The sequence below is a fragment of the Sturnira hondurensis genome, unplaced genomic scaffold (genome assembly GCF_014824575.4).
Source record: "Sturnira hondurensis isolate 20B ecotype Veracruz unplaced genomic scaffold, ASM1482457v3 Scaffold0021354, whole genome shotgun sequence".
Lineage (NCBI taxonomy): Eukaryota > Metazoa > Chordata > Mammalia > Chiroptera > Phyllostomidae > Sturnira > Sturnira hondurensis.
This window is the reverse complement of record NW_028093985.1, coordinates 14936773-15080951: the sequence shown is the minus strand read 5'-3', so window position 1 is coordinate 15080951 and position 144179 is coordinate 14936773. Positions and strand designations below refer to the sequence as shown.

At 37.6% G+C, this 144179-nt stretch overlaps 4 protein-coding genes and 1 pseudogene across 10 annotated transcripts in view; 3 read left to right on the top strand and 2 right to left on the bottom strand.

The window, feature by feature from the left end:
- Positions 1–25665, bottom strand: part of ADGRV1 (adhesion G protein-coupled receptor V1) — a 508576-nt gene extending 482911 nt beyond the window's left edge. The window contains exon 1 of the mRNA XM_037032075.1: positions 25522–25665. Within this exon, the coding sequence (XP_036887970.1) occupies positions 25522–25543 (22 nt within the window). The 5' untranslated portion in view covers positions 25544–25665. The remainder of the gene's footprint in view (positions 1–25521) is intronic.
- Positions 25666–51460: 25795 nt separating this feature from the next.
- Positions 51461–64833, top strand: LYSMD3 (LysM domain containing 3). The gene is made up of 3 exons (XM_037032163.1): positions 51461–51740; positions 55609–55871; positions 61530–64833. The coding sequence occupies exons 2-3, from the start codon at positions 55617–55619 to the stop codon at positions 62193–62195; spliced, it is 921 nt and encodes a 306-aa protein (XP_036888058.1). The 5' UTR covers positions 51461–51740; positions 55609–55616; the 3' UTR covers positions 62196–64833.
- Positions 64834–67315: 2482 nt separating this feature from the next.
- POLR3G (RNA polymerase III subunit G) lies at positions 67316–101732 on the bottom strand. Of its 7 annotated transcripts, none has more exons than XM_037032070.1 (10): positions 101552–101732; positions 96487–96603; positions 96275–96391; positions 95928–96087; positions 93351–93480; positions 86101–86157; positions 83540–83590; positions 79069–79151; positions 72504–72650; positions 67316–68870 (listed from the first exon to the last, which is right to left on the bottom strand). In XM_037032070.1, the coding sequence occupies exons 4-10, from the start codon at positions 96042–96044 to the stop codon at positions 68784–68786; spliced, it is 672 nt and encodes a 223-aa protein (XP_036887965.1). In that variant the 5' UTR covers positions 96045–96087; positions 96275–96391; positions 96487–96603; positions 101552–101732; the 3' UTR covers positions 67316–68783. The 7 variants fall into 7 exon arrangements, with proteins under 7 accessions (XP_036887965.1, XP_036887963.1, XP_036887969.1 ...); XM_037032068.1 differs by having other exon boundaries at positions 96280–96391; XM_037032074.1 differs by having other exon boundaries at positions 79069–79148; positions 96280–96391.
- On the top strand, positions 76303–76830 carry LOC118977244 (40S ribosomal protein S15a-like; annotated as a pseudogene).
- A 154-nt stretch (positions 101733–101886) lies between the features above and the next one.
- Positions 101887–115357, top strand: MBLAC2 (metallo-beta-lactamase domain containing 2). Its single transcript, XM_037032066.1, has 2 exons — positions 101887–102759; positions 112051–115357. The coding sequence occupies exons 1-2, from the start codon at positions 102306–102308 to the stop codon at positions 112434–112436; spliced, it is 840 nt and encodes a 279-aa protein (XP_036887961.1). The 5' UTR covers positions 101887–102305; the 3' UTR covers positions 112437–115357.
- The last annotated feature ends 28822 nt before the right edge of the window (positions 115358–144179 follow it).

The window sequence follows — 144179 nt, the reverse complement described above, 5'->3', positions numbered from 1 at the left end:
ATAAGAGGCAACCATACATTGATGTTTCTCTTCCTTTCTTCCCCCCTCCCTTCTTCTGTCTAAAAATAAATAAATAAAATCTTTAAAAAATAATAAAAAATTTTTAATGGAAGATTTCTTCAGATATCTGGTAATCCTTGGTTACCTGCAAAAAGTAGACTAAAATGATGATTAAATATTCCAAATATGTGGATCTATATATATGCATATGATTAAGAGTAAGAGACCAAATGACAATCTGAAATTCTGAAAACATGTAAGAGTTTGCAGCTTGTCAACAGTGGGTGAAATGGGTAAACCTTTTATTAGAAAGTCTCAGTTTTAGTGCCTTTAGAAAACACTTTACTCTGAGGATGGTCAACTTCCCCAGAAAAAAGCATCTTCCAGCATTGCCATCTAGACAATGCAGACATAACTACAAAGACTTCTGGAACCAAGGGTGGGAAAGGGTCTAGAGCCTGGGCAGTCAGGAATCACATGGTTATCTAATCTCCTGTTTTCTCTATGGACCCTCACCCTCAAACTCACCTCAGGCAAGCAACCAATTTTACCATCCAGAGAGTAAAGAGTGGAGTTGCAGGAGTGAGGAGAATGGGCAACACTATGGAATGGGATGGGATGGGATGGGATGGATGACAATTCTAGGAACCCGACGACTCCCGGAGCAGCTGTCACCCTTTATTTGCTCACCCACCACCCATAGTTACTGAGGTACCCAGTGCTGCCATTTCCTATACCTTTTGAACGTTCTTTGCCAATTTCACTAGGTTTTGGTCCACTAACTTCAATTTGAGGTGCCGTGGGTCTGCTAGGCCAATTACTACTCATCCATCTGCCTTCTGGCAGAAAAACTGCATTGCTATTGTCTCCTTTCCTGTGCTGTGTTTGTGGGTTTACACAGATAACTAAAAAAGAAAAACCCTTTACTATAAAGTTTTAGGTTGGTTAGGTACACCCAACATTAAAAAGTGCATATATAAAGTTCATACTCTCCCCAATTTTCTTACATATTCCTTTAAATCCAATCTGTCATAATTCTACAAAACATTTTGGAGTCTCCCATTAAGTGTGATCAACAGTTTATTTTCATTGCTTTCATATTTTCAACTAACTAACTTTCTAACTCATTCACTTACTTTTGTATTAATCATGAATTAGGAATCGAAATACATGAGATCTAGTCCCAAACTGAGTGATTGGTTAATGGATGTTTACCATATTATTCCTTCTGCTTTCGTGTATGCTTAAATTTTTCCATAATAGAAAAGCTTTTATTTTTTTAAAAAATATTTAAAGGCTCTTAATTTCACTTAAAATGCAAACTCCTTATTATGAGCTACAAGACCTGGCATAAAGAGATTCTATTTTTTCTATCAATACCACTCTACCCTCACTCACTAAGCCACTCTGGTGCTCCAGACCCTTGAAGGAGCCAAGCCCTTTCTTCCATTTATACCCTGGCAGGCTCCTCCACAGGGCTAAGGCTCTTCTTTCCCACCTGTCATATGACCCCTTCTCAGAAGTTTTTGCTTAAATGCCACTTTCTCAGAATGACCTTTCTCTTCTCTGTATGTAAAGAAGGTTGTCCTCTGACACCTCAGCCTTTTGTTTCTGCCATTGCACTTACATAATTTACATTTATTCTCCCTCTTGCCTTAGAACAAAAGCACCTTCAGGACGATGGCCTTGCCCATCTTGGATAGCTTTGCATTCCCAACACCTCGTACAGTCCTTTGCTTATAATGTACCCTTAATATATGTTTATTTAATGAGTAAATGAGTGAATAAATAAATTAATTCATCCTCTTAAAGTAACGGAAGGCAGGAAAACACAATGTCGTAAAGAAAAGCATATTTATTTCTGTCAGGGCCAAACATAGCAGCCTTCATTGGACTTTGATTCTCATGTTTGTATAGACACAAACAGGAGGTTCATAAATAGTTATCATTTTTTAAGAAAAAGTATCGAAAACTTGGATAAAAGGCAAAAAATGTGGGTGGTATTCACTTTTAATACCATATAGGGCACAGACTTATCCAAGAGAAAAAATACACTTCATTCAACTTAATAATTGCTTACTATTAATAAAAGGTTTCACACTTAGTGAAGTTACATATAAATTCAGAAATTTTCATCCAGTAAAGGTACAAAAAATTTTGTCACGGTATTATTGCCCAGCAAGACATCTACCAATTTTATAACTAACCTAGAAATCTTAACATTCCTTTATTATTTAAAAAAAATAATTAGCTTCTCAAAAGCTCTTTGAACCAGTATTAACACCCTACTGGTTCCCTCAATAACTGGTTTAATAAAATCTTTGGCATGTGTTCATTTGGTATTTCTTTGAGAGTATGTTTATAAACTTTTGTGAAAAGTGCTTTAACACAACTTTTTTTTAAAGATAAGTAGGCATGATAGAACAAATCATCCTGGCATTTGCATAGCACTTTAATAACACAAGAGTCATTTCAGCAAACAATCATAGAGTTTGGACTACTACTTTGAGAAAAAGTAACATGTCAATTAACACAAATGAGGAAAGTGAATATTTGATACAAAACATAAAATCTTTTAAGTAACATACCTGGACTTCTGGTTTGAATCTTATTTCCAAAGATTTAAGCTTGACATTATGCATGAGACCATGTGCTCCCATTTGCATGAGCCACCAAGTAAACAGATCATAAGAGCATTCGAGCTGCTCATATTTGGATTACAAATGCCCACCAAGGACATGGCAACAGTGCACAGAGGTATGTGGGGGTCTAGAAGACTATGGATTTCAACTGTGTGCTTTCTCTGCTCACTTTGGAAAAGCACAAATGAAAGTCACTACACTAAATCCTTGGAGGCAAATTCAGAAGCAATAAAATCAGTCATGATTTGGTCACACAGCTGCTAAATCTGAGTGTGTGAAAGGTACCTCTGTCAGGGAGAAAAAACACCTCTTGCTCCTTTGAAGTATGCAGAGCACATGTCTAGATGAACCTACCATTAGGTAGCACCCCTCCATCTTTAACAGAATCAAGAAACAATTTCTCAAGTTATGAAAACAGATTGTAAAAATTTAAATTCAAACAGATTGTAAAGATATACTTCCGATCAAGATGGTGGCACAGGCAACACACAGGTTGTGACACCTGGGTGACACAACCACATCAAAATTGCAACTAAAATAGAGAACAGCCATCACTCACAACGGTCAGAAATCAAGTTGAATGGAAGTCTGACAACTGTGGAATTAAGGAAACTAGATCTATCCAGAACTGCAGGAGGGAAACAAACATGAAACAAGCTGGTCCTTTACCGGCATGTGTTGGATAAAAATTTGGGAGGGATATCTTGGGAGTGAGGAGTCCCAGCCCCACACCAGACCCCCGGCCTAAGGCTCTAGTGCAAGGAAGATAAGTACCCACAACTTCTGACTGAAAAAACCAGCAGGGACTGAGTCAGCAGAAGAAACAGTTGGAGCCCCAAACAGTTCCCCTTAAAGAACCCACACACTGACTCACCAATTCAGACTCACTCCCTCTGAGCTTCAGCACTGGGATCCAGCTTGAAAGGAACCAGTGGCATACAAGGAGTAACATAAGTGCCTGGCATCATGGTGAACAGAGGCCATTGTCCCTTTTCTAAACCCTCTCCTCACAGAGCCAGCAAGCTGGTGCCCGATCTGAGACTATACCTACCTGGCTAACACTGTTGGTATGGCAGATACACAGAGACTCTGACTCATCCAACTTTTGGGCTTACCCAAGACGCTTTTCCATATGAATGGCCGGCCTTGGGTCAAGCTTCATGAGTTCCTTAATCCTATCAAAAAAGCAACAGCTGGCCTCAGTGAGCCCCAGATCTAGCACTAGCAGTAGCCAGCACAGATTCACAGCCTGGTTTCACCTGGGGATCTCTAAGCCCAGCACAAGTAGCAGCCCTCTCAGATTGCTTTACAGCTCATGCTGGGTGGCCCTGGGCAGAACACAGGTGGGGCCTGCACCACCCAGGAAATCCCAGAGCCTAGGCACCCAGTGGACAGCGACAGACCATATGAAAGTATCGCCACTCTGCCCCTGCACAGCTGATCCTCCAAGGAGGGCAGAGGTTGGTGGTGAATGGTCACAGCCAGTCCTTGCAACTGACTGGCCTGGGTAAATCCCTCCCATTGACCTGCCAACAGCAATCAAGGCTCAACTACAAGAAGAGAGTGTACTCAGCACACACAAAGGTACACCTCAAGTACCCAGCTTGGGTGATAGGGGAGCCTGTGCACTGGACCCTGTAAGACACCTACTACATTAGTCCACACTACCAAGATATGGAGTCACAGCAGCCCTACCTAACACATAGAAACAAACACAGGGAGGCTGCCAAAATGAGGAGACAAGGAAACGTGCCCCAAACGAAAAAACAGATTAAAACTCAAGAAAAGGTGCTAAATGTAGTGGAGATAAGCAATCTATCATATGCAAAGTTCCAAACACTGGTTATAAGGATGCTCAAGGAACTTAGTGAGGACCTCAGCAGCATAAAAAATATCCAGTCAGAAACGAAATACACACTGAAATGAAGAACAATTTACAGGGAAACAAAAATAGAGTAGCTAAAGCCAAGAATTAAATCAATGATATGGAACACAGGAAGCAAAAAAACAATCAGAACAACAACAAGAAAAAAAGAATAAAAAATGAGGTTATTAGAAGCAGCCTCTGGGAAAACTTCAAATGTACCAACATTTGCACCAGAGGGGTACCACAAGAAGAAGACTAAGAGTAAGAAATTGGAAATCTGTTTGATAAAATAATGAAAGAAAACTTCCCTAATTTGGTAAAGAAAATAGATATGCAAGTCCAGGAAGTGTGCACAGAAAGTCCCAAACAAGGTAGATTCAAAGAGGCCCAGTCCAAGGCATCTCATAATTAAAATGCCGAAGATAAAGAATCTTAAATACAGCAAGAGAAAGGCAGTTACCTACAAGGGAGCTCCCATAAGACTGTCAGCTGATTTCTCAAAGAAACTTTTCAGGCTAAGAGGGATTGGCAAGAAATATTCAGAGTCATGAAAAAGCAGGGACCCAGAGCCAGCATTGCTTAACCCAGTAAAGCAATTTACTTCGATCATTTAGTATCGAAGGACAGATAAAGAGTTTCCCAAACAAGAAAAAGCTAAAGGAGTTCATCATCGCCAAACCATTATGATATGAAATGTCAAAGGGGCTTACTTAAGGAAAAGAAGGTCAAACTATGGACAGTGCAATTGTAAAAATATATATCTATCAACAAGTGAATCTTAAAAATGAACTAAGCAAACAAGAACAAACAGGTAGTTACAGAATAGCCACAGGGATGTGAAGTACAGTATAGAAAATGGACTAGCCAAAGAAGTTATACAAATGATCCACGGACATGAATAACAATGGGGAGATCGCCTGAGGGAGTGAGGGGTGCTAGGCAGAGAGGGACAAAGGGGAGAAATCAGGACAACATAATAGCTTAATCAATAAAACATAAGTTCAAAAAATTTAAAGATACATTTTTGCCACCTATAACTCTTAGCATACAAATATAATTTGTAATTCCCCATAGAATTCAAAGATAAAAGTCACAAAAGCCATTTTTTTAAAACTAAGGTCTTACTGAAAACACCTCTATTTTTAGTTCTAGTCTTTCTTTCCTCTGATGTTCAGAATTACACAAAAAAGGCTCTCTCAGTCACTTTCTTCCTATTCTAAAAACTCATTGAAAATCGTCTATTCTTACTGCAGCATCTAGGCACCTGCATTTTTGTAAATGAATCATTTGCGGTCACAGAACTTAGGGGATGAGAGCTGCATGTACTAAGTCCAGAGGTTTCAACCCAGAAGAGGCCCACAGACACGTTTTTTAGACCGAACTGTGTTTCCAAAATAATACTAAAAGAATTTTTGCCAAGATTTAAAATTTGAAGATTTTACATTTTAAAAAATGGACTTCAAGTCCCTATCAATAATAACCTTGAATGTAAATGTAACTTCAAAAGTTACTAGACCTGGCAAATCTGAACCCACATTTTTAAATAAACTTATCAATTAGCTGAACTGAGCAGCAGCTCTGATTCAGACAGACAAAATGGTCTCCTGAACCCTGCCAATGTCTCTTCAGTGTATGGTCAAAAAGGAAAGAAAATATTTCTTAGATTCATGTCATTCAAAGGAGGAAAAACAGGCACAACTGAAACACACATGCACACACATACTCCATGTAGGTTGCCTCCCTGCAGTGCACCAGGGGAATTTGATTTTATAGGACAACAGCAAAGCATTCCTGGCAGTGCCCACCTGGGGTTCCCCCACAGATGCTATGAAGCCTCTAGCTGGACACTGCCAGTGGCCCTGGGGGTAATGTTACCCTGGGGGTGTTAACACCCAGTCATTCTATAGGAGGCAAGCACTAGCCTTACAGTCAAACTTGGGCTCTACTGCAGTCTCTGCCACCTTCCGAGCTGTGTGACTTTGTAGAAGTCCACTCACTTCTCTGGGTCTCAAGTTCCCGCAAGTGTTAAAGGGTGGAAAAGAGAACAGCTACAGCATTAGGGGAGCTGTGAGGCACCGGGGAAGAAATCCATCCCAGTACACCAGATTCCAGGTGCTAGACCTCCAATGTCCATGGGATCAAGAGGCCAAAGAGGACTGGGCATCCTAGACTTCCCCCTGGCAGGACCATCGTCCAACTGACAGCTGATTTTTATTATATTTCTTCAACCAGTTACTTAAAGCAGTTGTAACATCTCTAGCTATATCAGTTGCACGCCATTTTCTAGCATTAAGGATCTAAACTGTTCACCATAATTTGGCCTGATAGACTGGTTGGTTCGTGCAGAAGGGCGTACCAGCTGTGCCCTCAGCATACTCTGCCACATGCAAGCTGGGCCACTCAGGCAGTCATTTAACCTTGTGGGTTTACTGCCTATGCATAGAGTGAAGTGAAGACTACTGACCTTATATGGCTCTTTTCACTTATTTACCAACGTGGCAAATTATCTGTTCTCTAATTAAACTATTTCTTCTTAAATCTTTATCAATGTCTCCACCCAGATTGGTTTATTATTGTATTTTTAATTCATAAATTGAACATTAATTAAGTTCTCATTATTGTTTAGGCCTCAAAACTATGGTTTTGCTCCAAGTATAGTTTGGGTTGTATCTCACAGGTTTTAATAAGCTGAGTTCTTGATATTATGATTTTCTCAAGAGTTTGTTACTGCAGATACTAGTGTCTTTGCAACACAAAAATTATTTAGAATTGGGTTTTCTCGTTTCCAAATAGAACGAAGTTTTTTTTAATTTTTTTTTTATTCATTTTAATAAAAAGGCATCTTAATTTTGTTCATAATATTAATTTTCTGGTGATCATTGTACTTACAAACTTTGACACAACATTGAATTGCATTAACAATGATATACAAAAAAATAAACCTTTTGTTCTTTGGTCTTCCCTGAATTTTCTTAAGGGAAAGAAGTTTCTTTAACGTGAGCACACTGGCTAAAAACATGATGTTCAGTAAACTAGGTAAAGTATTAGATCATTTATGGTCCAGGGAACTAATTCCTCTTTCCCATTTGTAAGGTATTTATGTGCTTTGCAATCAATTTTCCTAACCAAACAAAGTACTTTTTTTAGATACTCAATCCTGTCAATTAATAATTTTCCATGAGGCCTGAAAAACCATATAAAATTCTAGCGGTAAAATAAAAGACTTAATTTAAAACCCAAATGTCTGTACACCCTCTACGCTTCCTCCACCTTCTACATCCTCCACAACTTTAGAAATTGCAAAACCTAAGCCTAGATTACAAATATTTCCATCCCAGGAGGCTTGACACCAATGACCTTACAATAATAATTTATTCCTCCATCTGTCTCACACACATTGAGCTTGTCAGAAACAGACTCAATGTCATCTCGGCACGCTGCAGTGTTCTGTCAATCCACTGGCATTCCTAAGGAAAATCACTGAGAATGAGCTTTTCTTGCTGTCCAATTACACAGCATGGTTTATAAATAAAAACTATCGTGATAAAGCCTAAAATCCACTTTTTATAAATCCCTTTCATGCTTGGTAAGATTACAAAAGTATCTCTATCAAGCAGGTCAAAATTTCCAAATACAAATATACTCTTCACTGAATCCACTGAACACTGCTAAGCACCCTCCAGAAGCACCACTAACTCCAGAGGAAACTCAGTTCAGGCTGGTTTTTTACTGATAAAAATGTTAATAACATGCATCAAAATATTTTTAAATTCTCTGTCAAAGTCTGAAACTTTTCCAGTTCAGGGAACCAGAAAAGGAATTTAGGAATTTATCAATAACAAATCACTGAGATGGGTCTGAACTATAAATAGCATTTTCCAAGATCCAATATTTTAAAATTTTTTAAAAGATTTTATTTGTTTTTAGAGGGAGGAAGAGAAGGAGAGAAACATCAATGTGTGGTTGCCTCTTGCACACCCCACACTGAGGACCTGGCTGGCAACCCAGGCATGTGCCCTAACTGGGAATTGAACCTGCAACCTTTTGGTTCACAGACCAGCCCTCAATCCACTGAGCTATGCCAGCCAGGGCCCAAGATCCAATTTTTAATTTTAAATTGGATTTGTAAGGTTTAGTTTAATTCCTCACTGCAAAGAAGTGAATGCCAAATAACACACTGATTTTATTCTTTCTTGTTTTCATGAACATGCTTTGTAACTACATCTGTACTTTTCTCAAAGTATTCACTCTAACTTGCACAATTTTTTTTCTTACCTTAAATTTCCACTTTTTTGGGTCTTTCATGGTCATATCTACCACCTACATGTATTCCAAACTTAAATGTTTCTCTTCTTTTCTTTCTCTTACATGACATGGTGTTTGTTTCATTGTTGTTGTTGTTTTAAATGCAGCCCAAACTCTGTCTGTACTGTACTCTGGGGAGATGGCAGGGTTAGATTTGATTAAAATTTCTCATGGCTGATTGTAAGGAAAAATGTAAAACCCTTGGAATCCTCAATATGTAACAAGTCTGAACTAGTCCATAACACCCATGGTGCAAATATGCCACTGAGTTATTATTCCTCCATATTAAATTAAATTCTATTTAAGATGCCAGGCACCATGCTGTAAGGAAATGTAGTTTTACCTCTTGGAGGGCAGCTACTTGTATGCTCCAAGAATACCAGTGGCTTATGCATTCTGAAAGGTCTGGTGCCTCCCAGTCTACAGAGTTCCAGGTGCCACTGAGCCTCAGGACCTGGAGCCCTGTCTGAACCTGGTCCCCTCCATCTGCCCAGGGCTCTGGCTTCAGGCTGTGGCCTTCACACCACATTGGCCCCTGCTCCTGGCACAAGTCAGAACCACCTTTCGGAAGAGCATCACTTTATTGCCTGTACCACTTCTTTAGGGCTATCTTCAGCCCACAGAGTCCCTAACCAGCTTCCTCCAGCTACAGAGTTTATTGTCCAGCCCTTTCATGAGCTTAGTCTTTACATTTATATACACCAGTTTGGAAGAGCTCAAAGGAAACCCATGCATGACATGTGGATCCTAGTGATATGCTATAGCTCAAACATTCATCCATCATCTGATGACATTCAAAAAAATTTAGTCCATACCATGTGCCAGGCATCATCTCAGCCCTGGGCACACAGCAATACACACACCAAAATGAAGATATTAAAATAGAATTTCATTTTGAAATTGTTTTTCCTAGGTAAAGAAAAGGTAAATTCTCTTTAGATCAGTGTTAATTCCCTTCCACAGGATTCCCTTCCACACTGATATGTGAATAGTTACTAAAAATTAATTGTGTATCTGAATATATTTGAAATTAGAGTAATATTTATTTGTCTTTGCTTTCCTTAATGCATTGATAATAACTACCCACTTTTAAATTTTTATAGTTCAAGCACTTAAGGAATTTTATTTTCACTCCCTCAGAATTTTTTCTCCATTTCCACAGACTATGTCCAAATATGGAACACCCATATTTCTAAGAATAAGCCAACATCTATATTTCTGACCCCATTAGTTCATGTTTCTTTCTTTACTCCTATTAATCTACCTACCTCTTCTCTTCCCTCCTTCCCTCCTTTCCTCTCTCCAGTCCCCTTGTCCCCCAAATGCAGTCTTCTTACCTACACATAAGCACCCATCCTCAGCCTTGCTTCTTCTTCATGCTTGCACCTCAACTCTACCCTTCCCTTCAATATTAAATGCAAACTTTTCCTCATAGCAATCTAAACTTTTCCTAGTCCCTATAAAAAATTCCTAATTCCACCTCTTAAATTTTCACATAAGCTCCAACCAACATTCCCCAAAGTATATCCAATACAATGCTCTGCCCACATTTTGACCAGACTAAAGAACTCTGTTGTGAAAATTATGTTTAGAAAATAAGATCAGCCCTGGCTGGTGCAGCTCAGTTGCTTGAGCGGGAGTCTGCAAATCAAAGGGTTGCTGGTTTGATTCCCAGTCACGGCACATGCCTGGGTTTCAGGCAAGGTTCCCGGGGCGCGGGCGGGGGGCACGTAAAAGGCAACCACATACTGATGTTTCTCTCCCTCTCTTTCTCCTTCCCTTCCCCCTCTCTAAAATTAAATAAAATCTTTTAAAAAATAGAAAATAAGATCATATAGATACTGTCTTTTTTAAGTATCCAAAATACTTTAGCATATAACAAGCACCAAGAAGGCCTAAACACAGACTTAACTTTATATTTAATCCATCATTTGCCAAACCTATGACCACAGAAAACAGTCTTTCCCTATGGATACCTAGTTACAGCCTGTAGAACTAAACACATACTGTCAACTACCTAGACACTTTCATATAGCTACCCGACAGTTTCTAGCAAACTATTTTGATGAATAGAGCCCCAATCCCACATGTTGAGCTCAAGACACTGTCAATTGACTGCTGAGTATCTCCACACAAATGTCCTATCATTGCTTTCAACATGTCTAAACGCAAAACTAAGTGCTACACCTCCCAACATCCCTTTTCCTCTGCCCCCTGCCTCTGCATTCCCATAGCAGAGATGAGGTGAGCACCTCTGTCTTGTAAATCATTTATAATATTATTCCTGAACTTATAACTATGTTCATCATCCATTATACTTTGGCCTCCAGAAGAAGGGACATGATGCTTTATGCATCTTCCTGTGCACTGATTCTTTCATTTTTAATTGAATTTATTGGGGTGACATTGATTTGCAAAACCATCCAGGTTTCAAGTGTACAACTCAATAAAACATCATCTTCACACTGCACTGTGCACCCACTACCCCCAGCAAAGTCTCTTTCAATCCCCATTCCCCCAACCCTTTCCCATATTTACCTACCCCCCATCCCCTTTTCCGCCTGGCTCTCACCACACTGTTGCCTGCGTCTATGTTTATACACATACACACACACACACACACTATATGTATGTATATATATATATATATACATTATTTATACACAGTTACATATATATTCATATAGACACATGTACACATATACATATAAATACCACATATAAAACATGTTTTTATTCTTATTCAAAAATCATCAATCGATTATGTTTTATTATTATTTTTAAAAGGAAACTATTACACAAACTTAGAAACAATTATTTTGAGGTCACATAGCCTAGGTTAAATCCAAGCTCAGTCTTACCACTTATGTTAGCTTAGGGAATGGCTTAGTGTCTCTCAAACTCAACTGTGTCCATAATTTCAGTTTTTCCATGAAAATGTGGGATTAAATTATCTACCTCAGAGGATAGTTGTATTAGATGAATATACATAACACTCTTTGCACATTGCCTAACTCATAGCAAACATACAATAACTGTGCATTATTTTTATTAATTCACCCAATTCTTATTAACAAAACAAAGCTTCCACAAAGATATATCAAGAAATAGGACTCCATGTTGAAATAATTTTTGCAACTGAAACAGGAATTCACTTTAAAAGTCCCTGATTAGCCCTGGCTGGTGTGGCTTAGTGGATTGAGCATCTGCCTGCAAACTAAAGGGTCACTGGTTCGAATCTCAGTCAGGGAACACACCTGGGCTGCAAGCCAGGACCCCAGTGGGGAGCCCATGAGAGGCAACCATGCATTGATGTTTCTCTCCCTCCTATTTAACAACAACAAAAATAGTCCCTGATAAGTAGACATTTTAAATTATTTAGAATTTCCTAATATCTACTTAATAATGATCAACTAGCAGTTATACTTTCCTTTAGCAGATCTCTGGTTACTTTATTAGCTTTTTATATTAGTCTTCTTAACCTCTGTGCAATACTTGTGAGAAACTGAAATTATTTTGTCATTAATATAGTAATATCAGTAGATAATCTTTGTGTTAAGACTATTTTTAAAAATATATTTTGGAGCAATATGAAGTCATTAAAATCACTGATGAAAAATATTTATAGGCATGAGAAAATGTTCAAGAGTAAAAAGTAAGGAAAATGTAGTATTATACTCTGACTACTTTTTTATTTTTAGAAGATTAAAAGTAAACACATAAGTATCCATTTTTTCAAGAAATAGTAGTTAAATAAATATACAACATGGCTGTATGTGTCTTCTATTACAGCCAGGTGGCATTAGAGTGTATTATTCCACTCTAAAAGTGGATGAGGCCACTTGTAAGATTCCAGATAGTTGCAAATTCTTTGCTATTCCTCCCCTGAGGGTGCAATCTAATTCCTCTCCCATTAATCCAGGACTCTCATTAACCCAGTGATTTGCTTGGCCAATAAAATACAGCAGAAAGCCCTGGCTGGTGTAGCTCAATGGATTGAGCTTGGGCCTGTGAACCAGAGGATCACAGTTCGGTTCCCAGTCAGGGCACACGCCTGGGTTGCAGGCCAGTTCCCAGAAGGGGACACACGAGAGGCAACCATACACTGATATTCTCTCCCTCTCTTCTTCCCTTCCCCTCTAAAGATAAATAAATAAAATCTTTTAAAAAATGCAGCGGAAATATATGTGATATTCTGGGTCTTCTGAAGCTAGGTCCTAAGTAGTTTTGAGGCTTCTGCCCAGTCCTTTTGGAACACCTGCCCCAACAGCAGCCAATTGTGATGCAGATTTCTACTACCTTGAGACCACCATGCTTTGAGGAAGTTCATGATACCTATGGAAAGACATGTGTAATATCCAGACACAGCATCACAATTCAGGCACTGGACATATATGACTGATTAGCATCAGATGATTTCATCATCAGCCACTGTCTGGCTGCAATTCAATAACAGAACCCAAGCAAGAGCCCAGCTAAGCCCTTCATACTCCAGAACTGTAAGAGATCATCATAAATTAATCTCAGCCACTAAGTTTTGGTATGATTTATTTATGCAGCAAAAAATAACTTGAATATCTTTCTTCATGATCCCTATATTTTAATATACATTAATTCCTCAAATATGTCATTTTAATCCTTACAACTATTTAAAATGAGGACTACCATATTACAAAATATCAGATTTTAAGTGAATTATGTGATGAAATATGTTAATCTAAAATAAAATACTTTACACAAAAAATACATATTAAACAACATACACTTCCCAAGAGGACAGCTAGATCAGGAATGGAACCATAGAAATGAAGAACACATGGAGGGTTGGAAACAGGGGGGTGGGAGGGGGAGAAGGGGGGAGAAGGCACAGAAAATAGCATAGATGGTAGGTAGAAAATAGATAGGGGGGAGGGCGAGAATAGTGGGGGAAATATAGAATCCAAAGAACTTGAGACACGTGGTTATAAACTAAGGGGGGCAGAATGGTGGGGGAGGGAGGGTGCGGGTGGAGGGGAATGAAGGGAGGAATAGAACAACTGTAATGGTATAATCAATAAAATATATTTTAAAAAATCAATAATTTGGATTTCACATGTGACAATAATTTGAATTTCATGTGCTGTTAGCTAAGAGCAGCTAACTTTATTAAGTGCTAGATGCAATTCTAATTGCTTTACCTGTGTTAACTCATTTGACCCTTGTGGCAACCATTTGAAATATAAGATAGGCATTATTATTATGCTCATTTTCAGATAAAGAACCTGATGTAGAGATTAAATATATTTGTCAAGATTATACCTTGGAAATGCAAGTTGAGAATACAAGCCCCAGCTCTCCAGGTCCATGCTTTTAACTAAATACAGTAGGATCCCAGCCAAGATAGAAGAGTAGGTAGATGCTGCATTTACCTCCTCCCATGACCACATGAAAATTACAGCTAAATTATAAAACATTCAACCTGGATAACCATCTGAAATATATCCTACAACAGAGAATAAAGAAGAAACCCATTGAGACTGGTAGGAGGAGCTCAGACATGATACATGCTGGCCCGTACTCACATGTGGTGGTTTAGAATCAGGAGGGATATGTCAGCTGCTGAGGGCCCCCGAGAAGAGAAGGGTCTCGGCCCCACCCACACCAGGCTCACCAGCCCAGAACACCAGTGCTGGCAAGACAAGATCTGGCTGAAAATCCACAGAATTTTGTCTGTCAGAGTGAGACAGAAGGCTTCTAGAAACCAAGTCACCCTGTTAAATGGCCAGTGCACAGACTCTCATCACAGACACCAGCACTGCACTCCAGCAAAGGGACAGGCGCTTGAGAGAAACAGGAAGAAACTGAGTTGTGTGACTTCATGGCAAGGCCTGAAGGGAGGACCAGTAAAGTCCACCAGGCTGCTGTAGATTCAGATTTGGCCATGCAGGGGAGGGGGAAACAGGGGAAAGAGAGCACCCATTAGCTTGGAAACATGGCCCCACATCGAGACAACGGTAGCCAAACAAAAGGGACCCAAAGAGGAGCACACCAAGACACATCATAATTAAAATGGCAAAGGTTAATTTTTTAAAAAAACTATTAAAAGCAGCACAAGAAAGACAGTTATTTACAAGGGAGCTCCCTTGAGACTGTTAACTGCTTTTGCAACAGAAACTTTTCAGGTCAGAGGGAATTGGCAGAAAATATTCCAAGTGTTGAAAACAAGGACATAAAACCAAGACTACTTTACCCAGCAGGTATCATTTCAAATTGAAGGACAGATCAAGAAGTTCACAGACAATAAAAAGCTACAGGAGTCCATCACCACCAAACCAGTGTTACAAGAAATGTTAGAGACTTCTTAAAGAAGAATGATGACAAAAAAGAAGCAAATATAAATAATTAAATGGTAATAACTGCATACCTATCAGTTATTACATTAAATGTAAACTGCTTAAATGTTCCAATCAAAAGACAAAGGGTAGTTAAATGGATAAGAAAACAAAACCCATATATATGCTGTCTATAAGAGACCAACTCAAATCAAAAAACACAAACACTGAAAGTAAAAAAAGAAAAGGAAAAACATATTTCATGAAAATAGGAATGAAAAAAGCTGAGACAGAAATACTTATAGACTTTAAAAGAAATGCTACAGCCCTGGCTGGTGTAGCTCAGGGACTGAGCACGGGCCTGCGAACCAGATGAACGTGGTTCGATTCCCAGTCAGGGCACATGCCTGGGTTGCGGGCCGGTTCCCAGCAGGGGACCCACGAGAGGCAACCATACATTGATATTTCTCTCCCTCTCTCCTTCCCTTCCCCTCTAAAGATAAATAAATAAATCTTTAAAAAAAAAGAAATGCTACAATAAGAAACAAAGGACATTCTATAATGATAAAGGAATCAACCCAACAATAGGATATAAACCTTGGAACATTTCTATACCCAACAAAGAGGACCTAAATATACAAAGCAAATATTGACAGACATAAAAGGAAAGATTGACCATAATACAGTTAAAGTAGGGGACTTAACACCCAATGACATCAGTGGATAGATCTTCTAGACAAGAAATTGACAAGGAAATAGCAGTCTTAAAAGAAATACTAGATCAAATGGATTTAATTGATATTTTTAGAGCATTTCACCACAAAGTAGCAGAATATACATTCTTTTCATGTGCACATGGAACATTTTTTAGGATAGACCACGTGTCAGGCCACAAAAAAAGTCTTAGTATATTTAAGAATATTGAAATCATCAAGTACCTTCTCTGATCACAGTGGTATGAAACTAGCAATCAATTACAAGAAAAAAATAAGACCATAAACATATGGAGGCTAAATAACATGTTACTAAACAGTGAATGGGTTAACAAAAAGTTCAAGGAAAACATTAAAAGATACTTTGAGACAAATGAGAATGAAAACAATAAACACAAAACCTAGGTAACACAGTGAACCATCTTTAGGTGGTTACCTTTTACAGAAAACAACGGAGAGGATGCTGCTAATCACATCACAGAAGAAGGATACTTGCAAATGCAAAGGGAAAAGTGGTTGAACTCATCCTTGGAAGGTTTATCTTAGATTTTAGGAAGTTGTTTTAAAAGATATGCAGTAAACATATGCTGCCTCAATTCAGGGTGAGGGAGTTTTAACAAAAAGCAAGCCTCAAAGCAGCCCTGGTACAATGCAGGCCTGATTCCCCACGAGAGAACCTATCCATGGGCATGGGTACTGTGCATTGCACCTCGCTCTCCACTGGCCTTTCCAAGTGTGAGCTGGGCCCATGCCACACAGAATGGTCTCCTATAGAGTCCTCTATTCGTGTTCCTTTGCATGATCCTTCCCTTTCTTTCCCCCATTACCCCCCTCCTCTTCCCTTTTGGTCACTGTCTGTTTGTTCTTTATTTCCAAGTCTGTGGTTCTATTTTGCTCATTTGTTTGTTTTGTTGATTAGGTTTCACTTATAGGTGAGATCATATGGCATTTGTCTTTCACTGCTTGGCTTATTTCACTTAGCATAATGCTCTTCAGTTCCATCTGTGCTGTCGCAAAGGACAGGAGTTCCTTCCTTCCTTCCTTCCTTCCTTCCTTCCTTCCTGCTGTGTAGTATTCCATTTGTGAACCTACCATAGTCTTTTGATCCACTCATTTACTGACGGGTACTTAGGCTGTTTCCAGCACTTGCCTATTGTAAATAACACTGCTATGACTATCGGGGTCATAAATTCTCTTGAATTGGTTTTTAAAAACTAAATACAGTACTATATTAATATTATCTATTAACAAAGAAATCTTGCTAATAGTCATATAGGCAAAAAAATTTTAAAAAGTCACTATATCTATACATTCTATCGTATAAAAATGCCATTAAATGAAAAGTGCACATATTTATTCTCTTTTCTCTTTAATCAAACAGCCTCTTACTGGCAACACAGCATACTGGAGCCTAGCATAGTCTAATGAGTAGAACAACCCTATACCTAATGCTTGATGATGCAATGAGGTTGGACATACGTACAATTTCACACCCACCGTGATTTTTTGTTTGCAAGGTAATTTGTTGTCAGTAGAGATTTAATTGTGGCTGACATGATTTAATAAGAGCAGAAGCCTAATCCTACCCATGGTCATATCCATCTCCTATGTTGAAAGAAGGAAGCCAGGGAAGGGAGAGAAAAGGTGTTGGCTGCCTGGAAGAGTAGGGCTGGGATTTCTAAACATATGGTGCCATGAAATCATTGAGATTTTAAAATATCATAAATCACTATACCATCTATACAAATGTTTAGGTCAGTACCTATAATAAAACATGAACATAGGGGACACCAGCTCAGTGTGCTTTTCAAGTCCATGACAGAATGTGTCAGGACACAATCAATGAATAAATGGCCAACCCCCAAATTAATATCACCCATGAATATTAGTATTTCTAATAAAAAGAGAATGATGTAAAATCCCCTGCAAGCTAAAACAGCTTCTAGAAATTACATTGATTATATAATTCCAAGGTCTCAAGTAGTAGACACAGTACTGACTTTGTCACCTAAAAACAAAACAATTTCCAAAATTGGCTTATTTTCTCTAAGAAAGATACTGAAAATTATGTAAAACAGCCATGCAATTCTCAAATAACTTTACACTGGTATTCAAAGATTATCTCTAATTACTTATAATTTTGGTTAACAAATTTTTTAAAGAAGTGAAGTCATGTCTGAAGTTTGGAAATGTTTTTATTATAGTGAATTTTTTCAAAGTAATGCTAACTATATGAAACAGATTTACCTGTGACTTTTTGATATGAATGGCTAGTCCAGGCTCATGCTTCACAACTTCCTAAATCCTATTAAACAAGCAACAGTTGGCCTCAGTAAGCCCCCAGTCCCAGTACCTCTTGCTAAGTGGCCCCAGATCCAGCACTAGCAGCAGCCAGCATAGATTCACAGATTGGCTTCACCAGGGAATCTCTAAGCCCAGAACAAGTAGTAGCCATCTCACATTGCTTTACACCTCATGCTGGGTGACCCTGGGCAGAAGACAGGTGGGGTCTGATCTTGACCTGTACTACCCAGATAATGCCATAGCCTGTGCACCCAGTGGACAGCTACAGACTACATCAGAATACCACCACCCTGCCCCTGCAAAGTTGATCCTCCATGATGGCAGAGGTTGGTGGTGAGTGATCACAGCCAGTCCTTGCAACTGACTGGCCTGGGAAAATCCCTCCCATTGATCTGCCAACAGCAGTCAAGGCTCAACCACAAGAGAAGGGTATACTCAGCCCACACAAGGGTGCACCTTGAGTATGTAGCTTGGGTGATAGAGGAGGCTGTGCCACTGGACCACACAAGACACCTACCACATTAGGCCACACTACCAAGACCGTGAGTCATAGCAGCTGTACCAAACAAACACAGAAAGGCTGCCAAAACACAGAAACAAACACGGAAACAAACATGGGGAGGCTGCCAACATGAGGAGACAAAGAAATGTGCCCCAAACGAAAGAACAGATCAAAACTCTACAAAAAAGAGCTAAGTGAAATGGAGGTAAGCAACCTATCATATGCAGAGTTCAAAACACTGGTTATCAGGACGCTCAAGGAACTTAGTGAGAACCCCGACAGCATAAAAAAGATGTTGTCAGAAACAAAATACACACTAAATGAAACAAAGAACAATTTACAGGGAAACAAAAGTAGAGCAGATTAAGCCAAGAATCAAATCAATGATTTGGAACATGAGGAAGCAAAAAACAACCAATCAGAACAACAGGGAGAGAAAAGAATTAAAAAAAAAACAAGGATAATGTAAGCAGTCTCTGGGGCAACTGCAAGTGTTCTAACATTCACATATAGAACCAAGAGAACTGAAAACACATGTTCATTCACACAAAAACTTGCATACAAATGTCCATAATATAATAGTCCAAAAGTGGAAATAGCCCAAATGTTCATAAACTGATGAACGAGTAAACAAAGTATTCGTATGATGGAATATTATTCAACCATAAAAAGTAAAGTAGCGATACATGCTACACCGTAATGAACCTTGAAAACATTATGGTAAGTGAAAGAAGGCAGAAACAAAAGGCCATCTACTATACGATTCCATTTATATGGAATGTCCAGATCATGCACATCTGTAGGGACAGAAAGCAGATTTGTTGCCAGGGAAAAGCAGGTGGGGAGAGCATAGGGAGTGAAAGCTGCCTGGTGATTTCTTTTTGCAGTACAAAAATATGCTGGAACACAGAGTGGCGACAGTTACACAAGTTTTGTAAATATATTCAATACCACTGAAAATCACTTTCAAAGATGATATTTTTCTTTGCTAAGTAAATTGTGTCTCCTTTTTTAAAAACAATTAAAACTCACCCTGTACTTGCAGCCATCTCTTTCTTTGCTTTCAACAGTTCCAGTCAAGTTGACCCTAGGTGTATCTGGGACGACTTATCTGGCTGATTGTTACCTCTGCTCCTTTGATCCTAGCTATTCCCCAGGGCCTTCTCTCTAGCTCTCCCCACTTCCTCTCCTCCACCATTTTTCAAAGACCAGATCAAGTACCACTTTTTCCAAGAACACTTTCCATCCTTAGCTGACTAGTCTGCCAGACGTCAGATAAGCCTTCTTTGTTTCATTCGTGCTCATCAACAATATTAAACTTAGGTGAATAATATACAAATGGCTCTAAATGTAGCTGCAGATAGGGCTTTTTCTTTATTTCACAGATTGAAAGTATAGAAGGCAATGCAATTCTTTCATACACAGGGTCCAGCACAAATTAATACCCCTTTTTATTACAAAATCTTTTATTACAAAATCATAAACATGTAATTCTGTAACATAACAATACCACACTCAAGTACACTATATGACATTTTAGGTGAAATGTTCAAATTAAAACTATAAATTATTACACCCATATTATTATCCTACCAACCACACTCATGCAGGCATTACTTCTGCTGGACCTTGTATATTCTCAAAATTACATTGCTCATTTTCAAGACTTGTATCTAAAATATTTCTCCATACTGTTCCTTCTTTCAATTAAACATCTGAAAAATAAAAAATGTATTATTTTACTTCCAAATATATGCATAAGTACAACTTTGAAAAAGTGTTGCTTGAGAGATGAGCTAAACTGAATTACTGCCCCATGGATTAAAGGATAATGTCATTCCAATTATTCTGACAAAAGGATTATAATATGCAGTGGTCCCTTTAGTGGTATCTAAGTATATACATGAACTAAATTAATATTACCTAATTATCAGAATTCATGACTAAAGAAGCTAACGAAATCTCATTTTCAATTAACACACAAATACAAACCCTTGAATTACTTCCACAATATGCCTGAGAGCACTTGCTCATTTGTTATAACACTTAAAAAAATTATTCTCTTTTATATGTATTCCCGACAGAATTCCTTTTTGCAGAGAGCAAGGTAAATATAAATAATTAAGAATTGCTCCTTCTTGTTAATTTTGAGTGATCTTAATTAATTCCAATATATATCTGCCTTCTGTTTATTGTGCATTCCACATGCAGAAAGAAACTATTAAGAGTGCCACACAATGCCTTTTTGAAGCTGCATTTTATTTGAAGCTATTCTGTATCTTTCAACCTGTGCCACATTTCAATAAGACTATTTAATAATTACAATCATCCCCTTATTAGCTTGGCATTTCATTTTCCTTGCTCTATGGCACCCTACAGTTGAAGGCAAGGAAAACTCTCTGTTGATTAGTTATTTAAGACCAGCAACAATAACTGTGCTGGAGAGAAGGCTACTTGGAGAGGATTACCGAAGAGCCAGAGCTCAACAGCCTCAGACAGAAAACCGCAAATTATAAACCCAAGTACTTCATTGCATGTAACCAAATTGGCTAGTTGAAATGCTAATTGCCTTTCAGCAAAACGAAAGGCAGACAGGGGACCTTGTGCTTCAAAGAATACAATGCATTTTCACTCTACTTTGGCACTATTGTCTTGCTGAGAATCATTTGAAATCTATTCATAAAGGTAGCTCGTCCCCTAACCCCTTAAAATGTGGGAAATTTATGTAGCCCCTACTAGCACCTCCAATGTGCTGATGTGCCAAGATGTGAACAGATGGTTGGATTTAAGCCCCGTTAAGCCCCTAATAAAGTTAAAGCATGAAAGAATTCTATGCCTAAATATACAGTGCAAATTAAGAAAACGTGCCTAGGGAAAAGGAATTTTGACTAACAAATTTATGAAATTAAAATGATCGAATAATAAAATCTTTAAAACGTGAATATGTTCAATGTAATTACATTCAAATGCATATGAAAGAGCTATCATTGCCTTTCTCAAAGAGAACCCAGCCTCTTTATACCTAATGATTTTATATTGGTTCAAAACTCATTTATGAACAACTATTCCAAGAGCAAATTTCCCCATTAATATGAAAGGAGGTCCATTCAGATGTATTAGAATCCTGAATAAATGAATGAGAAATGCCCTCTTGGCATCCTGCTCTCATTTTGAGCTACAGCAGACTTATGCGTGACTGCACCAGAAAAGGCCCATGACCACCTGCCCAGAGGCTGGGGGAGGGACTTGGTCTGGAACATATTAAAGTGTATAGTGTGTCACAATGGGATCAGAAAACACAGCCTTTGTCCTTTTACTACCTCCTGTGTCCCAGCTCCACCCTTCTCCTCCTCTGCCACACCTCTATCAGGGCAACAGAGCACAGGTGCTGGCTTCCAGTGTGGCCTGACATCCCGGCTTATGGGAGAACCCCCCATACATATGTGCATGCCCCTGTCCCCCAGCCCTGCCTTGTGAAGAGAGAAAAATAGACACGCACACACGGGGAAATCGACTTTCTATACCACTTCACTGTGACTGAGAAAGAAAGAGTCCACTTTATTATTACTATGCTTTCATTTTTAATAAATGTCTTTATTATATGAAGTTTGAGCTGCCTGGAAGTGATACAATACTAAAACTAAATAGGGCTTTAAACTGTAAATGGTTTCAATAAATAATCCAGCTCTCACTCCAAGTCAGCAAGAGTTAAAGGAAGAAAGATTATCTCTCTGGCTGGATGTTTACCAAAACCTGACAGTGAAGCTCCTGATGATTTTCCTCTTTTTTTCTGTACTATTTGAATTTCCTACATGACTGTGTTATTTTTACAACCAGAAAAAAGTTACTTTTTTTGGAGAGATTTGCACGTTTTTGGAGAGAGAGAGAGATACTCAACTGTAATATTTAACTGTGTGACTTTTCCCACAAAATCAGGGAAATGTCCATCCATCTCTTTCTATGGTAACACACTGTATGTATAATCAAATCAAACAGTCGTCATCTAAGGGCACAGTATAAACTGTAAACTGCCTAACTGTTTTCCCCACAAGGTAAAAGTGGTGATCGCATGGTGCTTCCACTGAGCAGATGTCTGACCCCGTGCATAAAATAATGACTTGTCAAGATAAGCAGGTAGCAAAGCCATTTGTTCAACATATTAACCACTTTGTTCAATCCTAGAGATACTAGACAAATAGCTAATACAGTCACTGTCCTCAAAGATTCTGTATCTTAATTGGGGCACCCCTGGAATTTTCAATAAAGGTAGGACAGCGGTGCAAAAGGGCAGGAGGCAGCATTTGGATGAGCGGCAATAAACCAAACACTTAACAACCAAGTTAACCTACTAACATACTTGTCCCTTACTAGTTTATGGGACAGTACACATAACTAAAATCAGGAATGGGAAACAGAATCTAAGGAGGTCTCTTAATTTTTTTTAGCTTTCAGTTTTCCCAAATATAAAAAAAAGGGGTTGGTCTAATTTTGGCTTGAAGTCTCCTCCAGTGCTTAAGGATTTCAATGTTGTGCTCACAGCCTATGAATTTCTGAACAATAAAGCATCACACACTTAATCAAAGGCACAATTTATTTTCTTTGTGGGTCCAGCCAGTTTCTTCACCTACAAATCACAGTAATAGTGTTTGATAATCAAATATAAAGTTAATCTATTTAAAAGGCCCAATAGAATTCCTGGCATAGAGTGGACATTCAGTAAGTGAGGCATACTATTATCATTTATCGTGGGAATATGAACAAAAGGGTTTAGTCACAGCTAATTCTGCTGTGACCCCTCATTTTCTTTGGGTGCAGCCGTGGCAGGGGCACCTCTAAGCAGAAATACTAAGCAGTATTTCTATCTGAAATACTTTTGCTTGACATTAGCCTCTGCCTTCCCACGTTATTTGTTATCACTCTTTGTCTTACAATAAAAGCATTGGTATTCCAAATATATCTCACGTTGTCATTTTCTGACAATGAATGCAACTGGCATTCAGTATCTGATCAATATATATACAGCCTGAAACCACAACTGTTGCCCTGGCCATGTAGCTCAGTTGGTTAGAGTGTGATCCAGATACACCAAAGTTGCGGGTTTGACCTCTAGTCAGGGCACATACAAGAAGCAACCAATAAATACACAAATAAGGGGAACAATAAATCCATGTCTCTCTTAATCTCTCTCTAAAAATCAATACATATTTTTACAAACTGTAATTGTTATGAAAGTATAACAAATGTTGACTGACAGATCACTTCTACATCTGATGACGTCAAGACTCAGTGCTATTCCGTAATTTACCTCCATCCCATTATGGACTTACATTTTAGTCTACGACTCTTTCTCAGCTGGTGTTGACAGGTGGTTTCAGCCCTTAAGTCATCACACTCAGTGTAGCGTAGGTGCTCAGTGCACTCAGGGAAAAAAACCCACAATACAACTCTTACTAGCTGGGGCACTTAGGACGAGGAGCTTCAACTTTCCACTTCTCAGAGTCATTATGTGTATTGTACTGTTTAATTTATGGTGGTGTTGTGAATGTTAAACAAACTAATCTATGTAAAGCATTTCTCAAAATCCATTACACAGCAGGCATTCAATACAGGATGATAGCTGATGCCATTTATCAGGGAAATAACATGGAGATAGGATTCAGTCATTCTTTTTTTTTTTAGTGTATACATTTTGGTTACTTTTTAAAAAGTTATAACCTTAGAACATATCATTTCTAGCCAAAATACATTTTTTCAACCACCTAGTCCAGTCCCTTCACTTTATAAATGAGGAAACTAAGGGTCAGGGTGTGTGTCCAAAGTCACTGTAAGTTAACAGCAGATCTATGCATTTATTATATTTTATTATAACACAATTTCAGAGTGTATTTAGCAATCCCTTGCAGCCTAGGAGAGTAGCCCCCCAAAATTGCTGGGGTTCATTTGTTTCCTAACTAGAACATCATTTTTTCTTTCCCTTAATGCTTTTTGTTTTTTCTTTTTTGTTGTTGTTGTTCTTTCTAGCCTTTTTGATAAATGACACACAAAGGAGAGGAGAAAAGCACTTTAGTAAATTTAAGGTAATAACTCTTTCGCAAGAATGTTTAAATAACGACATATATTAGTTAGGGCACATTTTTTAGCTTTACTCTAATTGTAAGTAACTATGCACCCTTAAGATCTGATATCAGTAATTTCTTTAAAAAGTGTCCAGCTTATATACAAACACATTACACACACTTTGTAAAGGTTGTGAATTCTGTGAAATGTAAAGAGTTAGTTTAAAACAAAAGTTACAGGGGGTTTTCTATCCCCGGATGAACACTGCGATAATTGCTGTTTTAGTCTTAAGGGGGAAAATCAGTTTTAAAATAGTTTAAAACATTAATTCCAACCCCCCTGAAATCAATAAATTTCACTGAAAGTATTTCGGTGCAGTGGTTATGTTGGAATATAAGATTCAAGTTTATCTCAACCTTCCCATTATTATTACCTATGGCGCGCCGTTTAGGGTTAGTAATTTTCCAAGCAGACTTTTTAACATTAAAGCTAGGGTTCTGGTTCCAAACAAAAGAAGAAAGGAAACTTTTTCCTCCACTCATTCACTACTCGCCTTCTTTGAGATTAAGCAGCCTTGGAAGGGGCGGGTGGCAGGAACACCACGCTTTCCGCACAGCCGCAGCCATGGAAAGAGTGGACGCTGGCAGCCCTCCCCCGTTAGCCGCAGCCCGCCGCGCCCGGGGCGCGCCTGCCTCCCGGAGCCCTCGTCTCCCACCTCCAGCAACAGGTGCGGAGAAGAGATCCCACGCCACCGCTGAGCTGCGGCGCTCCCTTGGGGCGTCGAGATGCTGGCAGCACGCTCCCTTCTGTCAAAGCCTACCTGGCCCCGGGGATACCGACATCCGAGCGCGCTCTGAGGTCCCCGGTGGTTCTCCCTTCACACACCCTTGCTCTTAACCTCGCTCGCGTCCCCACGCTGCGATGGGGATGCTTATTCTTTCTCCCGCTACCGAGTCAGGATGGTAGCTCCATCCTCCCCTTTATCCCACCCCCAACCTCCTCCCCCTCCGTGTTCTATCTGCTCCAATAGAACTAGCTGCTCCCCTGGCTGCGCTCACCTGACCAGCGGAGCGGGGGTGGTCGCCCAAGGCAGTGCGCCCTCGTCTGCCCAGCGGGCAGCCAGGTCTGCGCTCTGTCGTTGGGAACACCCTGCTTTGACCATCCCTAATGGACTATTCCAGCAACTGGGCGCAGAGGCTGACCGGCTTGCGTGTAGGAATGCACAAGTCCTGCTTCTGCCTGCGCACCCCTGGAGGAATGTGCAGCGCGCACTGTGCGCTTTCCTTCGTCTAAACTTTCTGGTGTGTACCCCCGCACCCCTCTTTGGCACAGGGAACCCGCTCACTTAGACATCAGGGGACTCCACCTTGTAAGCAATCCGTGGTTTTCTTCCCGGGGGGAAAACCCACTTACTGAGTCTTGTTCGTCCCTAAGCACATTTCTTTTAACGTTTAAGTACCCCTGAAATGTTTACCCCATTAGAATTTGCACATACATTGATGAAATCTTGGAAACGAGGAATCTACTCCCGCATGCACTTACCTGGGAAGGTATGTCTCCTCATGTATAAAATAGGATTGTTAATTCCTGCCTCACACGATGGTTAAAAGAATATATGAACGAGATGTGCATAAAGTCAACTCTTTACACCTGGCACGTAGTAAATCCTCAACAGATGTTGTCAATTATTCCCAGGGCTAACAGTAAAGTCTCCGAGGTCAAACCATATATATCATTAGCAACGTGCAAATGACTGCACCAGAGATGTTTAAAACACTTTCAGCGTGCTAAGATGTTTCAAAACTAAGAGGGAGATTAAAACCCTGACTCTATGTAGGTAAAAACTAAAATAAGAGCCAACTGCTTGGTTCAGTTAAAGGCACAAGCAAGACCAGGTCCTGAGCATGTGGCAAATTACAAATACAAAGCATGTGGCACACTTCCTAAGACTAGGAATAACGATACAGTCACTTTGAGTTGCAAACAGCTATCCAGGTGTACTAATGTAGCATTATTTGGAGACTGTTGCTGACTGAATGCCTCCTCTTAAGCTGCAAGTCACAAACATATGGGCGTCAAAGAAAAAGGTATTCAGGCCAAAGGGTTCTGTTACAGAAACTGTGAGAATGCAAATACTGTACTTCAAGGTGTCAGAACAGGTAGTGAGAAGAGCAACCTACATGATCAAGGAGATTGAACAGCTTTCCTAAGAGGCTCAACTACAAAGATGGAACTCCATCTAGAAGCTGTAAATCTCTGGAGTATATTGAAAGAGTAATTACAGATGTACTTACTATATCCTGCTGTAGAGAAACTGAAACTTGAAACAATTGACAAGTCAAAACACTGACAGTTATTCATGTAGTGATCACGTGAAAGTGAAAAAAATAATTATTAGAAAAATGATGTCTTACATTTTTATTATAAACACATGTTTAGTCTGTTGATTTACAGCTTCTAGATTGTTTTAAATGCCTTACAAAAATCTATATTTAATCCACAGTTTTATGGTATTGTTAGTATGCTTAAAGGCTTATTTGTGGATCAATGTTACTTTGAATTTTTAAGACCCGGACAAAGTCAGTGTCTATCAACAAAATATTCTGTCTTAATCATCCTTTCACCAAGTCCGTGGTTCAACACATCCTCCATAACTGTACTTACTCAGCAGGTACTTTCACAGAACTGCCTCAAGTACCTACGTCATTCATTAGCAATTACCACTGAGTGTTTAGGAAGCAGATGACACTGCGCAGGCACTGTAGAGAAAACTGTGATTTCTAAACCCTGAATTCACTGAACTTGCACTTTCTCTGGGTGAAAGTATAACAAACCAAAAAGCAGAAAATGCCAAGCAAAAAAAAAGAGCATCCCAGAGAGTGCTAGAGATACTCCAAGAGGGAGTGAATGTATGGAATGGTGAAGGCTTCCCCAGGGAGTTGCTGGTTTTGCCTTTAAGAATAAAAGCACAGCAAGCAGTATAGGTGGTATTCTTAGCACAGGTATTTGAAGTAATGTAGATGCTATCAAATGCTGCAAATATTCAACACCCACTGCATTTAAATCCAAATTCCTCACATGAACCAAAAGAACCATATGATTTGGTCCCTCTTTTTCTCTCCCGCCTCATTTAGAAGTCTCCGTTTTTTGGTTGCATCCCTATCGCACTGACCTATTTGCTTTGGCTCAAACACACAGACGAATCCTTCCTGCCCCAGAACTTTTGCACAAGCTTTCCCTCTGTCTGGTAAACTGTTTCCAGAAGTTTTCATATGCCTGGAGGCTATATCATATCCTTCATTTGAGTGGTGGCTCAGCTGGCCCTTCCTCACAGGTGTCTTCCCTGATAACTTCCACGGGCACTCTTACCCATTACCCTGTTTGATTTTCTTTATATCATTTATACCTAATAAATACTTTAGCTTCATTTTTTTTGTCCGTAAGAACCAAAGCTCCATGAGGGTAGGCTCTAGGACATAGTAGAAACTCAAAGCATGGGAAGGAAGGAGCGGCAGAGGGTGGGGGAGACGTATATAACAGGGTTCTGTGAGGAGGCTGAAAGGGCTATTATACCAAAAAGATCCTCACAGTCAATGCACTTCACAATCCAATCTTAGAAATTATGGCACAATCCCATGTTAAAGTACCAATACTCCTAAATCCAAGATAGTTTAAACTTTTTCTGTCACTTATAGCTTAGAAAGAATTTATTCTCGCAACCAGGCTTTGCTAAGGAAAATAGAAAGAAAGGATGACTGAGCATCTGGAGGTGGGAGGTGGCAGGTGCTGCCAAGGGAGAAGGGTATTAAAAGTTGGAAGTTCTGAAAGCAAGTTTGACCTAATTCCTAATTCTCCCTAAAGGCCGTCCTGATGGAGTATAAGCGTTGTCCATACAGTAATCTTCACGAAAGCAATTCAATAACTCTAAATTGCACACCGTAAGGAACAGTTTTCTTAAACTCTGTAGGAAAAGTACTGAGGTCATAGTTTTTGTTCCTCCTCCAATTTAGTTACTCTTGCATACTAAGGAAGCCTTGTAAATGTTCTCCGAAGATCTTTGTAGTTCCTTAAAAAAGTATTTCTCATACTTGACATTCTGAGCTCAGATATCTAAGTTTAGGCATATGGAAATTTCATCAAAAGTACCAAAAGAAACGTAGGCAGTATCTACTTTCCCTCCCCTTCAAAAAAAAGTGAAGGTTCTTACGTCAAGAGTGCTCAAATCTTTCTGCCAGCAGCTTCTGTTTGGGACTAGGTCTGGGACAGGAAGAAAACTAAGACTTGTAAGGAGCTTACCGCAGACCTGGAATCCTCCTTCTCTCCCCACTCCTAAATTCAGAGCAGAACTACCGAGGCTGCCAGTAACCCAGCTCTCTACACGTGCACACCTGTATGTAGTAGCGTTCTCAGTAAAATTCACTGTCTATCATCTTTAGCGCTCCACTGTGGAAAAACAGAGCTGAAATCCAAGTTCTCAAAGGACATGACACATGGTAGGAACTCATTGAACATCTGTTGAATGAGTGATGTGGTGGGACAAATAAGTGACAAGGAGGCCCCACTCATAGACACAGAAGTAGAGTCTGTGAGCCAAAAGGAATAATTTCCCACTGCAAAGGAATCAGAGAATGCATTTAGTAACAGAGGATACTTTAAGCTCGGTATTCTGCTCCTGAGTCAGAAAATGAAAAACGTCCGTGGTCCTTTGGGAAATAAAAGGCCTCAGAAAATCTGAGTGATTCCCTGAACAGTCTCTCACACAGAGCTGTCCCACAGTGTTACCGCTTCCTTGAACGCTCTACTCCAAAGTGATGTTTTATTTGCCTAACTAATCTCTTGCTTACTGATATTCCAAATCCTGCTACTTTTGAGATGCCTCTTCTTCAGAGAGTAGCATAATCTTGCCAGTTGCACTGCATATTTTCAATAAGTACCTACTTAACCAGAAGCATTACTAGACAATATGAATACAGATAAACAACCTCTGCCCTCAGGTAGTCCATATCAAGTAGGAGAAAGAAGACATAAATCATGATAATCAGAAGGACAGTATCACAAGTGCTGTCAGAGAGATATGATGAGGGTCAGAAAAGGAAGAGATGAGATTATGGGATTGCATCAAGATGACTTTCCTCCTGGCTCTGGTGAATCTGTCACACCCATCCTGTTTTGTTTCCCGGGACTTGCTCTTATTCTGTCTGACAAAAGAGCCAGGTGCCTTCCATTACCTCTGGACTCCAGTTAGCCATGCTGTGACTGAGTCACACTCAACAAAAAACATGTGTAACAGCAGTTTTAAACCTCTATACCAGAGGTCAAAAAACCTTCTATAAAGAGCCAGAAAGTAATATTTTAGACTTGCAAGCCATGCAGTCTCTGTCATAAGTATTCAACCCTACGATTGTACTGTTACAGCACCCAAAGACAATACGCAAACAGGCAAGCATGGCTGCGTTCCAATAAAATTTATTTACAAACAAACAATGGCCAGAAATGGCATAAGGGCCATAGTTTGGTGACCCCTGCTCTATGCAGAAGCAAAAGAACCTGAGGTTCTTTTTTTTTAAAGATTTTATTTATTTATTTTCAGAGAGAGGGGAAGGAAGGAGAGAGGGAAACATCAAAGTGTGATTGCCTCTCCAGCGCCCCCTACTGGGGACCTGGCCTGCACCCAACCATGTGCCCTGACTGGGAATTGGACCAGCAATGCTTTGGTTTGCAGGCCCGCACTCAAATCACTAACCTACACCAGCTAGGGCAGAGGTTGTTTTTTGATATTGGTATCCAAAATCGATAAATTCTCTCCACAAACATTTGCATGTCTCTAATATATGATGCTTCAGAGATGTAAAAATGAATAAGAAAGTAGCAAACTACTGGATCCTGGCTTCATACAGCCAGCTAGCCCCGAACAAAAGCAGGTCCAAGCAATCCATCCAAAAGACCACCACCAGCAGCATAGTGAATGGCAAAATGGTGTCAGGCAATGACACTAAAGTTCTGAGGTGTTAAGGCAGCAGAAGTAGGACATGAGACCAACAAAAAAGTTCAGAGCTCACTGAGAAAATGAATGAAGATAAGGTCTGAGTCCAAAGAAGCTTTCTGTAGCAGAATGTGCTGTCCTGTTCCACCAGGTTCCTCTATGTATTATAAAGATCTAAAATTCCGACCTTTAACAGACTTGCCTCTAGTTTCCTCGTCCTCACCCTCTTTGAAAAAAAAGTTAAAAGAAACCAAAAAAATCAGCCAACAGCTATTATCAAAATATGCACCAACTGGGATTTCTCATCCACCTGTTATGTACATTGTACAATATTAAAAATCATCAAGGTACTGACGGACCATTTCCTGCTCCCCTAGAACTGTCTATTTGGCCCAAGCCAGGACCAAAGAAACAACAAGTACCTGATTTCTAAAGCAAGCTGCCAAACAGTGAGGCCAGACTGTGCCTCCAGGGATTTGTGAAAAGACAAAACAAGACAATTACCTGCCTCTTTTCTCATCCCAGAGGAAAAAAGAATCAGCCATGCAGAGTTAGCCCAGGGAGAATGTTCTGGCTTTTCTCTCTCCTCCAGAATTGTGGTAGAGATTGGAGATCATAGTAGAGAGGAAAGAATGGCAATTCATTCCACTGGTTGGATGTCTGTTTAGGACAATAGATCTGTTTATCTGCCCTGGCCCTACCCCTAAGAGGAAAGAGAATTAGTAAAGAAAGATAGAAGGTCAGAGAGAAAGCACAAGGGAGCAGAGACCCACTCTCCCCTTTGTACAAGGATGTGCAGGTCTCCTACAGATTGAGATGCCATGACAGTTGTACCTTAGCAGAAATTGCCAATACCTGACCTGGGAAACAGCTTATGTAGTGGCAGATCCTCAAAACAAGAGGCTGTGTACTCTTGGCAGCGGCTGAAGGAAGTGATTAAGGAAAAAAACCCTTCAAGGAATCATGTAATGGGGAGGGCTCAGAGAACCCACCAGAACTTAGCTGCATGCATTTGGGAAAGTCAGCATGCCAGTCATAGGGAGGCTATCTAGTCTGTGTTATCCAGAGAAGCAGCCACAACCATAAAGAAGGACACTATGCTGATAAGCAAAGAAATGTTTGCCCTTCTATTTTCATCACATCATTTATTAAACATATGTTCAATGAGTTCCTACCATTGAAACAAACCAGGCGCTTTTCTAAAAATGACCAATCAACTTTCCAAATTTGTGCGTGCTTGTGGGTCCACACCCAACCAATCCCTACTTTGCCTAGGCTAGACTGACAGACCTCTTTGGTCTAGCACCTCGTGCCTGCCTTCCCCTGGTCCAACCCTCAGTCTAGTTCGGGGTGCAGGGCATTTCTATCCATGATCTTGCTAGTTATTTGCATATTCAGTGTAAAAACCTCCCCCTGCTGCCATCTTGGCTAATGCAAGAGACCCCCTAGCAGTCTGGGTGAGTGTTTGATGGTAACAATTGGTATAGCAAGTAATGAAGAGGAGAAGGCTTTGACTGTGATGTGAGATTGGTATATACTGAATTCATGGAAGCTCCCCAAGATATTTGCTACCCAGTGGGAAAGAATGATTTGACATAGAATACATAAGAAAGAAACTTGAGACAATAATACTGATTCATGTCCATGTTTGGAGTTTGTGTTTGAACCCCACTGAATGCAAAGCCCTCAATAAACCAGTAAAACTGGCATTTCCAAAAGTGTGTACTGCGGATTTTAATACAAGTTGCACAAGCTTGAAAAGGACAAAGGCTCATTAATCAAATCATAAATGTGGAAAACATTCTTACAAAATCAGCAATAAAATATTAAAATATTAAAAGACCTGAGTATTACCATAAATAAACCAGTTTAAAATTGTTTAAATCAGTTTTATAAATTTATTTATAAAATAAATACTTTTTATGTGATTAAAACTTTTTTCTATGTGATTCCATTAATATTCTTCAATATACACACTTGGAAAATCTTTTCTAAAGAAGGATGAAAGCTTGGCTGAGTCTAAAATCGAAGTCATACGAATGCCAGTTGGGCAGTTAATGGAAAGAAATGCGTTTCTTTGGGGTTTGGGATTCTTACGGCTTGGGGCTGTGCCTGTCAGCGTCATTCTTTCCAGGGCTGAGAGGGTCGTGCAACTTTGGCAATGCCATTTTACACGGAAGTCTAAGTGCAGGCCACCCCCAGGAGTTGTTGTCACTCACCAGGACCACATCGGAAAAGCTGGGGAAGGCCTTGGAAAATTGAGGGGTACATTCTTTTAGGCTTACATCAGAAAATAACTCAAACGTTGGAGACCTGAAAGAACTAGAAAACTATTATTACCATGCCTCCTGAGAGTCATTTTTCATATCTTTCCTACCCTACACAAGACTTCCACAATCAAACTTGTGGAGGAAAAACAAAAGAAAACTGATACCAAAGCCCCAGTGCAGTTGACATACGTACACTCGTGTGAGGGAGGGGCCAGGACAAGGAGAGTGGCAGAAAGGGTTCAAACAGAGCTCCCGCTGGAGATGGCGTCACACTTCCCTGAAGACAGAGTTAGCTGTGAGGAGCTTCCCACCTGCACCTCATCTAGACTGTCTATGGCTTATCTTGAGGGGACCAAATCTCATGATTTACCATGATTGTTTTGAAATCTCTAATCTTCCATGTTACAGTCTCCTCTGTAAAAGATTTGGTCCCTGCATAGATGAAGGGTACAATGAGTAGTTCCTCCTTGATTTAGGACTGAGATGTTTGACAAGGTAACAGTCAACTTGGACCATCACAGACAATGGGCTGAGGTGGCATTTTAGAATTTTAAACCAGAAAGGTGAGGATGAAAAGACAAAAGCCAAACAAACAGAAAAACACTAGAATCAAAACCTTTCTCCTGGCCGTGGCTGGTGTAGCTCAGTGGATTGAGCACGGGCCTGCAAACCACACGATCTCGGTTTGATTCCCAGTCAGGGCACATGCCTGGGTTGCAGGCCAGTTCCCAGCAGGGGACTCATGAGAGGCAACCATACATTGATATTTCTCTCCTTCTCTCCTTCCCTTCCCCTCTAAAAAAAGATATATAAATAAAATCTTAAAAAAAAAACTTTCTCTCTCTGACTTTTTAAAATGTGATATTAATAATTTCACTTTTTGGTACTTGGTTATATCTCCCTTTTTTAAATTTCTATATTCCCAATATCTAAGTTTAATTTTTCTAAAATTAGTAAGTGAAAAGCAACTGATGAATTAAGTATGATGTTTACATTCTGCTGCAAATATCTTCCTAAGTTAAAAACGGTTTTCCTCAACAAGCCTATTTGCAGAACCTTCTATCTAAGATTTTGTAAGTTCATTAGCACTGTTTCAATTTCTAAAGGTGTAGAAGAGCAAAAATAAAAGCATTTCTCGTGGTTAGGTCCAGATGATGCCAAGTAATAGTGTGGTGTAGGCAGATTCAGCAAACCTAGGTGAACTTACTAATCTTTCAAATTTTAATTTCCTTATTCGCAAAATGCAGATTCCTATAATGCTGACTACACAGGATCATGCACAGATCGAATGAGATAGTGAAGTCTGGTACATAGTAGAATTTCAACAATTGACAGGAAAACATTTAAACAAAACAATGATTTCCTATGTAACTCTATTTTAGGTGCAATGGCGAAAGTTTTTCTTCTGAGTTAACCAATCCAATATTGAAAACACTATACTGTTAATTTTATATAAGTTCATAAATTTGTAATTATGTATTCAAAAGCATTTTCCCATTAAAATTTTAAAATAATTTATTTTCACTGCCATGATGTAATAGTACCACTCTGTAATATATCTGGATATTTTCATATGAATAAATAAAAATATATATGTAATGGTTAAAGAGTACTGAGATCAAATAATAGCCAAATGTACACATTGCTTTCTAAGAAATAATTTCATATCTTTACAAACCTAATATATACAGTAGTAGTATTTGATTACACACATTTGTATTTTACTTTTATTACGGCCACATATAATATTTTATTATATTATTGAGCAACGAATGAATGCCCGTGAAAAATATTTTAAATCTTTATTTTCCAAAGTTAAACATATTTTTCCTCAAGAAATCTGTTTACAAAAAATGCTATTTGAGACTACTTTTCGATTAATGATTGTTTCTATTTCTTAATAAAAAAGATGTCTCGGAGCATCTTCCTCACATTTTAAAAGGATTTTACCCATAAATCAGATACGAAAGTACATAGAACTTTTAATCTTTTAAGAACAGCTAATTAAATCTTTTTTTTTCCCCTCCTGGTTGCCTCTGGTTTAGGCATGCTGTGTGTGGTGCTTCCCATGGCTTGTCATTTTGCTTTAAGGGCAGGGGGAGGAACCCAGTGAAGCTCAGTGACCACACCACATATCGAAACGTCACCATGACAGCGTTTGTCCACTTGTCAGAGTCCTTCTGAAATAACTCAGCTGTTCATTTTGTTGAATCAATATTGAAGCTTTCAAGATTTATTACTTGAGGTTTGGGAGCAGGTGAAGCAAACAAACCCTTCATTTCTAACATCAAACTCTAGTTGGGCCAAGATTTTGATTTCTGTCTATACTCTATTTATGAGAATAGACTATAAGGTTTCCATTCCTTGCATAATTGTAATAAGCTTGCATTTACATGCCTGCTTGCTAAAACCATGAAAAATAATTTTAAAGTTTCTGAAAACATTCTGTGGACTGGGGGAAACTTATCAAATGCTGAATTGAAATAGCTAATTTCCTGGAAGATGTGGGGGAGTGGCAGGGAAGACAGATGTAAAGCTTTTGATATGAAATCTTTCAATCTTTGGTATAAAGTTCTTTAAATTCCATTGAAATATCCCATATTGAAGCATAATTAATAAAAACCAGGATAAGCATGTTATCTACTAAATCTTTCTATTTAATAAGATCTATTTATTAATACTTTCCCTTTAAACAAATATAAAACTGACCTTTTCTATTTTAAAATACTGTGATTTCTTCAAAGACTTTTTAAATAATCATATACATTTCTAGTGGATTGGGTCACAAAATGAGTTGGATATCTTAATCCAAGCACTCACCGTGTGCATTTTCAGTTATCAGTGGGCTAAATTCAGTGTAGAGCTCATTGATATTATTCAAAGATGAAATTATGAGAAATATTCCTAAGTATAGATCTGCTTGACAACCCCCCCTCAAGTGTCTTCGAAGCTTCATTGATATATTGGACCAGGTTACAGTGAGAGAGGGCAAGCTTCTCTTCATCATCCCTCCTTCAGCACACTTCCCAGAACTGACAGTCTCCCACCTGACACCCCGTGACCTAGACCACCCACTCCTACTGGGATCTGCAGGATGCTGCGATGCAGGTGTCCTCAGGGGGGGTGAGTCTATACCAGATAACACAATGAAGTCATCTAAGATGGGTTAGGGATCTGCTATCTAGGAGCACAAAGCTCTATCCAGGACTTTTCCAGTCTGAGGAGAAATCATTGGCTGAGAGCAAACAAAGCCACTGAAAACAAAGCTCCCCCTGTCTTATTTCCCACATGGGTGGGAAAGTCAAGCCCAGTGAAGACATGCTTCACTGACAGGATGTTTGAAGATCACTCAGAGCCTTGCAAAGTTTATATATATATGCCTGGTCCACTTAACACAGAAGTATGCCAGCAGCTCTAGACTTAAGTTTGAACTGCTCTATCTTTCCAATGACCAGTCAGCTCTCTTAACTTAAAGGACTTCAAACAGCCATAAGAATTTCAAATCACACTGAAGGCACATAGAGCACCCTCTGGAGTTTCTGCTCAGGGTGATGAAAAAGTTGTGGAAGCACACAACAGTGATGGTTGCACAGTGTTGCAAATGTAATTATTGCCACTGAACTGTAACGCTTAAAAATAGTTAATTAAAATGGTAAATTTTGCTCTGTTTATTTTACCACTTTTAAAAATCAGTGATGTTATATATCAAAAACTGTTACACATTTTAAATGGGTGAATTGTATGGCATACAAACTATGTCTCGAGAAAATGGTTTAAAAAAGGAAAGGAAAAAGAGTATCATGGAGAAAGCTTTGATGCTTTGCCTGTAGCTTGTATATAAGTCAGGTCGTATCAGAAAACTTACACTGAAATTGTCTCACTGTTCAGAAAATCAAAATTCTGTTTTTTCTTCTTTGTAGTGTTCTCAGAAAGTAAAAATGTTTTTTTTTTAAGGTTGTACTTGAAAGGGTACCCAACAAATACAGCTTTAGCATTGTATTGGAGCAATCCCATGTGGAATGCTCCCAGGCAAAATGGAGTGCTCTGCTAGTCTTTCATTTTTCTCCTTTCTTTTCTTTTCTTTTCTAAAAGCAAGGATGTGAATTGTGAATATTTCCTACAAGAAATGCTGAGCTGGTTGATTTCTGATAATTATAAAATCATGGGTGGTCACGAGTTCAAAGAAAAATTTTCCCAAATAAAACCAAGTATGAGCAGAGTCTTTAACTGTGTCCCTTTATCCCCTGCCAAAACGCGGCATCAATAGAACTGAATGTGAAAGCTGCAGCTTTGATATGAAAGGTACTGAAAGTATTCATCTTTTGGTAGTTGTTCTGTCACTGTATGGAACGGAATAAAAGGAAAAAGAATTATGCAGCATCAACTTGAATTACCCAACTGGGGAAAAGGAAAACCAAATCATAACCAGATGCATCCGTGCATACATTTCTTAATAAAAATTTTCTTTGATATCTCCAGGCATCCAATGCACTCTACTGGCAGTGCGAAGTTATTGAAAATAATACAAAAGAAAAATTTAAACTAACATATTATCACTCATTTACAGTAGAGAAATACTATTAGAAATGTCTTTAAAACATCGATATTAGGCTGAACCCATGAAACTGCTATTTCCTCAGGTTATAATGGTCAGACATTGGCAAAGTGATTGAATAACAGCAATTTCATGCGATTCAACCTAACACATAATTTCCCTCCTAATTTAAAATGACAGTCTGTTCTGTTCTTTATTTATCATCATCATTTAATAGAATAAAATACATTTACTTAATTTTATGTGGTTTATTTATTTAATCATTTTAGCTCTTATGTGAAATGATTCCATAAATATGAACATGAACCAATTAATGTTCCTTTTCTCCCTTTTAATTAAGAAACATTTTTTCAGCTGAATACACCAAAATGTCCCACTCATCAGTCTGTCGGGCCTGCTCTCAGCTGATCATGAGGCACTTGAAGGGAAACCTGTTTGAGGTGAGGGAAGATACTCTTCCTCTTATGGCGCTGCTCTTATATCCTTTTTACAAAAGGATGATGTAAATACCAGGCTTCCTCTCTTTGCCACCTTGAGGGGCCCGGAGGCAGGTACTGTGGGTATGAAGAGGGACTGGAGGCTGAGGTCTAGGGTTGCTGCAGTGGGACTGAGTGAAGCTTGATACTAATGGAACTAGAAGGCAAAGCCAAATCCTACTATGGTTGTTCATCCTCCCTCCCATTAAAAAAAACACACACACACACACAAAAACCCACATCTCCTCTCGGGTCTAGAGAGAAAGAATGGTGCCGGCAATAGAACATAAAGCCACAGATTAAAAGCTGGATCATTTCAAGAACAGTGTTGAAAAGAGAAGAGAAGAGAAAGGAGGTGAAGAGCAGGGCAGAATGGGACTGAGTTGAAAGAGGGAAAAGCTGTGACACGAAGTGCTGCCTGTATAGCCTAGTTTCAACGTGCAGGGGGGGGTGGGGGGGGATGGGCAGGTGGAAAGGCACGGTGCCTATTCCAGAGCTCAGCAGCCAGGGCGGAAACAGCATCCAAACAAATGTCTGGACTGTGCTTAGACGACTGCAGTGGACTGGCTCCCACTGTAAGGATGGAATTTCTGTGGCGTTACTGAAAAAATTTCACGTTGTCAGTGATAATCTGTACCATCCAACAACTGGAAGTGTTCTGTTTGCAGTTAACACAAAGGCAACCCAGCCCACAATTCTGGACATTTTTCCAGGAGAAGAATAACCATTAAACAACGGCTCGTAGATTAGAGGCAAAGGTCAGAGGCAGTCTAGCAGGCTTCAGTACCTAAGTAGTCAGTTCACTGCATTCAGTTTACTAAATAAAATCTGCACTGTTGATAGTTCTTTTCTGTCCCCAGGATAAAATCTTGGGTGGAGACCATGTTTCACATTCATTTACAATCATTAACCAAGAGTCTCATTCTCAGATAATACAAGGCAAAGCTTAACCTCCCATTTTTGCTTCAACAGTTAGTTCTGTGTGTGCTTGAGCCTGATCCAGACTGTAAAGCCTGCAGTGGGGGAGGAAGGTGTGGTCATTCTTTCTACAGATTCCTCCCAACTCTTATATCTATCCTTTTCATTGCCCTCTTTTATGCCTCCTTCAGATTTGGAAAGTGGGGAAATAGGTATATAGAGATAAAGAAAGATTCATTCCTGGTTGAGTTCTTCAGAAACTCTCATTGGTGGGGGGGTTACCTTACATGGACTATGGTTTCCTGGCCTGGCCACTTGCACTTAACTTTCCATCCCCTACCTTCTTGCAGTCCATAGCAGAGCCTTTTGGTAGGGTCACTTCATTCCTCCAGATATGTCATTTGGTTGTGGTATCTTTAGACAATTTAAATCCTTTGGTCATGTCCACATTGTCCTTCAGAACACAACACCTTTCCCTTGCCATTCCTCTGACTACAGGGTAGGGTTAAACTCACCTTCCAACTGCTGCTTCATGAGTCAGGTACCAGTCCCTCTGTCCCACAAACTCCATGTCAGGTTCTCCAAGTGATTCTGACTCAACACCAGGCTTGCCTGGGGGTGGTAGAAGTGGAATGTACTAGACTGTGATGGCTCTCTCTAAAGGAATTCTCACTATAGGCTTCAAAACCAATCTCCATGCCTCCACTTACAAACTCTTAAATAAAGGTAAGTGATGACTTAAGAATGACAAAATCAGTCTGTTCACAATGTAGTTTGTAGCTTATCTAATCTTGCAGATTTAGAAATGATCTGCATTCAGAACTCTACTATTTACTAGCCAAAATACTTAATCTCTTAGTGTCCTTATCTACAAAAGACTTAATCTCTTAGCGTCCCTACGTACAAGGCACTGAAATGTGAGAAATAAAAGCAGTCACTACAGCATAGGTTGTTTTAAAGTTAAATGCATTATGTACTTAGAAGAGCACCTGTTCATGAATAATGAAACCAACTGGCCTCTTGTGCCTTCCGACATGATATGCTGAGAAGCATCTAACATCAACAATGTGGGATTCTTGCTAGAAATATTTAACCAGAATCTTATTGTGAGGAAATAATCAAACAAATCCAAGTTTGGGTACATTCTGCAAAACAACTCCAGCCTAGTTTTTCAAAAATATCCAAGTAATGCAAGACCAAAAATTTTAGATAGAGCAGGGGAGCTGAGGACTCTTCTTCATTAAAAGAAACTAAAGAGGCATGACATCTAAACACAATGCATAAACCTTGATTAAATCCTGGATCTCATTTTAAAGTAAAAATACAGCCCTGGCTGGTGTGACTCAATGGATTGAGCACCAAACTGTGAAGCAAAGGGTCACAGGTTCAATGACCAGTCAGTCACATGCCTGGGTTGCAAGCTGGGTCCCCAGTAAGGGGCACCTGAGAGGCAACCACACATTGATGTTTCTCTCCCTTTCTTTCTCCCTCACTTCCCCTTTCTTTAAAAATAAATAAATAAAATCTTTTTAAAAATAAATAAATTAATTAAATAGAAATACACAAACATACACACAAACAGATAAAGGATATATTTAGGGCAATCTTGGATATTTAACTATAAACTGAATATTAGAAAATAAGATGGTATCAGTATTATATTTCTTGAGAAATAGTTATGTAAAAGAATGTCCCTGTCCTTAGGAGACATATTGTGACATGTTTAGGGGTGAAGTGCCATGATGATGGTAACTTACTCTCAAATTATTCCTCAAAATGTTTTATTAAAAATAAAAATAACAGTGCCACAACACATACTAAATGTCTTAGAACAATACTTGGCACATAATAATAGTGTAGAATATGTATTATTAGCACAGATACTTAGACAACAGAAAAAATCGCATTTGAATTTTTACACATTTGTCAAATTGAATTAATGTGCCGAATCATGAGTTTCCCAAAGCTCTCTTCACCACTGATCTCCCCTCCCAACTCCCAGCACCAATCTTTCTTTAACTCCTCCCTTTAAATCACTAATAATACAGTTTCTAACTTTCTAATTTACATTTTGGTAGCCAATATCAGAAGTTTTTTTCTAGATGTGCTTTAATCTTCAATATTTAGATTCATAACTGACATGTAAAAAATCTTTGTACCTTCAAACCCACACAGAAACTTGGCTTAGATAACTTTACAGGTATACTGTACTGCTTGGTGGATCTCAGACATTTCAGAGTCAGGACTCCTTCATTCTCTTAAAGATTAAGGACTCAAGCTTTTGACTAGTTATAGCTATCAATATTTACAATATTAAAATTAAAAACTGAGAACAATTTAAAATATGTATTAGTTCAATTAAAAGTAAACCCATTTCATGTTAACATAAATATTTTTATGAAAAATACGTGCCTTCGAATGCAAATATTTAGTGATATCAGTAGCATCATTTATGATTTGATAAATCTCTTTAATGTCTGGCTTAATAAAGAACAACTGTATTCTTTGTTTAGTAATTGTGGTAATGTACACATAACATGTAATTTACCATTTTAACCATCGTCAAGTATACAGTTCAGTGGCATTTAGTACATTCATAACCATTACCACTATTTCCAGAACATTTTTCAGCACTCCAATAGGAAAACCTGTGCTCATTAAGCAGTCACATCCTACTCCCCCTTTCCCCTGGCTCCTGGCAACGATTCATGTGTTTTCCATCTCTGTGAATTCCCCTATTTAGGATGTTACATATCAATGGATCATACCATACATGGCCTTTTGTGTCTGGTTTCTTTCACCGAGCATGTTTTCAAGGGTCATCCGAGTGGTAACTGATAGCAATATTTCATACCTTTTTGTTGCCAAATAATATTCAGTTGTACTCATAGGTGTACATTATATTTTGTTTATTCATTGACCCACTGATGAAAAATTTGGGTTGTTTCTACCTTTTGGCTATTATAAATAGTGCTGCAATAAAATTCATACACACGTTTTTGTTTGATGGTCTCTTTTCAATTCTCTTGAGTATATACTTAGGAGTAGAATTGCTGGGTCATATGGTAAATCTATTTTTTCACTTTTTCAAGAATGGCCAAACTGTTCTCCACAACATTTGTACCATTTTACATTCCCACCAGCAGTATTTGATGGTTCCAATTTATCTTCATCCTCACCAACATTTGTTATTTTACATTTTTAGAACTATGGCCAACCTAGTGGATATGAAGTGATATATCATTATGGTTTTGTTTGACATTCCCCTAATGACTAATGATGTTGAGCATCTTTTCATATGCTTGTGGGCTATTTGTATATTTTCCTTGGAGAAATATCTAAACAAGTCCCTGGTCCATTTTTTAAATTTAGTGTTTGTCTTTTTATTGCTGAGTTGTATGAGTTCTTTGCATATCTGGGATCCTAGACCAGACATATGATTTAGAAATATTGTGTTCCACTCTATGCCATGTCCTTTCTACTCTCTAGATGTTAGAGAGTGAAAAGGACACTCCCTTCACACTCGGTTTTTAGTTTTAATTAAGTTCAATTTATCTACTTTTCTTTTGTTGCTTATGCTTTTGTTATGCTTTTGTTAAATGGCTTTTTTGTAAAAAAAAAAAACTGCCAATGCAAAGATTTGCATGTTTATGCCTATGTCTTTTTCTAAGATCTTTATAATTTTATTGCTTACATGTAGGTCTTTCATCAATATTAATTTTTGTATAAGGTGTGAGGGAAGGGTCCAACTTCATTCCTTTGTATATGGATATCCAGTTGCCATATCACTATTTGTTGAAGAGATTGCTCTTTCCCAATAGAATGGGCTTTTGTATCTTTGTCAAAAAACAATTGACCATATGTGTATAGGTGTATTTCTAAACTTTCAATTCTATTCCATTGATCTACATGTCTACCCCAATGCCAGTAAACTGTTTCGATAAGTGTAACTTTGTAGTAAGTTTTAAAATTGGAAGTGTGAGTCCTCCAACTTTGCTCCCCTTTTTCAAGATTGTTTTGATTATTGGAATCCCTTGCCATTTTATATAAACTTCAGCATCACCTTTTCCATTTCTACAAAAAAGTCTGTTGGGATTTTTTTCCAATTTTTTTATTTAATTATTTTTCAAGTACAGTTTTGGGATAGAAATTGCAGTTAAACTGTAGATCTCATTGGTATTTCATCTCATTAGCATATTGACATCTTAATGATAATAAGTTTTTAATCCATGAACACATATTGTCTTTCCATTTATTGATATTCTTTCATTTGGGCATTGTTTTTGTACTTTTCTGCATACAATTCTTGCATCTTATTGATTAAATAAGTTCTAAGTCACTAATTCTTTTTGATATTGCAAATTGAATTTCCTTTTCAGAATTTTCATTGCCACTGTACAGAAATGCCAGTGATTATTGTGTTGATCATGCATTGTGCAACTTTGCTAAAGGCTTTTATTACCTCCAATGACATTGCTGTACGCTCGTTTTGTTGTTATATATTGTTTTGGCTGAGGAAATTCAGAAAATATGAAGAGAATTCAGCTTCTCACAAATATGTATTGATACTTAAGATCGGGAGAAGGGTTTTAATAGGGTTTTTTTTTTCAGATAATTGTGGATATTTGTCTTTGTACTATACAAAGACTCAACAAGTAATAATTTTTTAAAGGTTGGTCATAATGTGGCATCTGAAATCATATCAATAAGCACTTTTTAAATCTTCACCTGAGAACATTTTTTCATTGCTTTTAAAGAGAGAGTAAAATGGGGATGGAGGGAGGGAGGGAGAGGTGGGGAGAGAGAGAAACCTTGATTGGATGCCACCTGTATGCACTGTCTAGGAATCAAACCCGCAACTTTCTAGTGCACAGGAAGGCACTCCAACCACTAAGCCACACAGGCTAGGGCTCAATAAGTATTTTTTTTTACTTAATGTTAATAAGCATTAGTCAAATTAAAACTCTTGGCTTCATATTTAGAATGGGTCTTTATTCATGCATAATTTTATAACATTGTGCATTTGGAAAATATCAATTTACTGAGTTTTGCCGATCTTTCAGGTGTTGACACTTTTCATTATATGATATTTTAAGAACCACGTTATTAATATCACCATCAACTGAATCACAAAATCTTTCTATTTTGAGAAGTCTCCAGGCTTACTGGAGACAACGAAAGTGTTACAAAATCGAATTTTTGCTTAAGATAACACTTAAGCCTTATCATTGGTAGCAAATACTGTCTTGTTTTCCTTGAAATAACCAGCTTACTTTGTTCATTTTCAAGAAGAATTCTACCAAATATCCAAGTCTTATTGATGATAGTTTTTCTGTCAGTCATTCTTTCTATCAAAAAGTGTGCCCTGGGATAAAAACGGCTTGTTCAGCTCCCAACTCAAACCAGGGCCGAGAGCTTTTCCTCCAGACCACCATACTACTTTCACATGCAATAAAGGAGCTTTATGCACATTTTCCATTTCATCAGAAAGAATAATTTTAAAAACATCACACAATTCAGTTTTGAGATTTAATAAAATGAATACCTTTTACTGATTAATCAAGGAACATTCTTTACTAAATTTTTCTGAACTGGTATGTAGTAGTGAACAATACAATGACTACTAATATAGTTTGGTAACATTGCCTTGTTTCATGCTAAGGATTCACTATAAGTAAACATGAAAACACAATGCAAGGCAAATAACTTCTTAGAATTATTGCAAAAATACTTTTGACTTTGAGGACTCCATGAAGGAATCTTGGGGATTGGCAAGGGTTTGCAGATTGCACTCTGACAGCAGTTAACATAGCTATTGGAATGTCGGTTTTGCACAGACTGCCTTAACTTCATAAACACTGAAAGAAGTAGATGTTAAACACTCTGATCATAATCTCCTGGTAGAAGTTTTCCAGTCTTTTAGCAATGTGTTTGGGTGCTCTCTTCACACACTCTCAACACATAATAGCAGTCCCTACTTACAGTCCTAATGAAACTAGAGTTTTAATGGGTAAAGGGCTGATATTTAGAGAGAGGTGAATATGGATCATAGAACGTAGGACAAGGCAGAAAGAAAAGAAAATTTACTACAAACCTCTTAGGTATTCATATCATATTCACCTCCAATGAGTTGAATATACCTCCATGCAGTGGATACAAAACAAATTGCGTAGAAGGGCTGGCACTAGACTAGATTAGGTAATGGTTTTATGGCTTTGCCTTATAAGCAACCATAATATTTTTATTCAAAGAATCATCCTTTCTCAAACTAATGTCTTCTTTTCTTATCAGCATTGATTATAAAGTCTACATAAATTGTGTTTGACAAAGCCAGAAATAACACACAGAGAATTTTCTTTTGAGGATGGGTATAGTAAAATATTTATTTTTCAATGAAATGACTGAAGCAATAAGATGTAGAAACCTTTTTTTTTTTAAATTCTCACTGGAGGATATTTTTTCACTGCTTTTGGAGATAGAGGAAGGGAGAGAAAGAGAAACATTGATGTGAGGGAGAAACGTGGATTGATTGCCTGCGGTAAGCACCCTGACTGAGGATCAAACCTGCACCCTAGGTATGTGCCTTGACCTGGCATCAAATCTGCAAACCTGCAACCTTTCAGTTTATGGGACAATGCTCCAACCAACAGAACTGCACTGACCAGGGCAAGATGTAGAAATCTTTACAAACCAAATATTTATTTATTATGTTATGATATGGATTACCAAATCTGTGGTATGACCTTAAAGACAGGGTAATGAAAGAAAAAGTTAATCAAGCTTCTACTGAGACATATCAATTCTACAAAATAACAGAATAGATTTAGAATTGAAAAGTACTCCAAATAAAAATAAGCCCTTTTCAAAACAACAAATCAAAGAAATGTATTTCAGTGTGTTTCTTCTTAACAGACTGCTCTCTAATCAGCATGTATCGTTGCCAAACACTATCCTGCATGGGAAGGAAGTTCCACTATTCTTGCTATGTGCCCCACCCTCCACCGAGTAAATCCAAATTTGAAATATCCTTTGAAGTCAGCGGGTGTTCTTTACTTCAAATAATTCTGAAGGGATTTAGAAGCCAGATGGGATTAAATCTTTTTTAAATGGGAGGGCTGGGGGGTGGAATCAGCTCAATATAATAGCACATAAAACAAAACATGGTGAGAAGGAAGAAGGGAAGCTTTATTCAGACCCAACAGTTGCCACAATGGTTAAGCATGGTTTACTTAGAATTAGTGGGGGAAAGGGACCCTAAATACAGATTCATTAATCAAAGTATGCAAGGAAGAATCAGTAAAACTACCTTTAAAGCCAAAACGGAGCAACAGCACGAATTTGGATGCTTTGAAAAAATATTTTAAACCAAGTACTTGTGATCCTAATTAATTTGACATTTGATCTTTTCTCCCACTCAAGCCCACTTCCCTCTTGCCTCAGTTACTGCAATAGCCTGCTAACTGATCTCCCTCCTAAGTGATCCTTCTAAAAGGTAGATAATATCCTCCTCTGTTCAAAAGCCTGCCATGGTTTCCCACCTTGCTTCAAGTAAAAGCCCAAATCCTGGCAATGGCCTACAAAGTCCTACACAATTTGGCTCCCTCTAACCTCATTTCCTATTGTTCTGCCTCCTCAAGGAATCTAGTCCAGCCATACTAACCTTCTTGCTGCCCTCCAATACACTAGGCAGTATTCCTCTTGGGGACTTGGCTGCCACTTGATTGTTCCTTCTGCCCAGCAATTTCTCCCAGGTACCAACATGGCTCACACACTTACTTTCTTCAGGCCTATGTTAATCTAAATCTTTCCAACCAGGTCTTTCCTTACCCATTCTATTATAAATGCAGGCTCCCCCTGCCCAAAACAGTCAAACCTCCTTCTCTACTTACTTTTCCTCTATTAATTTATCACTACGTAACATACTAATATTTCCTTTGTTTACTTTTTCTTCTTCTTCCACCACAGGAATATAAGCTCCATGAGAACAAGGGTCTGTTTGTTCAACACACATCCCCAGTGCTTAAAGCAGGGCCTGAAACATAGGAAGTATTTAATTAATATGCATGGAATGAATAGATGTAATTTCTGTCTATATTTTGCCAGATAAGCACTACTTTCACTTTATGTATATATACTTCACAGTTTTGTGATTCTTTTATGTGGACACAGAAGCTTTGCTTTTGAACTTCTTGCTTGGTTTTTCAAATATAGTTGGTTAAGCTGAGAATTGTCACAGAAGCAGTCTCTAACTACCTGGAAAGACCCAGAATAGAATGAGAAGATGCTGCTGCCTCTTGCCTTCTCCCTTTCTAATTCCCCACCCCCTAATCTTCCCAACTCCATGAGCACAACACTGAACACCTAAGACATTTAATTCCATGTTGCCCTTTAGACTCTGTTTTGACTTGTGCTCCACTTCTGGACGATCGCCTTCTGTTCTCATCCAATTCCATATACCAGGTCACCTCTCATGTTTTCTTCTGGTGAAATGACTTAATTAAATTCTGTCTGACCATCTCACATCTTTGGAGGAGTAGACACAAAAGCCAGCATGTTATAGGTCCTAGAGGGCATTTACCTGCACCAATTTACTTAAGTGGCAATAGTGATTGTAAAGATCATGGGAAACAAAGCATTGCAAGTTATAGTCTACTTAATTATAAACACATAACTATTTCTTTCTATATGCACTGACTACTTAGCTGAAGGATTTAAGGATCATATTTGTCAGACTTGTTTTCATCTAGTAATGTCTGTATGGACAGAAACATTGGGATGGTCATTGCCAAGTCATTTAACTCCTTGAATTACTTACTAGCATTTATAAGCAATTCTGGATGCTTGACTCTTATCCACATTACTAGAGAGTGGTGATTATGATAATCACTGTGTTTTAAAATCACAGAGTGAATAGCAAATAGGGAGGTCACCTAGTTTCATCTCTGGCAGAACATATCTAAATCATGCAGCCTGTTGGTTTTTCCCAAGACTTCTAGAGAAGAATCACAATAATTTTCTTGGTATATAGATTGTTTGAAGATCAGAGACAATGGGCGATTTTCTAGGTTTCACCCCATAATCCACTGTTAAATTCATTTGAGTTTACTTTAAGTATTTCCTTAGTGTACAACGGTCTTCCAGTCTTTCACTGCTAGAAAGTAGAATTAGAAAGAAAGGCTAATAAAAAGGATATAGGGAGGAACAGAGTAAAAAGGGTAGAATGAAAGAAATGTGGCAGAGAGAAATCAAGAAGAAATATGAGAATAATTCAACGTTCTGTTAATCTTTTATTTTTTGATTTCCAAGGGACCTGATCTGGTTCCTTTTTCCGGGCACTCACTAATTGAATACGAAGTACAGACAGACTGCGGAACGACTGAAAGATGGATGGTTGACTGTTTATTAGCTGCAATACAAGTCCAATTATTTAACAATAAAATGCATTCAGTATAAATATTTTTAATAATAAAAGCACATGGTAATAAAAATCCAATCAATAAAGAGAGCGCTAAGATGAAAAAGCAAAGTCTCTTGACTACCCCCCTGCTACATCTAGTCCTTTTCAACCACTGTTAAAAATTCCTTTAGTAATTTTCCAGAAACAAAAACAAAGTGCATCTCCCTGCACAGATGTATAAATGTGTGTGAAGTGGGGGTGTACATTTCAATTGTTTTCTAAAGAAATATCATTACACGTACTATAGGGCAACTTACCTTTTTCTCTTCAAAATGCACTTTGGAGATCTTTCCACGTGCCTATTCATGGAAGCCCCCTGAGTAAGGAAATTTACTCTTTTTAAGCACTGTATTCTTAATGTTTAGAACAGAGGTTTCACATATATTTTTCCTCCAGTAAAAAATCATTAGGTAAACGAATGAGTACATCAGAAAATACAGGTCAACTTCATTGTTTTGAACAAACGTATAATATTGCATTATTTAAGTGTCCCAGAGTATCCAACTGGTGAACATTTAGAAAATTTGCAAATTTTTGGCTATACTATAGTAAAAATTCCTGAACATATCATTTAAATCATATCCTTATGTCTCTGTATATAAATCCAAGGTAATTATTTTGCAGTGCAATAGTTCAGTCAATTGCATTTTTAACTATTGCAAGTAATACCCCTACCCAGTTGCATGAATTTACACTCTATTTATTTATTTATTTATTTTTCAAGGACAGTTTTCTGTCTATTACTCCCATCCCATCCCACCCCCCGTGCTCCCCCTCCCTCCCATTTCCACTCTCCTCAGTTGTTGTCCATGTATCCTTTATATTTGTTCCTCTAAATCCCTCCCCTATTTCCCCTGAAATTCCCTCCCCTCTTCCCTCTGGTCACTGTCAGCCTGTTCTCTATTTCAGTGTCTTTGGTTATAAATAAAAAATTACACTCTCATTACAATATAATGTTTATTCTGGAGCAAACCACAAAATCTAAAGGTTAGTGACAGAAACACACATTCCCAGAAACTACATATTCTTTTATCTACAACTTTTAATGAAAACTGTGTCAGAAGAGATCTCAGAAAACTGAAAAGACTTTTGGCTTTTCTGAGCACTGGGACATCCTTTTTCTTCAAGACAAAGTACTTGTTCCTACTGGCCAGCTTTTTGGAACCTGGCCAACATTCATGGTTAACTGCCTCCTTTGTTCATTTTCATAATAAAACAGAATTTTTTTGTAGAAAGTTCAATAACTGCATATTTGTTAAATATAAATAACAACTCAAGAGCATGCAGATACCATTGGGAAAGTATTTATACGAAAGAAACAGGTGGCAGTCCTGTAGAAGCGCTTGAAATGCTATCACTTGGGCTCTCACATGGACTCAACGGCCTATTGACATTAAAATAAGAAAAGTAACCTATATGCAGAAAGAAGGTTGTATTCACATTAACATTCATGAAGGCTGAGCAGCTGAAGCCCCTATCCTTCAAGTAGGGATTATACCCTTTGTCTACTGATGGGAAAATGTCACCGTGATAAATGGTTACAGACAGGGGTGTCGCAAGGGCAATAGCACACAGAACAGTTCTGACAAACTTAAAATAATTTTTAAGTCCTCCTCTCCTGCAGTTCTTTATGTAGCATTGTGCATACCTCTTCAAAAAAAAGAGAAAAATATTGCAATACTAAATTCTTTACCTTACTGAGACAACAACAACAACAACAAAAAACTCTTTGAAAATAATTTAAAACTAAGCTTCAAAGTCTTCGGGATGCATAAATACTGTACCCAGACGTTTTGAAAACAAATGCTCTGCACCATGCACCTTGCCTGTTTGGATCTAAAATGTATAGTAATACAGTGGTCAAAGTGCAAAGTCTGTACCTTCAACACCGGGAGAATTAGCCTCATCATTAAAACACTTTACACCAGTGATTTTTCAACCTTTCTTATCTATTGGCATACTTAAACTAATCACCAAAATTCAGCAGCACAACAAAAAATATTTTTTCTAGTTTGATAAAAAGTAATTGATTTACAAAAAATAGTAATAGTAATTACCCATCCTTTTTGCTCCAAGGTGACTTTTTAAAAAATCAGGTGCCTGTACTTGTCTATAAGGATTTCTGGTACTGAGAATTAACCAATCAGATGCATTATTACGTGATGTGACCAACAAGATGCAATTCTATTTTGTGACCTATATATTTATGGTTCAATATGGCATTCACACCTGATGCTATTGTTGTATCGGCTGTTGCCATTTTCTATTTAACATTCTAATGGAAAAGAGGTAAATGCACCTAACTAAATAGTCAAGTGTTGTACGTTGTAAAAGTTCTTGAGACGCTGGTCGAAAATTGCTGCTTTACACTTATTTACATAAATTCAAATACATTATCGTACTCATGAGGAAAATCATGTATGAATTCATGAGTTTGTTATAGCAAAAACTAACATTTCATATACGTCAACTGTAACTATCAATGACTTTCCATTATTTTTCAAAACAAAGTAAGTTACAATTTGTAGACAGCTTTGAGTTCATGAGAATTGGAAGCCTGAGAACCAGGGCTGGAGGGCAAACATTTCCCATGGCTTGACTCTAGGTGGCTCACTTTCCTCACCTTTAAACAGAAAGGCTGCTATAACCCTTTTCTGCCACCCAAGGTTTTTCTCCAGTGTTTTGTCTCTTCTGAAGTCTAGAGACTCCAACATTAAGAGTTATAAATCTAGTACAACTTTCTAAAACATGGACGTGAACACCGTCCTCTTGAGTGTCCATCCTCACCCTACAGAAACTGCCAGATGCAGCGCAAAAAGAAATGCACAGCAGCCCTTCACAAATCCTCAGTACCTCCTCCAGTCAATGCTTACTAGACAGTTTTGCCAGAGGCGTGTGAACTCGGGACAAAGGCACTGCCGACAGGTCGCCCTGGATCCCCAAGTTAGCCTAAGAACTTGGCCCGCCGAGAACCTCTACTGGGGCTGATGGGGCGTGTCCAATGGGAGGGGAGGGGCCTTCTGGAACTCGGGCCCCGCCCCCTGCCCCCAGCGTCCGAGCGCCGGAGCGTCAGGCTCAGGCTCCTGGTAGGAAAGCCCCGGGCTCTGAGTAAGCCTTTGCACCCTCGCTCTCCGCCTCCTCCCCCGCCCTTTCCCACCTCCGCCCACTTGACGCGTTGACGCACTGCAGCTTTGCGGACGTGGCGGCGGCGCAAGGCCGGGAAGGCGGAGACTTTGGCCTGGGCGGCGGCGGAGGCAGTGGTAGAAGTGGAGGAGGGTGGCAGTCACGGCGGCCTCGGCCATGAATTTGCCTGGGACGGCAGAAGCGGCGGCGGATTTGGCAGTCGTCTCTTCGCGGTGTCCCACTTTCTAACGGGACAGGTAAACATGGCGGCTAGAGGTGGGGAGTGGCTCTGTTTAAGACGACAGGGTTGGGCCCCAGCGGCGCTCCCGCTCGAGGCGGCGCGGGGCCATTGGCTGCAGTCGTGGCGGGGGTGGCTGGAGGAGTTCCAGAGTTAGAGAGACCTTGAAATCCAGCCCCACCAAAGCCCATTGATACATTGTTGGGTAAACTGAGGCTCGGAGGAAGGACTTGTACGTGCCCGATTACCGGAGCGACACATTAGCCTCCAAACACGGTTTCTCCCACAAACTGGTGTTTGTATTGAATGTTCGCTGACGGCTTCTTGTCCACATCGTCCAAGTATGATGATGTCACATAAAAACCTGATGTTTAATAATCACAAGGGATAACAGGGAAAGGAAAAACTAGACTTGAGGAATGGTGAGAGAGGGAAGTTAAGTTTTTAAAAACTGAATTGGCTCTGAATATGGTTGCAGTGATACTGCCCCGATGATGAACCACTTTGTACCCATTTTCTTTGTCCCAGTTCAAGGAATGTCGAGCAACACCCAGCAGCATTTATTGCACATGACGAAGGCGTTTGGGAAACCATTTTCTCATACAGACTGAGCTGATGAATCCATTGCTAATTTTTGTGACCGTTTGTAATCTACGTACGTAGCAGACAGGCTTGTTTTAGTTTTCTGACGAGGAGATTCTTGCTTTTTTTGTCGCCCATAGTTAATGTCACCGACAGAGGTTGATATAAATAAAGTGGATTTTGGGCATCGCTCAGTGACTTTTTGCAGCACTAAGCCACTTTGGGGTTCTAAAAACAAAATAGGAAGGAGAAAAAGTTAAAGGGCAGCGTAACTGGGGCAGTACAGCCATGTTTAAATTGCTGTATGTTAAGTTGTTCTTAACTTTTTAAAGTTGTAGACCCCTTTTGAGAATATAATAAATATTTTCCCTAGAAAAATATACATATGTATAACATGTGCCTATGAATCTCGGGGTTCACAGACATTCCCTAGGTCAGCAATTTTCAACCATTTTGCTACAGAATTTTTAAAACATACAATACCTGACTATTTTAGTCAGGGGTACTGACAAAACTATTATCTATTTTTGGTGAAGGTGAGATACTCTTTCAACTTTTTTTAGAATTACACAAAACATCCGTAATTTGTTATGCTATTAAAACAAGTTTAATCACTTTGTCATATGTTAGGATTTTGAAAGATTTGATCATACCTTCAAAACTGCTTTCCAGATGTAAAGCATTAGGAGCTTTCTTTAGTTTGGTGGCTGTCAAGTTAGGAATTCCAGTTCATGGTAATAAGTAATGTAGCACCTGGAGAAATAGGTGAAATAATCTATTTAATATAGAGGTATTGGTCATCTGTGTGATCTGAATGGAAACCCTTGGGTTTTTAAAGCATTATGTTGCCTTAGAGAAGGGTCAGAAACTGGTTTTAAGGGTTGGGTTCAGTTATATGAAATTGTTCCAAAAAATTTGTAACTATGTGTCTACATAGAAAGTATAATCCATTGTCATCCCAACTCCAAAAGTCTGTGAAGTTTGGATGACAAAGTCCAAACTCCACAGACTTTTGGAGTTTGTTTTTGATGATTGTTTTTCTCTTTTTCACTTGGTGCTTGTTCACAATATTCACAACTGAAGTAAGTCCTTTATTTTTGAGAGATCATTTTGCTTTGGCTTCCATGACACACGGAAGCTTCCTCCTCTGAACAGTGCTTTTCCATCTTCTTTGAATACTGATTATTTTCACCCAGGTAATAAATATAGCAGTTCTTCAGGGCTTAGTCTTGAACCCCCTTTTCTTATTCTACACTCTCTCTAGGTAATCTAATCTGTACCCATAGTTTCAGGTTTATACCTGTGTGCAATATGAGTCAGAAAATTATATCTCTAACCCAGACATTTTTTAATTTGACTGTATAATCCACTGGGCTACTTGACATTCATCTTGGCTGTCTTTGAGGAGTTTATAATCATAGTTGCTGCCCCGACCCCCAAGCTCTTCCTCCAGTGTTCCATATCTTAGAGAGTGGCACCACCATTTTACTCATTGATGTAAATCAGAAATCTTAGCATGATCCTTAACTTCTTTATGTTGTTGTTCATATCAGAGCCACATTATTAAGTCTTAGCATTTTATGTCCAAATGCCTCTTACTGCCTGTCCATGTCTCTCCATCTTTCACAACAATATCTAAAAGTGATCTGTTCTTATGTGAACAATATGAAGCTAAAACTGTGAATGTGGAATTAGTTCTCATATTCATTTTTAATGGGAATAGATCAACTTGATGAATGACAGTTGAGAGTGAGTATGCAATTAAACAAGAGGTATTCATTGATACATGTTTTTAACTTAAGTCATCTCTCAGTCAGTCTTGCAATGTCTTTTATGAAGTAGAAATGAACATAGTGACCTAAAATCTGTTCACAATGTCTAAGGACTGTAAATTGAATTTCGGGAAGATTTTGGTAAGTTAAAGTTTGGTAAAAGCTCAAGAGAAGAAATATCCCTGGTAAAGAACAAAATTATGACATATCTAGAAGTCACCTAGTGTAGTAAATATAAATATTATAGTCAGCATGATCTAAAGAGGGAGGTAGCTAGCACAAAAGACACTTAAGCCCCTGAAACACCAAAAGAACCTGTGCACCCCAATGTTCATAGCAGGAGAATTTACAATAGCCAAGTGCTGGAAACAACCTAACTGCCCATCAATAAATAAGTGAATCAAAAAACTGTGGTACATCTATACAATGGAATACTACTCAGAAAGAAAAAAAAAAAGAAGCTCCTACCCTTTGTGACACCATGGATGGATCTGGAGAGCATTATGCTAAATGAAATAAGCCAGGCAGTGACAGACAAATACCATATGATCTCACCTGTAAGTGGGACCTAATTAACAAAACAAGCAAACAAAATACAAGCAGAGACATTGAAATAAAAGAACAAACTGACAGTAACCAGTGGGGCTGGGTGAGGAGGCTAATGGGGGGAAAAAGGGGAAGGGTCATCAAGGAACATGTATAAATGACCAATGGACAAAGACGATGGGGTAGGAATGAGGGTGTGTGGGAAATGGAGACAACTATACTTAAACAACAATAAAAATATTTCAGCCCCACATGAACTTAAAATGGAGAACAAGCCAAAATGTTTTAGATTTATAAAAGTATATATGCATGTGTATGTGCCTGTAAACATTGATTCCATCAGAACTATAAATTGTGTATATATATAATCACTAGTTAAGATAATAAAAAATTATCTGATACTATTCACATACTGAAAATAAGGGGAACTTAATTTTTTGACTTAAAAAAGATTATAGCAATTTGTCCTTGTTAAACTGTAATCACCCTAACATGTTTTGTGATATATGGTCTATAAGAATGGATTACCTCTTCATCCCAATCCCTTATCTTTGTTGCAAAATAAGTACTCAGTGTACTTCAACAGTTATAATACTTGAACCTAATTTTTAAATAACTGAAACCATTCTTAAAAAACAAAAAAACACCTGGCTGGTGTAGCTCAGTGGATTGAGCGCGGGCCTGCGAACCAGAGGATCGCAGTTCGATTCCCAGTCAGGGCACATGCCTGGGTTGCAGGTGGGTTCCCTGCAGGCCAACTCCCAGCAGGGGACACATGAAAGACAACCATACATTGATGTTTCTCTCCCTCTCCTTCCCCTCTAAAGATAAATAAATAAATAAAATCTTTAAAAAAAAGATTAAAAAAAAAAACAAAAAAAAAACCCCAAAACAAAGTTGTCCTGAATGTGAGATTCATGTAATACCAGTTAAATGGATCAGCTGTATTTCAAAGTTTTCTCTGCCTTGTCCCCCCTACCCTCCCAGGTTTTGACATGATGGCAGGGAGGCATCAGAATCGTTTTCCTCTTCCAGGAGTTCTTTCGAGTGGTCAAGCACATTCATTTGGAAATTGTACAGACAGTGATGTCGTGGAGGAGGATGCCGAAGTTTATGAGCTTCGATCCAGAGGAAAAGAGAAAATCCGAAGAAGTACATCAAGAGATAAACTTGATGACGTTATAGTATTAACAAAGGATATTCAGGAAGGAGATACTTTAAATGCAATAGCCCTTCAGTACTGTTGTACGGTAAGTTTTAATTTGATTTTGCATAATGCAGTCTAAAATTACTTGTTCATAGCACAAATTAAAATAAATTCTGTTTTTATCTTGTCTTTTCTTCCTTCTCCCTTTCTCTTCTTTTCATAGCCTGTTTCATATTGGTGGATGTTAACTTTTTAAATTTTTGAGTACATAGTTGAATTTCTTGTTTTCTAAATTTGTGATTCTATTTTCACTGTTGAAAAACACCCAAAGTGTTATTGTTTTCTCTTCATCCAAGTTGTAAGAGAATGTGGAAATCTATAAAGAAGTTTTACTCTGCCCCAATTTCCTGAGATAACACATTTGTATTTCTTTCATACCTTTTTTGTGCTTTTAAGAGTACATACATAAAATACTTGGGAGGATGGTGATTTTTGTGTTTTTAAAATTGGTTTATTCCATTCCTTTTACTCTGCAAGTTTCCTTTGCCTTTTTCATTATATGAACATTCCCTCATAGCCTTATAGATCTAACTGGTTATTTTACATAGCTATATAATTTTCCATAGTATGAATGTACTATGATTATTAAGCCCTTTTCAAGGTCAGGATTTTCCCCATGTTTTTTCATTGTGCTGTGCGTATTATCACAGTTATATCTTTAAATAGAGGTACTTTATTTCTATAAATTAGATTCCCAAAAATGGTACTGAGAGGTAAAAGTTAAGGTTTGTTTCTCATTTCAGTAGATATAAAACTATTTAAACCCATTTTTTTAATCTCTGTCACTTCTTTTTTGCTTTATTAGCATGGAATCTGTTTTCATGGTCATAAACACATGGGTATAGAAACTGTTCGTTCCCGTAGTCCCAATGGAATTTTGAAATGTATTATGTGCCTGCTTGCCCATTTTAAAGTGAACTTCTTAAATACATTCTAATGACTTAAAATAGTTACAAAGAATATAATTTCTGTAATGTCAATATTGAAAAGTAAAATAAGACTGTTAAAATAGTCTTTAAATGTATGTATGGAATTGTAAATACTAATTCAGGATTTGCTACCTGAAATAATGCATTTAAAAATATATAGATATAATATATGTAGTTTTTTATCAGCATGAGACTTTATATCATTTTTTTCCTCCTTGATGAATATTTTTATCCTCACCCCCAAAACCTTTCATAATGTATTTTTTTAAATATTTTTTTATTTATTTTTAGAGAGAGGGGACAGGAAAGAGATAGAGAGGGAGAGAAACATCAGTGTGTGGTTGCCTTGCATATGTCCCCCACTGGGGACCTGGCCTGCAACCCAGGCATGTGCCCTGACTGGGAATCGAACCGGCAAACCTTTGCTTCACGGGCCCGCGCTCAATCCACTGAGCTACATCAGCCAGGGCTTTCATAATGCATTTTTATATTTAAAAACCTTTTATGAGTACTTGTCACAGTTGTCTGAAATAAAAATACATATATATTTATAAACTTACATATATAAATTTAAATTGAATTTTAAAAAAGTCATTTCACCATGAGGTTCCATGTATTGTTTTTTTCTGGAGTACATAAGTATTGCATTTAAAATTAATCAAAATATAAATTATGATTTAAGAATAATAAAATTTATTGAAATGCATTTCTTGATGAGGTTGGAAGAGCTGGGGTTTGGACATATTTTGGCAATAAATGTATAGTAATATTATTATTAAATATTTTTTTAATGCAAGTACACATGAATATGTGATTTGTAGAGAAATGGGACCACAGAGAATGTGGTCTAAGAGGTCAGTGATGGAAAGTAATCAAAATTTTAAATTAGGGGCAAGGCTGAAAATACTAAGGTGGAGATCCAAGAGATGAGTGTGGTCTAATTTCATTACAGAGACAATTAGTTTTCCTTTCATAAATCTGGAAAATTTTCTTTAGAAGAAGATAAATTGAAATGCTGGCTGAATGATTAAAAATAGGTCATATTTTCAATGAGGTTGGTGAAAAGGAGAAAGTAAAGATGTGGAGAAGATTTCAAAGAGGAAATAAGGTGAACAACAGGAAATTTAATAGGTGTTTCAGAATTGAGCCTCACAGACTGATTGGGGTGAAGCACTGTGAGATAACTGAGGAAAAGCCTGATTTCTACAGTAAGAGAACCACTGTACAGTTTTAACAGGAGTGGTCAAAGTGATGGGGAGCCCAATGGAGGGGATCCAGGAAAGAAGGCATTAGAATAACTCAGATGAAGATGATTAGGGCTTAGGCCAAAATGTTCGTTAGGAAGAATAGAGAAGAAACTGATAGAAAATGTATTTGGGGGTAATCACATGATATATGAGCTGATTCCTCATTTGAAATGAATGATGAAAGGCAATTAACATTAGAGGAAAGGGGACATTGGCTAGACTAGTGGGAAAAGTGATACAACAGAATAAGGGAGTTAAGATAAGCAGTGCTCAAGAAGCAAAAGATTAACCTTACCAAAAGGTTCATTATTTAAAAAATAGAGTAGTTAGTGCTATTTTCTACTTATATTCAGTCATAGGAATTATTAAAAATAACTCAGTTATAAAACAGTAATAAGAAACCAACAGGTGTAAGGTTGGAATCCTAAATGTATTCAAGCAATTTAGCAAAACAGAAAATAGAGGACTATTCAGAGAGAACCTAGGTAGGGACTAAACCTTGGAAGCCTAGTTCAGAAAGAGCACCTATTAGAATATAACCAAGCAAAGGAATATTTAAAGAAAATAGGGTCAGGCTTTGTGGTTAGTCCGAATTTTGGGGGGGGGGGGTAATTGAATTTATTGGGTGACACTGGTTAATAAAATCATATAGGTTTCAGGTATACAATGTTAATGATATATCATCTGTGTGTATTGCATTGTGTGCCCACTACCCAAAGTCAAATATCCTGTCACAATATATTTCACCCCCTCACCCCCTTTTCCTCTGGTAACCACTGTACTGTTGTCTGTATATACGAGTTTTTGTTTTTCTTGTTTGTTCACTTGTTGCTTTCAGTTTTATATCCAACATATGAGTGAAACCATATGGTTCTTGACTTTCTGACTTATTTCACTTATGATATTCTCAAGATCTATCCATGTTGTCGCAAATGGTAGTATTTCAAATATTCTTCCAGCTGAGTAGTATTCCATTGTATACATGTACCACATCTTTATCCATTCATGCATCGAAAGACACACCAGTTGTTTCCATGTTTTGTCCACTGCAAATAATGTTGCAATGAACATAGGGGTGCATATATCTTTGCAAACAAATGTTTTCAAATTTTTCAGGAAGATACGGAAGAGATGTTGCTGGTCATGTAGTAGTTCTATTCTTAATTTTTTGAGGAGCCTCCAAAATGTCTTTCTTAGTGCCTTTATCAGTTTACATACCCACCAGCATCGAATGAGGGTTTTTCTCCACAACCTCTGCAACACTTGCATTACCTATCTTACTGATACCCATTCTAACAGGCATGAAGTGGTATCTCATTTACTTTTTTTTTAAAGATTTATTTATTTTTAGAGAGGGGAAATGAGGGAGAAAGAAAGGGAGAGAAACATCAGTGTGTGGTTGCCTCTCACATCGCCTGTTACTGGGGACCTGACCCACAACCCAGGCATGTGCCCTAGACTGGCAACCCTTTGGTTCACAGAGAGGCACTCAATCCACTGAGCCACACCAGCTAGGGCTCATTGTACTTTTTGAATTGCATTTCCCTAATAGCTAGTCAAATTGAACATCTTTTCATACATCTGTTGGCCATTTGTATGAAGGGTCTTTTCAGGTCCTCTGCCCATTGTTAAATTTGGATTGTTTGGTGTTGAGTTGTATGAGTTTTTTATGTATTTTGGGTATTAACCCTTTGTCAGCTGTTTGTAGATATCTTCTCCCATTCATTTGGTTGCCTTTTAATTTTGTTGGACCTTCGTGCATTTGCATTAAGAAAAAAACAATCTCAAGTAGTAAACTGACAAAGGACCCTTTATCTTTACTGCCTCTTACTCTTCAATCTTCTGTCCTTCCTCCTCCTACACACACACTTCAAGGGAATTGATTTTTCCAAGAACTCTGTTTTCATTTGACTAGATTAGTAAACTGCCATTGATTCAATTCACCACTTCCTCCTAAAACCCTCTTTGACCTTGATACTGCAGGTTTCTGATGTTCTTACTATTAATATGTAAGAACAGCTAGTATTTGCATAACAGTACTATCTATCACTATGCTAAATGTCATTCATACATTTATATTGATTAATCTTTACAACAAACATATATCATATAGGTGGAATTATTACTGTCATTTTACATATGTGGAAACAGAGGTTAAACAACTTGCCCTAAACCCCACAGCAATAGAAAGTGAGCCATGCTTCAAACCGAGATAGTCAGTGCTTTTAACCACCATCATATATTGCTTTCCTGGTTACTCTTAACCTTTGTGTATTTCTCTTACTCAACATATGCCTCAAGTGTTAGGTGCCACAGAAGTCCTTCATGTGTCACCTTTTTACTCATGTTTTTTTGTTTTGTTTTCTTTTCCCATGAATCTGTCTACTCTTGTGACTTCAGCTGCCATTTTTGCTGGTAATACACAAATACATATCTTTAGCTAAGATCATTCATCCACATTTCAGACATAACATTATAACTAGCTGTTGGACATCTTCCACTTGTATGTTTAAGGTACCTCAAAAGCAAGATGTATAAATGTTGCCTTCATTCTTTTTCTCCCTCCATAGTGTTCCATATCTCAATGAATTGGCATCATTATCAATTGAGTTGACCAAACCAGAAATCTTAAGTTTTATTCTGGACTCACTTTATCTCTTTGACATCAACAGATGATAAATGGTTAGAGCTTAGATTACAGCATTGATGGAAATGATGAACGGGACTGACAACTTAAAGACAGTGAGAAGGCCTGGCATAGTAACTGATAATCTGAGAAGTACCATCCTCTACTATGTCTCACCACAATGGCAGGTATATAGGATATACAGATAGGTTGAGGATTGTATAATATATAGGGAAAGCTTATAAAAATGACTGATCTTGGGGGTAGTTGAAGAGTGCATTTACACTAGTAAGTTTGGGAAAATGGCTTCATAAGATAAGTGAACAAGGTATTTTATCAATTCTAAGACATGCTTTTTCACACATTTTAACACCTTTGGCATTAGAATGGTGGCATCTTCAATATTTGGTGCTTTTTTCCCCCTTGATGAGACGTAAAATAGTTGCATCTTGGGTTGATGGATCTTAGTTTTGATAAACTGTGGTAGTTTTAGTTAGGTACATTGACATTTGCCTATACTCCTAGTTGCCATGATGGACGAAAGAACATAAGTATCTATAATCCTTCCTTCCTAAATTGTTTATAAGCGGTAAAAGGATAATATTTGTGCATGACATACATAGAAAGAAATGATTCTAGAATCTACTTCAATAGCTAGCAATTAGTGTTATTAACATGGGAGATACAGAAAGTTAATTTGTTATTTCCTAAGACTTGTAGATCAAAAGTGGTGCAGAATTGATATCCACAAGGAAAATACAATGTCTCTGGGTATGATAACTTAATACCACTAGTAATTAAGCTCAACTTTTTTCCTTCTCCAAAAATAAGTGGGATGAATGAATAGTGCTACCTCTGTTTTGATTCAGAATTGTTTTTTTCTTTTTTTTTTTTTACAGGTAGCAGATATCAAGAGGGTTAACAATCTCATCAGTGATCAAGACTTTTTTGCCCTTAGGTCTGTCAAAATTCCAGTAAAAAAGTTTAGTTCATTGACTGAAACACTTCATCCTCCAAAAGGAAGACAGGCTTCACGTCCTTCATCTATTCAATATGTTCCAGAACAACAGGAAATTTTGTCACTTAATGATTCTCTTTCTTCCACCGAGTCAGCTGGTAGCTTTTTAAAAGAAGTAGACCGAGACATTGAACAATTAGTAAAATGTACAGACACCAAACGAGAAAACCTTAATGAAGTGGTGTCTGCCTTAACAGCACAACAAGTACGTTTTGAACCTGATCACAAAAACATTCAACGTAAGGATCCTTATTATGGAGCAGACTGGGGAATAGGGTGGTGGACAGCGGTGGTGATAATGCTAATAGTGGGTATAATAACTCCAGTATTTTATTTGCTATATTATGAAATTTTAGCTAAAGTGGACGTTAGTCATCATTCAACAGTGGATTCTTCACATTTGCATTCAGGAGTCACACCCCCATCACCGCAGAGAGAAATGGAAAATGGAATTGCTCCAACTAAAGAAATACCCTTTGGCCAACACGATGATCATAAACTCTATAGTCACAATTCTCAGTTTCCTGCTGCTCAATACAAAACATAACAATTAGCTCATAATTATGTTTGATCGCATGTTCTGGAATGTGGTGAATCACTTATATTCGATAACCACTTCTAAGGCAGAATTAAGGAAGATTGAAGATGCTTGTTTTTCACTTTTTTGAGCCATTTACAAATGGATTGAGTATAAAATCCCAGCAGTTGCTAGTTGATAATTCAGAACAGTAAATCTACATATCTTTTTATCTATCAGTGCTTACACAGAAATGAATTTAAATATGTGTGCAGGAAGTTCTCAACTTGGAAAACAATTTATTTAAGATAGGTTAATGTTTAAATAGTTTTTGGTTTAAGGTTATTAATGATTAGTAAGCAGAATAAGACCACCAGATATATGCAACTGGAGAAAATTTACTAATGTGGACCATTAAAGTATTTAGTTATAAAAATGTTTGATTCTAAAATTAGCATATACTTAATACTCCATTTCAGAACTTTCTGAAGACAAGTTTAGCATATATGCTATGAAGACAGACATGAAATAGACACGGGAGCAAGAAAGCAATGTGTAAGTGTGTAATAGAGACCCAGATAGAGATTAAATACTATATTTAACCCCCAGAATAATGTCTTAGCCTTGGGACGTTGCCAGTTGGTCACTAGAACACTGGATTAGGTAAAGAACCAAAAGTAATCTTTGTCTCTTAAAGAATGCTGCCTGAGCTTCTGATTTTTAGGCCATTATACTTGTCTCTGGTATTTGAAAGCACTTTTATAATTCTTTGATGAAAATTGTTATACATGTACTGGTTAGCATTATTTAGAAAATAATTCCCTACATACTGTGTTGTTACATGTAGTAACATGCCTTAATTACATTTAATGCCTTATAAAATATGTAAGCAAATATTTTTAGAATTAAAAGCAAGCATTTTTTCCAGAGGGTCCAGTGGGATTTATAACAGACTGTATAAATTCATCTCCACTTTTACCATCAAGCACAAATCAATGGGGTTAAAACAAGTTGTCATTGTCTGCCTCTGAGGTTTGTTGCAGAAAATGGTTCATTAAGCAAAAGGAGTAAAGACACCTTTGACATCAGCAGCAACAGACACATTGCTTTATTTATTGAACCCTTCACCTGTTTCTCTGTCCACCTAGGTTGGACAGAGAAAATGTCCAACTTAGACCTTTTTTCCTTTGAACTATAGCATAAAATTGGGTAACAGAAGCCAAAGGTGTATGGTTAAAGGATTTGATAGTGTCAGTTTTTAAGGTCTGCTGTGGATCTGCTAGATAAGCCTTTGTATATTGATTCTATCGTTTAATTTCTTAAAGTATGTGTTTTTTAAAATGTAATCATTAGAAGCAAGATCTGGTGGAGTCTGGATGGCCTGTTTTGTGTATAATAAAGTACCTTAAGATCTGTAATAGCACCTCATTTTCTGGGCATTATTTCCTAATACTGTTTCAGCTCTTTGACCATTTTATATTTCAAACTCCAGTCTTGATACAAAGTGGGGTGAATAAATAATGTATGGTAAATAAGGTTTTATGTACCTTAAGTAGCAAAGTATGAAAGACAGAAGTCAAATATTAAAGCCTTTGAGTGTATTTGAGGACCTTAGATAATTACCAAAAAGTGTTCATAGGGAAATTGTAGCAAATTTATTTTTTTTAAGTAACTCTTAGTTTATAATTTAAAATATTGTTTTAATGTACCTTGGGCATCTTGAAGAATGTGGTCTAATTTATGCTCAATGTTAAACTTCATCAGTTTACATCATATTTATTATGCCTACTGAAAAAAAAAAACAAGTTTTAGGGAAGAAACTACAGAGTATTTTAGGGTAGAATAGGCCAAATGTCCTGTGAAGAATTTTGTTTACATGAAATTGCTGGAAGTCGGTGATTCCTTCTTGCTAATGGTTCTTTGATTTCCAGGATAAGTTATTTTTAAAGTAGTGAGGTGTACTGTGTACTTGTTAATGTCCTGTTCTTTGAAGGAGGCAGTTCCCTTTTTCTGTATATCTGAATTATATATTTTTAATTCTGTTTTATGTATAGAATTAGGACTCTAATCGTTTTGTGGTTTTTAAAAGGAAAAATTCCTAAGCATTTAATATAATTTTTGCTTTAAAAAAGTACTAATTACATCAAAATTTGTAGCCAATGCAGATTACTTTGGAAAACTATTAATAAAGTAAGAAAAATTGTGAATTTTAATTGTGTTAAAACCCTTATCTGAATTTGAGGCTTCACATTAAAAACATACAGATGTATATGCATGCATGCAAGTAAAAAATTAGCAGAACTGCAAATCACTGCATTTGGTTCACTTAAAAGTTGGAATTAAAGTGAAGCAAAATCTGCTATTTTTAGGGGGACAGATGTTTTTTTGGTTGGGTACAAATGGTCAAGTTTGTTTTGAACTAATAAAGGCCATTTAAGATAAATTAACTGTGACTCTGCTGGCCACATTAAGAATTAGAAGACTGCCATGTTAACTTATCCAGAGGACTTTTTGTTTCTTAAAGCTTTTCTTTTTCTGGGCTCTATTTACTATTCAGTGGCCTGAACAGTTATTGAAAGGAACTGTAATGGTTTGTTACTTAATAATTAGTTCTTTTTAAAGATAATCTACTTCTAAAATTACCTACTTTGGAATATGAAGGATACAGTTGGAGTTTATTTCAGAAATACCATGAAGCAAGGGTCCAAAGTGCTACAGGGTAAAGGTGGAGTTTTTTTGAAGTATTTAAATGGTGCTTTGTGATAGGAATCATTTTGAATTACAGCAGTGCTCCTCAGGAAGTCCTTATTTTTCTTAAGTATGTGCATATTGCACTGTTAGACCACAGAAATAACTGAATGCAATATTTAATTCTTTTTATGTATACAAACACTGTAAACCTTTTGTGTAATATATTTTATATAAATGTGAGATGAGCTTGTATAACATTGTTAGCATGTACATTTGTAAAACTGGTTTATAAATCTTTTTGCCCCTTATTTTTCATATTTTAAAAGATCTTCAAAATAAAGTTTCTATTTTATTCAATCTAAAATGGAAGCTGGTGAATTTAATTGAGCAAAGCATACTTTCTCTCTTGTGTCAAGCTACTTGATATAAAGACAACCGAATTGCCAAAGATTTACCCACTCAAATGTCTCCCTTATTATATATATACTGAAACAAAATCCTCTGGATCACTAACAGGATGTAAGTGCAATGAAATGAAAACAAGTTTCAGATGAATGCTCCTTGAAGAATCTTGTATCTCAGGGAACAAGACTCCTTAGGCAGGGTCCAGGACTTCCTAGGAAGTTGTGGATCAATCGGAAAGATATGCTCTACTTATATGTAAAATTCATTGTGAAACAAAAAACTTTGCACTTTATTAATTTTTAAAAATTACAGTAGCAAAAACTGAAAAAGTTCTTTGGATCTTTTATTTAATGGAGGATTTTATAATGTGTTCCTCTCCCCCCTACTTTTATAATCATCTTGATCTTAAAATTGTATTTAATTAACAGTTTGTTTAATAAAAAAGTTTTTACTAATTCCAGAACTTTTTACCATATTGTATTAAGGCCAAGCCACCGATAGTGTCGGTAGAGGAGAAGGAAAAGGTAACATCCTCTGAATGTGTTACCGTGCTCTCGCATCCAGTGTGAGGCCATCCGCCAAGCCAGTGATTGAGCTAATACACTGCCAAATCTGTTACCACGACTTCAGTCACCTAGAGTTTCCTTTTGTTGGTGGTTTATTCAAGAGTATTAGATATTGGCATCCCTGCTTAACAGAGTTATTTTACCAGGTAAAATCTATATTAACAAATTAGTTTTCTCTATCAAATATATTTAAGTAGATTCAAAGTAAAACAATGTAAAACAGGACACAATTTTACTTTATAAAAATTTAATATGTAAACAAATACTGAAAAATAAGCATTATATTAACACAACAGTATTGCTTTTCAGGTAGCAGTTTTAAAGATCTCACTGACAAGTATATACTTTTTTATATATAATCACTGTCTCTACATTAAAAGTTACCTTCCTATAGAAGAACTTGAGTCTCTTGAGATGTTAAGCCACAAAAACAAGATTCATGCTGGCAAAGAACTCTGCAAATACTTCCGGCCTGTTCTCACAATTAGTCTACTTTAAACTTGTAAAGAGATTTTTCCAAAAGGGAAAGAGAATGAATGTACATAGTGGGGAGACGGCTGGGGCTTCTCAAAGCAAACCACTGCCCAAAGGGCTGGCTGTCTTACCATCTGCAGTACTAAAATGTTGGAGGCAGATTAAAAGCTAGGGAAGGGGAAAAAAAGCAGTATCTTTAGTGTATTTGCCCTGTTCAAGCAGTATCTGCAGATTTACAACAAAGTACACAGAATTACAGACATAAGACTTTATAAATTAAATATTAGCCTAAGGTAATAAGGAGCTGAGAGAATAAAACACCTATGTTAACTATCAGTCCTAAATGACTATTTGCCCATTATAACTGAAACTGATTTTTTTTTTACTATAAGTACAGTAGATTGCTGCTTTAAAGTAGACTTATTTTATATTCATTTTCCATTTAGAATCTTTAAAAATTTTTATAAGCTCCTTTAAATTAATTCACATTTGATCAAAAGCACTGAACTAATAATAGTCCTCACACCCATCTTCAATGATCTAAGTATTACATTTGAAAGTGATCTTTTTCCTGAGGAAGCTATGTTACATATATAAAGTTTCCCCACCAGAATACAAAATGGGAAAATCAGATCACAATGTGTTTTGTGAGGAACATATGTTTATTTCTCAAAACAGTGTTTTCAACCACTTTACAAGCTACAATTCTTTAGATGGCCAGACTAAATTTAAATGAACTGACTTTCATCAACAGAGGACCTTGATGTAATTATTTCCCTGTAATTTATAGATAACATCTCTTTCACTCAATGCAGAATACTGCCTCTATCAATACATTTTACAAGCAAACCCTTTCTTGGATGGAAATTAAACAAGAAGTTGGAATTCCTAATAATGACATAAAAATGGTCCAGATATGAAATTGAATTTAAGGTGTCTAAATTCAAAGAATAACATAATTGGAATAAAAACATAGAAAAACAAATTAAAAAAAATAAATAAATGAACTGACTTTCTGTATGCTAAGATGATGAATGCATATGGTAAATTTTGGCTGGTCTTTAAGCAGTTTTTATAGAAAATTTTTCACAAGTGAAGAAACTAAGGCACAGAAAACCAAGCTCAATTTCAAGATTGAGTTTATTAATTGTAAAGATAGAAATAGAGTCTAGGGCTCTGATTCACAGGTTAGAGAGTAATGGGTGGTATCTTCCCCAAACGGAAAAATAAATTTATTTCTTTTGGTAGATAATATTTTCAATTTATTGATTTAGAAGGGGGCAGGGAAAGAGAGAAACAGCAATTTGTTTTTCCACCTCTTCATGCACTCATTGGTTAATTCCTGTATGCACCCTGATCATTGATCAAACCCACAACCTTGACGTATAGGGACGAGCTACCCAGACAGGGCTTTTGGTCAGTAATATTAATGTCATTTTTGAAATACATAATATGAATTCCCTTCAAAATCTTTGGCATTTGTGAATCTTTAAGGCTAATAAGGTTTTTAGGTATCCCCCCACACTCGCAATATAAAAAATTAGGGGAGTTAGTTTTTAATTAAAACAAAAGATTAATCTTAATTCCAAAGTGACCTGAGTTTTATTCTGCACTGTTACATAATCAATTAGATAGCAATGGGTCCTTTGAAATAGAAGAGGCCATTATATCTCACAGCTCTCACACATGCATTCTACAGTGAGATGTACATGACTAGAACTTACCACTTTTGTCAAGTACAAACTTAAATAAGATGTCTCAGTCTAATTTTTTATAAGCCCAACTATTCAAAACATCAAACTTATTACAGTGAGATGATTAATTCATATATTGCATAATATGAAGATAACCCCAAATTCAAGTATTTTTAATATTCATTCCAAGTCTTTATACTGGCTGAGATGTAAGCTGTGAAATTTATACAGCTCCGATTGGCTTCTTTCCTTGTACATATTTTTGATCACTAAACTCCTTATCTCATATGCACTTGTAAGAGCTTAGATAGGTTTATGTAGTCATAATATAGTAGCATAGAACATACCATGGAAAGATAAAAAGTAAAATTATTTTCAAGTTTCTTTGTTTTTAAAGTGCTCCATGTGCAGTATTAAATCAACTTTCAGGTTACAGAAATCTATTTATGATGAGGTCAGCAGTTAAGAATAATTTGTTCAAGTATAAAAACAGATTAAAAGATGCACATTCTAATCCAAATAATAACAAAAATGACATTTTCATCTGAATACTTAAGTGGGATAAAGAAGTGTTAAGAAGGAATGTCAGAGTGTCAGAGACTTATTGGTAAAGTAACCAGTATGTAAACTCAAAGTGCTTCTGAACGTCTTGGTAACAAATATTGTCCAACAAAACAGAAACAAAAATAAAATACTTACTCATTCCTCATCAGAAATAAAATAGGAAATAAGTCTGTCCAAATGTTCAGAAGCTGTATCATAAAAATATTTTTTGAGAAATTTCATAGCTAATAGGTTGCTTCATCCATGTTGTCATCACTGTCTGCGCCAAAATCTTCTCCATTGTCAAAGTAGGAATTAATGTAGTCATTTTCCTAAGTGAAATGATAGATTTCTCAGTAAACATTAAGGTAAATGAATAGTAACATTAATAAGGAACATATGAGCGCGGGCCTGCAAACCAGAGGATCGCAGTTCAATTCCCAGTCAGGGCACATGCCTGGGTTGCAGGCCAGTTCCTAGCAGGGGACACACAATGCGTCTGACTTCTCAGGACACACAATGTATTGTGTGTCCCTGGCAGAGGCAACCATACATTGATATTTCTCTCCCTCTCTCCTTCCCTTCCCCTCTAAAGATAAATAAATTTAAAATATTTAAAAAAAAAGATGTTTAAAAAAAAAGAACTGACATTCTCTGAGTGCCCACTCTTCACCAAGTCCTGTGCTAAGCATTTTAGGTAGGCTAACTCATTCGGTCCTAATTCGACACTGAGGACACTAAGCAACAGGCAGGGAGGGAAAGCCCTTTGCCAGTAGTTGCACAGCCAGACAATGGAGAAGCGAGATTCGAACCCAGGCTCTCTGGCTGTAGAGGTAGAGCCCTTTGGCTCCTACTGTGTTGATGGTAACCAGCCCTTCACACAACCTGAATCCACTCAGAGCCCTGTAAATAAAGCAGACATGATTCTTAAAAAAAAAAAAAAGAAACATAATATAGGCTGTCCCTTTAAGTTTATAAATACCTAATGTAGGTAATAAAATATACCAGGCTTAAAACAAGTCTGCTACGTATGCCATCTGCTTAGAAACCTCATTAGCTTTCACTTGCATCTACTTGTACTGCTTTCTTCAAGGCACTACCTCTTACTATTCTCAGACCCCAGCTACCTAAGAGAACATGAAGGGGTGCCTGGAACACTTTAGGACAATGACCCATTTAATTAATCACACCTCAGTGGGATGATACATGGTTTGGTGAGCTAAACCGCTCAACACTTATTTCAAACAAATGTACAGACACTTAACAAAGCCAATTTACATTAACATTAGACCACATCAGAATGGAGGTTTTCAATCACAATGTACAACTGAGCAGAAGCGCAGGGATTTTTGCTTTCTATCAAAAAAAGTCCTCAAGAAACCAAATCAAAAACTGAAGATTCCACCCTGACTGGTGTGGCTCAGTGGATTGGGCATGGTCCTGCAAAACCAAAAGGTTGCTGGTTGGATTCCTAGTCAAGGAACATGCCTGGGTTATGGGTCAGGTTCCCAGCTGAGGTCATATGAGAAGCAACCGATCAATGTTTCTCTCCCTCTCCTTCTCCCTCCCTTCCTGTCTCTCTAAAATACATAAAATCTTAAAAACAAACAACTTGAGGATGCCATACCACATTCCATCCAAGGCAACTCAATTTCCAATATATTCAGAGGGATTAGCCACTGAGAATATACCAATTCTTAAAACTATTATCCATGTAAATCACTCAAGATATTTCTGCTATCAAAAAATTCAAAAATCCATTTTAAATATTGATTAAGAGATATTTAAGAAAATCACTAACCAATCGCAGTATATGGACTGTATTTGGACTCTCACTGGAATAATTTCTTGAGACAATTGAAAAAATTGGGACACTGGCTTATATAACACTTAATGATATTAAGGAATTATATTTCATTGTTTTAGGTATAGTAATGCTACTGTGATATTGCTAAAGAGCCCTTGTTTTCAGGTATATACTGAGATATTTATGGGTAAAATGATACAATGCTTAGGACTTCCTTTATAATAATCCAAGGCAGATGGGTTTTGAAGTGGGAGGACAGGAGAAGAGTGGGTGGATGAATGAGTGATGGAAAGACTGGCTATGTATTGATCATTGTTAAAGCTGGGCTGTTTATTTTAATAGTTACTAGATTTCTGTACATGATTGAAATCAGTGACAATAAAAAATTAATTTCCATATCTCTACTGTTTATGGCAAGAATTATTACAGAGTAAGAAATAGAGACGATTCCCAAAATAAAGTCTCCTGGATGTCGACGTACTTAGTATCTGGATGGTAGGATTTTATATACAAATTTATATAAATAATGCAAGAAAGGTATTATTCAGATATATTTTTCATTACTGTGTTTTCCCTACATACTGTAAGCTTCTGTATCTGGCTAGGCCAAGCTGGCTTGGCTTCTCTGGTGCCAACAAATCCAACAAGTCTGGAAACTGCCTGAAGCCTGAGGCCAGTGTATGGGGGAGGCATGGCATGGTTGAGAGCTTAAAAATATGAAAAGATAAATGACACGAGTATGGTCCTCCAAAAGGGTAGGACAACTGGCCTCAAACAGGATGCAGGACAATCCTTCCATTGATAAAAAAGAGGAGGAGAAGGGAAGACAGTCCATTTGAAAGCAGAGAACATGAAATAAAAGAGAGTTTCCTCTTGATGGCATTATTTTCTGTATGAAGGTACTATATCTGCTAAAAGTGAAAGAGAGGGTAGTCAAGGAGAGGGGTTATGAAGACAGATAGTCTAAAATACTTGCTATGGAGAATTGACTTGGCAAGAGAAACAGAAAATGTGTTAGCAAGCAAAATGGGATGAGTGATTTTTTTTAAGTGGCATCAGTTTATGTGATTCCTTAGAGAAGGCCAATAAGCAGGTTTGGAGGGGAAAAGAAGGAGACAATGGAATTGATTAAAAGTTGCTTTGATCTAGAGTATTTGCTGGGAGACCAAGAGACAAGAGCAATAGCAAGAAAGAAGTCGAAAGGTGAGCAAGAGCTCCTTAGGGAAGGAAATGAAGACAGTGAACCAATAAAGTAGAGAAAAAAGGATCAGAGGGTTTGGTAGTTTTAATCAAGGCAGAGTGCAGCGATAAACTGAATGATCTTGAAAGAAAATGAGACAAATGTGTATCATTAATTTTAAAATGTTTAGTTACAAGTTATCTGAGAGAATAAACAAAGAATACCCAGGTAAATCCTGAAAAAGAAGGGTAACATGCCCTAAAAAATATTAACAAATAACCAGAAGATTCTAGTCACTGGAACAGCTTCGTGATGTTTCAGAAACAGATCAATGGAACAGAGTCTAAAAATACATCTAACTAGATATGGGATCTAACAGTTGATAGAGAAGAATTTCAAATGAATGAAGAAAGCAATTTAATAAATAAGGTTAGCAGCTTATTTGGAAACATAAAAAGAGATCCATATCTTTCCCTTTACACCAATATAAAGTTCGAAAGAATCTGAAATTTAATGGAAAATAATTAAACTGTGTAAGATTTCATAGTTGGAGGAGCTTCAGGAGAAGAAAGATTCAGAGTGTGGTGGGAGAAGCTGAAATGGAATAAAGACAAAGGCCACTGAAATGGAGAAGAAACTCAGCCTCGGGTTGCTATATGAGGTCTCTACAAAGTCCCAATGAGGGAGTGACCAACCACATTACCTTGCTCAGAAATATCTGGGTAGACTCCAGCTTATTTTGAAGTGCACCTTGTTTCTCAAAATTACTTTTACATCTTATTCAATTCGGCATCACTCTAACTTCAATGCTCTAGTAATTCTCTTGATACAAAGGAATTGATGACAGTGGTAATACGCCCCTTGTTCTCATCAACTTGGTTTTCGTTTGTTCATTTTAATATATATTATATACCTGACGCCTTTTTAGATAAGTGTTAACCTTAGTTACTTTGTTACCTTTCCAAAATAGACCATTACCTCTTCATGCTCTTCTTCATCATATTCCTCTTGTTCTGCAACATCATCTTCCTCATCTTCATTACCTTCTTTATTTTTCTCTTTGCTTCCTTCTTTCTCTTCATTTTCCTCATCTGATTTTTCACCATCACCTCTCTTTTCCAATTCCTGTTATAAACAAGCTTCATTAACTTACTTGGAAACTTCTAGCCTTTGACCTCCCTGTTAAGCCTCAAGAGAACACTGTTACCTATCACTTTATTCTAATCCTCCCTTACCAACATCTTCTAGGAAATTGTGAGTTATTGCAAGAAAGGAGGAACTCACTGTCCTATCATGACACCAGTATTTTATTTTGTTACTTTGTAACTGGATCCCAGGTAATGCTGGGGTATCAGCTCTATGCATAGTGCTTTATTTTTATTTCTAACATAACTCCTTCAAATATACTGAATTGACTCAGTTTATGGAGAACTTTAAGAATGTTTTTTGTTTTCCTTTTAACATAATAGGGGAAAAAATAATGTAATGGTATTAATTAAAAATGTCTGTTTTAGTTTATACCTGAAATTATTTAAATCAATATCAAGTCATATAGTGGCGAGTTATCCTATTTGCAGATTATTCATGTCTTTTCATTTCTTTTCTCCTTCATTACTTACTTCCCATTTCTAGGAAATTTTGCTTTTCAATATATCTGGCAGGGTGAGAAAGAAGAAATACTGAAACTCAAGTCACAGTCAACATTAGTGCTTACAAACAACTCTTCAAGAGGAGGCAAAAGAGGTGCAGAATTAGAAAAGCTTTGAATAGGTGCAGAAAAAGCATTTGATAAGGTATAGGACCCATTTATGACAAAAACACTCAGCAAAGTGGGAATAGAGGGAGCACACTTCAACATACTAAAGGCCATATATAAAAAACCTAGACCCAACATCATACTCAATGGGCAAAAAACTAAAAACCTTCTCACTAAGATCAAGAACAAGACAAGGATATTCACTTTCACCACTTCTATTCAATGTACCTATGGAAGTCCTAGCCACAGCAATCAGACAAGAAAAAGAAATAAAAGGCATCCAAATTGGAAAGGAGGAAGTAAAACTGTCATTGTCTGCAGATAACATGATAGTGTAAATCAAAAATCCTAGACTCTACCAAAAAACTACTTGACCTAATAAGTGAATTTGGCAAAGCAGTGGGATACAAAGTCAATATTCGGAAATCAAAGGCATTTTTGTACACCAATGATGAAATATGAGAAACAGAAATCATGAAAAAAATCCCATTTGCTATAGCAACAAGAAAAATAAAGTACCTAGGAATAAACCTAACTGAGAAGGTAAATGTACTCAGAGAACTACACAACACTGAAGTAAGAAATTAAGGAAGACACAAAGAAATGGAAGCATATACTGTGTTCATGGACTAGAATTATTAACATCACCAAAATGTCCATACTACCCAAATAGTGTATAGATTCAACATGATCCATATTAAAATATTAATGACATATTTCACAGATACAGAAAAAACATTTCAAAAATTTATATGGAACCATAAGTGACCCTGAATAGTGGCAGCAATTTTGAGAAAGAAGAACAAAGTAGGAGGAATCACAATCCCTGACATCAAACTATATTACAAGGACACTGTAATCAAAACCATTTGGTTCTGGCATAAGAACAGACACACAGATCAATGGAACAGAATAGAGAGCCCAGATATTACCCAAGTCTCTATGGTCAATGAATATTCAATGAAGGGGGCAGAAGCATAAAATGGAGTAAAAATAGCCTCTTCAACAAATGGTGCTCGGAGAGCTAGACAGCTAAGTGTAAAAAAAAGAGAAATGACCACGAACTTATACGGTACACAAAAATAAACCCCAAATGGGTAAAAGATTTAAGTATAAGTCGTGATACTGTAAAAGGCCTGGAGGAGAACAAAGAGAGGAAAATATCAGATATTCCACACAGCACTATTTTCCCTGATATGTCCCTCAGAGCAAGGGACATAAAGGAAAGAAGGAACAAATGGGGCTTCATCAAAATAAAAAGTTTCTGCATGGCTAAAGAAAACATCAGCAAAATGAAAAGGGAACCAACCATATGGGAGAATATATTTGCCAATGATACCTCAGACAAGGGTTTGATCTCCAAAATATATAAAGAACTCACATGACTCCACTCCAGGAAGACAAACTCCAGTAAAAATGAGCAAAGGACCTGAACAGTTCTCCAAAGAGAACTTACAAAGAGCCCAGACACACATGAAAGGATGCTAGCAATACTAGCCACCAAAGAGATGCAAATTAAAACCACAATGAGATACCACTTCACCTGGGTCACATGGCCATCACAATAAAATCAACAAACAGTAAGTGCTGGCAAGGTAGAGAAAAGGGATTCCTCATGCACTTGTGGTGGGACTGCAGACTGGTGCAGCCACTATGGAAAACAGTATGGAATTTCCTCAAAAAACTAAAAATGTAACTGCCTTTTGCCCGACAATTCCATTGCTGGGATTATACCCTAATAATCCTGAAACACCAATTCAAAAGAACCTATGCACCCCAATGCCCATAGAAGTGTTATTTACAATAGCCAAGTGCTCATCAGGAAATGACTGGGTCAAAAAACTATGGTACATTTACACAATGGAATTCTATGTAAGAGAAAGAAAGAAGAAGCTGCTACCTTTCCCCACAGCAGGGATGGAACTGGAGAGTATTATGCTAAGTGAAATAAGTCAGGTGGTGAAAGACAAATACCATATGATCTCACCTATAAAGTGGAACCTAATCAACAAAACAAACACGCAAGTAAAATATAACCAGAGACATTGATATAAAGAACAAACTGAAAGTAACCAGAGGGGAGGGGGAGGGGGATAATGGGGGAGGGGAATGACAAGGATCATCAAAGGACACGTATAAGAGACCCATGAACAAAGCCAAAGCAGGGAAGGATCTGGAGTGGGAGACTGGGGGGAAATGGAGACAACAGCACTTGAACAACAATAAAAAGAAAAAAAAAGAAAGAAAAGCTTTTATTTCTGGGTGGTTCTATTTATCCACCCTGTAAAATCACTATGCTACCACCTCATAACTTTAACACACAAATTTAACTTTAGTATACCCTCATCTTCTTATTATGACCATAAATAATTTTCTTCTATTTGACAAAAAATGATCTGTTTTCATTGCTGTCACTATTTATTCACTAAATTATCCTATACTTCATCTGCACAAGTGATAGGCTTTCACAAGCTTTCTAGGAGGTGGATGCAGCAATAATTTCACATATTAATATTCATAATTAAGGCATAAGATCAGTTTCGCTAAGATGTGAATATTCTTAAAGAGAAATCAGAACACTAATTCATACATCCACAAATACTCTTTCCTATGATAAGGTATTTGCTTAGTAGATTACATAGAAAGGTAAAACGTATTTTACACATTTGGCATTGACTACAACTTGGCTACTCCTTTATTGGTTCTTAGACATTTATTTAAATTTTTTATTGCATTCAAATTTGAATTCAACAAAGTCAAAGGCAACAGAAAGACTGTATCAGATAAACTCAGTTTCTAATCAAACTTCAAAATCTACTGTCACTTCATCTGACTGAAACAAAAACAAGTAAGGCCAAGATAATCGTCCTCATACCGATCCACCTTGCCTTATGTAATGTATTACTACAATAGAAATGTGTGCAAGTTTTCCAAATGTCATTCCTTTGGAAAACTGCAAGTGAACAAAATAGTATTCACAGATCTTTAGAAGTGCCTATAAATACACAGAGACAACTCTTTCCACCATCTTTCCTCACCACCATAATGGTGCCCATGAACATCTTGACTGATGCTCTCACGTAATCAACAATGTGAAAAAGAGAAGCAAACACCAGGTTCTTATGAGGCCATGTTCCAAAGTCACTGTTTGGTTTCTAAAGTGATGATGAAACATGTTTACATTGGCAATTTTGAAATTACCGATGACCACAGAACTGAGGAAGTTGTTGTGAACCCCACAGGCGTGTTAAACAAGTGTGGATTAATCAGGCCCAGATTTGACGTGCCACTCAAAGATCAAGAAAAATGGCAGAAGAGGCTGCTTCTGTTCCAGCATTTTGGTTTCCTTGTACTGAAAACCTCAGTGGGCATCATGGATTATGAAGAAGCAAGATGCAACCACACAGGAGGGAAAATCCTGGAATTCTTTTCCTAGCTAAGTTAAGACATACAAATAAAATGCCTCAATGGCCATTAACATGTGCATTTTTTCTTTTCTATTTTAATGACCATAGTAAAAAGGCCTAGAAGCTGTTAAGTTTGTGTGGTTAAAAGAGAGTGCTATAACTCTGTGCAAGACATACACTATATTTGGAAATCATGCTATTAGCTATTATTTCATAATTACCAGTGGAATTATTTAAACTAGTTATGTAAAAATATATTTAAAATAAATTCATTCCATGTTTCATTTCCATTGTCACCTCAAATACCTTTAAATAACCTCAACCTTATTTCTAATACGCAGACCGAAAGCAAACCCACAAAACATCTGAACTAGTTAACAAATAGCAGATTTACACAGTTTTAAAAATGGTCTAAGAGCTACAGTCTTATTACTTCATCTCTTTTTGCATTAAGCTACTAGTTTTGATTCCTCTATTTACTAGTCTTCATTTTTTCCTCTATGACATTTAACTATTTAGCCCTCTACATATTTAAGAATAATGTGAACGTAATTCACATTATAATGTAATTCACATTATATAATGAGAAACCACTTTTAAAATGATTAATTTATGGACAGGGTACATTTCTTTTAGTTTATATACTGTGTGGCCAGCCTATTATGTCACGCGGAAATAGGAAGCTCAAATACTAGTTTACTGCTATCTGGTGATTCACACGCTATGAGTTTTGAGTGTAAGTCACTCCTCTATCCACAAGAGTTTTATTATAGTAAAATTTGCAACTCCTTTGATGGAGAAATCAACAGTAATAGAGTTATCTGCAAGCTAATTTTATTCTATTAAAACTGCTAACTCATTGGGATTTCTAGATTTAAAACGCCAGTCCTAACAATGTTTGTATTGAAAAAGGTGCTCAAATGCAAGGAATAAGGCAATACAACTTGTTCTGACAAGAAACCACACTCAGAGGTCCAAATCAATCTTCCTTATAGCACATGTCAGCTTAGGAACGTCTTTCCAGGTAGCTTTACGAACAGTCAGAATCTGTGTTTAGTCAATACATGTTGGCTAGATCCACAACCGCATCCATCATCCCACCACAGTTACACCCGGCAGTTAACACTATTCTTTCAACAATTCTCTTGGCTTTATTTTCAGACATGTTATTTCTAGCTGAAGTACTGAGCAAAATAAAATAACAAAAATACAATTTTATGTTACCATGTAGCTGGCCAACTTGGCTAGACAAGTTCAAGTTTTAATCTATCTCATCTGTAAGTAAAGACCAATAACAGTCATCTCCCTTTGTTGGAATGAAGTCTTCAGGAATATAAATAGTTCATCAGAGAGCCTGGTAAATAATGCTTTCAGTAAGTGCTCGCTGCCATCATCGTCATCATCAGGGCAAGGTAATACAAGCGCATTGATAACATTGGTACACCTCTCACGGAGAGCAGCCTTTGAATATTCACCCATATTACACAAGAGATATAACAACTATCCCAACAAATCCACTTCTAGAAATCAACCCTGCACATGTGGAATGATATATTTAACATGAATTCCTTGCAGCATTGTTGTAATAATGAAACACTACGTGAAACATAATGTCGTCCATCAGGAGGGTTCTGATTAAATAAATTATGGTTCACTTTTACAGTGTGGCCAAAAGAAAAAAAGGACGCAAGTCTACACAGACTGACACGGAACCATCTCCAAGATATTTTAAGAGATAAAATGAAAATGCAAGAGTATATACGCTGCCTTTTGTCCTTTTATGAAAAAAAGGAAAATTGGTATTTGCTATACATAAAACATATCTGGATGGATATATAAGAAATTGGTAATGTTGGCTGTCTACAGGAAGGAATGGAAGGGAGGATAAATTTTCAGTTAATGAAACTTTTGAAATTTTACATCTTTTGTTTTTGAAATATTAAAAAAAGCTCCACAAATTATGGTCTTCCCTCAACAGAATCTTCTACACTTAACATGCAACAGAGGGAAAGCACTGGGAAAAGTATACATGCAACAATAGGAGAACAACTAAAGGTTTTTAAAAGAAAACCATTTGAGGCATGTAACTCATTTCTTCCCCATGCACAATTCAAATGCAAGGGGAAAATAGGGATAAAGTAAAAAAGGACGCAGGTGACAGAAGGTGAGGCAAGCTGACAGGTGAGCGGCAGAGGAGGACACGATGGAGCCCCCTATCTCCCAGCTAACAATGATCAAACCTTTCCGATTACCTGTGTGCTGGGCTTGGATCTGGCAAACCCACGTTACTACAAAGGGAGAGAAGGTAGAAAGGCCAAAGAAGGCAAAAGGAGGTATGACAACTTTTCAGTTCACTCTTAGAGTCAGAAGAAAACCTTACCTCAATTTTTTTCAATACATCTGCAGTATTAGTGAGTGAAGTGTCTTTGCTGGTATTGTCTACCTTTTTGGATTTTAAACCTGCTGAATTAAAACCATTGTTAACACATTTTTCTATAACAGTAATGGTGTATTATATTTCTTTGCCTTTTAATATGCTGCTTACCATAGTGGTATATCATACCAGGCAGTCACATAATTTGCATACTGAATTAATTTTCTTTTTAAATATATTTTATTGATTATGGTGTTACAGTTGTCCCATTTTTTTCTCCCCTTTATTCTCCTCTGCCCTGCATGCCCCCTCCCACCAGCATTCCCCCACCTTAGTTCATGTCTATAGGTTGTATATATAAGTGCTTTGGCTTCCTCATTAAAGAATAAACAAAATAAATTAGCATACCTCATCAAGATTCCATGATAGGTAAATGATAAACACTTAATAGGATACTTTCTAAGAATGCAACCATGTATCGTTCTACTAGCACTGAAAATCTGTACTAGCAATTAAAGTCATTCAGGTCAAAATTGCTAAAACATTACTTCTGACAGAATCAGTACAGGACCAGTGAAAAACTCTCACAAGTGTATCACCTGCACTGGCCTCCTGTTCTCTGATCAGTGTACTCTATTTTAATAATGGCAATTTTATGAAGTTTGGAAAATAAAAAAAAACAAGTGCAGAATAAATATGCATTTGCCAACAGTTAAAGAGACGAGAAAGGTTATATTCAGTGGAACATAGCACTATACTTAGAATGAAGATTAAAACAGGGAACATATCCATCATATGAATGAATCTGAGAACTCAAAGTAATATAAATAAAATGTGTTAACAGCTTTGGGTTACTTAAACCATATAAAAAATACTGCATTTTAGGCTATTCTGAAACTGCAGAGACTAGAAAATTATTTCCCATATAGAGCTTGCCAGTTACCTAAGCACTATGATATGCTACAAGATGATCACCGTGATCAACAAGTACTATAGTTCTTTCCCACAATTAGGTTATGTACATAGAAATTACTTGGTAACAGAAGAAAATAGGGCTTAGAAAGACATAATTTTGTTAAAGATTAACATTTATTCTACAGAAGAAAAATTTTAGATTATGGTGGATGGCCAATTAACTAATGGAATTATAATTTACTGCATTATTCCAAACTGCCCCTGGGGGAGTCACCAAGCTCAGAACTCCCAAACATATACATTGGTGAGGTTTTGCTCAAACAAAAGTAACAGTTAGATCTAATGACAAGTAACTTTCTTGGTCCTCCTTGTGAGCAAAGACTTTGATTTGAACTATAGCACATAAAAATACAGTATCATAAGTGAACAAGATCTCAATGTATTGTAATACTGATGATAGATAACATTAGCTAAGAATGTAATTTACTCACACCATCAAGTCTTTTTCTCTAAGAATCTTACCAAATTATTTAAATTTCGTAACACATAAGTCTGTTAAATGGATATTGGAGAACATGGTCAGATAAATACACTTATTAAAATTACTAATATCTTAGCCAAGAAGTAAGTTGTATACTCAAGTCCATTCAGGATCTTTTGCTAATTATCATTCTGGTTTTATATAATGCCAAATCCTTATATGCATAACTGAGGGAGAAGTGTCAAGTTATCAAAATCTGTTAGATTGGCTTAACCCCCAAAGCATTAACATGATTTGTTTTTCCATCTCTGGCCAAATATATGCTGTTCTAGAAAATCACATTCAAAGAGCAGGAGGTCATGGGGACATCTAATTTGTAGTCAAGTCAGACAGAAGTTTGAGCAACCTGGGGAGCTACTACTCACAACTGGCACTGAAGTGGGGAGCAGTCTCGTGGCACTGAGCCCTTTACTTGGGCTCAAGTAACCCGGGTTATGTGCTAACTCCGGTTAGTGTTCTAATCAAATTGAATTATAAGACTCCAGCTGGTGTTGCAAAGAATTGATTGGTGTGAGAAAAAAACATACCACACACCTGGTGTCAGAGTATTGTGAATGGTCATAGTACGAGAGTAAAGGAGAAAAACACAGCAGGAACATGTTTTTCCCACAGATTGTTATCCAAAATATACCAAGAACCCTTAAAACTCAACAATAAAAACACACAAAAAAACAATTAAAAAATGGGCCAAAGACCTTAACAGACATCTTGCCAAACAAGACATATGAATGGAAAGTAAACATATAAAAAAATGCTCCACATCATATGTCACCAGGGAAGTGAAAATTAAAAGAAGTTAATGGCCAAAATCTAGAACACTGAAAATACCAAATGATGGTGAGGATGTGGAGAAACAGAAACTCATTCACTGCTGGTGGGAGTATAAAATGGTACAGCTGCTCTGAAGATGGTTCAGTGGTTTCTCATAAAACTAAACATGCTTTTACCATGGAATCCAGCAATCATACTCCTTGGTATTTATTCAAAGGAGTTGAAAACTTATGTCCACCCCAAAATGGATATTTTTAAGAATTTTATTCATAATGGCCCAAACTTGGAAGCAACCAGGGTGTCCTTCAGTAGATGAATGGATAAATAAACTAGAGTACAAGTAGACAACAAAACCTTACTCAACACTACAATGAAATGAGCTATCAGCCATGAAAAGTCACGGAGGAAACTTAATTGCATATTACTAAGTGAAAGAAGCCAATATGAAAGGCTATATATATGATTCCAACTATATGATATTTTCGAAAAGGCAAAACTATGGAATCAGTAAAAAGATCACAGGTTGTCAGGAGTTAGGAGGAGGAAGGGCTGAACAGGCAAACACAGAGGATTTTTAGGGCACTGAAACAACTCCATATGATACTATATTGGTGAATACACGTCATTATACATTTGTCCAAATCTACAGAATGTAAAACAGCAAGAAAGAACACAAAGGTAAACTATGGACTTTCGGTGATAAGGATGTGTCAATGTACATTCATCAATTGTAACAAAAGTACCACTCTAGGGGCAGATACTGGCAATCGGAAGGCTACCACATATGTGGGGCAGAGCATATGTATTTTCTTCTTATTTTTTCTGTGAACCTAAAAGTACTCTAAGAAATGAGGTCTATTAAAAAATTTAAGTAAGGTCTAAAAAAAATAAAAGGGGGTGTATGGTCAGAATTACTAATCCAGATGTTTTTAACTTCTCTGGCTACTTCCCTTGTTCCCTCTTCATTCTTTTTAGCAAAATTCTCTGAAGACTCATCTATGCTAGCTAGCTGTCTCCATTTCTTAAACTCCTATCCCAGTGTTTTAACCCTTTCCAATCTGTTGAATTCCACCTCTACAAATCCTTTAAAAAGCCCTCACTAAAGTCAGCAGTGATCAACATGTCAAAAATTAATGTATATTTTCCATCTTCACCTTAGGGACTTCTCAGTAGCATTGTTCAATGCCCTTCAACATTGTTGACCACCTCCTGAAATACTTTTCACTTTCCAATTACTCTTCTGAAACTCCACTCTCTTCTGTGTCTCTTCCTCCTCCTCTCTTTCCATCACCTTTCTTTACTGATTCAATTTCCTCTGCCAGACATGAAATTTTGGTATTCCTCCAAGCTCAGGATTAAGTCCTCATTTCAAGTTCTTTAATTTCACTCTAGACAATCTCATCTTTTTTTCATAGTCTCAATTATAGTATCTATTCTGATGACTACCATCTCCATTTTGAGGTCCATCTCCCTGTATCCTATGACATATTCAGCTTTGTTATTTGTATATCTCAAAAAAAAAACCAAACCAAAAATAATTTATAAGCCTAAATACCATCTTTAATTAAACTTATGATTTTTCCTTCCCAAATCTGATCTTTCTCCAAAATCCCTCCCCAAACCTCATCTTAGTAAACTCCTATTCATTCTTTAATTTGGAGTCTAAGTTCATTTCCTCAAAGAACTTTCCCCTGACCTACCAATGAGAACAGTGGGTTTTTATTTAATGTTGTTACTACATTGGACTGTAAGCTCCATTAGGGTAAGGATTATTCCTTCGTTGCTCACTGTTTTGTTCCTCTTAGTAGTGTCTGGCAGTAATAAATGTTCAATCATTATTTACTCAGTGGAATTATGAAAGTGCAATACTTTCACTTTAATATTTTACATACAACATCAACTTCTTTTCTACCAGTCCCCAAATTTTACCAGCTCTGAATGTTTCAATTAAAAACTAAACATCAGGCAATATAACCATTTTGAAATTTTCAAATATACAAATAAAATTATCTACATAATTGAAAAGTTTCTCCTAGCACATCACTATTCCATAATCAAAGAAAATAAACAAACAAAAGTAATAACAAATAATTCAACAAAAAAGAGCTACGGTAAAATAATCAAAATGCCAAAAATATTTTAAGAAAAAGCATTCATAATACTAAGCTAGGTTCAGGTAGATACTTCCATACTAGATAGAATTTAAGCAATAACCCTTTCCCACCTGGATTATTATATTAGTCAATATACCTTTTTTGTATTTCTTCTTTGGCATCATTTCTCTTGGGAGTCTCCTCCAATCTGTATGTACAAAAGAAGAAATATAAAAACTGTAATTTCTTCTACAAATTAGTGGTATTAGACATACCCTATTAAAATATAACAGTGGCTCAAGCATTGAAAATAATTTTTTAATACCTGATTATACAGATTTAGCCTGGAAATTAAAATATAACAAAAATATATTTTCTACTATCAAGAAAATGTATTCATTAAAATAGCTTTGAGCTATCATTTAGAATGGGAGGGCAGATACAGGGCTTCCTAGATACGGTAAGGTAAAGGAGCTCATCATCACCGAGCTCTTATTATATGAAATATTAAAGGGACTTACTTAAGAAAAAGAAGATGATCAAAAATATGAACAGTAAAATGGCAACAAATTCACAACTACCAACAACTGAACCCAAAAAAACAAAAACAAAAAGAAAGCAAACAACTAGAACAGGAACAGACTCACAGAAATTGAGATCACATGTTGTCAGTGGGGAGGGAGAGTGGGGAGAATGAGGGAAAAGGTACAGGGAATAAGAAGTATAAACGGCAGGTATAAAATAGACAGGAGGAAGTTAAGAATAGTATAGGAACTGGAGGAGCCAAAGAACCATGGACATGAACTAAGGGGGGAAATGCTGGTGGTGGGGGGTGGTGCAAGGTGGAGGGGAATAAAGGAGAGAAAAAAATGGAACAGCTGCAATAGCATAATCAATAAAATATACTTAAAAATAATAAATAAATAGCTATTTATTTCAAATAGCTTTGAAATAGTGTTATAAAACTTCTGCAATATTCTTTTAATAGCTACTTATAAATACAGTAGTTATATAATCAATTTGAATAACAAATTTCCATAACAAGAAAAATGTAGAAAAATATTTTTTCTACATGAAACATTTTCAGTATGAATGGACATGGAAAGTTATCTTGATTATTGTTCAATAGAAAATGTTTTTCAAACATTTCAAATAATATGTTTAGAATCCCATTTAGAAATAAACCTAGTATATACATATTTATACATGGTGGGACAAAAGTAGGTTTACAGTTTTGAGTACATGAGTTTATTGTTATATTATTATTTATTAATTATGGTACTTGTTGTCTATACAAACAACTATAAACCTACTTTTGTCCCATCCTGTACATATATATTTATGCAAAGAAAGCTGTAGGTTGGGAACAAAATATTATAGTAATTATTTGTGGGTGTTAGGAACACAGCTATTTTTCTCAAGTATTATTTATTTATCATTTAACTACTCTGTACAACTTTTCTGTAGTTGATATATATATTTCTTATGTAATAAATAATTTTTTTCAAGAGTTAAAACAGGTGATCACAATGCCGACACATGCAAAATTAAATAAATATATTATCTAAAAACTTTAAAATTAAAAATATAAATAGCAATGGAAAAGAAAATTCCCTCCAACAAATAATTTTGCCTACATAGGTAACTAATTCCTGCATTTATTACTTCCATTTAATGTTTAAGCATAGAGTTAGTCAAAAAATGAAGCAACATAAAAATGGATTAAAAAATATTGCTTGCTAAATAAAAAAATAAAACCTCAATGTATTTTGTAGAAAATATCTACATCTCAAGCTATTTTATCTGAATTAATAACTCATAGATGATCATGAGAAAGTATGTAATGAATAACAAGAATCATTTAGAAGATGAATATTCATGAAGTGGGAGAAATCAGAGATCTAAGAGAGTGTTTCCAGGGGACCCAACCTTACCAATGACCAATCGACACTGAAAAGAAAAAGCACTATAACCCATGAAAGCAACAATGCTGAAAAATGCCATTTATGCTTTTACATAAAGGCAATTTGTATAGAACACCAAGGATAGAGATGTCAAAGGAAAGCAGTTAAAAAGAGGAGACCTAGGTTCTACCAGCACTATCCGAGTGGCCCTGGCAGGTCACTTTATTTCAATGCAACCTTTTTTTTTCCCTCTGCAAAATACACGAGCTGGATGAGATCTCTCCAGCACCTTCCACCTTCTCTACATCCAACACAAAACTGTGAATATCGGGGGACAGAGCAGCGGAAGCTTTTAGGTACGGTTCCTTTGAAAAGGAGTCCTCACAACTAAACTAAAAATAGTCTATGCCTGCTTGAAAGAAAGATCCACGAACTTAACTTAAAAATCCTTAACACTAGATTTGTTCTTTTCTTCAAAAGCTATAGAATCATTCAGGAGCACAGAACTGACTACTGGTACTACAGACTGAAACCGTGATTTTGGCAAATGAAAATGGAAAACCCAGATGCATCTGGCAAGTCCTAGTTTATTTTTTTAAGTATTTTAAGAAAGTCCCCCCAAATACTTCAACTCTACCTTTTTACAGTATAAACATATTTTCATCTTAGTTTTCATGAGATATATATTACTAATTAATTGCAGAAAAACAGACAGACTATATTTTGCTATAGTAAAACAGAAAACTTGTCCTAAAAATATGGGGTAGGAAGAGGCCTCTAAATATCATTCTAACATTTGCAGCTTTATAATTACCTGGTATCCACTCTTCCTTGTACACCTTCATGTATCTTTTACTATACCTTTCAATATCTGGGGGGGAAAAAGTGTTCATTAGAAAAATCAAGAATAAACGTGAATTTAAGCCATTCCTTTAAAATAACTGCAAATACCAAATACCTTTTATTTCACATTCAGGAAACTTCCTGCATTTATTTGTTCATAATGTATTCCTGAACACCTACTGAAGAGTTCAATGAGTGTTACATTTAACAAAAGTGGCAAGAAGCAGCTGCATATGAATGGCTGGGGGTGAGCAGAAACCTGAAACCTATTTATAGTTCTTAGAGTCCAACAACCTGACACCTCTGAGAGCATTCACACAAGAGCCAAAAGCCAATGACATAAAAGGGCAAGGAGGTCTACTCGGCATCTTCTGTTTTCTTCTGCTGACACTGGTCTCCAGCTCCCAATCTCTAAACCTTGTGTAACTGGGATGTACAATATTAAGTACCTCAAGTGGGGAGGGAGGGTTGTTTGTGCTCCTCCAGCACTTAATACACACATTCAGTTAGGCTTCTTAACAAGCTACTTTCCACAACCCACTGGGGCAAGGAGTGGGGACAAAGGTAGGAGCAGGTAAGGTTGGACTTGACGAAGCCATGCATGAGCAGGCAAGCCTTCCACGCCAACCACTGAGAACTCTGCCATGACCCTCTGAGCTTGCTAAAGATGGAAGAGCCACACCTGTCTCTTGAGTCTGCTTTGCCCACGACTACAAGAAACTCCTTTGATGAGGGCCCAAGCACCACGACAATGCAATAAAATGAAACCGTGGTTCATCAGGAAAAATGGTTTTGGAGTAGAGCCATGAAAATGGGAAATACAAAAGATGAAAATATAAAAACCCAGGCCCAAATATAGACGGATTTTTCTTCTATGTTAAGAAAATGCTTCCAGCCCTGACCAGTGTGGTTCAGTTGGTTGGGTGTCCTCCCTCAAAGCTAAAGGTCACTGGGATGGGGATCGATTCCCGATCAGGGCACATGCCTAGGTTGTGAGTTCAGTCCCCAGTCAGGGTGCATTTGAGAGGCAACCGATTAATGTTTCTCTCTCACATCGATATTTGTCTCCCTTCCTTTCTTCTTCCCTCCTCTCTCTAAAAATAAAAAAATAAAATCTTTAGAAAAAAAGCTTCCAAATACTACTAAGACCATGGTGTCAGACAAAGATAACTAAAGACAACCAAAGCAGATCAGAGACCAACAGACGAGGCTTTTTTAGGTATTCAACTGTTTGACTTTAATCTTGCTCATAAGTTTTTCACCATTAAAGAAGTCAGTACAAATGAGATTCCCAGTATTTGCATTTTATAATTTTCTCTAAAATGGATTCCGTATTTTGAAAAAAAAGTGAACTAAAATATACTAAGGAAAGCAGTTATTACCATTTATTATCTGGGTCTAATGAGCCAGTTTTTATATTTTTAAGTTACTTTCAAATAATGTACTGAATACAAGATACAGAAAACCATCTACTGGGATCCAATAAAAAAAGAGGCACATATGATTAAAGACAATTACCATATAATCTTGCCCATAAGTGGAACCTAGTCAACAAAACAAGCAAAATACAACCACAGACACTGAAATAAAGAATGAACTGAATAAAATAAACGGGGGGGGGGGGGGGAGAATTAATGGGNAATAAAATAACGGGGGGGGGGGGGGGAGAATTAATGGGGGGAAGAAGGGGGAGGGTCATCAAGGAACATGTATGAAGGACACATGGACAAAAACAATGGGGGTGTGAAGGACTGAGGGTCGGAGGTGTGAGTGGGTGGGGCAGGGAAAGTGGTGGTGGGAAAATGGAGACAACTGTACTTGAAGAACAATTAAAAAAATACTGTACCACCACAATAAAATGCAGGAACTTAAAAAAAAAACAAGAGGTATATAATTTAAATAGATATTTCTCCAGTGAAGAGACATGTGGACAAAAAAACACATGATAAGATGGTGAACATCATTAACACATGATAAGATGGTGAACATCATTAGTCACTAGAGAAATTCAAATCAATACCACAATAACTAATGTACCACTTTATACCTACTGGGATGGCTAAAATCAGAAAAGCAGTAACAACTGTTGGCAATGTTGTGAAGCAATTGGAACTCTCATACATTGTTGGTAATGTAAAAATGTGCAAAACCTTGTAAAACAGTAAGAAATTTTCTCAAAATGTTAAATATAGTTACCATATGACCCTAGATATATACCCCATAAAAATGACTTATGTCCACACAAAAATGTATACACCAATGTTCATAGCAGCATTACTCATAGTAGCCCCAAACTGGAATCGACCCCACTGTCTGTCAACTGATGAATGGGTAAACAAAATGTGGTATATGCATAAAAATAGATTAGTATTCAGCCACAAAAAAGAAATAAAGCATTGATACATGTATAACACCGACAAACCCTGAAAACATCCTAAGTGAAAGAAGCCAGTCACAAAAAGACACATATGATTCAACTTATATAAAATATCCAGAACAGACAAATCACTAGAAATAAAGCAGATTAGTGGATGCCATGGGCTGGGGGGAGGTGGGTATGGGGGTATGACACTATCAGATACAAGGTTTCTTTTCAGGACAACAAAAAGCTTCTAAAAGTTACTGTATTTCACTATGTATAGTGCACACTTTTTGCCCAAAGTTTTGAGGGAAAAATAAGGATGTGCATTACACATGGGTATAATGATGACACAGCATGGGTATAATAATCTCATGTATAATGTGCACAAAAACATGGATGTGCATTATACACGGGAGCACATTATACACAGCAAAATACGGTGGAGAGTAGAATGATTGTACAATCCTATGACCACACTAAAAGCCACTGAATTCTAGACCTAAAAAATGAATTTCATCTCAATAAAGCTGTTATTTAAAAAGAATGAAAATTATTGGCAATTTTAAGAAGGAATTAAGTATAGTAAACCCAAATTTATAGTTCATTATTTTCCTGGTTTTGAAGGTATATTTAGCCAAAAAGGGCAACATCCTTTGAGTGCAACTAACTGTGCATCAGTGTGCATTCTGGGTTTATCACACACAGACCCTGAATACGCACATTTCATGTATCCTGACTCCAGATTTCAAATACTTCTTTAATAAGTGCTACCTTATTATTTCTGGTTCTTCTTCTGACACTTGCACCATCTTAATAACTGTAATTACAAACACATTCCTAATAGCTTCTAGCTTATCATTACTTCCAATACTTCTTGTATTTGCACCATCAAAATGTAATGATTTAAAAATTTTTGATGGCTCATATTTTTGTTGAAAAGAGGATAGGCCAGCCACTTTCTTTGGTCTATAATTGCAGAACAGTTTCATTATTAAATTTATAATTACCAATTAACATGATCAATCCACTAAACTGTTTCACTTCAACATAACCTGCTTCCTTTCAGACATTTTTGTCTTTGCATTCAGCATTTGTCCAGTTACAAACTATAGCAAATCAATTTTGGTACATTAATATCATAAAAAAGTATGGTCACATGTCATTTTAGCAAACCGAATGTTCCAGATTCTTATCACAAAATATTATGAGATGACATGCTTTGCAAAGATTAACTACATGGGAATACTGTATATCCTTTTCATCCTTGGAAACATATTTTTTACTGTTGATTCTTGAGTTTGAGAAAATTCATCTAGGACATTGTCAGCTGAAAACCTGGTCTGAGATATTGCTTATACAATCATTTTTTGCCATTATCACTAAGCAACCAGAGAGCTGCTGTCTTTTTGCACTCATCTCTTGATTTGTATAGTCATTGTAAAACATCTTTCTCCCAATTTTCTTCTCCTTGCCATTATGAGCAGAAAATAAAGAAGTTTAAGTTCTTAATTATATTCTATAAAAGCTAAAAGAAAAACAAAACAACAAGAGTCTCTCCAGACTTCTTTTTTATCTTCTTAAAAATTAACGTAATGCTTTGGACAACACAATAGGAAAACTAAAGGATCATGTAATAGTGATTGATGATTTATTTCAATACTGCATAGTCCTTCTATGCAATTTTATCATTCCTCTACTTTTCCATATCTTAGTCTTTTTTTTTTCATCATGGGGAGGAGTAACAGATGAATAATGAACTAATACCTATAATGGTGAAACACCCAAATGTTTCAAGACAGGAATAAGATCACTAAGATTTCTAAGTATATTTTAGATTAATAAAAGGATCAAATGACCCTTTTGGTAATGCTAAGATAAAATGTCTTTGTTTTTCTTTTTAAAAATAAATTCTTTTTGTTCTTTGGAAGATCTCTATAAAAATATTATAAACCCTTGCATATAAGAATTGCTCAAAAAGAAACTCAAAAATTAAAACAGAGTCACATGGAGCCTAATGGTATAGAAAGAGTTAATAAAGCAAACTCCATTTATTTCATAAAAGACCTTGTGGCCACACTGTAGGTAAATGTATAATTTCCATTAAGTTTTAAATTCTGAAACATCTTACAGAACATCACTTCTGTTACTCCTGTTTCCACCTCAGAGAACTCCAGTGGTTCAGGAACCTGAGCTAGGAAGCACTGGGTCAGATGATCTCTATGTATTTTTGCAGCTAATATTTAATAAAATAGCACTCATTGGTATTTTATCTTTATTATAAAAATAGTAAATTTCATTGTAGAGACAATGCCACTCACTTCTGTAATTCTACATGAAATATTCTAAACAAACCTCAAACATATCACAACATGAAATGTTTATTCTGTGCCCTCAGTTCTTTGTGACAAATCTCAATGCCCTGAGCCGCCAGCCACTTGCTTATCAGGAATTCTTGACATTTCCTACCTATTTGTTTGTCCTAGTCTAGTATTTAGTTCTTTACATTAGTCTTCCTAAAGCACATAACTGGCGAGATGGGAGAAGGCTTGTGATGTAACACTATCTAGGATATGTCTCCCTCTGACAGTTGCTTACATCTGTTCAGGCTGGCCAATTATTTTTCATTCATGGTGTGTATATTATATAAACATTATATATATGTGTATATATATGCCTCTGTATAGTAGGTATTATATTAACCTGGATGCACACATATGTATGTACATATTATATTTAAAAACCTTTCATTTTCAACCATAGTTTTTAAAAAACAGATTACATCAGGAAAAAGAGGTAAACATGAAGAGTTCAAGGAGAATGTACTTGTATCAGTTTAGAAAATTTTATGTGTTTTCTTCCCCCCAAAAAGCAAAAGATTCCATACATTTTTAAATATTTTATTGCACTGTTATGAAAGATAAAGTCTCTTGATCCAGGTATAAAGCAACCACTCCCAGAAACCAGCAACAAAATTATGTTCTTAATGTGCCTGTCTCAAAGACTCAGATATATATTTTAATGATATGATACACTTCTAAATTAGACACATGCTTTAATAACAAGCACATTTAGTTAAATAAATCTGTCACGCAGTCTAAAGAAAAGACTATTTTTTTAAAAAACTAAAGTATACCCTACACCATAGGTGGCAAACACAAGGCCATGGGCCAAATCTGGCCCTTCTACCTTGTTTTATCCAGCCTGGTACCTTGTTTCTACCTAGCGGCAGCACCGAGCTCCTTGCCCCTAGTTAAGGAGTGGTTACATTTATACAGTCCTAAAATTACATTCGGCCCTTTGAAGACAACTGAGAGGCTGATGTGGCCTCCGATGAAAATGAGTTTCACATCCTGCCCTACACTATTATTTTTCTAATAAGTTTATTAGTTCATTGGTTCATTTATTAGTTCATGCTTTATAAAGTCTTTAAAACGAGAGCTTTAATTTCATTTTCAAACTCAAAGGTAAAAAAGCATGAACATAATCACAAAAGTTAAAACAATACACCTTGGCTGGTGTGGCTCAGGGGTTTGAGCGCTAGCCTGCAAATGAAAGGTCGCAGGTTCCATTCCCAGTCAGGGCACATGCCTGGGTTATAGGCCAGGTCCCCAGTAGGGGGCGCATGAGAGGCAACAGATAGATCTCCAACACATTGATGTTTCTCTTTCTCTTTCTTCCTCTCCCCTCTCTCTAAAAGTAAATAAATAAAATATTTTTACAATACAGTATTTCTGAGGTAAAAAATCAGTATTTTTAGGTAAAATTATCTCATCAAACCATTACGTAATTTCAAGCAGTTATGTTTTGAAAAATTAAATGAACTTGTCAAAAAGGCTTCTTATAATTACAAGTGCATGTAATATTATTAAATAAGACTTCTTTTTTGACTCTTAGCCAATTCTGTCTTTTAGAGAGAAGGAAAATGGAATGTATTTTATTACTAATGGAATGAGATAGTATATGAGTTTCTCATGTTTTAATGATGTTTTGAGAACTCAAGAAGGATACTGATGTCTCCAACTTCAGCATTCAAGGGAAGAAACTAAAAATCAATATAGTTCTGCTGTGCTAAATAACCACACAGGAATGGCTTCCCTTCTTCTAAAGCGGCTTCCCACTTCCAGTCTCACTGTCAAGCCTTCTCCAACTGAACCTCCTTTCTGTCCTTAGCAAAACCAACGAATTTGTGTTTTATAGTCTATTATGTCTGATATATAAATTACAAGCCAACATATAGTCAAGGCATTTAAAAATTTAACCCAAAATATGAAATAATCAGAGACCTGCATAAAGATATTTGTGTAAGGATAGTAATCAGGGCATTATACACGAGAAAAGAAAAATCAGAAACAGCCTTAAATCTAATAACAGGGAATTAGTTACAATTAATGTTATATCCCCTATGGAATACTATAGTCATTAAAAACCCTATTTTCCAAGAACACTAAGAATACGTAAAAATGTTAATAATATACTAGTGAGTAAAACAGGAAGATGCAAAGTACTATGAATCCAATTTTGTAAATAGAATACACATATAGAAGAAAAATTCCAGAATATACAATAAAATACTAACAGTATTTTAATCTAGACACAAACACTGCAAGTGATTTTTACTTTTTAGATATTTTTTGTTTTTCTTAATTTTCACTGAACATACAAAAGCTCTATTGTGAAAGGTAATTTTACAAATATCAAAAAAATTATATTTTCTGTTAAATCAACATAAAATGCTTTCTCAGGTAGTTGATAATTTCCAGCTGAATCAAATAATGAGTACTAAATGACCACATATCTTGTGCCAAAGCACTCTTTCATCTGTATACAATAAACAACAAATCAAAGAGTCCAATACACACCTTCTTTTTCTTCAGGTGTTTCTATAAAATAAGGCATTCTTTTCACAGTTTCTCTCAACTCCTGTTTCAAGGCCAGCATATAATCTTCACCCTCTCCTGTTTTCAGTGGCACTGGTTTATAATCGGTATCCTATTTAAGTTGAGAGACAATATTTAAAAAATATTTTAATATCCCTTTTGCCTATATTTTGGACAATGTCGGTTTTATTGAAAAACTACATTTTATGGGTAACTAAGTTTTACAACCAACTTAAAATCTGTTGAGCTTTTGTAGTCTATTTAACCTTTTAGCCCATTTACTCTTACTTTAGAGGTAGGAAAGATGGTTAATTTTCCCACTGACCCTAATTCTTCTGACTATAAAATAATCATTTTGCTATATAGTTTATTTGCTGTGATCCCATATTATAGAAATCAAGGCACCCAAATGAGAGTAACTGCTTTAGTCTCCTACTGACCTCAATGAGAGGTGGTAGTATTGTTTGCAACAGTAGCATAAAAAAAGTAATAGCACAAACCATCGTTTAGTAAGTGGTTACTATGACTGGGATGCACTCAGTGTCCAACATCCATAATCTCATTTCAAGTATCATCAATATTCACAGTGAAGAAATTAAGAAGTGAACAATCTATAAACCAAAAAACATGTAGAGCAGGAGTTTGAAGCTGCATCTTCAGTTTTTAAAAATTACACGCACAAATACATTTATATATGTATGTATGTGCATACAGGCATAATACACTCATAAAAAAGTTGATCCCCAGGGTGTATAGCAAAAACATCTGTTTTCAGAGGCTACGTCTAGGATACATTTTCAAAATTTCACTCCAAATTTATTCATTAATGCTACAACTATTTATTAAATGCCTACTATAAGCCAGGCATGGTTAGACAACAGCAGATATACCATGATGAACTGGTCAAAGTGCCTGCTCTCATGGAACTTACATTCTAGGGGAGACAAATACAACAAATAAACAAATAGGGTAAATGTAATTTTGAGTAGTAATAAGTGCTCTGAAAAAAATGAAGCCAGGTAGAGGTAAGAGTGGAGGTTGAAGGTGGCGGGTCTACACAGAGTGAGCATGTGTGACCTCTCGGGAAAATCATGTTTAAGCAGGGGGCTGGAAAAAATGAGGAAGCCATCCACACAAAGATTTGGAAAACAGATGCTCCAGTCAGGAAAACCAGCAGAGGAAAACACCTGAGGGAACAAGAAGGCCAGGATGGCTAGACAGAAAGCACAGTGTGGTAGGAAAAGGGTCAGAGAAACATGAGAAAGGCTAGATCAGACAGAGTCTCTTAGTCAGTAGTAAGAAATTTCAATTCTATTCCATGTGTGAAACAGTATGTACTAATAGTCTCAGTATTTAGAAGTAGTCTCACACATGGACTGGAGCTTGTTTTAAAAAGAAATAAACATAAAGTGACATTATGCCGTTACCTGAGAGATTTATCTTTGTATTTTTGGATGTGGTAATTATCAGAGAGGCAAAATATCAAGAGCAGAAAGTTCCCCATCTAGACAGATATATCTAGATTCCCCAGATACATTTGTCCTGGTCCTCTAGTTCCATAAATCTTTCATCAAAGGGCTTTTCCTTTTGAAGCAGGAAAAAGATTCCTGGAGGGAGGATCTGATTATTTATGAGTTTTTCATTTTTTTTTATATTACAGCACATGCACATGTGGAAATGTAAGCTTACATTTTAAACTAAACAATGTATAAAACAAAAGCATTAGATTAAACATTACGGCAATTAAGCTTGTGGCATATTCATTAAATTTAAAACCAACACTAAATGTAGCAGAAGCACTTATGTTTTGAGTAACTAACAAAATTTAAATTCACTTTAATAAAATACGCAAATAAGAAAAAAAAAGTTCAGTGGGAAGAAAGGGCACATGTAGAACAGGGAGCAAAATTAAATTCTATAGATGCATAATGAGAAGAATCATAAGTGAAAGTCTGGCAGAATGGGAACTGAGGACCACTGTAAAACCTTTGCTTTAAAAAACATCATTTTTGAAAGACTTAATTAATTATTTAATTAATTAATTTCAGAGAAAGGGGAAGGGAGAGAGAAAGAAGGGGAGAGAAATACCCACTGGTTGCCTCTCACACACCCCCATCTGGGGACCTGGCCCACAACATAGGCAGGTGCCCCAACCAGGATTCAAACCAGCGATGTTTCAGACCATAGGCTGGTGCTCAATCCACTGAACCATATCAGCCAGGGCAAAAAATACTATGTTAAGATTGTAATATATCAATAGTAATATAAGATGCATGCATTTAAAAAATTCTTTCTTAATTCACACAGTACTGAAATATATTCATGGAATGGTATGTAAACAATTTTGTTTTCTGCGTTTTAAGACAACACTCAAAAATTAGAAAAGGTTCAGGGAAGAACAGTGGAAATACTTCAATTAAAGGTAAGTGAAGCATGTTCTTACTTTCTGATACTTTAGGATATTATAATCATATCATATATTCAAGTCCTATACAGAATCTTAATGTTCTCTGAAACATAAAAAAACACACTGTAAGAATCTACTGTTAATGTACTTACAGGGAATAGCGGGGGTGGTTTCAATACTACATCAGGTAACCTTTCACCTCTGTTAAATCCAACTGCCTCAATATTGAAGGTATAAGCAGCCCGTCCTCTTCCTTTATTCCCAGCCATTGCCACTAGTTATCCCAGAAAAGTGGGCAAATTCTGAAAGACACTATTAATGATTAAGATTTAGTTTGGGTCATATGAAAAATGAAACCAACATTTTAAAGCAAAATACATTCCACTTAAGCAAAACACACTTAAGTAGCATGGCCGATTTAAACACTTCTGGGAGAATAAGCATGTAATAAACTGATTTCTGAACCCCTCAATCTAGTCATGATGATCGCCTCAACTACTTCACCAGGTCTTGGGGCGGAGGCTGACCATGCATCTCCTTCAAGACACTCCCCCAACCACTGCACAGCCAGCTGATGCAATTTTCTCCACTCCTCTGTGGTTTGGCAACAAGATCTCTGATACATGCAAAAATGTGGACAAGTTCAGGCTGATGAAGAGAGGACACTTTGCTTTTACATTCAACTTGAACACTACCAGCAGTCACACATACTTTAAATTTTTAAAGGATTTTTTCCCTAGAATTTGAATGTTAGAAAAGATCCTAGAGATCAAGTCCAGTGTCTTGCCTTTAGAAATGGGAGTAGGCTCAGGAAGACTCTAAAGAGGTCTGTTCAAGCAAATACATCAATAAGTAAGTTTAGAGAAAAACATCTGAAACTGACATTGTTAAAGGTAGAGGATACACCTGCACTCTCTTCAACAAGTTCACCTACTCAAGTTCTGTTCTGAACATTGGAATTGTCTATAATGTGATTACAACATAACATGATAACAGAGCCAACAGTGTATTAAGTTTCCTACACTAAGCTATTACACTACAACTCTGCATTTGACTGTAGTAAAGATTATAACACACACTTTTAAAATCTCTCCCCACCGATAAGATTGAGTACTTACTGTTCAAACCAGTAAGCTTGAAAAGCAGTACCATGCCCTCCTCTACCACTAAGTTTCCTCCCATTTTCCCTTGCCATTTATTTTTAAAAATGAGGTCCTTGTACAATGCTTCTATATGTCAATTACCTAGATATGCTGTTAAAATGCAGATTCTGATTCAGTTGGCCTTGGGAATCTGCATTTCCAATTTGCTCTCTGGAGATATCAATACTGCTGGTTTGCAGACCACACTTAACAGTAGCAAGGCCATACATTGTCCCAGTTTGGATTTGAATGGTTGCATACATGAGATGTGGTTTAATACATTCCTCTATTCCCCATATTTTCCTTTTTAAAAAAATTTTGTTGTTCAAGTACAGTTTCCTGCCTTCCCCGCCCCCACCACTACCCTGCATATTCTGTTTTTTGTTTTTATTTTTATGAACAGGACTAAAGGCTTACTCAAATTCAGGTTTGATTTTTTGCAGGAATACTTAAGAGATGCTTAATTTTACTACTGCATCACATCAGGACACACATGAAGTATCTGTCCCAGTGATTTCTGATTAGTGGGTTTGGGTGCTGTCAGTCTATTCATCTAGTATAAAGTTCCCCTCATTCACTATTTAGTTACTTTGAAATACAATTCATATAGGAAAGCTGCTTATTTTAATAACCAGTCTCATTCAGCTGTCCACACGAAAGCAGAAGGAAAGTATCCAAATGGCCTTGTTTCAATTGCTGAGTCATTAAAGGATATGCTGAGCTTACAGAGAGAGAGCAGGTCTCCCAAATATGAATATTGCTAAACAGAAATAAATTATGGGAACCCAGTAGGTATGGTAGAGACCACCAGGCAGAATGCCAATCCAAGATTTGCCACTAATTAAAGATTAAGAACAATTTCAGGTAATGTCTCCCAAACTTTCCAGATCATGAGAATTACCTGCAAGATTTATTCGAGTCCCAAGTGATCCTTGAGTCCTTAAACCTACTACACCTGAGTTTTCTCACTACTACACCTGGGAAGTAGTGCGAAAACTCACCCTAGAAAGAGAATTGTTTGCTAGTCCATAGCTTGATGGACTATCCCTTGAAAAATAGCAAAACCTGCTGTCTCTAAACTTCAGTATTTATCAAGCAACCTTTGGGTGTTCAAGTGCTATCATTAGTGAATACACTGCCCTTGGCAGAAAAATCAGTCCTAGTTCTCCAGACACCCTAATGATCAATTACACGACATTCTGACCTACAAATCCAACTACTTTAGTTTGGTTATCATGAGTCAGTTCTCCTGTACCTGGGGAAGCTTCTAAATCCATTTTTTTCTTCTCTCGCAGAGCTGAGGGGTAGTCTTTTGACTCTGGTAACTATCTGATGGGCTAGTTAACTCCTTGAGATCCTTTAAGTTGATTCAACAACTGCTTTGTTTCTTTTTCGCCCTGCCAAACTTCTTGAACGAAGGGTTTATAAAACCAGGTTTCCCTATTTTCTCGCTCCAAATCTTCCGTTACTTCATGTGGGCCAATTTCCTTGAGTCATTCATTCAACCAATACTGAGTATTCCAGGCACTGTGGCAGGACCCAGACTGCTCGAACAAAACTGGTGTTGCACTCAGGTCTTAAATTTCAGTGGAGGAAAGAACAAACAACAAACAAATAAGTATGTAAAGTAATATCTGTTCTTGTTTTGAGTTGAATTGTGTCCCCTTCAAAAGTATGTTGAAGTCCTCACTGCCAATAACTGTGAATGTGACCTTCCTTATTTGGAAGTAAATTCTTTGTAGATGTAATCGAATTAAGATGAGGTCACACTGAACTAGGGTGGGCCCTCTTCCAATGACTGGTATCGTTATGAGGGAAACCTGGACAGAAAGAGAGACACACAGGGAAAACACCATGAAAGGCGATGGCAGCGCTGCAAACCAAGAACACCAAAGAATGCCAGGAAACACCAGAAACTGGGAGAGGAATAAGAACAGACTTTTCCTCAACAAACCCTAACAACACTTTCATTTCAGACATCTGGACTCCAAAGAATAAGTTTCTGTTGCTTTAAGCTATTCAATTTGAGGTAATACATTATGGCAGCCCTATGAAATCAATACAGCTCTGAAAAAAGTAAATCATGGTGTACCAAAGATCATGGTATAAAAAAATAAGAGAATAACAAAGAAGTATGGTACTAGCTTTTCATAAAAGAAAGGTCTTTTCATGGAGGAAAAATCTGAGCAGTGCGCTGGGGAAGGCCAGTGAGCCACCAGATGGAGGGGTGGGGTAGAGATGACTATAGAGAAAGGTAACAGCAAGCACACAGGAGGAAGCCACAAGCTGGGAGTGTCTGAAGAACCACGTAGTTGATGAGCATGAAGAAGCGGCTGGTTGACGAGGTCTGAGAGCTGTGGTGAAGGGTTTTTATCTTACTTGTGATGGGGACTAAACTCATGAAGATGTTGAAATGCAAAGGTCCTAAATGGTCCTCAATGGAAAAACCCTTTGACCTTTTTGTCTTTGTTCACGCTCTTGGACTTCTGAAGCACACAGATCTTTACTGCCTCCTCTCTTTTGAAACTCTCTCTTTCCTAGGCTTTAATAAAACTCCAGTTTTACTACCCCACCGACCAGTTTTTTGGTCTACTTCTCTTTTTAAATTGCCTAAATAGGAATTTCTTTAATGTTCAATCTTTGGTCTTCTGCTTTTTTTTTTGTTTGTTTGTATTCAGAAAGTATTCTCACTCTATGGGCTTGATGACCTTTCCAATACTATTACCTCCAACACTATCCTCTGTCCTGAGTTTCAGCCCATGTGCTTACTACCCCCCAAAATATTTGGTCCTAGCCGTGTGGCTTGGTTGGCTGGAGTATCGTCCCGTACACCAAAGGGTTGTAGTTTGATTCCCAGTCAGGGAACATACCTTCGCTGCAGGTTCAATAAGGCTGGGATGCCTACCGAGGGCAACCAATCGATGTTTCTCTCTCTAAAATCAATGGAAAAAACCTATTATCGGGTGAGGGGGAAAAAGAATATTTGGACAGCATCTTAAACTTAACATACCAAGCTAGTCTTCCCTCTACAATAATTAGCTTGCCTTTTATGTATAAGATCCCTGCTTCTATTTATGGTATGTTATTTTCCCAGTTATCAATATTTGAATATTTGGAGTATTATTTCTCATTCTGTTCCACCCTATCAACCCAACAATCTAATTCTTCCTTCAAAATGTTCCTGCCTTTCCATTTATTCTACCATAATCCAACTAAGCCATTTTCTACCTAATTTTTGTTTAACCACAAATTTCATGGTTTCCTGTCTATTTATTCTTGCACATTATTCACAGTTCTTATTCATATTTATAAAGCCTAGTTCTGATCATGCTACTCTTCTCATCTTTCCTCTTGGCTACAGAATTAAATCCAAACTCCCTAAGTATTCAGAACCTTTTTAAGATGGTTGCACCCTTCCTCCAGACTCATACTTCTGGAATCATTTGACTACCTTTCTCTCTCCATTGCAACCTACTTCCTCTTTCTCCCTAATTGGCTGTAACCCTTTTTACTTTAAGATCCAGCTTAAGTCCCCCAACATCCACAACAGCATTTCATCCCATCTTGCTCTTGGAAAGATCCTGCTGGATTTTTAAACGGATTTTTAAAACTTGAGGTGATACATATAACTACACTCCTCAAATTGGGAATACAGATATGCCCCTTTTGGGAAATGGGTCTTTTCCAAAGGGAAGGAGTTTCACTTCTGTTGTTTGTTTCATTAACTGTACTAATAATAGACATTTTATATACCTCACTGTCTTCCCTCATATTCTTGAGAACCCACATCACAAGTTTTTTCATACATCATCTAGCTAAGGGACTTGTATATAAGGATAGTCCTGAACAGAGTGACTGGAAAAATTCTAACTAGGTTAGGAAAATATTTAAAAAGGCTGCATCCCCACCAAAAGCTTTGAGTGTAGGGGAGGAGACTACACCTATCCTTGAATGTAGGCTTATTAGTAGATGCCACAATAAGAGTTTTCATAATTATCTTTTATAATTCTATTTTCACGGGTCTCTAATTTTTCCTGGTCGAGTAGGGAGGTTAGTCAAATTCTCAAGGGAATTTTTGAAGACTAAATGGATGTTTCAATAGCTGGGACAAGCAGGGTGGGGAAAGCGACCTGATGTTAAGGGTGGGGGTATTTACGCGGCTGGCAGGGTTACACCCAGTTATTATTCACTTTTTCTCTCCTCACAAAGTGTGGCTGCCTTCACTTTGCTTAGTTAAGCCTTTCTACCAACTTTGATCTCTTCCAAGAGTGAACAAAGTAACAACAAAAAAAAAGAGGATGAATATAGAATTTAATTTTTTGGAAGAAAAACCTTATCAACAATCCCGCTCTCAAGGTACAGAATAAAGTGCCTACAATGAAAAAAAGTCTGCAGCAATGATTCGTGCCTGAATTAATCACACACTCACCGGATTTTAAAATCTACCATCAATAAGAGCATAAATTCCTTTCTCACTCCAAACAGTCCCCGGAAGAGGAGACTAGGTGAGATTTTTAAAGATTTTTAAGAGACTAGAGGTTAAACTGTTTCTCAACAACCCTCAACCCAGAGCGCTTTAATGAATCTCCACCCTGACTTCCCCCCACCACCTGCACGTGTCCCTTTTAACTCACTTCTATCCTCTCAATCTCCTCCCAAGTCCTCAATTGCTTCTTCTGTTACCTGTTCACTAAGAATCGAGGCTTGGGTAAAACTGCAGCCGAAGCGCCGGCAGGCAAAAAACCGCACCAGACCCAAGGCTCCGGCAACCCGGGACTGATTCCACCACTGGAGCAGTGCGCTCCGCCCTCCACGCGGCCAAGGAGCAGAGTTCCGATCCCAACCAGTTAGCTCCGCCCACTCCCTAGCTAGGCTCCGCCCGCTGGGCAACGAGCTTTTTAGCCCTTGGCAGGCGCCGTAGTGAGCCAACCTCTCCTGGCCTGACTCTTTCCGCGCCGGCTGGAAGTGCGCATCTTGTGCGTGGTGTGTGGGCGGACCTGGTGCATCCAACGTCTGGCTCCCGGCCTCTGCAGTGGGAGCCCCGGAGTTACGGAAAGTGTCGCCTCCTAAATGTCCCGTCGGCTGCAGTATCCTTGCGTTCACGCTTCCTCGTACTGAGGCTACCGAGGCTGCGATTGCTTCGGCACCCGAGTGCGGACGGAGCAGCCTCTGTTTTTTGCCGATCGGCGGGAGAGTGCAGCGGGTCGCTGGACACTAAGCGGTGTCACCGCATCTCCCTCTTCCTACTTCTGTGCCACTGCCTCGCTCCACGCCTCCTCCCTAGCTGTGGGCAGATCGCTCCACGCCGCCGCAGCGCCTCGAGTTTGGGTAGCCTGCGGGAGGCACATACGCCCACAACCACTCCGCCCGGCCGCACCCCTGCCCAGCATGTCCGCGCTAGAGTGGTACGCCCACAAGTCCCTGGGCGACGGCATCTTCTGGATTCAGGAACGCTTCTACGAGTCGGGCAACCGTGCAAATATCTGGCTGGTGCGCGGCTCCGAGCAGGACGTGGTAATCGACACAGGCCTGGGACTGCGCAGCCTTCCTGAGTACCTGTACTCCTCCGGCCTCTTGCAGGACAGCAGGGCCAAAGAGGATGCGGGGTGCCGGCCGCTGCTGGCGGTGGCCACCCACGTGCACTTCGACCACTCCGGTGGCCTTTACCAGTTTGACAGAGTGGCGGTGCACCATGCCGAGGCCGAGGCACTGGCTCGCGGGGACAACTTTGAGACTGTGACCTGGCTGTCCGACAGTGAGGTGGTGCGGGCTCCCAGCCCCGGCTGGAGGGCCAGGCAGTTCCGAGTTCAAGCGGTGCAGCCCACCCTCATCCTGCAGGATGGTAATGGGCCCTCATGGGCGCACGCTTTCTCTTTAAGGGAGGGGATTGGGAAGAAACTGCCCGAGGGATGCATGTTGCAGATATGCGTGACTGTAAAGGGCTTGCTTTGTCACAGCGCATAAACGCCACTTTTGTTTCGCCCTTCCTTGAGTAAAAAAGCCCACTCGACCAGAGCCAACGCTGTCGCATCCTTCTCTACAAGACACCGGCTCTGGAACCGTGTAGCAATGCTGAGTACTCGAATGAAAACCGGCCCCACCCCCTAGTCAGTTTCCTGTGTAAGGTACAGGGACTTGTGACTAGAAATTTCCCATTCTTTTTCTGAACACCTGTCTGACATTTCCAGGCCCTTTACCAGCGAGATGATTTAAAGAATGACGCCTCAGAGAGTGCCTGCCGTGCTCTGTGCTTTCGATAACTGCTGACTTCATCTGTGGTGACCATAGGCTACGAGCACTTCCCACCTGTAGGCTAAGAAAGCCATTAGAGAACAGTGGCTCGTGAATTCTTCCCTTCCAGACAGGCTTCTGTTCTTCATGTTGCCTCACGAGAGAAAAATCTTGATAGGACACAGTAAAAGTAGAACATGTCTTGAAACTTCCACTATGACAGATGTCCAGCCTGGTTGAAAGCTGGGCCTGAGAAAATTAATAAGGAGGTTATTTCTGGTGATAGTGAAGTGCGTGGATACAAATGTGTAGGTATCCTTGGGCTTCTTTGGCTCTGTGAAAGGTAGGATGGGGTTTAGAGAGAAACTAATGGAATAAAACACAAGCAGGGACCCAGTCCTCCCAACCCCATGCAGGCAGTTAAATAATTGAGTTAATTAGACACACCAGCGATATTTGTATATTAATTTCCTTTATTCTTTTTAGAATACTTTTATTGACTTAATTTTATTCTCACAACACATTTGAAATGAGGCAGCTGACCCCCGCCCCGGCCAATTAAATGGCATGCCTAGAATGCACAGAGCAAGACAGTGACAAAATTAGGGTTTGAACCAAGGCACAACAGATAAAAGCATGTAGATTATACATAAATACTGCCCAATGAATATATTACGGTAATTCTGAGTAGAATGTGAAATCCCCTTCTTTCCATACTAGGCTTGAAACCATTTTGATGACCACTACAATTTATTAAAATGTTCTTCTATGAGGTAGAAAAATCCAGTTACCTCAGCACAATAAGGCTTACTTTATGACTGGCCAATATGACAAATAATGAAATATTTTACAAAAATCATTTTATCTTACAGATGAGATCCTGATCACTTGCGATATAATAAAAAAAAGCACAATTCCATACCTCACATCCCACCCAAAAAGTCTTTTCATTAAAAATTTAAATCTAAAGATTTTTTTTTAAAAGGTTTGGATGGGAGTCATATTACCTAATAACCTGAGGTGAAAGAAAAGTAAATTTAATGTCCTTTTATATTGCTGTATATTTAATGTACAGTAATGGTTGTACCGTAATGCACATAAATTTACATTAAATGTACTTTTAGTTACTATATAGTTTGATAAAGTGGATAGTTGTAGAGGTAAGATTTCCATGCAGTTGATGGGTATTCAGACTAAATTTTTTCTGCTGACCAGACCAAAGAATGTTGACATTAGTATTAAAAATATATTTAAATTGTCTCAATGGATAAATAACTTCTATTGACTTTTGCCCTCTGCCAGCAATAGGAAATAATGGTGAGAGGAATAACTATTTCATAGATGAATAGTCCAAGCAGACCTGCATATCATGCCTGAGGTTACACAGCCACTTTGGAAAAGAATCCAGAGCTGGGACTAGAATCCAGGGTTCCTAAATACCAGTTGTTAGTAGAATTATGGCCTTAAAATTATAATGAAAGCATTTTGGAGCTGAATGAGGCATGCAGCTACCTGTGTGGTGCTTTAAGCCTTTGAAGGTGTGAAAGGAAAGTTTAATGTTTACCAAACACTTTGAAGGTGATAATGCTGTATTGAATCAAAAAAATTTTTTAAATTAGGAGCTCAATGTCTCACCCTCTCCAGCATTACCTAATTTCCTCTCATCTTGGGAATATTAATTTCCTGTTTCTTCTGAAAGGTGTGGTCTGATAACTTGCTGTTATAATCCGGATGCCTGGAAGGATATATAAAATATTTATACTAAAAATTCACTCACAGTTATATACATATATCAATAGCACATACCCAAACAGCATAAAGTCTTCATTGCTTTGGTTAGAACATAAGGAGCCTGAAGTCATTATTTTATTACATTTTATTTAAGTGAATGAATGATTACCTGTCATGGAGAAATGTACGGTAAATCTGTGCACTGTATTACTAATCCAAAGGCTCATTTGTAAATGAGGGAGGGACAAGGACAAGGAGAGATCATCATACAGTACATCATCTGATGGAAAAACAACTCACCCCACTACTCATGAAATAGTATCTTCCTAGAAGATAGTACACCTATCTTCTGATCGGTTGATATAGCACATTCTTGAATGGACACACATTTTTCCTATTTTTGACAATATTCAAGTGACAGGAAGTGCAGGCATTTTGGTTCCTACTGTGCATATTTAAACAATTTGCCCAGATTCACCAATGTACAGGGTAGGCCAAAAGTAGGTTTACAGTTGTTAGTATGGAAAATAATACAACAAGTAATAAATAAGAATAAACTCTTTTTTTGTATTCACAACTCTAAACCCACAGTTGTATTAGAGCAGTTGTTTCAGGTGCACTTGAATCATTTGGGGACTATAAAAGAAAAAGATTCCAGAAAGGTAGCAGATGGAATAAACACATCTAATTTGACTCTCAAAACTCCACTAAGACTATTGTAAAAAGACTGTGGTTTTCTCACACAGAAATCCACATTGACTTGAGGAACTGTTTCCAATGCTGGCTATTATTAAACATGATGGTTGAGTTAGCAGTTTCATCATATTCCAGCGTTGGGAAATCAAGAGCTGATTCAGTTTGCATTGTAGGAGCCTTGAAAGGAATTGGGAATAGCTAGTATCTTAGTGAGGACAAAGGAAAGAATACTCCTAAAATAAGTAGAATTGGTTGGAAGCCATTTACGAAGCTGTTAAAAGTCTAGAACCCTATTCCGAAGAGAAAGCCCATCCAGTTATAGTTTGTTCTCTGAAGAGAGGAAAGCAGGGTTTTCTTGATTGAGGGATGCCAAGTCCTTTGAGCACAGAGGCTCAATGGAAAATAGGAGGAATAATTATGTGTGTATTCTCTACTAGTTCCCAGACAATGAGAGCCAGGCTTTTACTGCCATCCCCAGCCCCGTAGGAAATTGAAACAATCTTATCTGAGATGTCTGCCCAGATATAGAGAAAAGACTAACATGCTGATGTCTCTACAGTGAAGCCTGTAGGTCACTAGGCTCCATGTACGTGTTTCAAGCAGCCTTTTCACCCTCTACTCTTAAACAGGTTATGCTTGGTTAAATAGGCAACCAAGCATAATGAAAAATCTGGGAAAATCCTCTAACACTATCAAATACTAAAACAGCATAAAGCAACTTCTGAGGATAGAACTAGCAATATCATCAGGGGACTACAGAAGGTACTTGCATTCAAGATATCCAAGAGAAAAGAAGATTCTTTCAAAATAAGTGACAGATAAAACAGTACACACAGAGCACACATGGCTCTTGGAATTTTTAAACCTCTGAAAAATTTAATAGATCCAGAAGATAATGTTGAAAACTTACAAGAAGAGTAGATAGGCAAAATGAAAACTAGAAACTCTAAAGGACCAGTTTAGAAAATCCAACATTGGGACAATAGGAGCTCAGATAGAATAAAGTGGAAGAAAGCACAGTAGAGATAATTCAAGAAAATATCCCACAGCTAAGGGATGTAAATTTCCAGATTGAATCAACCCACAGATTTCCCAGAAAAATGGATAAAAGCACATTCAACCCAAAGCACATTATTGTAAAACTTCAGAATGCTGGGAATCAAGTTTCTGGAAACTTAAAAAAGGTTATCTATAGGGATCAAAATAGTTTTGGAGCTAGAAAAGAATTCTTAATGCCTTACTTGAATAACAAAAGATTCTACATCCATTCCACTAACAAAGTCACAAAAAGTTACTTTCTACATGCTGTTACTTAAGAACGTTCTCTCAGATATACCTTTGTCCTATTTATTCCCTTTAAAACAAGGGAGTCAACCAAGTGGAAGACATGGAATGCGGGAGATCTAAAGCAAGAGAAAGTTGAAAAATCAGAATATGACAAATATTATAGTCTGACAATTATAATAGCCCAAACTTAAAGGGCTCCAGATTGGAACAGTTGAATCATTACTCTTTTGGAAGATGAGAAGTTGAGAAATGTATACATGTGTGGTAGTGGTAGGTGAGGAGTAAAGAGAGCTGAAAATCCTTTTATTTCTTAGTGGAAGTCAACAGATAGTCTAAGAAATTTAAAAACCAAGAAATAGTAATAAATGAATGAAAGTACAGTTGTTCTAATTGGTAAGTCAACACATGGAGTATAAACATTTAAAGATAACTACATTTAGTAGAGGCAACTACTAGGAAAACAACTGAAATGTGGTTGCCTCTTGGGAGCAGGATTGGACATAGAATGGGTCAAAACTTTTTCTTACATTTAAGACCTGGAATATTTTATTTGAAAATATTCAAATAAATGTACACACATTTACATAGATTTATTTGGTTAAAATGAAATAAAAGTAAATGGCTGAGGATGCAAAGATAAGAAAGGGTATTTGAGAAGCCAAGAAAACTCTAGAATGGCTGAAATCAACAAGAGGGTTGGGGTAAGGTCTTGGAAGGATAGTGTAGGTGTGTGTATGGATATATTTCATAGGCAGTTCTGGTTTGTATAAGAAAGCTTTGGTTGAAATTATGTGAGCAGTATAAGCATATGGAACGGTAATAAAGGCACAGGGTAATGGCAGATCTAATGATACCCACTTTTGCCTTATTGTTTACAGTTAGTATGTGTTTTGATAGGTGGACACTTACGTCTTTTCTGTTGCTAAATACTATGAATATCACCTGGACATAGCTGAAGATCAATAAGACTCCACATTGGTAATTCTTCAGAGCACTTTTTTAGGATCACACCTTCCTCACTCCCCTCCTTTCTACACACTTATAAACAAATGGTCTTCAAGAACTCTATTTTAGGTCAACTTAGCTGTAATTTCTTTACTGTATCTGCCAATCATACAGTAAGTGGCAGTAGTTTGTGATTCCACAGAGGCATCTTAAATTGGGAGCAATTATCCTGGAAAGGAATCTGGCCCCTTACGACTGGAATGTTGGGAAATCTGAGAGTATCTGATCCCATCTCAATGTAATCACTGGCATTCAAGACATGACAGGACAATCCCTGCTCTCATCCCTGGCTTCACTGATCTGTTTTGTGTCACTACAGTTTGTTTTTCTGAAAATTTTCTGCAAAGGCAATTATAGCCTTTTGTGTCCATCTTCTTTTATTTGGCACAATGTTTTGGAGATTCATCCATGTTGTTGTATCCATTAATACTGCCTTGCCCTGGCTGAGTAGATCGGTTGATTACAGCATTTTCCCAATATGCCAAGGTTGTGGGTTCTGTCTCGAGTCAGGGCACATATAAGAATCAATTAACGAATGCATACATGAGTGGAACAACCAATTGATGTTTTCTTCTCTTTTTCTAAATCAAGAAATTTTAAAAAATTCATTCTTTTCCATTGTCTAGGACTAATCCATTTGTGGACATATCTATTTACCATTGATGGAAATTTGAAACTTTCTAGTCTGGACTGTTATGAATAATACTGCCAAGAACATTTGCATATAAGACTTTGTGTGGATACATATTTTCATTTTCCTTGGTAGATACCTAGGAATAGAATTCCTGAGTCTTACAGTAAGTATATGTTAGTATTAAGACAGTGCAGACCTGTTTTCCCTTAGTAGTTATACTATTTTACGTTCCAGACTGCATTGTATAAGGGTTCCAGTTTCTCCACATCTTTGTCAACACTTGATTTTGTTAGTCATTTTTATTTTAGCCATTCTAGTGAGTGTGTAGTAGTATTCATTATGGTTTAATTTGCCTTTCCCTAATGACTAATGGTGTTGAGCATGTTTTCAGGAACATATTTATTAGTCAAATATCTTCTTTGTTAAAAGGATCTATTAAAATCTTTTCTCCTTTTAAAAAATCAAGTTTTTGGTTTTTTATTATTACAAGTGTAAGAATTGTTTTATATAATGAATTATATTGTGTAATTTATCAAATACGCAATTTATATTTTCTCTTAGTGCATGGCTTATATTTTCATTCTTTCAACTCTCTAACTTGGATGAAGACCAATTAGTCATTTATCCTTGTTTTGTTTTTTTGTGTGTGTGTCTTACGTAGGTGCTCTGTGTCTAGCCCAGGATCACAAAGATTTTTTTTTCTAGAAGCTCTCACATTTAGGTTTGTGATCCATTTTGAATTACTCTCTGTTAATATTGTAAAGTAAGGGTTGAGAACTTTTGTTTTGCTTCTTTGCATGTGGAGCCAAACATGCCCCATTCCAATTTGTTGAAAGGCTGTCCTCATACCCATTGAGTTATCTTGGTTGACTCCTTTGTCAAAAATCCATTGACCATATATATGTGTCCTTTTCTTTGGACTTCATTCTCTTCGATTAATTGTGTGTATCATATAGCCAGCACCACACTGTCTTGATCATTGTGACTTTATTATAATTTTTAAAATTAGGTGATATAAATATTTCAACTTGGTACCACTTTTTCAAAATTGCTTTGGCTGTTCTAGGTCATTTGCATTTCTACGTAAATTCTAGACTCAGATTTTAAATTTCTACAAGAAAAGCATATCAAGATTTTGATTGAAATGCTGTTGAATTTATAGATCTACATGATAATTACAGAAGCCACTAGTGACATGTGACTACCTAAATACACGTTTAAATTAAGTTTGATTAGAAGTAAAATTTTAGTTCCTTAGTTATACTAGCCTTATTTCAAGTGCCATTAGCTGTATGTAGCTAGTGGCTATTGTATTGGAGCCATGTTAATATAGAACATTTTGATAATCTCAGAAAGTTCTGTTAGACATTGTATCTATAGAAAAAAATAGAATTTAACTACCACCTTAACAATTTTAAGTGTTTAAGTCAGTGGACATAGACTAACTCTCTTTTTGTTTAGGTCTTTTTTAATTTCTCTTGATAGTGTTATAGTTTTCATTGTTCAGATAAAATACCTTTGGTCTCTGTTTTTGGTATATGTAAATTTATACTTTTTATTTTTTAATGTATTGACCTAATATATATCTTCATATAATGTACCTTTTTTCTCTCTTATAAGAGCCCTTATTTTATCTGATATTAATATAGCCATTCTAGTTTCCTTACAATTCATATTTATATAACTTTTCCAACCTGGTTTTGTTTTTGATCTTATAGTTCCTTTTGTATAGACTGACATATATCTTCCTTTTTAATATCCAGTCTTAACAATCTCTGCCTTTGATTAGAGTACTTAATCCCATTGATATTTAATGTAATTATTGATATAGTTGTATTTAGATATGCCATTTTGTTGTTTACTGTGTCCCATTCTTGATTATTCCTCTTTTCCTTCTTTATGTTTAACAAATCCTGTTACACTATAATTCCTTATTAACTTTGTATCTGTAGTTCTTTGATTTTTTTCTGTGTATTTGCACCAGAGATAACAGTATGAAACTTTTAACTTATGGTTTACATAGGTTAGTACTTTTGTTTAAACCCAGAAGAATAGCAATTTTGCACTTATATTGCTCAGTTTCCTCCCCTGTAAAATAACTAAGAAAAGTATGAAATTTTACCCTACTTGCAAGTTACTTAGTTGTTACTCTGCCACAGTTTAATGGATTCTGACAGAAGACGTGAGTTTCCTGGGTTAAACACTAAGGGCAGTTTATTACCCACAGCAATAGCAGCCTTCAGAAGATTATCATTTTTACCAATTCCTCAAGCCTTGGTTCCCACAGGGTGACAAAACAAGGGACAAAAATATAATGCTGTTCACTAGAGCAGCATTCATGAATTGTGTCACCACGATACTGGTACCATGGAAGTTCTGAAAAATAAAAGTTTTGTGTTCCAATAAGTTTGAAAAAGTGTACAACCACATATCCCTCATGTGCGAGGCCTGTCCAGAAAGTATCCAGCCATGGACTATGCCAAGAAGACACACACATTTATTGAAGAAGATACAAGATATAAAAAAACATGGTACATAGGACAGTGTTACCCTTCAAAGTGGGCACCTTGGGACCTCACACAGTTCTCCCAAGCACCTCATCTGCTGTTCAAAACACTGCAAAATCCTATGTTGGAATCACTATCAGCTGCCTCATCAGATTTTTCTGAATCTCATCAATGGGAATCTCTGAAATCTCTTCCCTTTGAAAGTTGATTTTAGTTTTGGGAAATGCCAGAAGTTGCAGGGTGCCAAATCTGGGCTCTAGGGGTCTGAGTCACCTGGGTGACTTGCTGTGTCATCAAAAAACTCTGCACAAGACGTGATACATGAGCAGGTGTGTTGTGATCAAGCTGCCAATCACCAGTGGCCTGTAACTGCAACCTTATAAATCATCTGAATAGTTTCTGCAGGGAAATGTTCAAGCTTAATGCAAAATTTGATTCAGGTTTGTTGCTCTACTCAGTCATTTTGAATGCAATGGCCATACAGTACACAAGCTCACCCAAAGGTGTCTACCACTCTCCACTGACTAGTACAGCAAAGTTGTCATTGTTCATGCATGCATGTTCCAGTTTATTCTCCTTGGCTGCCACATTACATCGATGTCATTTAAACCATTCTTGTTACATTAACAATGGCTGGGCTTTTTTTCAGACAGACCTCAATGTATATTAGTATATTAAAAGCTCTAAGAAACTTTGGAGAAAAAAAGCTGCATCATTTTCTTTGAAGAGTTTCCAAAATTATTTGACCACCAAATCTTCTCTTTCATGTATCATAACAATCTGCAGAAATAGTGTTCCACATTACTCACTTTGGCAAACACTGGTCTAGCAAGTAATAGAAATAAAATACAGGCAAGTTATTTTTAAATCATTAAGAAGTATATCGTTCACCAAAAAATAAGTAAAAGGAATGCAGTACTTTAAAAATAAAACTAAAATAAGTGTCATCCTTCCTGACCTCTTTGAAACCATTTAATGTTCTATTTAAGTAATTGAAGTCATACACCACATGTTTATCTGTAAACTTTGTTTCCATTTGTAGGGGATGTAATCAACCTTGGTGACAGACAGCTCACTGTTATGCACATGCCCGGTCACTCCAGGGGCAGTATTTGCTTACATGACAAAGACCGAAAGATTCTCTTCAGTGGAGACGTTGTATATGATGGATCACTGATTGATTGGCTCCCATACAGCAGGATAAATGACTATGTTGGAACCTGTGAACGTCTAATAGAACTAGTGGACAGAGGTCTGGTAGAGAAGGTGCTTCCTGGGCACTTTAATACCTTTGGCGCTGAAAGGCTTTTTCGACTGGCTTCTAACTATATTGCAAAAGCTGGGATATGTCACAAAGTTTCTACTTTTGCCATGCGATCTCTTGCTAGTATAGCCCTACGTGTAACAAATTCTAGGACCTCACCCTAGTACCTATACTGATAACCTATTTAGATTAATTCTATAACTTAATCCAATTCATTTTGTTCTGGTTAAAATGATTAATGGTGAGCATTTCAAAAAGTGCTATTATACTACTGTTGTATATTAGAGAAAAAAAGGTTGAGAATTAATGAGCCAAAAAAAATTCTTAGTTCAATTTTTTCTTTCTTCCAAATAATAAACCTCTTCAGTAAGATTATAATTTGCCAAAGCTGTCATCTTGTAATAGTTGCTGTAGAAGTGACATAAAAGTATGCGGGGAGGCAAGGAGACATTTTGTAGCAGAACTGTCCTTGCCTCCCATTTGTCTTATTTTACTTCCTAAATAACCTAGGGGGAAAAAAGGCATAAAGAGTATTATGTTTATACTCCGAATTTGATATTTTTATTATATTATTTAAAGGTAAAGGTTTTGGGGTTTAAAATGCATTAGAACTTCATACAAACAGACAAGCTAAGATTTAGAATGACAGCTAAAACAATCCATAGTTATGATACAGAATTTTTGTGCTTCATTTTATTTATTCTTAATGTAATTACTACCTATGTTATATGTTGTGTAATTTTACTTACAAAAGTACAACGAATTTTATTTTATTTCAAAGCTTTAAATGTAAATTGCAGAGTGCTTCAGTAAAAAGCTGTTATATATTGTTGTTATTATGTATGTGTATTATTTTCAATCATAAAAGTGAAATTCAAATGTCTGTAATCTAACAACAAATTGTCAATTTCTCAAAAGGACACTGTCAGGTAAACCTGAAAAATACACACATTGAGAATAATTTTTATTATATCCTATTTTGATATTAACAGCTATTATGAACAGAATTTTACTTGTGAAACAGCAGCTTCAGTATGTGTCATATTTTATAGTACCAAAACAACTGTAGAGATCTACAACATCCTGATCTACATCATTCTTTTACTTAACATACTTATGGACCACAGAAGGCTTATCAAATTAATTGCAAACTGTGCATTAGCTATTGACTTAGAGTGAATTGCCTTTTTAATCCTGATTCACAACACCTATTCCTGTTCAGTATTCCTTGTCTTGAATGAAATGAAGTCTACATTTGTAAAATTATGGTAAATATTTTACCAGTATTTGGTAAAATGTTTTGGTTTGGTGCTCTTAATAGTTTATTTAAGAAACCTTTGGACTATTTCATAAAGGTTTTTAAAAAGTTTTTTCACTGCCTTTTTATTATTGACATGTCCAAGGCCAAACTGAAAGTTTTGAAAATCAGATTTTTAGTTTTAGGAAGGTTTGACAATCGATTTCTGAAAAATTATGAAGTTTTTCCTACCCTACACTTATCCCAGGTTCTTTAATCTTTTATTCACTCAACACACATGTGCACACACCCACATGCATACACACAGTCACATACATACACACATACATACATACACAGCATTGTCTAAACACTGTGGAAACTTAAAAAATCAAAGAGACTACATCCTAGCTGGAAGTAGAAGGCAAACTATGAATAATATTATATGCAGGTTGAAGTTGATACAAATTAAACATGAGTGTCAGAGACATAAATGGGTGGCTGTGAAACTTGGTTAGGGAAAGATGCCTATAGGATGGGTTTTGAGTCAGATTTGAAAGGATGATTTGTTAGGTGGTCAGGGTAGAAATAAAAGATACAAGATAGGGATGGAAGCCTTGCTGTCTAGAGCAGGCTAGTCTCTTTAACAGTTTAAATTTAATTTTTCAGGAATGTCAGATCTTCCAAACACCAAGTATTTGGCATGAGAAAGATGAGTTTGTGATTGTATATGCAAGAATCATCCTTAATAACAGATAGGCTGTACTGCCACATGTGACCAAATGAACCTTTACTTAAAATCAGTTAAGGAGGCCATGATTGTTCAAATGTAGTATATCATGTGCATTTCTCTGATAGTCATTCAAGGTAGTAGGTCTGTTTCAGTTGATAGTGCAACATCAAGAATATAAATTTGGTTCAGGGCAACTATAAACAATCAATGAGCCTTAAATATAGCCATTATTTTTATATTAGCACAAAAGAAAACCAAAAGTCCTTAACCACTGACCATTTTATCATACCTTTTTTTAAAAAATCAGGGTATAGTAGACACTAACTTTTACTGAGAATTATTAAAACCTGATGAAGTCTTTATTTCTTAAAAGTGCAATTTTTCAAAACATTTTTACATTTTGTTTTTAGATTGTATCAAAACATGAGGCTGTGATATTTTACTATTGCTTCAATATGAATAAATTGGAGAAAGCATCTAGCATTCACTTGGTGCCCATGCGATGAATTTTAAAATGAGCATTATTTAATTGAATCCTGGACCCTGCGCCAAAAAGTAATTGACCAGCCAGCCTCACTCAACACAACTTTGGACAAAGCTGGTAATTGAACACAGGTCTGTCTGCCTCCTAAATTGTGCTCTTTCTCTTATACCTGCACAATAACATAAAATTGGCAAAATGTAGTTTTGATTTCCAACATGCCACGTGTGCCAAGAATAAAATGATGTTAAAGCATAATAATAGCATATTTTAAAAAAGCTATAAAAATATATATCACCCTGACAGTGACCCTTGTTGTAATTTATGTTTTTTGGAAATGATAGCATGTAAGTATAATTCAAAATTGTAAAAATGTAAGACATCAAGAAATAATTTTTATTATTTTATTGTTAAAACTGAATCTTGGAAAATTATTATTTAGTGTTTCCTTTTCATTGAGAGGTCTTAAACACAAACCTTGTATGTTAGCCTAATATAGGTAAATAAATGATTATGTGTAGTTCTTATATGGATAGTAATATGGATTTGACATGCACAAGTTGTTCTCATAATTTTCAGATATATGTAAGTAAACATTTGTGTGACAAATATTAAAGTGGACATTTTATTTCAATCTCTAATTGGTATTTTTTATGATGCTAACAAATTCCCATTTGATTTTTTGCAAGGATATTTACTATGTGAAGAGCAGTTTTGAAAAACTCGTAATAAGTAAGATGTAAAATCCATGGGAAAAGAGAGAATCCAGAAGCCAAAAAGTACCCACCCAAATAAATAAGCCTTCAGTACTTAGTTCATAAATATGAATTTCAAATCATTGGATAAATATGGACTATTCAATAAGAAAAAGATTAACTACTGTAGGAGAGGAAGGATATTTTCTCTACCCTCTTAGGTTCTGTGGCTGAGCCTGACAAACTTACATGAGATATTAATGTTGAATCCACCAACCACGAGAACAAATGTCGGAGACTTTCAGGGTTCCAAAGATGTTACTTTATTGGCCAAGTTTAACCTGCGCAGGGGTGAACTCTCAAAGTGTCCAGCGACACAGTGCCCACAAGGGCTGCAAACGAGAGTCACCCCCAGCGCTTACAGCTAAGTCCTTATATAGAGGCAAGCAAGCAAGCGTTGCACAGAAGCAGATGTGGCAGTTAGCTATTGGCTTACAGAGCCTGTGGGTGGGAACAGGGTGGGGTCTGTCTCAACTGAGAGGAAAATTTTGAAACTAAACAGATGGCAATCAACTTACAGGATGTTTTCTAGGGACGCAGGCTCCTTGGGGCTGAGACTATTTTTCTTGTTCCCAACAATTAACAGGAACAGAACACACTTTTATGTATGTATATGTATATATGTATGTATGTATTTATTAGAGAGAGAGGGAAAAAGGGAGAAAGAGAGGGAAAGAAACATCAATGTGAGAGAGAAGCATTGATCACTTGTCTCTAGTATGTGCCCCACCCAGGACCAACCTGCAACCTAGGTATGTGTCCTGACAGAATTCAATCAGTGATCTTTTGTTTGTGGAACAATTCCCAACCAACTGAGCCACACCAGTCAAGGCTACAGACTTCTTTTGACATTAATATTTTTACAAATACATGGAGGCCTTCATATATAAGAAAAAACCCAAGGAAGCAGATAGACTTGAGAGCTTTCACACCATTTTAACAAAGAATGATAAATTGTGAAGACTGACATGTCAGAAAAAAAGGCTTTGGGCTAGGGTTGATAAATTGTGGGAAATTGGGGAATACATGAGGATAACTAATTAAATATGAGGGCTACTTTAATAAAGTTTATTTATGCAGATTAATCTTGATTCAACTCCCGTCTTCAGTGATAAGGATGCTCTCCTCTTCCTGTTCCATAGAGGGCATCTTTCTCACAGGGAAGTCTGTGTGGCCTGTGTTAGGGAGAAAGAGGGAGGTAAGAGAGGCCTTCCTATATTTGCTTTTTCTCAATTGCTTTCAGCTCAATCAGTATGTGAAAATGGGATATTTTGGGTAGTGTGTTCTAATCTCCTTCACTGCTTATTAGAAAACTGGGTAAGATATATGAAAAGTTTATTCATAGAAGAGGAAACACAAAGAACCAAAAAACACACAATTATACTGAACCTCAGTAGTAATTAGGGAAATGCAAATTTAAATAATGAGACAGTTTAACCAGATTGGGAAATTCTGAGAATATAGAATGTTGGCAAGGGCAAGTGCATATTTTTTGGCTGTGCTGCTAACAGTGTCTAGTGTCCCAACCATTTGTTGGGGGGAAGGAAACAATCTCGGAATGTGATTTTAGCACAATTTGATCTTGGGTTAAGAATGGAGGCTGAGCACACACCTTAACTTCGGCTCCTTTCTGAAACTCAGTAACACAGAAAAGCACTTTTTAAATGACATACACTCAAAAGAATAGCAAGATTGGTAAAGGAGACAACAGCATCAACATGTTGAACACTGAAAACTGATTTTGTAACAGGGTGTAGCCAAGAGGGAGGCCCCCCCAAAAAAGGGATTTGGAATGGGATCCAGAACTCAAGGTGTCCAGGAAATATTATAAAGACATATAAAATGTCCTCGCCCCTTACAACTGTGGGGGGGAATGGGGGGTAAGTTGGGGGAAGGGACAAATGGAGCAGGGCCATTGAGAGCTGAGCTGTTTTGCATAGCAACAGTTTCAAAGCTAACCTCTGGTGTGGTCATTTAACGTATCTATAACCTTTAACTGGTTTCATAGATATGTTAAATAGCTGTGGCCATGCTCTGAGCCAGGGGGATGGAAGTGACTTCCACCAAAGAGGTAACTGGGGGGCAGGTCCCCTGAGTTACAGTGCCTGCATGAGAGCTTGGAAGTGATTGGCTCCATACCATGGGGCCATACCTGCCCAGACTCATTACGGCAGCCCAGTAAACTTGAAATAATACAGGAATGCTGGCAGGTGTAATTGATTGTGGGAGGAGTCGGAAATGGGGGTACAGAGGAAGATTGGCTCGGAGATTTAAACCCAGACATGGCAGCCATTGGGAGAGAACCATACTCTGCCAGAGTGGGGACCCCTGCAGCCATGTGAGAAAGGAGAGGGAACCACATGGCTGTGGCAGTGCAGAGAGAGAGCCATGCGCTTTTGGACAGAGTGGGGACCCCTGCAGCTCGAGGTAGAGAGAATCAGCATGCGGCTTTAGCAGAGTGGCGACCCTACCCTCTCTGCAGCTCTGGTGGAGAGAAGAGCTGTGCAGTTTTGGCTAGAGTGCAGACCCCTGCAGCTTTGGTAGAAGAGGACCACACGGTTGTCATTTAAGGTTCTCCCTTTGGCTACGTGGCCTGGGAAGAAGGAGAGACTTTGCCTGGAAAATTGGTACAAAGAACTCATGCCAGTAGATCATGAGAAGGTGCCACATGGCTTTGGAGTAATTAGAGATCCTGCCTGTACGGCGATACAGCTGATGGTGCTAGCAGCCTGAAACATGCACGTGTGCTTCTTTTCCTGAGTTACAGTACCCTGAATTAGGGCAGGGGGAGAAGGGAGTGCTGTGGGTGTCTGTGGGTGTCCTAAAGGACTTTGATATATTAATGGGGAGCTTGGGTCACTACTTTAAGTCTGTATAGCTTTAAATAAACCTTTCCCTTCCTTTTCAGAAATCTCTAGCATTGAGAGATGTCTTTCCTCTGGGGGCTGACAGACGAGCCCAGCAGGTGGTCAGGACAGTATTAGTATAGCACCCTTGAGAGGGGCCCCTGTTGTTCTGTAACAGTTTTTGGCATCCCTGGCTGGGCCAAATATTGCACCCACCCCCCCTGACCTTGGACCTCTGTTCTGTAACAATTTGGCATACCCCAAAATGCTGAAAACAGGAATGAAGAAAGCCAAGAAGCAAGCTTATCACCACCAACTCCCCCTTAAAAAGGTTAGAAATTGATAGTACCAGGTACCTCTAGAAGTTGGGGTCAAAGTCCTTGAGTCAAATTATGTTTGTGATTTAGATTCACCAATCCCTTCCTAATTCTATCCTACTAAGCAATGTGTAGGATAGAATTAGAGAAGATTGGAGGCTAATTTAGATTTACCATGAAATTAAGTAATCTTTAGCTTCAAGGACTCATGGTACAGGTTTGATCTTGGCAGATTGCTGGGCAGAGGGGAGTGACCCCTGAGCAGGGGTGGTGAAGTGCCAGAGGTGGTGGACAGAAACCTTGTGATAGATTTCCATATGCCACCCCCCACAAGGTAAACAAAGGAGCCCAGTGCCAGCGTACGTTACCTTGGCAATCCAAGCAGTGTGGTGCAACACAGCAAGGGGAAGTTTGCACAGAATATGCAGGTGCTGAAAAGTTCACAACACACGAGTACTGAGGAGGGTAACACAGTGGTGGGAGGAGGGGTGTCTACACAGCACAGATTGATGAATGTGGTGGATGCTAGCCTGGATTGACTGAGAAGCTGCACTTTTCTGTTGTGCTTAGAATTTTGGGCCCTGACTCTTAAATGGAGGGCTCACAGTGATTTAGGCTTCTGTTTCCCTCTGCTTGCCCATTTGGGGGCCCTGGAGACCATGTGGTCTAGCAGAGTTCCCACACCTGTCCCAGCATGGAACGCATTGGCGGTACAGGCAACTGGTGATACACTACGTGGTCCTGCTTGGCTGGACACACATATTCACTGGCAAGCCAACGGCGGCCAGAGGGATAGGCACAGGCACTGGGCTGATGGGCATTGTGTGGAGTAAAGGGCAGTACGCAGTGAATAGGACGCTGGCGTTATTCCAAAAGACGGCTGAAACTGAATTGTGACTGGAAACCAGTTAAGCCATCTGCCATTTCCCAAAGGCTGGTATTTTTAAATGGGAAAAGAATTCAATGAGTGCAGCCTAGGGCTGGTCTGGCCTGGCAAAGGATGGCAGGATTTTTCTTTGGGGGTTTTAAAGGAGATGGGCTCTCAGGTAGAAGCTTGCCATTCTTCCAAAATTACATAGCTTTTGAATAAACGACTCATTTCCTTTTTCACCAAACCTGTGCCTCCAGAGTTTTCCTGCATTCGATGGCAGGCAACCAAATCCCAGTTTTGTCCAGTAACACTAGTACTTGCTGGGGCCCCTTCCAAAGCCCTGGGAGTGGGCCCAAGAAATGTGTTTGAATGGTCATTTTAATTTGCAAACAAAGATACTTTTTATTCTTTCCCTTAAAGCCCCTAAACTGCAAAAATTTCAGACCCCACAAAACTGAGATCTGCTCCTGACTAGAGGAGTATTATGTGGGGACTGCAAAACAGGATTTCTACTCAGAAAAAAACAGATCTTGTTAAGATTAAGTCCTATATTTAAAAAAGAGATTAAGCAGAGGTTTATATACAGTGAAAGACTATATACTACATAGTTCACATACCCAGATGCCTCCAAACTGGCTCAAGGAATGCTGGCAGCTAGGGTTATAAACACCCTCAGGCAAAAGACTGAAAAAGCCTTTTTTTTTAGAAATTTGGTTCCCAAAAGACAAGACTCTAAAATCTTCCATTCTTAAATTTAAATACAGGGTGGGGCAAAAGTAGGTTTACAGTTGTTCATATGGAAAATAATAAAAAATTAATAAATACTAATATAAGAATAAACTCTTTTGTGTACTCACAACCATAAATCTACTTTTGTCCTACTCTGTATACACATCAAATGCAGCATCTTATGAAAAAAATAATAAATGTAAATAAATGGGGAACCACTTAAAGCAGTCAGAGAATTTCAAAAAGTATAGGATATAAAATCAACATTAAAAACTATAGTAGTCCTGGGAGAGTGAAGATGGCAGCGAGGTAAGTGGGAGCGGAGCCCAGCTCCCCTGTGCCCAGCTGGATCACCTAGCCAATCTTCTGAGAAACAGAGTGTACAGCCAATGGAATCTAGCTTGTATGAAGTCTGGAGGCCAAAAATTCCAGAGGATATTAAAAAACAGACGGTGAGGAGACTGTGCTGGAACGGTAAGGTCCCTGGGATGGGCATGGGAACCAGGGTTGCTGTGCCCCTGGCCAGTGCCTGCTGCAGGGTACCAGGAGGAGAGTTAGATCACCAGCCCCTTCCCCTACCAGAGCAGGGAAGGCAGCTCTCGGCACCAGGGAGGACCTGGATTCTAGAAGTCACTGAGGGAAACAGAGACCAAGTGGGAGACACACAAAAGCAGTATACACCCACTGGGACTGTGGATGCTGGCACCAGAGAAATTGAGGTGCCAGGTGACACTTGGAAAAGGGAGGAGTTGGTCCACTTCGGACTCTGACTCAGATAGTCTCCGGACTGGTTGGAAAGTTGGGCTGTGTGAAAAGCCGTTTGCTTGTTAAGAATGGCTAACAGCTGCTTTGTAGGGAACTCTTGAGCAGTGACTGCCTTGCCCCAAGGGTGATGTGAGCTGCTCGAGCCCAGAGACTGAGTGGCCCAGTGGAACCGTGTGCCTGAGCTACTCTTGCGCTGTGCACCCGGAGGCTGAGTGTCTAATTTGAGCTTGGTATCTCATGGACGACCTGGACTGGAGGCCAGGACACTGAATATCATGGTCCAGACCTGGTCCCCATCCTCTCAAAACCATAGGGAGAAAAGCAAAGCCCAGCCCCCGTCTTCCTGTGGCATCTGGGAAGAACAGAAGAGCCTCTCTGAACAAGTTTAAAGTCGGCAGAAGGATTATTTTTTTCTTTCTTTTTTGTTCCTCTCTCTTTTTTCCCCCTTTTTTCTTCCCCCATGTGAAACAATAAGATGTGGAGTTACAAAGTATCCAGAGACAGATTGAAAAGAGGAGCACAAGTATAACCCCCAAAACTGTAAAACTGAGACAAATCTCACTTTGCTATCCCATAGAACTGGCATTTTATTGTTAATGTGTATTATCATTATTTTTCACTATTTTTACCACTTTTATTTTATTAGTATTTTATTTCTCTTCCTTAGGTTTAGTTTTCCTCGTTTCATTTTTCTGTTTAGTTGCATTGTTTAACTGGTGTTCCTTATTTTTGCTTTATTATATTTTAATTTTCCTTCTTTCACTTAACCCGTGTTCCAATAACAGAATTCTTGACAGGTACTTTCTATTCTGGTTATCCAAATCATATATTTCTTGTCATATTACTGTTATTCCAGTACTACTGTAAATAATTGTTGTTCCATACAATTCTACATACTACACAGCAACCCTCCCTGATCTTAGCCCACTTCTTTTTATTTTTTTTTCCAATTTTTTTTATTTAATTATTTTTCAAGTACAGTTTTCTGTCTATTACTCCCATCCCATCCCACCCAAGCCCACTTCATTTTAATCCTGATCATTATGATTGTTGTGATTAACTCTGTTCTCCCTCACACTGTGTCTACTTTCTATCCTTTACTTTCACTATATCTAATCACTTAACCTTGCACAAGTGCTCTACTCTCTGGATTCAGCTCACAATCATCCTCCCCTCTAACAAGAGTCTTATCTCTCTTTCACCTTTTATAAAAAGTGGCTAGTTGGGTGAAATACCACAGTTAACACTATACTTATCCAAAGAATCTCCTATCTCTTCTCTACTTGCTAGTACTTTTAATCTCATAAAATACTCTTCTACTGTCTTAGTCCATTTTGCCTACCCCCTTGCTACTGATCACATACAAAAATAGGTGGGAACTGTGAACATCAGTATACTTGCTGGAGGAGAAAAATCACCAACAAAGAAAGCACCAGAAGGTACAAAACCAAGTACAACAAGAGAGCCCACACAAACAGAAGAAAGGGAAAATCTAGTCTGTCCAGACAAGGAGACCAAAGAGACCATACCATTGAACCCCATAGAATTCCTACCATAGACGTTCACCCTACAAAGACAGGTGGCAAAGAGAAACATCAGGAAGCACAGAAACAAAAAGAGTCACCTAAAATGGGGAGACAAAAAAAACCATGCAATCAAAAGGAATAAAAGACTCCCACTAAAAGAGCAAAATGAAATGGAGGCAACCAAACTATTGAATATAGAATTCAGAATAATGGTTAATAAAGATGCTGAAGGAACTCAGAGACAACTACAAGGAACTGAGTGAGAACTGTATCAGCATGAAAAAGGAAATAGAAACTATAATGAAAAACCAGGAAGAAATGAACAATGACATCTCAGCAATAAAAAAAACACACCAGAAGGAATTATAAGCAGGCTGGATAAAGCAGAGGATTGAATCAGTGAGCTGAAGGACAAGGTAGAAAAAAAACCCACCCAGGTAGAGTAAGAAAAGGAAAAGGAACTCACAAAGAATGAACAGGTGGTAAGGGAGCTACAAGACAACATGGAATGTAATAATATCTGTATAAAAGAAATACCAGCAGGAGAAAAAGAAGAGCAAGGGATAGAAAAAGTAATGATGAAAACTTCTCTAATTTGATGAGAGAAAAAGTCACACAAATGCTGAAAACACAGAGCGTCCCACTCAAGAGGAACCCAAAGATGCCCACTTCAAGACATAACATAATTAAAATGGTAAAATTCCAAGACAAAGAGAGAATCTCAAAGGCATCAAGGGAGAAATAAGAAGTAACATACAAGGGAGCCCTGATAAAGCTAGCAGCTGACTTCTCAACGGAAACTCTTTAAGCCAGAAGGGAATGGCAAGAAATATTCCAAGTAATGAAAACCAGAGGCCTGCAACCAAGGCTACTCTATCCAGCAAGGCTCTCAATTAAAATGGAAGGCCAAATAAGGAGCTTCCCAGACAAAAGAAGTCTAAAAGAATACATCTCCACCAAACCACCTTTGCAAGAGATGCTAAAGGAACTGCTTTGAGAAAAGGAAGGAAAAGAGAGAGAAACACAACACAAAAAAATGACAATGAAAAATGACAATGAATTTCATTTATTCATTGTCAATGAAAAATGACAATGAATAAATGTAAATGGATTAAATGCTCCAATCAAAAGACATAGAATAGCTGAATGGATACGAAAGCATGATCCACACATATGCTGTCTACATGAGACCCGCCCCAGAAAAAAGACCTACACAGACTGAAAGTGAAGGGCTAGAAACAAATTTTCCAAGCAAACAGATGGGGGAAAAAAGCTGGGGTAGCAAGACTCATATCATACAAAACAGACTTCAAAAGAAGGGCCATAAACAGAGACCAAGAAGGTCGCTTCATAATACTCAAGGGAAGAACCCACCAAGACATAAACATTGTAAACATATATGCACCCAACATAGGAGCACCCAAATACATAAAGAAAATCTCTGAGGACTTCAAGAATGATACTGACAGCAACACAATCATAGTAGGGGATTTCAACACCCCATTGTCAAAAACGAGTAGATCTTCTACAAAAGATAAAGATATCTTCTATCAACAAAAATATCAGGGCATTGAACAATGTCCTAGATCAAATGAACTTAACTGATATATACAGAGCCTTTCATCCTAATGAAGCAAAATACACTTTCTTTTGAAATGCACATGGAATATTTTCAAAGATATACCACATGATAGGACACAAAACAAGCCTCAACAAATTCAAGAAAATTGAAATCATTTCAAGCATTTTCTCTGACCACAAGTGACTTAAACTAGAAACCAACCTCAAGAAAAAAACTCAAAAGCATTCAGACTCATGGAGACTGAATAGAATGCTATTAAACAATGAATGGGTCAAGAATAAGATCAAGGAATAAATAAAAAACTTTCCGGAAACAAATGAAAATGAACTCACAACAACCTAAAACTTATGGGACACAGTCCTGAGAGGGAAGTTCACAGCAATACAGGACTACCTAAAAAAATAGAAACATTTAAAATACACAACCTAACCCTGCACCTGCAAAAACTAGAAGAACAATAACAAAGACAGTCCAGAGCAAGTAGAAGGAAGGAAATAACCATGATAAGAGAAGAATTAAATGACATAGAGACTAAAAGCACAATTCTAGGGACTGATGAATCCATGAGTTGGTTCTTTGAAAAGATAAACAAAATTGACAAGTCTTAAAGCACACTCATGAAGAAAAAAAAGGACCCAAATAAACACAATCAGAAAAGAAAAAGAGATTACAATTGATACCACAGAAATACAAAGGACTGTAAGAAATTGTTACAAAGCACCATATGACAAGAAATTTGAAGACCTACAGGTTTTGTATGCAGATGACATGATAGTGTCATCTATCTTCATTGTTTGCAGATGACATGATAGTGTCATCTATCACGTCCTATCATAGAAAATTCTACAGATACCACCCACCCATTTATTGCTGACCCAATAAATGAATCTGGCAAAACAGGGGGATACAAACAAAGTCAATATTCAGAAATCAAAGGCATTTTTGTATACTAACAGTGAAATGTCAGAAACAGAAATCAGGAAAAAAATCCCATTTGATATAGCAAAAAAGAAAATAAAATACCTATGAATAAACCTAACCAAAGAGGTAAAAGACCTGCATGCAGAAAACTACACAACACTGAAGAAAGAGATTAAGGAGGATACAAACAAATGGAAACATATATTGTATTCATGGACTGGAAGAATTAACATCATCAAAATATCCATACTATCAAAAGCAATTCACATATTCAATGCAATACTTATTAAAGTGCCAATGGCATATTTCAAAAATATAGAATACTTCAAAAATTTATATGGAACCATAAATGACCCTGAATAGCTGCAGCAATTTTGAGAAAGAACAACAAAGTAGGAGGGATCACAGTACCTGATATCAAACTGTATTACAAGGCCACTGTAATCAAAACAGCCTCGTACTAGCATAAGACAGACACATAGACCAATGGAACAGAACAGAAAGCCCAGAAATAAACCCAAGTCTCTATGATCAAGTAAAATTCAACAAAGGGGGAAGCAGCCTAAAATGGAGCAAAAATAGTCTCTTCAACAAATGGTATTGCGAGAACTGGACAGGTACATGCAAAAAAATGAAACTTGATCACCAACTTACATACTACACAAAAATAAATTAAGGTGGATAAAAGACTTAAATATAAGTTGTGACACCATAAAAGTCCTAAAGGAGAGCATTGGCAGAAAAATCTCATATATTCCATGCAGCTATATTTTCTCTGATATGTCCCCTCGAGCAAGGGACATAAATAAAAGAATAAAAAAATAGGACTCCATCAAAATAAAAAGCTTCTGCATGGCTAAAAAGAACAGCATTAAAATGAAAAGAGAACCAAGCATATGGAAAAACATTTGCCAATGATACCTCAGACAAGGGTTTGATCTTCAAAATATATAAAGAATCACACTATTCCACTCCAGGAAGACAAAAAACCCAATTAAAAAATGGGCAAAGGACTTGAACAGACACTTCTCCAAAAATGACATATAGAGGATCCAGAATCATATGAAAAGATGGTCAGTATTGCTAGCCATCAGAGAGATGCAAATTAAAACCACAATGAGATACCACTTCACACCAGTCGGAATGGCCATCATAAACAAAGCAACAAACAACAAGTGTTGGAGAGGTTGTGGAGAAAAGGGGACCCTTGTGTACTGTTGGTGGGATTGTAGACTGGTGCAGCCACCATGGAAAACAGTTTGGAATTTCCTCAGAAAACTAAAAAAAAAAAAAAAAATGCCTTTGTCCCAGCAATTCCACTGCTAGGATTATATCCTAAGAACCCCGAAACACCAATCCAAAAGAATGTATGCAATCCAATGTTTATAGCAACACAATTTACAATAGCCAAGTGCTAGAAGCAACCTAAGTGCCCATCAGTAAATGAATGAATCAAAAAAATATGGTACATTTACATGATGAAATTCTATGCAGCAGAAAGAAAGAACTCCTACACTTTGCGACAGTATGGATGGAACTGGAGAGCATTATGCTAAGTGAAATAAGCCAGGTGGTAAAAGACAAATACCATATGATCTCATCTTTAACTGGAACCTAATGAACAAAATGAACAAGTAAGCAAAACATAACCAAAGACACTGAAATTGAGAACAGGCTGACAGTGACCAGAGGGGAGAGGGGAGGGGATAATGGGGGAAAAGGGTGAAGGGTTTACAGGAAAAAGTATAAAGGACATATGGACAATAACAAAAGGGGGGTAGAAATAGGGGAAGGAGATGGGGAGGGCTGGGGTGGTGGAGAGGAGTGGTGGGAAAAGCCAGAAAACTGTATTTGCATAACAGTAAATAAAGTAAAATAAAATAAAAGTTCCCTGCCCAAAAATCAAATTTGTGCAGTTTAGGTCAGGTGTCTCCAGGTGGACCACAGTGTTAGTGGAGTCCTTAGTATATCTTTTTATAGGATCTATAGCTAAAGTTAAAATACACATCTACAGTTTTGTGAAATCTTTAAAGAGGAAAGGGGGCTGTGGTGATAATATATTCCCAGTTCCATTCTGGAATGTTATTGTTAATTAATTCACATCATTTCTCCCCCACTGATTTTAAGAAATTAAGACAACAAACACACACACATATACACACACAGTGAGTTATAAAATAGTTGACAAAAAAGTAGTTATTATATTGATCCTTCAATTTGACTTGTTATCTATTCAAAGAGCAAATATTCATAGATTCCCTTTAGTATGCTCAGCACAGAACACACTGCGTTGAGGGATGAGAATGACAATTTAAGTGATAAAACTGGTCTTTGATGCTTATGTTTCTTTCTGCTATGAGAAGTCCATCTTCCCCACCAAACCCTCCATTTCTGGGGTTTATCAATTGGCTCATAGGTACACAGTCTACAAATTCTTATTGTTTATCTGTTCAGCTCTGCTGCTCAATTCTTGTCCGTACTTCTACAATCATGCTCTTACTTCTCATAACTTGTCCCTTCAAATAAAAGAGGGATTCTAGACTTCCGGCCAAGATGGAGGTGTAGGTGGAAACACTGTGCCTCTTCGCACCACCAAGTTTAAGTCAACAAAATTTTAGTAACAAAAATGCAACCAAAACAGAGAAAATTGAACTGTATGGAAGTCCACCAACAACAAACTGTTCAGACAGACTGGTAAGAGGGGCAGAGCCAGCGGTGGAGCAGGGTCGGCCAGGAAAGATCCCCTGAACAAACCCAGGTGCTCAGGCAGCCATTGGTGGATCCCAGGGGTGGGGCAACAACGGGCGAACCCATTCAGGGCCCAAGGCAGCAGGCTGACCACGGTCACACATTAGTGCGCAGATAAACCAGGTGAAGGAGTGAGCAGTGAGACAGATCGTGCAGGCCTCAGCAGCGGGAAGCAGAAGAAGGGACCACCATTGCCCCTCTTTGACTCTGCCCCCACATACAGCATCACAACCCAGCCACTGAGTTGCCCCGCCCTCGTGAACACCTAGGGCTCTGCCCCTTATACATAACAGGCACAAACAGACCAAAACATTATGGCTCAAGAAGAACTGAAAGCCCCAGAACCAATAACTCTAAGTGACTGAGAAATAGCCAAGCTATCAGATGCACAGTTCAAAACACTGATGATCAAGATGCTCATAGATTGGTTGATTTTAGTCACAAATTAGAGGAACAAATGAAGGCTAAACTAATTGAAATGAAGGGAAATGCATAGGAAACCAATAGTGATGGAAAGGAAACTGGGACTCAAATCAATGGAATGGACCAGAAGGAAGAACAAAACATCCCACCAGAAAGGAATGAAGAAATGAGAATTCAAAAAAATGAGGAGAGGCTTAGGAACCTCCAGGACATCTTTAAACGTTCCAACATCCGGATTATAGGGGTACCAGAAGGGGGAAAGAAACAGCCACGAGTGGAAAACTTATTTGAACAAATAATAAAGGAGAACTTCCCCAATCTGGCAAAGGAAATAGACTTCCAGGAAATCCAGGAAGCTCAGAGAGTCCCAAAGAAGTTGGACCCAAGAAGGAACACACCAAGGCACATCATAATTACATTAGCCAAGATTAAAATGAAGGAAAGAATCCTAGAAGCAGCAAGAGATAAGGGGAAAGTCACCTACAAAGGAGTTCCCATCAGACTGTCAGCTGACTTCTCAAAAGAGACCTTACAGGCAAGAAGGGGCTGGAAAGAAGTATTCCAAGTCATGAAATCCAAAGACCTACATCCAAGATTGCTCTAGCTTTTAAAGCTTTCATTTAGAATGGAAGGGCAGATAAAGTGCTTCTCAGATAAGATCAAATTCAAGGAGTTCATCATCACCAAGCCCTTATTATATGAAATGTTAAAGGGACTTATCTAAGAAAAAGAAGATGAAAAATACGAACCATGAAAGGACAGCAAACTCACAACTATTAACCACACCTAAAACAAAAGCAAACTAAGAGGACAGCTAGATCAGGAGCAGAACCATGGAAGTGAAGATCACATGGAGGGTTAGCAACAGGGGAGTGGGAGGAGGAGAAGGGGGGAGAAGGTACAGAGAATAAGTAGCATAGATGGTGAGGAGAAAATAGACAGCAGGGAGGGCAAGAATAGTATGAGAAATATAGAATCTAAAGAACTTGAGACAGGTGGACATAAACTAAAGGGGGGAATGGTGGAGGGGTGCAGCGTAGAGGGGAATGAAGGGGGGGAAATAGGACAACTGTAATGGCATAATCAATAAAATATATTTTAAAAAATCTAAAAAAAAATAAACTAAGAAAGAAAATACCAGACAAGAGTGGATTCTACTCAGAAGAGCAGTGAAGGCAAATCACGGGAGGACAGCAGGGCACCCAGCCAGCCACACTGGGTGCCCAGGAGGAAGGAAGGTGCCAAGCAGGAGAACAGGGTAGGAAAAAGGTCCACAGTACCATAGACGGCACGTTAAGAAGTGTGAACAAAATGTAAAATGTAATAAAGGCAAAAGATGCAAAGAAAAAAGAAACCAATTCATATGATCTCATGTAGTATTTGACGCTTCAGGAAATAATATTTACATGATCATAATAACCATTAACAGTGTCTTTTAAATTTTGTATTTTAGAAACATCTTACAGACAAAGCATGAAAATATTGCATAGAATAGAATGTAAATGGTGTGGCCCTCAATAAAAGTAAAAATACAGTGACAAAAGATGATGGGGGGAGGAAAAAGTAGGGGAGAACTGAAGGGACATGAGGGCTGCTACCCACGTTTTACACAGTAGTGTCAAAAATTACTTTTTGTACTTGGAGAATCACTCCTAAACTAAAGCTATAGCATAGAAGATGAAATTCTGATAGAAATATATTAGGGCGTGGGCTGGTGTGCCTCATTGGATTGAGTGCTGGCCTGAGAACCAAAGGGTCATTGGTTTGATTCCCAGTCAGTGCACACACCTGGGTTGTGGGTCAGGTCCCCAGTAAGGAGCATGTGAGAGGCAACCACACATTGATGTTTCTCTCCCTCTCTTTCTTCTTCCCTTCCCCATCCCTCTATAAATAAATAGATAGATAGATAGATAGATAGATAGATAGATAGATAAGCAGGGAAAAAATAAAAGAGGGATTCGAGAAAATTGTCTTAGGCAAATTTCTAGGGTGAGGAAGGGAAAACCGATCATGTTTATTATTATTATTATTTTTTGATTAAGTGGCCAGTATCCAGGAAAAAACAAACAGGAGAAGCCATATAACAATTTGGTTTTCTTGGATCTGAATAGTAGTCTCTTTAGATGAGGCATGAGCTTCTTCCCAATTTGTCACAGTTCTACCATGTGCTGTGCCATACCCAGCCTACTTTACTCATTCTACTTATATGCTGTGCCCCCGTAAGCATTTGTTTTTGCAAACCTTGATCTTTCTTAGTTCATGAAATATACTGTGTTTTCTTATTTTTTCCCAAATCTAATTATCTGTAGAAATTGGGACACATTTCCAGATCTGATAATGTCTTTGGCATTTATCACACCCCAAATAGTGAGCTGAGTGAAAGACAAGTAATGTATATTCTCTTTAAATTTCAGGATAATTTTTTGCTCACCTTCTCTGACATCTTCTTTTAAAGCTAAGAAAATTATTGTCTGATTATTCCAAAATATAAGTGCCCTGACTTAATCACAGGTCCTGGTCACCACCTGTGTGGGAAATCTAATAAAAAAAAATGCCTCCTTGTGGTTTGTCCTAATATTGCAGCATATAGAATAAGGAAGGCTCTTTCTGCAATTATATTGCTTGTTCTACCAACATAATTACTTAAAAAAATAGTAATCTTGGGAAAAATTGTCCACTACTTGGAAATGGGCAAAAGTGATTACTGAGTTTACAAGCCTTCTGGAGATTGTTTATTTTTATCAACTCTATTGAGGAGGTTTTTCGATACCACAGAAATTAGCTCATACTAAACTAATTCTTTTAAATACTTCTTTTAAATAGCAATACCAATTAATTTTGTCTTGTAGATATAAAATCAATTTCTGCCTTGTAGAAAAGATGACCAAAAACATTAAATGTATTGTCCTATAGATTAATCACTTTTGTATCTATAAGCAAATTCTTTTCAGCATGCTTTATTATGTGTGTATGTACATTTTTAGATTTTCCTTTAAACTAACTCCCTCATTTTTAATGAGTTGAAAATCTTTCACAAATTCCTTGTATATTTACATGAGTGTAAAAGTATTTTTTCTTTTTGAACATCATACTTTAGCAGTTAAATACCTGAAGTTTAGTTCCAATTAGAAAGGAAACTCAGAAAGTTTACTAAATATGTAAACCTAAATTACAGAAAAATTAGTGAAGTAGAAAGAATATTTTAGATACAGTGACTATAGTTTTTACATGCAATATATAAACTTCTCTGTGGTAAAGGAATCTCCTCCACAAAGATAATGTGTTCTAGCATCCTTTCTTCTTACTCCCTGGATTTTTTTTTAATCCATAAAGGAGAAAAAGATATTTCAGTGATATGACAATAAGAAAGGAAAAATTAGTGGAAAAAAATGAAGGATTCAAGAGCACTATTTCAGCTATGTCCTTCTGTACAGAGTCTACTTTCAGGCCTAAAATCTTGGACGTGTGTGTACTACAGAGTGAAGCCATTCCTTTTTCCATGTCAGTTGCCCAGTGACTTCTCTGGTTGTTAAAGAAGGACCTTAATTTACTACAACTCCAAAACAATAAAGTAGTCTTTACTGGCCTGGAGTTTTCTCTTCTGTAGTTTCATTTCTTTAGAATTGAGGAATAAGACTTGTGGACACAGACAACAGTATGGTAATTGCCAGAGGGATGTGGGGGGGGGGGTGTAAAAGAGGGTAAAGGGGGGATAGATGGTGATAGAAGAAGACTTGATGAATTCACCACTTGGGGTGGTGAATACATAATACATATAATGTATTACAGAATTGTACACCTGAAACCTATACAATTTTATTAAACAATGTAACCCCAATAAATTCAATTAAAAATAAAAATAGAAGAGAGGAATAGCCATTCAGTAACTGAGGTGAGAGCTTTAAAAAATACGATAATCAAATGTTTTCTTCAAGAGCCATTTGCCTATTGTACTCACAAAGAAACAAAGATATTGCCATCTAGTGGTTTTATTGAAGAAATTCAGTGAAACAATTTGTTTCATGATGATTCACCTTAGTATTTCATGTAGTCCCCCTAACCCCCGCNGGGGGGGGGTGTAAAAGAGGGTAAAGGGGGGATAGATGGTAATAGAAGAAGACTTGATGAATTCACCACTTGGGGTGGTGAATACATAATACAGATAATGTATTACAGAATTGTACACCTGAAACCTATACAATTTTATTAAACAATATAACCCCAATAAATTCAATTAAAAATAAAAATAGAAGAGAGGAATAGACATTCGGTAACTGAGGTGAGAGCTTTAAAAAATACGATAATCAAATGTTTTCTTCAAGAGCCATTTGCCTATTGTACTCACAAAGAAACAAAGATATTGCCATCTAGTGGTTTTATTGAAGAAATTCAGTGAAACAATTTGTTTCATGATGATTCACCTTAGTATTTCATGTAGTCCCCCTAACCCCCGCACAAAAGGAATTCACTTTTAGAAAACAATCATTAATAGACCTTTTCAAATTAAGGTTTCATAGTTTGCCACTCTTTCTTTTCAGGCTACATTCCCTAAGTATTAAGATCTATAGGATAAGACTTAGAACATGTAAAGATAGTTTTATAACTGAAGAAAGTATTAATAAAAGACAACATTTCACCAAAGAGACTGTCAGATATTAAACCACCTAAACCAAATAACAAAAGCAAATAATCAAATTAATATTTCACATACAATTTTAGAAGGAAACTATATAAATAGGTATATATTATATACAGTTATACTGTAATGAGGTGCAAAGTGAGGGTCTCCTGAAAATAGGAGAAAGCCCCTATTATTATTTTTAATAAGATTTCCAGGTTTTTGTGACATATATGTTTGATAACCATTTTTCTAGACTTCATTACCAAACCTTTTCATTCAAAAGTCTTGGAGGCAATCAAGGGTGAAAAGGTGGAACAACAAGTCAAAATTAATAACCACTTAGTCAGAAGAGTGGCAGATCACCAGTGAGATTCCCATTTTATAATACCATTGGTACAGGAAATAACTCTTTAATGAGTTTTACTACTACAGGTGGCAACCTGATAGAATGAAAGAGTGCAAATACTCCAAACTCAAACAGTTGTATTTATTTTTTTTTAAGATTTTATTTATTTATCTTTAGAGGGGAAGGGAAGGAGAGCGGGAGAGAAATATCAATGTATGGTTGCCTCTCATGCGTCCGCTGCCGGGAACTGGAACCGGCAACTGGCCTGCGACCCAGGCATGTGCCCTGACTGGGAATCAAACCACGATCGTGTGGTTTGCAGGCCTGCACTCAAGCCACTGAGCTACACCAGCCAGGGCTCAAAAAGTTGTATTTATTAATTCAAGAGTTTTTATGGAGTATCAGCTACATGCTAGGTGCTATGTAAGTTCCTAGAATTACAGAGCACAAAAGGTTTTTCTCCTTAGAAAGGTCTTAGAATATAGAAGACAGCAGCATAGGCATACGTGGCTCACCTCTTCACACAACCACATCAAAATTACAACTAAAATATAGAACAACCATCACACAGGAACACCAGAATGGAAGTCTGACAACTGGAACTGAAGAAACTACATCCATCCAGACTGGTAGGAGGGGCATATATGCAGTACAGACTAGCCTGACACTTACATGGATAAATATTCGGGAGGGATAGCTCAGGAGCGAGGAGTCCCAGACCAACACTAGGAACCCCAGCCCTGGATTCCAGTGCCAGAAAGATAAGCCCCCACAACTTTTGGCTGTAAAAACCTCTGATTGTCAGTGGAGGAGGCTGCTGGAATCCTAAACAGTTCTTCTTGGGGAACCCACACACAGACTCACTTACTCAGACTCACTCCCTATGAGCTCCAGCACCAGGGTGGCAGCTTGAAGCTCACCAGTGGTAAACAGGGAGAGACTGAAATGTCTGGCATTGAGGTGAGCAGAGACCACTGTTCCTTTGCTGAGCCCTCCCCTGACAGAGGTGGAAGGCTTATACTATATGTTAGATTCCATCAATCTGGCTAAGAGTGTGTGACCCAGATTTGAGATCCCAGAGGCTCTACCCCACCCAATATACAGGCCCACCCAAGCTGCTTTTCATAAGAATGGATCAGTGTTGCCCCTAAATCCTATGAAACAACCAACAGCTGGCTTCAGTCAGCCCTAGCAGCACCCAGATTAGAGTCACAGCTTGGCTTCACTCCAGAATCTCCAAGCATAGCATAAGTAGCAGCCATCTCAGATTGATTGAAAGCTCAGGCAGGATGCCCAAGAAGAAACATAGGTGGGGGCTAAGTTTGGCCTGCACCACCCAGGAAACCCTGTCAGAGCACCACCACTCTGCTAATGTATAGCTGATGCACCATGGAGGGCAGAGGTTGGTGATTAGTGGTCACAGCCAGTCCTAGCAATTGACTGGCCTGGGTAAATCCCTCCCATTGATCTGCCAACAGCAAGCAAGTCTCAACTACAAGAGGAGGGTGCACTCAGCACATACAGGGGTCACACATCACATACCCAGCTTGGGTAATAAGGGAGGATGTGCCATTGGACCTTACAGGACACATACTATACTAGGCCACACTACCAAGACATGAAGTCAAAGAAGTTTTACCTAATACACAGAAACAAACACAGGGAGGCTGCCAAAATGAGGAGACAAAAAATGTGCCCTAAATGAAAGAACAGCTCAAAACTCAAGGGAGTAACCAAAGAACTTATATACATGACCCATGGACATGAACAATGTTGGGGGGATTGCTTGAGTGATTGGGGGGCTCTGGGTGGAGGGGGCAAAGGTGGAAAATCAAGACAACTGTAATAGCATAATCAATAAAATACAATAAAAACTGAGTTAGAATTTTTTTAAAAGAAAGCTCTTAGAATATAAAATGATTCTTTATTTCTCAGTAGAAATAAAAATCACGTTGAGTACTTATTAAGAATGCAGACANATGTGCCCTAAATGAAAGAACAGCTCAAAACTCAAGGGAGTAACCAAAGAACTTATATACATGACCCATGGACATGAACAATGTTGGGGGGATTGCTTGAGTGATTGGGGGGCTCTGGGTGGAGGGGGCAAAGGTGGAAAATCAAGACAACTGTAATAGCATAATCAATAAAATACAATAAAAAACTGAGTTAGAATTTTTTTAAAAGAAAGCTCTTAGAATATAAAATGATTCTTTATTTCTCAGTAGAAATAAAATCACCTTGAGTACTTATTAAGAATGCAGACACTCTGTATCTGATTATAAAGAATACTCAATTAATTAGTAAGACTGAAAGTAAACAGACATTTATAACAAAATTGGTAAGTTTTAAGAGATATACAGAAATATTATTTGATCACTGATGCAGACCAGGAGAGAAGAGTAAATATCAGACACGGTTTTTCATAAAAGGCAGTATCAAATTAAATTCTTGAATAAAACCTGCAGTTTTCTAGATAAAAAAATAAAGTGGGAAGAACATGGGAAATAACATTGATTGATGAAAAAGTGAGGCATGTATGAGGCACCAAGGAAGGTTGTGGAATGTAGGAGTTGCAAGTGAGGCGTGAGGGAAATGGTATTGGGGAAGTTAGCAGGAAGAGTCTTGTATCCTAAGCTAAAGAGTTTTAATTTCACCTAGAAATAAGTGGTGAATCATTGAAGTATTTGAAGTTGTGAAGTAGAGAGTACTCTATCAGAGCTGGGTTTTAGAAAAAGCATTCCGATAGTACTGAATGAATGGGTTGAGTGGGAGTCGGGGGAAGGCAAGAAGGTGAGAACAGCAGGAAGGTCAGTTAATTCAAGTAAGAATTGTGAAATGCCTGCTTTAAAGAGATGGAGAAGAGAGAAGGGAGAAGTGTTAATGTTATTAAATCAGTGAAATATAGAAAAAGGTGATAAAATTAATGGAATGGGAGGAAGAAGATAGGAAGAAAATGTGAAGGATGATTTCCAGTTTTCTATTTGAGTCCATTTATCTCATCTTCTTGGTAACAGTATTTCCTCTCTTTAACTGAGAAGACTTTCCCTTTGTCAATTTAGTCTTTAGTATTTTTTTACTTCAATTAGCTATATTATTTGTTTGTGGTATGTTCCAGATATTACTATGACAAACACATTACCTCACTATAGAAGATGCTGTTAATCCCCTGCCCTTACCCCCAACCCCCTACAGAGGTGGAGGTTAGTCTTGGTGGACAGTTCCTAGGAAAACCCAAAGCTTCTGAATTCAAGCCCTGAACATTTCTGGGTGAGGGCTTTCTCTGATCCTGGAATGTGCTTGACCTGTGCCCAAGGTAAGCTACAGTATCTGAAAGTCAATCCCCCCAGAGTAACCCCCAACCAATGAGGAATACAAATAGGGAAAATCTACCCTTCCAAGCTTCCTGGCTTTTCATGAAGGATCCCCAGCAGCATCCCCTTCCCTATCTTGCTTCATTGCGCCTTCACCACATTTTCTGGGGGCTTTTCCCAAATAAACTACTTAAACCCAAATCTATGTCTCAGAGTTTGTTCTGGGACCAAAACTAAGATAACTCAATTCTCACAACCACCCAATGAAGATGGTAGGAACTATTTTCATCTACCATTTTACATATGTGGAAACTGATGCTTGTGGAGGTTAAACAAATGGTCCTTATCACTTAGATGGCAAATGCCAGAGCCTGGATTCAAATTCAGAGCCTGTTACCTCAATGGGATGCTACACTGCCAGTCCAAAATTCTAAGATGAAAACCAGGCAGGAATTGTAATAGTGGGGAATTGTAAACCACCCCACCATTCTTTTGACATTGTTTCTGTAAGTGCTGACCTGGATTAATGAGTAGTTTTTCAATAAACAGCACATTTGTATAAGAATACTAGGGACTCATTTGAAAAGACAGACTCTGACCTTCAGGCATCCCAGCTCTGGGAGATTTGGTCACTTTGACCGCGGAGCCAGGTTGGCCTAAAGTCAGGATGACATGAACCCAGGATGACTAAACCAGGATGATGCCCACCAGACCATCTTTCCCTTATCCGAGTGGACTGTGCTTGTCTGCATGTAGAGAACTTCTCATCCCCCTCCCTTGATCTTTTTGTTCTATACCCCTCTCTGTCCTTACAAAAATCTCTGCCTCCACTGAGAGGTGGAGATGGGCTTTGAGACATGAGTCTCCCATCTTCCCACAGAGATGCATTTTGAGATATGAGTTCCCCATCTTCCCAGGGAGATGGGCTTTGAGATGTGAGTCCCCCATCTTCCAGATGGCCAGCATATGAATAAACCACTTTCCTTTACATCAGCACCTGCCTCTCAAATATTGGCTTTTGAACCAGCAAGCACCTGGACATGCATTTGGTTTCAGCATCACTAAATGTAGAGTAAAAGCCACAGGCAGTCTGTCAGTTTCTCTTAGACAACATTGAGACTATTATTTTAAGATTCTTTATTAGTATAAAGGCTGATCCTTTATTAGTATAAAGGCTGGGCTTGAGACTTACATGCCAGAACATGTTTCCTCTCTTTATTCATGTCCATTTTAGAAGGTTGAAAATTCATCATGCAGTTTTTTCTCTTTACTGAGATGGCAGTCATGTGGAATTTAGAAACTGAGCAGATCACTTCTAAATGAGGTCAAATGTAATGATATAAGAGCAAGTGGTATGATACATCAACTACTCTTAACCCATTGCCCTGCTTGTCAGATTCCCCTCATGGTTTAGCTTCTGGTTAAGAATGTAAAGTGGAAATGAATGATGAAAGAAAAAGGCGACTGCTATTTGAGGTCATTAAAAATAATGTATCAAGATCTCAGCAGCAGCTCACATTTTCTTTTTTCTTGCCTGTGATGTAAATAACACACATTAATGGGGAACATTAGAAAGGAATAACATTAGAAAGCAGATCTAATTTCAATTGCTACACCAATGAGCTGTGTGACATTAAGCAAATCACCTAACTTTTCAATATCTTGGTTGTCATCTATGGAAAGAAGGACTTCAAATATAGATGAGCCATAAGTTAATTTGTACTTTTAACATTTCTATGATTCCATTCAGTTCTGAGTTAGTTATTTGAATAAAGGAGCCTCGGCTTCATATATGTAAATTCACTTTCCCTCTCCTTGCACATATTTTGCATTTTATTAAGTTTGTGCTTTATACCTTTGACTTTCCTCCCATCTGGAATGCATTCACATCTTTTATGATATTTCAACTCAACTTTAAAAACTATTTGTCTTAATTACTGCAGAAATAATTGTGCCCTCCTCTGAATCCTCAAGCACTTATTACCACACCACTCATTCATATGGCACTTAGCATTTATAGCACAAGAAAACTCTGCCAGAGACATCACAATAGACACACAATATGGGACTAATTGCTGGAGAAGTGGTTTGGACTGTAGTTCTCAACATGTGGTGGACAAATCATGTTGAGTTCCTATGACTGTTCCTTTCTCTCTCATTGACCAGCTCCACACTAGTCTGTAATAACATTCCAGGTTGAGTATAATTAGTATGTAAATGAACTCAACTACTTTATATATAGGCCAAAATGTACAAAGTGAAGCAGTACATTTGCAATAAAATAATGAGTGAAGGGAACTCTGGCAAAAAGGAGAGTTCAAGTTCCACAGAAAGGGGGCAGCAGCGGCTTGGCTATGAGTGGGTATAGTTGTCTCTAATTCTACATCTTCAGTTCTAAAGAGAAGCTGTAAAATGGAAGTCTTTATTCTTTGTCCCTGATTTTCAAATGCTGACAACAAAATCAAACATTTTAAACATATCTCTGTAGGTCTTATTTAGCTGGTATGTGGTCTCTGGTTTCTGATCACCTCCTCAGCCTATTACAGTCTGGCTTTTTCAGTGAGATTACTCTGCCAAAAGGTACCAGTTACCAGTGTTGTCCCCCAAGACAAGTAACTTAACTTGTCCCAGAATCAGTTTTTTAAAATACTTTATTGATTATGGTATTACAATTGTCCCAATCTTTCCCCCTTTGCCCCCCTCCACCTGGTACTCCCATTCCCTCCAGCAATCCCCCCACCTTAGTTCATGTCCGTAGGTCATGCATATAAGTTCTTTGGCTACTCCATTTCTTATACATTTCTTATACCTTAACATCATCCTGTCTATTCTGTACCTACCAATTTCTACTTCTTAACCCCTGTACCTTCCCCCCATTCTCCCTCTTCCCCTCCTAACTGAAAACCCTCCAAATGAGCTCCATATCTATGATTCTATTTCTGTTGTTTGTTTTTAGATTCAATTATTGATAGTTATGAATTTATTGCCATTTTAATGTTTATAGTTTATGTCTTCTTTTTCTTAAATAAGTCCTTTTAACATTTCATATAATAATGACTTGGTGATGATGAATTCCTTTAGCTTTACCTTGCCAAAGAAGCACATTCTCTGCCCTTCCATTCTAAATGACAGCTTTGCTAGATAATCTAGGTTGTAGGTCCTTGTAAGTATATTTCTTGCCAGTCCCTTCTGCAAAGTTTCCTTTGAAAAATCAGCTGACAGTCTTATAGCAACTTCTTTGTAGGTAACTCTCAGCTTTTCTTTTGCTGCCTTTATAGTCTCTCTTTCTCTTTAACATTTGACATTTTCATTATGGTAAGTCTCGGTGTGGTCTTCTTTGTGCCCATCTTGTTTGAAACTCTCTGTGTTTCCTGGACCTGTATGTCTATTTCCTTCACGAAATTAGGGAATTTTTCTTTCATTATTTTTTCAAATAAATTTTCAATTTCTTGCTCTTTCCATTCTCCTTCCAGTACCCCTATTTGAATGTTGGTACATTTGAAGTTGTCCTAGAGGCTCCTGAACCTATCCTTTTTTAAACAACTTTTTTTCTTCTTGTTCTAATCTAATGTTTTTTTTCTTCCTTATGTTCCAAATCACTGATCTGATTCTCTGTTTCAGGCACTTCACTCTTGGTTCCCTGTAGATTTTTATTTATCTCAGTGTAACCTTCATTGCTGCCTGGGTCTTTTTTATGCTTCAGCAGTGAGTTCCCTGAGTATCCTAATAACCAGTGTTTTGAACTCTGCATCTGATAGATTGCTTATCTCCATTTTGTTTAGTTCTTTTCCTGAAGTTTGTTCTGTTTTTTCATTTGGGCCATATTTCTTTGTCTCCTCATTTTGGCAGCCTCCCTGTGTTTGTTTCTAGGTATTAGATAGAGCTGCTTTGACTCTCTACCTTAGTAGCATGGCCTATTTGTAGAAAAAGCACATTGGTAAGTTGGATGGGGTGGAACCTTAGGTAATTGCCAGGATGGGGCAACCAATGTGAAACAGGATGATGGAGTCTCTGATATGATGTCGCCACTCTGTGGCTCTATTTGGGGAAAGCTCAGGAAGGGGACAAACTCCAGAAGCCACTCTCTAGCCTCTGGAGTTTGTCCTGGAGGAAGCTGTCCCCTGGCATTTGCCCTGATGCTATACACTTCAGTTTCTCCCCATATGCCACTGGTGCCCTTCCAGGCTCTGCCCTAGTGCTGGAGCCCAGAGGGAGTGAGTCCGCCTAAGTCTTAAGTTGGTAGGAGATGCTTGAGAATCCTGTAGTTTCTCCTGCTATCCCACCCCCCACTGGTTTTTACAGCCAGAAGTTATGGGGACTAATGTTCCTGGCACTGAACCCTGGGCTGGGTGGTCTGGTGTGGTGCTGGAATCCCTCACTCTTGAGGTATCCCTTCCAACTTTTATCCAGCACAGGTGGGTGTGGGACTTTCCATTCCACTTCAGTGCATCTCCACGCCTCTCTGCCTCTCTTACCTCTCTGGATGAATGTGATTTTCTGAATTCCTCGGTTGCTGGATTTACATACAACTCAATTTTCTGATGATTCTGAGTGATTTTTTTTTGTAGTCTAGTTGTAATTTTTGCTGTGGTTGTGCAAGGAGGAAAGCTGTGTTTACCTATGCCTCCATCTTGATAGGAAGTTCCAGGGGTTTTTTTTATGGCCCACAATACAGATTTTACAGGATGTATGAGCAGTAAATAACAAAACACCTATAAGACAGCACTCAGAAATAAGCACTCCGTGACTGTTTATTCCTACTATGCTTGAATCATGCTGCAGTCTGGTTCCTCCATCAACATGGTATATGCCTAAATACCCATGTGCCATCTCTCTCTCTCTCTGTCAATGCACACTCTTCTCCCCTCACCCTCTAATTTTAAACTCCTTGAATATGGTGCCTTCTAAATCTGTGTGTAAGTTCCATGATGATAAAAACAATCTTAGTTCCCACCCCCTTGCCTTCACCATTTAAAAATTCTTTTTATTCTGGAAAACTTCAATTATGCACAAATTTGGATAGTATCATCAACCCCTCAGTATTCATCCATCCTCAACAATTTTCAACATATGGCAAATTTTGTTTCATCCATACTCTCTCCAAATCCCATACTCTCCCACCATACACACATTTGGATTACTTTGAAGCCAACTGCCTTCAAAGAATCATATCACCTTACTTGTAAATATATCAATATGTATACAGTGTTCTAATAAATGTGTAAGAAAGGAATGGTATTGTGGAAAGATTTTTAGTGACGATGGGGAGAGGAAGGGCAAGCAGGATGGGGAAAACTAGCAATATAAGTCCCAAGAAAAAGGAATTCTTTTCAAGTTTTAAAATTTTAGAAATTCTGTGTGAGCCAACACTCTGTAGCTGAACAAAGTACAACTTGGGCAAAGTCTGTTCTTAAGGGTGGAAGTTTATAATCTTTGCTAAAAATAATAAGTAGAGACAGGGATAAGTAGGAAGCATGGATTCACAATGGAGTCTAGTTTAGAGAAGAAATTCTTTCTCCAATTACCAGGTAAACCCATCAGTTTAAGTAGTTTTCCACTTTGTAGTGCTCATAATTAGCAAAAAAAGTTTAAAATACATTTTCCTTAAATCTTGATTGACAACAGAAATGCTATGACCATTCAAAATTAATACAATCTGGCTTCTAACACCAATATTCCACTAAATGTGCTCTTGTTAAAGTGACCAATTTTGCCGAGTCCAACTGAATTGATCACTTCCTCCCATTTGGTTTCCAGCACATTTTCTCCTGGTTTTCTCTTTACTACATTGACCATTCCACTTCACAAGCCCACGATTTGATCTTGAACTTTATTATTTTTTAACATGCACATACTTATTTTTAGCTGATTTTACCAAGTTATATGGCTCTTAACTATTATTTAAATACTGATAAATCTTGAATTTATTCTAGCTTTCACTTCTCTTTGAAGTTCTCCACACCCTTACACATATTTATACATACATAGATATATTTTAGAATGAATTTTACTGACATAAAGAACATATTGCAGAAACTTATAAATAATCATAAAATGGGCAATATTATTTATTTTAAACTCTATATCACATCAATTCTTGCAGAATTCTGTCACTGATTTTCATATCCAACCTATAGGTGCAAATAATAAACAAGTGTAGTTCGAATATGAACATTCCCTAATTCTTTTCATTATGTCAACAAGTAAAAAAAAATCTTGATAGGTGTTATTACATCAAATGGAGAGTACTTTGAAGGTGAGTGAAGTTTAAACATGTAAGAATAAATACACAATTTTTAACAAATAAATTTCCAGGGTTTTTTGGGTCCCCCTTCGTACTCCACTGATAATAGAATTCCCCCCATTCTTGCCTTATGATAAGCTTGATCCTACTTCAGGACTTTTGCATTTACTCCTCCTCTGCTCTTCATCAGTCGTTCACTAGACTGGCTTCTCTGATCCCAGCTCAGGTGTCACAGAGAGGCCTTTCCTGACCACCTTAGTCAGGCAGCTTTACTTACCTTAGCTACTCTATATCCTGTTCTTTTTTTTTCCATAGAGGTTATCAGTTCTGAAAAAGCAAGGTATTTATCTATGTCTGTATAATTTATTTGAATGTATGGTTCATACTTATGGTGCAACATTAAAACAGTACAAAAGTACACCCAGGGAACTTCTATTTGCAGATGGAATAGATGTACTTTTTCCAAATACAAGTAACATATCTGGGCATAATATATACAACAGGCTTATTAAGGTTCTGGTAGGTAAAGAAAAGCAGACCAGCTAAGGACTTCAGGGTCCAAAGTATGATATGGTGGTGAGTTCCCTGGGTTTCCTTTTTGCTGCACATATCCCAGAATGAGTCCTGGAGAAACTGCCAACCTGGAAATGCCAATGTGCACTTACAGAAAGACCCAGCAAAAGTCTATACTCCCTTGAGCTAAAGGACCAAGAAGAGGGCAGCCTAGCAAGCCAGATAACTGAGAAAATATCCAATTCACTACAGAAGGGACTATAGCCCCATCCCATCCATGCCAGCAAAGGCCATGTTCAGAGCCTGGAGTTCACCCAATCATAGCTTTATCTTTATAGGCTGTTCCCTCCATAGATAAAATTTGTTAGGATTGCAAATCATTTAGTTGTCCCTGCTTGCTTGGACACACTCAAAATCACCCAGCTAAAGCCAAAGCCTTCCTTACACTCTCTTTCTGAGTCACCTCGCAGCTCCCTGACAGTTTTTTGTTGGCAGATCATCATAATCATCATCATCATCATCATCATGGTCCTTTCTCCACTTCTCTGACTCCAGGTATTTCTGGTAGTCTTTGGCTGAAGAGTTTTAACATTGTGAAGTGGGCATATTCTCTCTTACTATCATTATTGCTCAAATTATAGTAGGTTATATACACCATTCTGTTCTTCCTTTTATTTCACTTGATAATTTATTTAAAACATATTATATATTAGTATATACAGATCTGCCTTGTTCCTTTTAACAGGTGCATAACAGTTCTCTACTATAAATGTAAATTAAATATTTAACCTGCCTTCTGGTCATGGAATTTTGTATTTTTCTAATTTTTTTTCTTTTATAAGCTATAATGAATAGCTTTGCACATACTTTATGTATAAGTACAAGGAGATGTACAGAATAATTTCTGGGAAGTATATATTCTAGTTCAAAGGGTA

Excerpts from the sequence above, each read along its gene's own strand:
- LYSMD3 (XM_037032163.1), top strand. The coding sequence starts at position 55,617 with ATGATGGCAGGGAGGCATCAGAATCGTTTTCCTCTTCCAGGAGTTCTT. Across the intron at positions 55,872-61,529 it reads CCCTTCAGTACTGTTGTACG|GTAGCAGATATCAAGAGGGT; the intron begins GTAAGTTTTAAT and ends TTTTTTTTACAG.
- POLR3G (XM_037032070.1), bottom strand. The coding sequence starts at position 96,044 with ATGGCTGGGAATAAAGGAAGAGGACGGGCTGCTTATACCTTCAATATT. Across the intron at positions 83,591-86,100 it reads CAAGGAAGAGTGGATACCAG|ATTGGAGGAGACTCCCAAGA; the intron begins GTAATTATAAAG and ends TTGTACATACAG. Across the intron at positions 68,871-72,503 it reads ATGAAGAAGAGCATGAAGAG|GAAAATGACTACATTAATTC; the intron begins GTAATGGTCTAT and ends CATTTCACTTAG.
- MBLAC2 (XM_037032066.1), top strand. The coding sequence starts at position 102,306 with ATGTCCGCGCTAGAGTGGTACGCCCACAAGTCCCTGGGCGACGGCATC. Across the intron at positions 102,760-112,050 it reads CACCCTCATCCTGCAGGATG|GGGATGTAATCAACCTTGGT; the intron begins GTAATGGGCCCT and ends TTCCATTTGTAG.